Below are 143,766 nucleotides of genomic sequence, written 5' to 3' on the forward strand. Positions count from 1 at the left end.
CCCTCCAGGAGGCATTAATTCCCAAATATCCATCAGCTGGGAACCTAGCATTCAGAACACCTAAGTTTATGGGGGACACCTGAATCAAACCACCACAATATGTATTTATATATATATATATATATATATATATATATATATATATATATATATACACACACATACATACTTACATCCATCCATCCATATATATATATATATGTGTGTGTGTATATATATATATATACATATATATGTGTGTGTGTGTGTGTGTGTGTGTGTATATATATATATATATATATACATATATATATATATATATATATATATATATATATATATATATATTCCTGAGTGTTCCATTGTCCAAAAAAGTAGGTTTCCATATGATTTATTTATATCCTCTTAGATTTTTTTTTTTTTTTTTGGTTTTCTGAGGTAGGGTCTTGCTCTAGCTCAGGCTGACCTGGAATTCACTATGTAGTCTTAGGGTGGCCTCGAACTCATGGCAATTCTCCTACCTCTGCCTCCCGAGTGTTGGGATTAAAGGCGTGCGCCACCACGCCCGGCTTTCCCCTTAGATTTTGATTAGCCCTCCCTCCACCTTTCTCAGTCACTTCCCCTGACTTCACTTAGGCCTTTTCACCCCCATTAATCTGTTCTTCTATTTACATATATACCATATCATCCTATTAAGTACCCCTCTCCCTTCCTTTCTATTCCCTTTATATTTCCTTTCTAGCTTACTGGCCTCTGCTACTGAGTTTTCTTCCTACTCACACAGAAGTCCAATCATGTGTAGCTAGGATCCACATATGAGAGAGAACACGCGACATTTGGCTTTGTGGGACTGGGTTACCTCACTAAGTATAATCCTTTCCAGATCCATCCATTTTTATGCAAATTTCATAATTTCATTTTTCTTTACCCATGTGAAGAACTCCATTGTGTTAATGTGCCACATCTTCATTATCTACTCATCAGTTGAGGGACATCTAGGCTGGTTCCATTTCCTAGCTATTGTGAATAGAGTGCAATAAACATGGTTGAGCAAGTATCTCTAAGGTAGTGAGATGAGTCCTTAGGATATATGCCTAGGAGTGTTATAGCTGGGTCATATGGTAGATCTGTTTTTAGCTGTGTCAGGAACCTCCACACTGATTTCCACAGTGGCTGGACCAGTTTACATTCCCACCAACAGTGTAGAAGGGTTCCACTCTTTCTGCATCCTCGCCAGCATTTACGGTCATTTGTTTTCATGATGGTAGCCAATCTGACAAGAGTGAGATGGAATCTCAATGTAGTTTTAGTCTGCATTTCCCTGATAACTAGAGGTATAGAACATTTATTTTAGATGTTTGTATGCCATCTGTATTTCTTTTGAGCACTCTCTAGTTCCATAGCCCATTTTTTAACTGGATTGTTTGATTTCTTATTATTTAATTTTTTGAGTTCTTTGTATATCCTAGATATGAATCCTCTGTCAGATGTATAGCTGGCCAAGATTTTCTCCCATTCTGTAGGTTGCCTCTTTGCTCTATTCACAGTGTTCTTTGCCATACAGAAGCTTTAAAAATATTTTATTTATTTCTTTATTTTGGTTTTTCGAGGTAGGGTCTTGCTTTAGCTCAGGCTGACCTGGAATTCACTATGAAGTGTCAGGGTGGCCATGAATTCATGGCGATCCTCCTAACTCTGCCTCCCAAGTGCTGGGATTAAAGATGTGCACCATGGCACCCGGCTTATTGTTTGCTTTGTGAGGCAGGGTCTCACTTTAGCCCACTCTGACTTGAAATTTACTCTTAGTACAAGCTGGCCTTGAACTCATTGTGATCTTCCTACCTCAGCCTCCCCAGTGTTGGGTTTATATGTGTGAGCCACTACAAAGGCTTATGTTTGTAATTCTTTTTTTTTTTTTTTTTTTTTTTTTTTTTGAGGTAGGGTCTCACTCTAGCCCAGGCTGATCTGGAATTAACTCCGTAGTCTCAGGGTGGCTCTAAGTCACAGTGATCCTCCTACCTATGCCTCCCAATTGCTGGAATTAAAGGCATGAGCCACCATACCTGGTCAGTGTCTGGAATTTGTTTGTAGTGACTGGAGGCCCTAGTGAGCCCATCCTCTCTCTCTCTTTCTCTCTCCCTCTTTCTGTGTGTGTGTGTTTCTCTCAAATAAGTAAATAAATAAATTATATATATATATATATATATTTGTTTGTTTTTTAAGGTACAGTCTCACTCTAGCTGAGGCTGACCTGGAATTCACTATATAGTCTCAGGGTGGCCTCGAACTCAAGGCAATCCTCTTACCTCTGTCTCCCGAGTGCTGAGATTAAAGGCGTGCGCCACCACGCCAGTCTGATAAAATATTTTTTTCCCTTCTTTATAACTTTATTTTAAATTTCTCTGTAATTTTTTTCTTTTCACAATTTTTATTAACATTTTCCATGATTATAAAAAATATCCCATGGTAATACCCTCCCTCCCCCACCCCCGCACTTTCCCCTTTGAAATTCCATTCTCCATCATATTACCTCCCCATCACAATCATTGTAGTTACATATAAGCAATACTAACCTATTAAGTACCCTCCTCCCTTCCTTTCTCTTCCCTTTATATCTCCTTTTTAATTTGCTGGCCTCTGCTACTAAGTATTTTCCTTCTCACACAGAAGCCCAATCATCTGTAGCTAGGATCCACATATAAGGGAGAACATGTGGTGCTTGGCTTTCTGGGCCTGGCTTACCTCACTTAGTATAATCCTTTCCAGATCCATCCATTTTTCTGCAAATTTCATAACTTCATTTTTCTTTACCACTGAGTAGAACTCCATTGTATAAATGTGCCACATCTTCATTATCCACTCATCAGTTGAGGGACATCTAGGCTGGTTCCATTTCCCAGCTATTATAAGTTGAGCAGCAATAAACGTGGTTGAGCATGTACTTCTTTTTTTTTTTCTCAAAACAAATCATTTATTGTTAGAAATCATTACATGATATAAAGTAAAAATCCACCATATTTTTTAGTACTGTAAAAAACTCACATTGCTCAGCTTCTAATGCCCTCAGAGTAATCCAGTATCTTCTACTGACAAGTGTAATTATCCACCTGGGACCTCAGCAAGATTCCTGATCTAACATTACATTGAAGCAAACCAAAATCAGGCTTGTTAAGGCAAAGGGTCTCTGAGGATGCGAGTCCTGGAAGGCTTCTTCTTTGACGAGCTGCCAACTCAGTCTTCTGAACCAGGCTCACATCCCAGGGGTGGGTCACAAAGCTGATGACCTTCCCTGGCACCTCGCTCCCCACATGGCCCACCCTTCCTGCTCTGTGGATATAACCCTGCAGGGTAGGGGGAAAGTCATAATTGACAACCAGTTCCACACCGGAGCTGTCTAGGGCACGAGAAGCTGTGTCTGTGCAAACAAGGATGTCTTGGGAGCCCTTCTGGAAGCACTGGAAAACCCCTTCCCTCATGGCAGCTGGCATCTGCCCTTGTAGCCTTAGATGTTGGATCTTGGGGTCATCCAGAATATAGCCTAGCCAGTTCACAGTGCCGGAGCTGCCGCAGAACACCAGGATGGTTCTCGAGGGTCCAGTCTTATGTGCTCATCACGTTGCTTGAGGATCTGCACCAACTCTCAACCTTCTCTGCTCCCTTTAGCTTCATAAACGTCTGTCGGACATGAGGCCCGATGAAGTGGAGCTTGGAGTTGGTGACGGTACTGAGACTCTGGGTTAGCAACTTCACTCAGCACTTGGCTTACAGTCAGAATGTAGCTCCCACCAGCGCTAACTGAGCTTTGGGGTTAAAGGGGTCTTGTAAGTCATCTGGGCCTTCTGCAGTATGGGTTATCTCCAAGATGTAGTCCACCAGTTTCAGCAAGCTTTCATCCAGCAGTGTGACCTCTTCATTCAACACCATGAAGGAGAGATGCTCCAAGCTGAAGAACCGACTTTTCAGAGTCTTCCACAGATCCCCTGGAGTGATCCCAAACATCTGCCGACCGCTGTTGGACAGCTGCAGCTTAATCCTGCGTATGCCATGATGTCCCGCTGTCTGCCACACCTGCCAGCCCAAGGACTTGCCCAATGACTGGGCCACAGCTTGCACCTGCCCGGCTAATTCTCAGGAGGGCACGAGAATCAGGACCCGGGGAGCTGCCGTGGTGCGGAGGTCCAGGTTGAGTATGTACTTCTAAGGAAATGAGATGATTCCTTTGGATATATGCCTAGGAGTGCTATAGCTGGGTCATATGGTAGATCAATCTTTAGCTGTTTTAGGAACCTCCACACTGATTTCCACAATGGCTGGACCAGATTGCATTCCCACCAGCAGTGTAGAAGGGTTCCTCTTTTTCCACATCCCCACCAACCTTTATGATCCTTTGTTTTCATGATGGTGGCCAATCTGACAGGAGTGAGATGGAATCTCAATGTAGTTTTAATCTGCATTTCCCTGATGACTAGTGACGTAGATTTTTTTAGATTCTTATATGCCATTCATATTTCGTCCTTTGAGAATGCTCTATTTAGCTCCATAGCCCATTTTTTGATTGGCTTGTTTGATTCCTTATTATTTAACTTTTTGAGTTCTTTGTATATCCTAGATATTAATCCTCTATCAGATATATAGCTGGCGAAGATTTTTTCCCATTCTGTAGGTTGCCTGTTTGCTTTTTTCACTGTGTCCTTTGCAGTGCAAAATCTTTGTAATTTCATGAGGTCCCAGTGATTAATCTGTGGTTTTATTGCCTGAGCAATTGGGGTTGTATTCAGAAAGTCTTTGCCAAGACCAATATGTTGAAGGGTTTCCCCTACTTTTTCTTCTAGCAGTTTCAGATTCAGGTCTGATGTTAAGGTCTTTAATCCATTTGGACTTAATTCTTGTGCATGAAGAGACAGAAGAATCTATTTTTATCCTTCTACAGATATATATCCGGTTTTCCCAACACCATTTGCTGAAGAGGCTGTCTCTTCTCCAATGAGTATTTTTGGCATTTTTAGCAAATATCAGGTGGCTATAGCTACCTGGACTTACATCTGGGTCCTCTTTTCTGTTCCACTGATGTACATGTCTGTTTTTGTGCCAGTACCATGCTGTTTTTGTTACTATGGCTCTGTAGTATAGGTTAAAATCAGGTATGGTGATACCACCAGCCTCATTTTTGTTGCTCAGTATTATTTTAGATATTCGAGGTTTTTTTGTGATTCCAAATGAATTTTTGGATTGTTTTTTCTATTTCCACGAAGAATGCCTTAGGAATTTTGATAGGGATTGCATTAAATGTGTAGATTGCTTTTGGTAAGATTGCCATTTTCACAATATTGATTCTTCCAATCCAGGAACAGGGGATGTTTCTCCACTTCCTAGTGTCTTCTGCAATTTCTCGCTTGAGTGTTTTAAAGTTCTCATTGTAGAGATTCTGTACTTCCTTGGTTAGGTTTATTCCAAGGTTAAAATATTTTTTAAAAAGGAGGGCTGGAGAGATGGCTTAGTGGTTAAGGCATTTGCCTGAAAATCCAAAGGACCCTGGTTCAATTCTCCAGGACCCACGTAAGCCAGATACACAAGGGGGAGCATGCATCTGGAGTTTGTTTGCTGTGACTTGAGGCCCTGGCACACCATTCTCATTCTCTCTCTCTCTCTCTCTCTCTCTCTCTCTCTCTCTCTCTGTCTATTTCTCTCAAAGAAATAAATAATAATAAAAATCTATCTTTGAAAAAAGAGCGGGGTGTGGTGGTGCACACCTTTAATGCCATCACTCGGGAGGCAGAGGTAGGAGTATCTCCGTGAGTTTGAGGCCAACCTGAGACTGCATAGTTCATTCTAAGTCAGCTTGGGATGGTATGAGACCCTACCTTGAAAAACTAAAACCAAAATAAAAACAAGCAAAAAAATTTACTACATTTATCAAGCCCAAAAGCCATGGATTATTTTTTTTAATTATTTTTTATTTGAGAGCGACAGACACAGATAGACAGATAGAGGGAGAGAGAGAGAATGGGCACGCCAGGGCTTCCAGCCTCTGCAAACAAACTCCAGACGCGTGTGCCCCCTTGTGCATCTGGCTAACGTGGGACCTGGGGAACCGAGCCTTGAACCGGGGTCCTTAGGCTTCACAGGCAAGCGCTTAACCGCTAAGCCAATTCTCCAGCCCGCCATGGATTATTAATGGACAAAATCCCAACTTGTTTGTTTGTTTGTTTGTTTTTGAGGTAAGGTCTCACTCTAGCTCAGGCTGACGTGGATTTCACTATGTAGACTGAGGGTGGCCTCAAACTCATGGTGATCCTCTTATCACTACTTCCTGGGTGCTGGGATTAAAGGCATGCACCAGCACACATTTGGCTCAAATCTCAACTTTTTAAACATTTTTTTCAAGATAGGGTCTTGCTGTAGCCCAGGCTGTCCTGGAATTCACTATGTAGTCTCAGGGTGGCCTCAAACTCATGGCCATCCTCTTACCTCTGCCTCCCAAGCACTGGGATTAAAGGCACCACCATGCCCAGCTGTTAATAGACAAATCTCAGTGCCAGGGATGGGATACTTTGCAGTGAGTTGTTGGGCAGGGAGGTCCCTGATGCCCTCAAAATATTATGGGCCGTTGCCAAGGCTCTTGGTTTCCCACCAGAAATAGATGGTAAGACACTATTGCTGGAGACTTCACGTTCTTGGGCTGCAAGGACACTGAGAAATCAAGCTGGAGCTGTGATGAAAACCTCTTCCCTGTAGACCAGCTGACAGAAAGCTGGGAAAAGCTATGTTGCATGCAGCCCTAAGGGAGAAAGAAGTTATCAGTGGTGATAAACAACAGTGGACACTGTAAGCCTTAAGTGGCGTATCTGTTGTGAGGGAAACCAACTGCTCTCTAATTGGACTGGAGGCCAGCTCCACGGAGGGCATACATGCCTGGAACTGAAAACCTAGTCAAAACACTATGATGGGAAGGTCATGAGCCCTAGGGATACGACACCTGCTATTGTCTGCATATATTATGCTCAGCAAACTACTCTGTAAGCACTTTTCTTAACTTTAATATTCATGTATTAATGCTACTCACACTTTTTGTTAGGGATGCTTCTCTTTTCAGGTGGCAGTGATCACTGGGTTGACCCAAAAGGAACCATAGTGTTGAGAAGACGTGATAATAGAGTATTTAGCACTGAGACATCTCTGTCACTTCTTCCAAGGTTCTGGGTCCATTGTGGAAGAGGGGGCAGAAAGAATGTAAGAGCCAAAGGAACGGTAGGATTGCTTACAATGCAATCTCGAGACACAAACTGGCCTTGATATCTATGACCTTACAGTACCTGGCACTGCCTACACAACACCCTCATATTAGGAGGAAAAGATGATGACATCAAAATAAAAGAGATAGCTGGGTGTGGTGACACACACCTTTAACCCCAGCACTCAGGAGGCAGAGGTAGGAGGATCACCATGAGTTCGAGGCCAATATCTTTTATTTTTTTTGTGTGTGTGTATTTTTATTTATTTATTTGAGAGTGACAGACAAAGAGAAAGAGGGAGGGAGGGAGGGAGGGAGGGAGAGAGGGAGAGAGAGAGACAGAGAGAGAGAGAAGAGAGAGAGAATGGGCATGCCAGGGCTTCCAGCCACTGCAAACGAACTCTAGATGCATGCGCCCCCTTTTGCATCTGGCTAATGTGGGTCCTGGGGAATCGAGCCTCAAACCAGGGTCCTTAGGCTTCACAGGCAAGCGCTTAACCGCTAAGCCATCTCTCCAGCCCTAGTTTTGGTTTTTTGAGGTAGGGTCTCACTCTAGCCCAAGCAGGCTGACCTGGAATTCACTCTGTAGTCTCAGGGTGACCTCAAACTCATGGTGATCCTCCTACCTCTGCCTCCTGAGTGCTGGGATTAAAGGCATGTGCAACCACACCCAGCTAAGTAAATAAAAAATTTTAATATGGGCTAGAGAAATGGCTCAGTAGTTAAGGCACTTACTTATAAAGCCAGAGGACCTAACTTCAATTCTCCAGGACCCAGGTAAGCCAGATGTACAAGGGGATGCATGCATCTGGAGTTTGTTTGCAGTGACTGGATGCCCTGGCATGCCCATTCTCTCTCTCTCTCTCTCTCTCTCTCTCTCTCTCTCTCTCTCTCTGTCTCAGCCTTTTTCTCTCTCTCAAATAAATAAATAAATAAATAAATTTTTTAAATGGGCTGGAGAGATGGCTGAGCAATTAAGGTTCTTGCCTGCAAAAACCAAAAGACCCAGGTTTGATTGTCCAGGACCCATGTAAGCCAGTTGCACAAGGTGTTGCATGCATCTGGAGTTCTTTTGCAGTGGGTAGGCCCTGGTGTCCATTCTCTTTTTCTCTATCTGACTTTCTATCTATCTCAAATAGTAAATAAATAAATGTGTTTTAAAAATTTAATAAGGGCAGGGGTGGAATGTGGTGGTTTGATTCAGGTGTCCCCATAAACTTAGGTATTCTTAATGCTAGGTTCCCAGCTGATGGAGATTTGGGAATTAACACCTACTGGAGGCAGTGTATTATTGGGGGTGGGCTTATGGGTATTATAGCCAGTTTCCTCTTGCCAGTGTTTGGCACACTCTCCTGTTGCTCTGGTCCATCTGTTGGCCAGGAGGTGATGTTCATCCTCTGCTCATGCCATATTTTCCCCTGCCATCATGGAGTTTCCCCTTGAGTCTGTAAGCTAAAATAAACCCTTTTTCCCACAAAAATAAAAATAAAAATAAAAATTAATAAGGGCTGAAGAGGTGGCTTAGCAGTTAAGGTACTTGCCTGTGAAGCCTAAGGACTCAGGTTCGATTCTCCAGATCCCAAGTAAACTTCCTATGTGCATACATCTGTTGTTAGTTTGTAGTGGTTAGAGGCCCTGGTGCATCCATTCTCACACTTTTTCTCCCTCTCTCTCCCTCTCTCTCTCTGTCTTTAAAAATAAATCAGAAAAAAAGAACAAACAAACAAACAAAAAATAGGTGCTGGGGTGATTTTTCAGTGGTTAAAGGCACTTGCTCACAAAGCCTGATGGTCAAGGTTCAATTCCCCGATATTCATGTAAAGCCAGATACACAAAGTGGCACATGTGTCTGGAGTTTGCAGTGGCAAGAGGTCCTGGCATGCCCACCCTCTCTCCACCTTTCAAGAAAATAAATAAAAATTAAAACAGGCCAGGTATGGTGGTACATGCCTTTATTCCTAGCACTCAGGAGGCTGAGCCAGGAGGATCACTGTGAGTTCAAGGCCAGCCTGAGACTACAGAGTGAATTTCAGGTCAGCCTGGGCTAGTTCAAGGATGCCATGAGATTACATAGAGAATTCCAGGTCAGCCTGGGCTACAGTGAGACCCTACCTCAAGAAACCAGAATAATAATAATAATAACAATACATAATAAAAATAATAATGAATAAATAAATAAAAAATAACAACAAAACAAAACAAAACCATCCTAAGTCTGGTTTTAGCTATTGTGAATACAGCAACAATAGACATGGTTGAGCAAGAATCTCTAAGGTAGTGAGATGAGTCCTTAGGATATATGCCTAGGAGTGGTATAGCTGGATCATACTGTAAATCTATTTTTAGCTACACCACCATGCCTGGCTGAAAGAAAAGTTTTTTTTTAACTTGTTATATTTTATAATTAAAAACTTCCATGATTGTAAGCAATATACCATAGTAATTCCCTCTCTCCCCCCACTTTCCCTTTGCAACTCCACTCTCCATCATATCCCCTCCCCCTCTCAATCAGTCTCTCTTTTATTTTGATGCCATGATCTTTTCCTCCTATTATGATGGCCTTATATAGGCAGAGTCAGGCACTGTGAGGTCATGGATATCCAGGCCATTTTGTGTCTGGAGGAGCACGTTGTAAGGAGTCCTACCCTTCCTTTGGCTCTTACATTCTTTCCGCCACTTCTTCCACAATGGACCCTGAGCCTTGAAAGGTGTGGTTGAGCTATTGCACTGCTGAGCACTCCTGTCACTTCTTCTTAGCACTGTGATGCCTCCTGAGTCATCCTAAGGTCACTGCCATCTGAAAAGAGAAAGTTCTCTGATGAAAAAGTGAGAGTAGCATTAATATAAGGGTATGAACATTACTGGGCAGTTTGATGAGCATAATATATACATTTAGCCAAACAGCAGCAGACGTTACACTCCTAGGGCTCATGACTACCCCTGTTTTCAGAATCAAGGATGTATTCTCTCCCAGGGAGTAGGCCTCCAGTTCAATTAGAGGGCAGTTGGCTTCCCCCATAACAGACATACCACTATTGCACCAGTTGGCTCATTTGGCCTGTTTGGCCAAATATAAGGCTGGCAGTGTCCATTGTGGAGTATCTTCGTTGGTGATTTCTCTCTCTCCCATTGAACTACATGCAGAATGGCTTTTTCTAGCTTTCTGTCAGCTGGTCTACATGGAGAAGGTTTTCAGCTCAACTCTAGCAGGATTTCTCAGTGATCTTGAAGCCCAAATATGTGGAGTCTTCAGCAATAGGGTCTTACCATCTATTCCTGGTGGGAAACCAAGGGCCTCAGCAATGGCCTGTAATTTTGGAGGGACATCAGGAACCTCCCTGCCCAACAACTCACTGGAAGGTATCCCATCCCTGGCACTGAAAATTTTCTAGTAACAATCTATGGCTCCTGTGTATTCCATTGTCCAAAAAAGTAAGTTTCCATATGATTTATTTATATCCTCTTAGATTTTGTTTAGCCTCCCTCCACCTTTCCTTTACTCAATCTCTTCCCCTGACCTCACTTAGACATTTTCACCCCCATTAATCTGTTCTGCTACTTACCTATATACAATACCATCCTATTAACCCCCCCCCCCTTTCTATTCCCGTTATGTGTCCTTTCTAGCTTATTGGACTCTGTTACTCACACAGAAGTGCAATCATGTGTAGCTAGGATCCACATATGAGAGAGAACATGCAACGCTTGGCTTTCTAGGCCTGGGTTACCTCACTAAGTATAATCCTTTCCAGATCTATCCATTTTTATGCAAATTTCATAATTTCATTTTTCTTTACCCGTGTGAAGAACTCCATTGTGTTAATGTGCCATATATTCATTATCTACTCATCAGTTGAGGAACATCTAGGCTGGTTCCATTTCCTAACTACCGTGAATAGAACGGCAATAAACATGGTTGAGCAAGTATCTCTAAGGTAGTGAGACGAGTCCTTAGGATATATGCCTAGGAGTGCTATAGCTGGGTCATATGGTAGATCTATTTTTAGCTGTCTCAGGAACCTCCACACTGATTTCCACAGTGGCTGGACCAGTTTACATTCCCACCAACAGTCTATAAGGGTTTCTCTTTTTATGCATCTTCCCCAGCATTTATGGTCATTTGTTTTCATGATGGTGGCCAAGCTGACAGGAGTGAGATGGAATCTCAGTGTAGTTTTAATCTGCAATTCACTGATGACTAGTGACGTAGAACATTTTTTAGATGTTTATATGCCATCCGTATTGCTTCTTTTGAGAACTCTCTATTTAGTTCCATAGCCCTTTTTTTTTTTTTTTTTTTCTGATCAAGGCTCAGTTTTATTCAGGCAGACACAAGCTTATATACGGAAGATAGAACTCAGGTGCCTATGCCTCATGTTAAATAATGCCTGGCGTCATCTCACCTGGGCTGCCTTCTCACCTAGGCTGTAGGATAAGGCCTTTGTGTTAAGAGAGTAAAGACCACTTGTAGCTCCTGAAGTCAAAGAGCAGCTGCAGCTCCCCTGCAGCTCCCGACATATATGTGATATATCATATATATGCATATATATACATCATATATATGAGGTGGGACCCGAATGCAAACCTGAAATTCACTTGTGTTTCATGTATGCTTTATACACCTAGTCAGAAGGTAATTATATACAGTGTTTTGGTTTGCCTGTATTTTGACTGTAACTGTTCACATGTAACCAAGTGGAGAATTTTTCACTTGCAACATCATGTCAATACTCAAATGTTTCAGATTTGGGGGCAATTTTTATTTCAGAGTTTTGGATGAAGAATGCTCAGCCTGTACTCGATTTGATTAACAGAGTAATCACTAAGTCTGCAGCTTTCAATAACCCAATGACAAGGCTGGAGGGATGGCTTAGCAGTTAAGGCACTTGCCTGCAAAGCCTGCAAACGCAAGTTTGATTGCCCAGAACCCATGTAATCCAGATGCACAAGGTGGTGCATGCATCTGGAGTCTGCCTTTCTCTCTCTCTCTCTCTGTCTAATAAAATAATACAGCCAGGTGTGGTGGTACGTGTCTTTAATCCCAGCACTTGGGAGGCACCATAGCCCATTGTGGCAGTCCGGTTCGCATTGCTGTTAGAAATCACCCAACCAAGAGCAGCTTCTGGGAAAAAGAGATTTATTTTGGCTTACAGGCTCGAGGGGAAGCTCCACGATGGCAGGGGAAAAGGATGGCATGAGCAGAGGGTGGACATCACCCCCTGGCCAACATAAGGTGGGACACAGCAACAGGAGGGTGTGCCAAACACTGGCATGGGGAAACTGGCTATAAAGCCCTTAAGCCCGCCCCCAACAATACACTCCCTCCAGGAGGCATTAATTCCCAAATATCCATCAGCTGGGAACCTAGCATTCAGAACACCTAAGTTTATGGGGGACACCTGAATCAAACCACCACATTCCGCCCCTGGCCCCCATAAACTGATAACCATACATGACGTAAAATACAATGCATTCAGTCTGACTTTAGAAGTCCCTATAGTTTTTATCAATCACAATGATGTTCATATATCTCCATAGTCCAAGATCTTTTAACTGAGCCATAATACCAAAAAATAACCTCAAAAAACCCATAATGGCACAGAATAAGTATTCACACTGCAATAGATGGCATTGGGCATAGCACAGAAACATTCAACCTATACAAGACTTAAAACAACCAGGGCAAACATCAAACTCTGTAGCTTCAAGTACAGCAACTCTAGCCAGTGACAAATCTTCAAGTTCGATCAACAAGTCTCTGGCATTCCAATTCCGCCCCTCCAGCTAGGCTACTCACAATCCTGGGAAACTTCATCGGGGCCGGCAGCTCCTCGGCAGCCATCTCATGGTTCCGGCATCTCCACTGGGTCTCCACAGCAAGCCACGGTTCATCCTCATGGCCCCATGGGGTCTCCATGCAGGCAACCAGCAGACCCGCTTCACACTGCCCATGGCCATTTCCAAAACACAAGACCGTGTTGCAAACTCAATGACCCTCTTTCCAGCATTTCTTATACTCCACGATACCAGGTAGAGTGCCAATTTGTTAATCCAGGGGGGAATAAAGCAGACTTTGAAGAACAGGACACTCCTTGAGCACTGGGGCCCCTTCAAAAGAGTCTACATTCTTCTTGTTGCCCCAGCGCAGGTCAGCTAGCCCAATCTTAGAGGTTGTAATCTCTCAGTTGCAGCTGAACAGGCAACAGTTCACCCAAAGATTTTTCTTTCTGTGCCATATCCCTCTGCACACACCAGTTCATTTCTATGCAAAGCAACCCTGCACAACTTCTCAGGACACGGGCATAAAAGCAAGCTCCTCACACAAACTACTAGCCCAGTCCAGGCAAAGCTCTTTCTCACCCTCATAAGCCAAACCTCACAGTCCATAGTTCTTACTGCATTCAGGTCTTGTAGCTCTGACCATAATAGTCCATCAAGCTGTACTTACAGCACTGCAAGGCATCTCTTAGGCCAAGGTTTCAGATCCTGCCACATTCCTCTTGAAAATCAGCTCCAAAAGGCCGAAGCCACATAGTCAGGTGTCTAGCAGCAACCCCACTCTTCTGTACCACATTACTGTTGCAGTCCGGTTCGCATTGCTGTTAGAAATCACCCAACCAAGAGCAGCTTCTGGGAAAAAGAGATTTATTTTGGCTTACAGGCTCGAGGGGAAGCTCCACAATGGCAGGGGAAAAGGATGGCATGAGCAGAGGGTGGACATCACCCCCTGGCCAACATAAGGTGGGACACAGCAACAGGAGGGTGCCAAACATTGGCATGGGGAAACTGGCTATAAAGCCCATAAGCCTGCCCCCAACAATACACTCCCTCCAGGAGGCCTTAATTCCCAAATATCCATCAGCTGGGAACCTAGCATTCAGAACACCTAAGTTTATGGGGGACACCTGAATCAAACCACCACACCCATTTTTTTAAAATAATTTTATTTATTTGAGAGTGACAGACACAGAGAGAAAGATAAGAGGGAGAGAGAGAATGGGCGCGCCAGGGCTTCCAGCCTGTGCAAACGAACTCCAGACGCGTGCGCCCCCTTGTGCATCTGGCTAACGTGGGACCTGGGGAACCGAGCCTTGAACCGGGGTCCTTAGGCTTCACAGGCAAGCGCTTAACCGCTAAGCCATCTCTCCAGCCCATAGCCCATTTTTTTAATTGGGTTGTTCCATTTCTTATTATTTAATTTTTTGAGTTCTTTGTATATCCTATATATTAATCCTTTGTCAGATGTATAGCTGGCAAAGATTTTTTCCCAATCCTGTAGGATGCCCCTTTACTCTATTCACAGTGTCCTTTGCTGTACAAAAGCTTTTTAATTTCATGAGGTCCCAGCCATTATGCTTTATTGCCTGAGCATCTGGGGTTATATTCAGAAAGTCTCTGCCAAGACCAATATGTTGAAGGGTTTCCCCTACTTTTTCCTCTATCAGTTTCAGAGTTTCAGGTCTGATACTAAGGTCTTTGATCCATTTGTATTTAATTCTTGTACATGAAGAGAGATATGGATCTATTTTCATCCTTCTACAGATACATATCCAGTTTTCCCAGCACCATTTGCTGAAGAGGCTGTCTTTTCCCCAATGAGTATTTTTTGGCATTTTTGTCAAATATCGGGTGGCTATAGCTACCCGGGCTTACATCTGGGTCTTCTATTCTGTTCCCTTGATCTACATGTCTGTTTTTGTGCCAGTACCATGCTGTTTTTTGTTACTATGTCTCTGTAGTATAGGTTAAAATCAGGTATGATGGTACCACCAGCTTATTTTTGTTGCTCAAAATTGTTTTAGAAATTCAAGATTTTTTTGTGCTTCCAAATGAATTTTTGGATTTTTTTTCTATTTCTGTAAAGAATGCTACTGGACTTTTTTTAAAAAAAAATAATTAATTTATTTATTTATTTTTATTGACAACTTCCATAATTGTAAACAATATCCCATGGTAATTTCTTCCCTCCCCCCAACTCAGTTTCTCTTTTTTAGATATTTTATTTATTTATTTGAGAGAAAGAGACATACAGAGAGAATGAACATGCCAGGGCCTCTAGCCACTGCATATGAACTCCAGACACATGTGCCCCTTGTGTATTTGACTTACATGGGTCCTGGGGAATCAAACCCAGGTCCTTAGGCTTCACAGGCAAATGCCATAACCACTAAGCCATTTCCCCAGTCCCCTCTCTTTTCTATTTTGATGTCATCATCTTTTCCTCCTCTTATGATGGTCTTGTGTAGGTAGTGTCAGGCACTGTGAGGTCATGGATATCCAGGCCATTTTGTGTGTGGAGGAATGCGTTGTAAGGAGTCCTACCCTTCCTTTGGCTCTTACATTCTTTCCGCCACCTCTTCAGCAATAGACCCTGAGCCCTGGAAGGTGTGATAGAGATGTTTCAATGCTAAGCACTCCTCTGTCACTTCTTCGCAGCACCAAGGTGCCTTCTGAGCTATCCCAAGGTCACTGCCATCTGAAGAGAAGGTTCTCTAACCAAAAGTGAGAGTAGCATTAACATATGGGTATTAACATTAAGAGAAGTGTTTACTGGGCAGTTTAGTGAGCATACTACATACATTTAGCCAGACAGCAGCATATGTTACACCCCTAGGGCTCAAGACTACCCTTGTTATAGGTTTTCAGTATCAGGGGTGTGTATTCCCTCCCATGGTGTGGGCCTCCAGTCAAATTTGATGGCAGTTGGTTTCCCCAATAACAGATGTGCCACTATTGCACCCATTGGCTCATTTGGCCTGGGTGGCCAAACATAAGGCTTGCAGTGTCCACTGTTAAGTATCTTCACTGGTGATTTCTCCCTCTCCCATTGAACTGCATGCAACGTGGCTTTTTCCAGCTTTCTGTCAGCAGGTCTACATGGAGGAGGTTTTCAGCTCAGCTCCAGCACGATTTCTCAGCTACTGGACTTTTTTTTTTTTTTTTTTTTTTTGAGGTAGGGTCTCACTCTGGCTCAGGCTGACCTGGAATTCACTATGTAGTTTCAGGGTGGCCTTGAACTCACGGCGATCCTCCTACCTCTGCCTCCCGAGTGCTGGGATTAAAGGCGTACGCCACCACGCCCGGCTCAGCTACTGGACTTTTGATGGGGATTGAATTAAATGTGTAGATTGTTTTGGTAAGATTGCCATTTTCACAGTATTGATTTTTCTGATCTAAGAACAAGGGATATTTTTCCATTTCTTAGTGTCTTCCTCAATTTCTAGCTTGAGGGTTTTGAAGTTTGCATTGTAGATATCCTTCACTTCCTTAGTTAGGTTTATTACAAGGTACTTTATTTATTTATTTATTTATTTATTTATTTATTTTGATGCAATTGTGAGTGGGAGTGATTCTCTGATTTCATCCTCTATGTGTTTGTTGTTAGCATATATGAAGGCTACTGATTTCTGTGTGTTTATTTTGTAACCTGCTACATGGCTATAGGTGTTTACTAGCTCTAACAGTTTGCTGGTAGAGTCATTAGGGTCCTTTATGTACAGAATCATGTCATCTTCAATTAAAAATTAATTAATTAATGATAACTTGGCCTCTTCCTTTCCAATTTGTATCCCTTTTATGTGTGTCTCTTGCCTTATTGTTTTGGCTAAGACTTCCAGTACTATATTAAATAAAAATGGGGACAGTGGACACCCTTAGCTTGTTCTTGATTTTAGTGGAAAAGCTTCAAGTTTATCTCCATTTAGTAATATGTTGACTGTTGGCTTGTCATAAATAGCTTTTATTATATTGAGATATGTTCCTTCTATTCCCAGTCTCTGTAGGACTTTTATCATGAAGGGATGTTGGATTTTATCAAATGCTTTCTCTGCCTCTAATGAGATGATCATGTGATTTCTGTCCTTCAGTCCATTTATATAATGTATTACATATATCAATTTGCAAATATTGAACCATGCCTGCATCACTGGGATAAAGCCTACTTGGTCGGGGCAAATGATCTTTCTGATATATTGTATTCTGTTTGCTAATATTTTGTTGAGAATTTTTGCATCTATGTTCATGAGGGAGATTGGTCTATAACTTTCTTTTTTTGTTGTATTGTTGCCTGCTTTTGGGATCAGGGTGATGCTGGCTTTGTAGAAGGAGTTTGGTAGGACTCCTTCTTTTCCTATTTTATAGAAAAGTTTAAGAAGCAGTGGTGTTATTTCTTTCCTGAAGGTCTGGTAAAATTCGCCAGTGAATCCATCTGGACCTGTACTTTTATTAGTTGGGAGATTTTGGATAACTGCTTGGATCTCCATACTTGTTATAGGTCTATTTAAGTGGTTAATTTCATCTTGATTTAATTTAGGTAGGTCATACAAATCAAGGAAATCATCAATTTCTTTCAGATTTTCAAACTTAGTGAAGTATATGTTCTTATAGTATGTCCCCATGATTTTTTTTTTAAATTTCTCTCATATCTGTTGTGATGGTGCCTTTTTCATCTCTAATTTTATTAATTTGTGTCTCTTCCCTCTTTCTTTTCATCAAATTTACTAAGGGTTTATCATTCTTGTTTATCCTTTCAAAGAACCAACTCTTTGTTTCATTGATTGTTTGGATTTTTTTTAATTTCCATTTCATTAATTTCTGCCCTAATCTTTACTTCTTCCCATCTACTGATTTTCAGTTTGCCTTGTTCTTCTTTTTCCAAGGCTTTAAGGTGAAGCAGTAAGTTGTTTACTTGGGACCTTTCTAATTTCTTGATATAGGCACTTAAAGCTATAAATTTCCCTGTTAGGACTGCCTTCATGGTGTCCCAGTGGTTTCGGTATGTTGTGTTCTCATTATCATTTGACTCTATGAGTTTTTTGATTTCCTTCTTGATTTTTTCATTGACCCATTCATCATTTAGTAGTTTATTGTTTAGTTTCCATGATTTTTTGTATGCTCTATGCTTTTCTTGCCATTGATTTGTAGTTTGATTCCATTGTGATCGGATAAAATGCAAAGAATTATTTCAATTTTCCTGTATTTACTAATATTTTCTTTGTATCCTAATATATGGTCTATTTTACAGAATGTTCCATATGCTGCTGAAAAGAATGTGTATTCTGCAGCATTTGCATGAAATGTCCTGTATATATCTGTTAGTTCCATTTGTTCTATGACCTCATTTAAATATTTTTTTTGTTCATTTTTTTATTTATTTACTTGAGAGCGACAGACACAGAAAGACAGATAGAGAGAGAGAGAGAGAGAGAGAGAGAGAGAGAGAGAGAGAGAGAGAATGGGCGTGCCAGGGCTTCCAGCCTCTGCAAATGAACTCCAGACGCGTGCGCCCCCTTGTGCATCTGGCTAACGTGGGACCTGGGGAACCGAGCCTCCAACCGGGGTCCATATGCTTCACAGGCGAGTGCTTAACCACTAAGCCATCTCTCCAGCCCTATGACCTCATTTAATCCAGATGCCTCTGTTTGTTTTTTGTCGGGATGACCTGCCAATTGATGAGAGTGGGGTGTTGAAGTCACCCACTACCACTGTGTTTGGTTTTATCTGTGACCTTAGTTCTAATAGTGTTTGTTTGATGAATTTGGGAGCCCCCATGTTAGTTGCATATATGTTTAGGATTGTAATGTCCTCCTGTTGGAGTGTTCCTTTAGTCAGCATAAAGTGACCTTCCTTGTCTTTCCTAACATGGACTGAGGTCTACCTTGTCAGATATTAGGATAGCAACCCCTGATTGTTTCCTAGGCCCATTTGCTTGAAACACCATTTTCCAAACTTTCACCCTAAGATAGTGTCCATTCTTTGTAGAAAGGTGAGTTTCTTGGTGGCAACAAATTAAAGAATCCTGCTTTTTAACCCAGTCTGCAAACCTATGTCTTTTGGTTGGGGCATTTAGACCATTGATATAAAGAGTTATTATTGAAAGGTGTGCATTTATTTTGTAATTTTTTTGTTTTATAGTTCTTCTGGTTTTATCTTTGCTCTCGTGTATTAACTAGTATTTGAGTATGGTTTGTTTTTTCTAGGTTCCTTATATGTGTGCTTTTCTTTCTCTTCAGCATGGAGGATCCTTTCACGTATTTTCTGTAGAGCTGGTTTTGTCTTCAAATATTCCTTTAGCCTGCTTTTATTGTGGAATGTCCTTATTCCTCCGTCTATTTGAATGGATAGCTTTGCAGGATAAAGTAACCTTATTTGACAGGTGTTATCCTTCAGAACTTGGAATATATCATTTCAAGCCCTCTGGCTTTGAAAGTTTGTGTTGAGTAATCGGCTGTGATCCTAATGGGCTTGCCTTTGTATGTAATTTGATTTTTCTCTCTAACTGATTTAAATATATTTTCTTTGGTTTTTAAGTTTGGTAATGTAATTATAATATGGCTAGGAGAGAATCTTTCCAGGTTTTGTGTCTGGTGTTTGTAGCAGATAGCTTCAGGTTCACTGAGATGAACTTTCAGACTAGACACAGTTATGGAGCGAGGAATATTTATTAAGCTTACAGATCCAGGGGAAGTTCCATAATGGTGGAAGAAACTGGCCTGCTTTCACAGGACCAAGCAGAGAGAAACACAAGCCTAAAAGTCAAAAGCCACAGCACACTTCAGGAACTCCAGCTAGGCACACTTTGCATACCTTTAGGTTGAAATCTGAAACCCACTACCACACCTAAAGATCCACCCAAGTGACACTGCCTCCAGCCAGGTGGCTGCAGAATGCAAACTACAAGCAATAAAGAACTGAATATATTGGGGCCATCTATTCAAACCACAACAGTATTCTAAAGGATTCCTGTATCTGCATTGGCATCTCTTTCCCAATTTGGGGGAAGTTTTCTTTCTGATTTTGTTGAAAATGCCTACTATGGTTTTGGAATGAAATTCTTCTCCTTCTACTATACCCTGAATTCTTATGTTAGATCTTTTCATAGTGTCCTGAATATCTTGAAATTCCCACTCATACTTTTCTATAAGTTTTTCTTTCTCTTTGTTGGACTGTATTAGATCTGCCACCTGGTCTTCTAGCTTAGATATTCTGTCCTCTCCCTCATCCATCCTATTGGTGAGATTTTCTACAGAGTTTTTTTTATTTCCTTGACTGTGTTCTTCATTGCTAGTAATTCTGACTGTTTTTTCTTTATTAATTCTATTTCCTTACTTATGTCTTGTATTGACCTCCTTATTTCATTAAATATGTTTCCTGTGCCTTTGATTCCTTTGATTTTTCTCTGTAGTTTTTTTGAACATATCTATAATAATTCTTTTGAAATCTTTCTCAGGCATTTCCTCTAAATCAGTCTCACTGGAGACTGATGCATTAATATTTTTGGCAGATTTATATTGTCTTGATTTTAATACTTTCTAATTAGGTGCCGTATTATTAGATGTATCAATCAATCTGACGTTATACATCTTCAGGGTAGGAACTCAAGGTGCTAGGGGTGGCTCTTAAGACTCTTAGAGTATCTACAAAAGTCACCCTTGATGTTGGGTTTGCCTGCTATGAGAGTATTCAAGTAGGCTGAGTGGGGCAAATACAGGCAGGTTATAAAATTTAACTAAACAATGTACACTTTCAATGAAAAACAGCACAGACTATTTATGCAGGAATAGGTATTATAACAACCAGATTCTCTGACAAAGTCACAGTTCCTTAGGATGTGTGTTGCCCTACATCCTTAACTCTGTCAACTAGGGAGGCTAAGATTTCTGGTCTATTTAGGGTTCCAAGTCAGCTTGTGACCAAGTGAGTCCCTTTCCTAATCAGGAAGCAACAAATGACAAGCCCCAAATATAGCCTTCTTAAGAATGGCAAATCAGACTACCCATCAGATTTAACATATAACTTATCTTGACATGGAAGGTACGATTAGCACTTCTGATTCAAGACTATATGCCAGGCTTATTTGGCAGGTACTGACCTTGTGTAATCCCAGTTACCTTTTGGGATTGTTTTGATCTCAGTTATGCTGCGCTCCCACTTGGGTCCTTCTTTGCTGCACTGTGGGCTCAGATAGGCTGGCTGGGTCGCTGGATCACTGCTCTGGTCACCTGTGCTGGTGCTGGGTGCTGGGCAGGTGAGCTCCCTTCCCCAGGTCTCTGATGCTGGTTGGTGCTTGCCTGGAAAGTTGGGAAGGGGAGGCTGTGGCTGGTGGCTCTAGTTCTCTCACTGGTCCAGGTGATCCTCTTCCTCACTAGCTACCCCTCCATTCTTCCCTGTCGTCCTCCCTTCGGGTTTCTTGAGTTTGCCAGCAGGCCAGCACGAGTGGTGAATCCCCTCACCTGGCTTTTCCTATGGCTCAGGCTGAGCCTGGTGGCTGTGGCCCCGCGGACCTGGTGCCTCCACTCTGGGAGCCACTTCCGCCTGCTTCTGTGGGCTCTAGATGTTCTGGATCTCCTACTTCTCTGTTATCCTTGATGCTTTCTCATACACCTCACTTTTTAGTAGAAGAGTGTATTTTGCTGGGTTTTTATTTTTTGGCTTTTTCTCCCCTAAGCTGCTTTAGCATGTTTCCTATGCTCCCATCTTAACTGGAAGTCAAGAAAAGTTGTGTGTTTTTTTTTTTAATACATCATATTTATTTATTTATTTGAGAGAGAGAGAGAGAAAATGGGCACACCAGGGCTTCCAGCCACTGTGAATGAACTCCAGATGCATGCGCCCCCTTGTGCATCTGGCTGACGTGGGTCCTGGGGAGTCGAGCCTCAAACCAGGGTCCTTAGGCTTCACAGGCAAGCGCTTAACTGCTAAGCCATCTCCCCAGCCCAAGAAAAGTTTTTTATTTTGGCTGGAGAGATTGCTCAGTGGTTAAAGGTGCTTCCTTAGTAATCCTGCCAGAAGCCGCGCGTGATAGGTGTGCCTTTAATTCCAGCACTTGTGAGGCAGAGGTTCGAAGGATTGGTATAATTCGAGGCTAGTCTGGAAGTGCAGACTGGTCAGTGTTCCCAGGTGTTCTCATTTTCAGAACTTAGCTGCAGTTGTTCTTACTTATGGAGCCTTATCCTTTTTTCTCTTTTCATTTTCAAGTCTTTCAATGCTTCTAATGTTAATAACAGGTCAACCCACTCAACAATCCTTACAATCATCATCACTCCACAGTCTTCAAGAGCCACAGTCACTGCATACCTCAACATTTCCCTTCCACCTGTCTTTCATCCATTCAATTGAAGGTTTGGGCCAGAGGCTTTCCCCACCTATAAAGAGCCATGAATGCCTCCTTTCCATGTTAGGGTTACATGATGCAATTCATTTCTTGATCTGCTTTCCAATACCATCTTCTAACAATAGTTGCAGCCCAGGATTCTTTCCCTGAGAGCAGACTTAAACAAAGGCTCTAAAGCAATAGTGAAGGACACTCTGAGGAAGGAACCAGGAAAGAGAGAAAAGACATTATAAAGTGGACTCTGCTGTTAGCCACTGTTCTTTACTTGTGTGTGCATGTATGCATGTGTGGATGAGTGTGTGTGTGTGTGTGTGCATGTGTGTATGGGCATGCATGTCATGGTGTACAGGTGCGTTGAAATCACAGCTGCATTAGCCACTTCATATCTGGCTTTATGTGAGTTCTGGGGAATTGAATTGGTTAACAAGCTTTGCCAGTAAGTGCCTTTAACTGCTGGGGTATCTCCCCTGCTCTTTACGGTGTTACGTGTAACGCATCTCAAGTCTGTCATTTAAGGGAAGAGGATGGAAAAACCTTTATCTGCCTATTCCTATTCTCACTGGTCAAGGGTTAACTCAGTGGGTTTAAACCTTCCTGGGTACTTCTGAATTACACACGTGCAAGTGCTCAAGCAGGTGGCCACAGGAATCCAGAGATGCCTACCACACAAGTCCTAGAGCAGGAAGTGAGAGATAAATAGCAGGTGTGAAATGAGAGGCTGCTAGCTGCACCTGCAGGAAGATGGTTGTAGACAGTACTATTTCATCTTTGCAACTATTGCGCGAAGGACTTGAAGGGAGGTGAGAGAGGTATATGAAAGATCCATAAGCTTTATTTCCAGAGATACTGCCGTTCTCTCTCAACACCTACATTATCTCTCATCTGCATTCCTGCACCACCCTCTATTTCGTTTATCTCCAAGATCATCATCACTTCAGGTCAATCTTTGTATTCTTACTGGAGTTCCTGTTCCCAAACAACAAGCTATTCTTTAGCTTAAATAATAATGATTATGATGATGAGAAAAAAAAAATATTACTTTGGAAGAACAAACATTCAAATCAGCACCACCTGAATGTCGTCTGCAGCATCTCAGTTTTTATCCAATTTTTCTTGAATGTGCACATGTATGAGTGGTGTGGTGTGCATATGTATAGTGTATGCATGTGTGTGTACAGATATGGGTACTATGTGCTCATGTGTGGAGGCCACAGAAGAACATCAGTTGTTCTCCTCTATCACACTCTCACCTTATTTTCCTTGAAATGGAGTCTTCTTGGGCTGGAGAGATGGCTTAGCGGTTAAGCTCTTGCCTGTGAAGCCTAAGGACCCCGGTTCGAGGCTGGACTCCCCAGGACCCACGTTAGCCAGATGCACAAGGGGGCGCACCCATCGGGAGTTCGTTTGCAGTGGCTGGAAGCCCTGGCGCACCCATTCTCTCTCTCTCTCTGCCTCTTTCTCTGTCTGTCACTCTCAAATAAATAAATAAAAATAACAAAAAAAAAATTAAGAAATGGAGTCTTCTCACTGAAACACTGAACCTGGGACCGCCTTTATTTTTCTGGTTAGATGAGCTGTGAGCTGTCCTGTGATTTTCCATTCTCTGTCTCCTACAAGCCTGGGGCTACAGGCATATGTGATCATACTCAATTTAAATTTTTTAAAATAATTTTATTTATTTATAAGAGAGAGAGAGAGAAAGAGAATGGGCGTGCCAGGGACTCTAGCCACTGCAAATGAACTCCAGATGCATGTGCCACGATGTGCATCTGGCTAATGTGGAACCTGAAGAATTGAACTTGGGTCCTTAGGCTTCGCAGACAAGTGCCTTAACTTCTATAACATCTCTCCAGCCCAACTTAAAATTTAAAATATATATATATATATATATATATATATATATATATATATATAATATATATGATATATTTTATTTATTTGAGAGAGAGAGAGAGAGAGAGAGAATGGGTATGCCAAGGCTTCTAACTACTGCAAAGAACTACAGATATATGCCCTACCTTGTGCATCTGGCTTTATGTGGGTACTTGGGTTTTTCGAAGTTGGGTCTCCCTCTAGCCTAGGCTGTCCTGGAATTCACTATGTAGTCTCAGGCTGGCCTGAAACTACATCAATCCTCCCACCTCTGCCTCTTAAGTATTTGAATTAAAGGTATGTGCCACTCTCTCTGCCCAGTAGCCTTTTTAAAAAAATTTTTTTTGTTTTATATTTATTTATTTATTTGAAAGTGACAGACAGAGAAAGAGGTAGAGAGAGATTGAGAGAGAATGGGCATGCCAGGGCCTCCAGCCACTGTAAACCAACTCCAGACGCGTGTGCCCCCTTGTGCATCTGGCTAACGTGGGTCCTGGGGAATTGAGCCTCGAACTGGGGTCCTGAGGCTTCACAGGCGAGCCCTTAACCGCTAAGCCATCTCCCCAGCCCCCCCTTTTTTAAAAAAATATTTACTTTCAAGGCCGAGAGAGAGAGAGAGCGAGAGAGAGTGCATGAGCAGCAGAGCCTCTGTCTAACCCCCTGCTAACCCCAGGTGTATGGGCCACCTTGTCCATCTGGCTTTTAGGTGGGTACTGGGGAATTGAACCTGTGTCCTTTGTCTTTGCTGGCAAGCGCCTTAACCATTAACCCACCTCTCTAACCTCTAACTAACGTTGTTATTTTGAGATCATAGATTCACATACAATTGTAAAAATATGGCAGAAGATTGGGGTATAACTCAGAGGTAGAGTGCCCACCTACATATGGCAAGCCTGGAGTTGAATTCCCTAAAAGCCAACTGCATAGTAACAAAACCCCAGGGAAATCCCATGTACTGGATGTGAATGTAGCACTTGCCTCCTAGTATACCCTGGGTTGTGATCATTAGTACCATGAGAAAGAAATTAATGTACTCTTATTTATTTGAAAAAGAGAGAGCTTGCGGGGCTTGCTGGCACACGCCTTCAATCCCAGCTCTCGGGAGGCAGAGGTAGGAGGATCACCTTGAGTTTGAGGCCATCCGGAGATTACATAGTGAATTCCAGGTCATCCTGAACTAGAGCAAGACCCTACCTAAAAAAGGGGGGGTGGGGGGAATATGAAGGGTGTGTCAGGGCCTCTAGCCACTGCAAACTCTGGATGCACCTGTCACCTTGTGTATCTGGTTTATGTGGGTATTGGGGAACTGAACCAGGGTCCAGTTTTGCAGGCAGTCTCCTTAAATGCTAAGCCATCTCTCCAGCCTACAGAGTATGTGTGTGTGTGTATATGCATACATGCTTTTTTTTTTTTTTTTCAAGGTAAGGTCTTATTTTAGCCCAGGCTGACCTGGAGTTCACTCGGTAGTGTAGGATGGCCCTGAGCTCATGGCGATCCTCCTGCCTCTGCCTTCCAAATACTGGGATTAAAAGCATGTACCAACACGCCCGGCAGAGCACAAATATTTTTATGGCATGTAGAAATTCATCTCAAATCATTTTTCAGGAAGCTAAAACAGAAGTGTTGCTCCGAGTTCAAGTGTAGCTCGGGCTACATAGCAAGCCTCATTCTCAACACAAACAAACAAACAAACAAAAAACAACCCCAAATCAATTATTTTGCCTTTAGTTATGCAGATAATAACAACAGATTGCATCACACATTGTATCAGATCCCCTAGGCATATTATTAAAAACAAAAATAAAAATAAAAAAATAAAACTCTATAGCTATTTCAATTTTCTTTCTATGACGTTTGAACGCTTTCCCTGTTCTGAATGGCAAGATTTTATTCTGTGGGACTCAGCCACGTGGGCTGTGGCCGCGTTTGCGGACTACATCTCCCAAGACCCTCCGCGGGTGTCCTGACAGGAAGTGGCCGGGGCATCTCCCGCCTCCACGGCGAGGCGAAGAGGTTCTATCCGGGGCCTTGGTGCTTCTCTTTCCTTTCGCGCCGGTTGCCGCTGCGGAGCGCGGCGGGTCCATGTGCGCAGTGAGTGGCGCTATTCCTGGTTCAGTAGCACCCGTGTCCCGGGTTTGACCCACCGCGCCGCGATGGATCCCAACACCATTATCGAGGCCCTTCGGGGCACCATGGATCCAGCCCTGCGTGAGGCCGCGGAGAGACAGCTCAATGAAGTAAGGACGCCGGACCGGCGGCGGGCTGGTGGACTGGCAGGCCGAGCCTTCCGGGCCTGGCCCGAGGCGCGGAGCGCGTCGCCGAGGGGCCCAGCTGGAGGGGTGGGGCGGAGATCCCGACGTCGGGGCGCCGCGGTGTGGTGCCGCCGGCCCCCCGGGGTTACCTCGGCGTCCGATGCCCGCGCTGGGCCTCGGGCTGCGGTGTAGGCGTGAGGGAGCCTGCCGGGCTTGAGGCGGGCGTGACGGTCTGGACACATGGCCCGTACGGGTGGCCCGCCGCCCTCTGGCTCCTTTCCAGCTCGTTCTGTGCGCCCAGGAGGGGGCGAAACTCCCGGGGAGGCTTTTCAGACGTTTCCGAGGGCAGCCTGGCGGGCGCCGGCTCTGCAAAGGGGGCTCGTGGGAAGCCCGGCTTGGACCACGGGGGCGCGGGGGGGGGGGATGGGGCCGCGACTGTCAGCCCCGTCTGCGCCCCGGGCTGTGGTCAGTGAGGGACCGGCCTTCTCGGCTACAACTTCCTGCTCGCCGGCGAGCTGCCGGGCACGGCTTTCGCGTGCAGGCTTGCGCTCCTTTGGCAGGGCAGAGGTAGTGCGGGTTACAAACCTGAGAGCGAGGTCCCTGCCCGTCTCCTGTCATCGTGCCACAGTTGGGGAAGGCCCTGGGTGATGGAGTCAGGTGAAGTGTGCCCTTCTAGGTGTAGCTGCACACCGATTCACTCCGGTGACCTTGGACAAGTCTCTTAACCTCTTGGTCCTGAGTTTTGCCCATTCATGAAATTAGGCCACAGGGTTGCTGTGATGGTCAAGTGAGATAATTTAAGTGTGAGTGCCTTGAAAACGTGCTGCACGAGAGATCTTTCAGATACTGATTTTGCTGAGGGTGGTTTTTTTTGTTTTGTTTTGTTTTCCAAACCCCTATATTGTGAGGAGCAGCCCTTGGAAAGCAGCATTATTACATGGCTATTCTAGTGTACTAATTTTACATCATCCTTTAAAACTTACAATTTTCTATGTAAGCATTTTAAGGATTTCTAATAGGACTCTTGTAACTTCCTACCAACTGCATCTTGGTATACTACTAAATATGACAAGTTTTAGTGAGGTTTAATGTACATTCTTTTAAATTAACTTTTATACTAATTATAACGGGTTATTTTCTTTTATCCATTTGCCCCAGCTCCTGTAATTATGGGGGCCCTCCTCAGTGGGGTTATGATAGTCACTGGGTCATGAAGGCCTTAGTCCCAAGCGGGACCATGCTTCAGGGTTTTCCCTCCCACTCTGTGGCTCTTAAAATCTTTCTGCTCCCTCTTCCTCAATGTTCCCTGAGCCATTAATGTACATTCTTAAGGAAAAAAACTTAAAAAGAAGCTCCAATGTAAAGTAAAAGTTACTCAGTCATTCTCTTAGCCTGTAGGTAAATATTTTTAAAAGACATTGACCTACCAGAAGAATCAAGGATGTCAAGAATCAATAATCAAACAACTTTAATGTACAGTGTACATTTAGTATACAATGTACAGGCTCCACTAGATACCTCTGCCCTCAAGGAACACTTCAAGACCACATGAATTAAATCTAAAATTATTTCAAAATGACAGGGTAAATCTTTTTACATGTAAATGAGACCATCACTATACTAAAGGATGATTGTATACTCAAATACTTAGACTCAGCATTACCTTGGGAAAGCTTAGATTTGTATATAAAATAGTAAGGTGAGCTGAATTCCCACTCTGAGCCATTACCAAACTATGAAGGGCATTATGAATCACTTGCTTTGATTTTTTTTTTTTTTTTTTACCCCCTCCAGATGGGATCTTGCTCTAGCCCAGAATTCACTATGTAGCCTCTAACTCACAGCAGTCCTCCTACCTCTGCCTCTTGAATGCAGGGATTAAAGGTGTCCGCCACCACGTCCGGCTACACAGAATGGGCCTAGGTAGCTGCTACAGAAGGAAACCAGATGCATGAGCCACTTTGTGCATCACCAGGGTACTAGGGACTCAAACTTGGGTTGTTAGGCTTTGCTAGCAAGTCCCTTAACCACTTGCAATCTATGTGTCCAGCCCTGTTTTATTTTATTATACCTAAAATAGATTTTTTAAAAAAATTATTTATTAGAGACAGAGAGAGAGGGAGAGAAAGTGAGAATGGGCTCACCAGCGCCTCTAGCCACTGCAACCGAACTTCAGATGCATGCGCCACCATATGCATCCGGCTTACTTGGGACCTGGAGAATCAAACCTGGGTCCTTAGGCTTCACAGGCATGCGTCTTACCCGCTAAGCCATCCCTTCAGCCCAAAAATATTTTTAAATTTATTTATTAAAGAGAGAATGGGCGTTCTAGGGTCTGTAAACACTACAAGTGAACTCCAGGTACATGTGCCACCATGTGCATCTGGCTTACGTGGATCCAGGGAAGTTGAACCTGGGTCTGCTAAGCCATCTCTTCAGCCCTGTTTTGTCTTTGTTTTTGTGAGGTAGCGTCTCACTCTAGCCCAGGATGACCTGCAATTCACTATGTAGTCTCAGGCTGGCCTCAAACTCATAGCAGTCCTCTTAGCTTACTCTCCTCAGTGCTGGGATTAAGCATGTGCACCACCGTGCCTTGTCCTGTTTTTTTTTTTGTTGTTTGTTTTAATTCTTTTTTGGTTTTTCGAGGTAGGGTCTCACTCTGGTCCAGGCTGACCTGGAATTAACTCTGTAGTCTCAGAGTGGCCTTGAGCTCATGGCAATCCTCCTACCTCTGCCTCCCGAGTGCTGGGATTAAAGGCGTGCGCCACCATGCCCGGCTTTGTTTTAATTCTTAAATAAATATTTGAGGCATAGAGAAGGAGGCAGATATGCACACACACACACATATGTAGATATGTATGTATGTGTGTATATATGTATATGTGGTTGCCTATATATATACACACACACACACACACACACACACAGACACACATATACATGCATGCATACAGAGGGAGGGAGGGAGGGAGGGAGGGAGGGAGAGAGAATGGGTGTGTCATGGCCTTAAGCCACTATAAATGAACTCCAGACACATGTGCCACCATGTGCATTTGGCTTACATGTGTTCTGGGGAGTCGAACCTGGGTCCTTAAGCTTTGCAGGCAAGTGGCCTAACTGCTAAGCCATCTTTCCAGCCCTGTTTTTTTAAATATTTTATTTATTTGAGAGAGAAAGAGGCAGGAAAAATATGTATAATCAATAGAATGGGTCTAGCCACTGCAAAAGAACTGGCTCATGTGCCACCTTGTGAATGTGGCCACTTTATGTGGGTACTGGGGAATTGAATCTATGTCCTTAGGCTTTGTGGACAAGTGCCTTAAACACTGAGCCATCTCTCTAGCCCCTTGATTTTATTTATTTATTTTTCAGGTAGGGATTCGTTCTAGCCCAGGGTGACTGTGTAGTCTTGGGCTGGATATAGTTTTAGGCTGGCTTCCTCGAACTCACAGCCATACCTCTGCCTCCCAAATTCTGGGATTAAAGATGCACCCCACCATGCTTGGCTCTTGATTTTTTTCCTTAGTATTTTATTTATTTGAGAGAGAGAAAGAGAGAGTGAACATGCACATGCCAGGGCCTCCAGATCCTGGAAACAAATTCTAGATGCATGTGCCACCTTGTACATCTGGCTTACATGGGTGCTGGAGAATTGGACCTGGGTCCTTCAGCTTGTAGGCAACTGCCTAAACTGTTAAGCAGTCTTCAGCCCTTGATTTTTTTGTTGTTGTTGTTTGAGGTATGGTCTCATTCTAGCCCAGGCTGACCTGGAATTCACTAAGTAGTCTCAGGGTGCCCTCGAACTCATGGTGATCCTCCTATCTCTTCCTCCAGTGTCCTGGAATTAAAGATGTGCACCACCACACCTGGCTTTGATATTTTTGATGGACCTTCCTTTCAATGAACATTATTTTGCTTGTAGCGAATTAATGCAGGTCATAAGTCTAGAAAACCAAGCCTGGTATGGTGGGTCATTCCTGTAGTCCAGCATTGAGAAGGCTGAGGCAGGAAGATTGCCCATAAATTTGATGTCAGCCTAGGCTTTAGAATGGAAGGTTGGGGTTGGGGAGGCTGGAGAGGTGGTTAGGTGGTTAAGACACTTGCCTGCAAAGTCTGATGATTTGGGTTCCATTCCCCAGTACTCACATAAACTCAGAGGCACAAAGTGATGCATATACACAGTTTACACAGGCACACAAGGTAGCACACGACACGTGTTGAGTTCGTTTGCAGTGGCTATAAGGCCCTGGCATACTAATCCATTCTCTCTCTCACTCACTCACTAACTCCTGCTCTCTCTCTCTCTCTCACTCACTCACTCACTTACTCCTGCTCTCCCTCTATCTCTTTCTCTCTTTTCTGTTTTTTCAAGGTAGGGTTTCACTCTAGCCCAGGCTGACCTGGAATTCACTATGAAGTCTCAGCACGGCCTTGAACTCATGGCGATCCTCCTGCCCATGCCTTCCAAGTGCTGGGATTAAAGGTGTGCTTCACTCACTACGTCCAGCTTGCTCTCATTGAACATATACACACACACACCAAAAAACAAAAAACCTGGGGCTGGAGATGGTTTAGCGGTTAAGGCATTTGCCTGTGAAGACAAAGAACCCAGGTTCAAGTCCCCAACACCCACATAAGTCAGATGTACAAAGTACTGCATGCATCTGGAGTTCGTTTACAGGGCCTGAAGGCCCTGGCGTGCCCATCTCTTTCTCTGTCTGCCTCTCTCTGAAATAAATAAATAAAATATTTGTAAAAAAGCATAGAAAACCTGAACATTTCATCATAGAGATTTCCTCCTGTCTCAGCCTCCCTGGTGTTGCTGCCACACCTAGCTTTACACGTTTAGTTATACACACTGACTTAGAGAGACCTGGGGAGAGTATTTCACAAGCCAGGTTTTAGAAGAATGGTCAATAATCAAAATTGTTAATCAAGGCCGGGTGTGGTGGCAAATCCCTTAGTCCCAGCACTAGGGAGGCCGAGGTAGAAGGATATTCATGAGCTAGAGGTCACTCTGAGACTACAAAGTGAATTCTAGGCTAGCCTGGGCTAGAGCAAGACCGTATCTTGAAAAACTAACGAGTAAAAAATCAAAATTAATGTCTTTTCTACTTAACCATCGACCTGTCACTCTTAAAATTTTGGAACTCATTGTCACATTGCTATTCTAGATATCTTCATGTATGCTAGCTTTAAAAATTAAAATTGGGAGGCCGGCGTGGTGGCGCACGCCTTTAATCCCAGCACTTGGGAGGCAGAGGTAGGAGGATTGCCATGAGTTCAAGGCCACCCTGAGATGACAGAGTTAATTCCAGGTCAGCCTGGACCAGAGTGAGACCCTACCTCGAAAAACCAAAAAAAAAAAAAAAAAAAAAAAAAAATTGGGGATGGAGAGATGGCTTAGCTATTAAGGTGCTTTCCTGCAAAGCCAAAGGACCCAGGTTCGATTTCCCAGTACCTGTATGCACAAGGTGGCACATGTGTCTGGAGTTCATTTGCAGTGGCTGGAGGCCCTGGCATCCCATTCTCTCTCTGCCCCCCTCAAATAAATAAACAAACAAAATTAAAATTGCCAAGAGTGGTTTTCTTGTTTTTTTTAATTTTTTTTTGTTTATTTTCATTCATTTATTTGAAAGCAACAGACAAAGAGGCAGAGAGAGAGAGAATGGGTGTGCCAGGGCCTCCAGCCACTGTATACGAACTCCAGATGCATGCAACATCTTGTGCATCTGGCTTATGTTGGTCCTGGGGAATTGAGCCTCAAACTGGGATCCTTAGGCTTCACAAGCAAGCGCTTAACCACTAAGCCATCTCTCCATCCCTCTTGTTTTATTTTATTTTATTTTATTTTATTTTATTTTATTTTTTTAGGTAGGGTCTTATTCTAGCCCAGGCTGATCTGGAATTCACTGTGTAGTCTCAGAGTGGCCTTGAAGTCATAGCAATCCTGTCTTCCAAGTGCTTGGATTAAAGGTGTGTGCCACCACACCTGGCTTTCTGTTTTTGTTTTCTTTTTCATTTTGAGGTAGGGTCTATAGCCCAGGCTGACCTTGATTTCACTATGTATTCTTAGGTTGGCCTCAAACTCTCAGCAATCCTCCTACCTCTGCCTCCCAAGTCCTGGGGTTAAAGGTGTGTGCCACCATGCCCGGCTCCTTAAATTTCTTTTTAAATATTTTATTAATTAATTAATTTATCTATTTGAGAGAGAGGAGAGAGAGAGAGAGCATGGGCGTGCCAGGGTTTCTAGCCACTGCAAATGAACTCCAGACAACATGCGCCTTGTGCATCTGTCTTACGTGGGTACTGGGTGCTTAGATTTTGCAGGCAAGCGCAGGTTAGGCACATGTTATATCACTGAACTGTATCCTTAAACCCTTATACTTTAAATCTTGTCTAGATTACTTATAAAACCTAATAAAATATAGTTTGTACATAGTTGTTATACTTTATTGTTTAAGAAGTAATGACAAGGAAAAAAAAAGTGTGTACATGCTCAGAACAAGTGAATTATCCTCCCCAAACTATTGTCAGTCTGTCTGCTTAAGTTTGAGGATATGGAACCTTCCGCATCCCAATTTCCTCATGTATGTAATGAAATAGTAGTAGTTTATGTCACTGTGCTTTGTGGACTAGTGATGTTTGCTGGGCGTGGTGAGCCTACCTTTAATCTTGAAGGATCACTGAGTTCCAGACCAGGAACTCCAGCCGTAGGCTGGTCTCACAGCTATACTCCTACCTCAGCTGGGACTAAAAGCATGTGCCATTAGCCTAGCTCAGCTTTCCCCCACCCCCCACCTGAGGTAGGGTCTCACTCTAGCCCAGGCTGACCTGGAATTCACTGTGTAGTCTCAGAGTAGCTTCAAACTCACGATGATCCTTCTACCTCTGCCTCCCAAGTTCTGGGATTAAAGTTGTGCACCACCACGCCTGGCCCAGTTTTTTTTTATATTTATTTGACAAAGAGTGGGAGAGAGAAAGAATGGGCATGCCAGGGCCTCCAGCCACTGCAAGTGAACTCCACCCTTGTGCATCTGGCTAACATGGATCCTAGGGAATAGAACCTGGGTCCTTTGGTTTTACAGGCAAATGCCATAACCGCTAAGCCATCCCTCCAGCTTTTAAATCTTTTAAAGTAGATTTGTGCAGGACTAGAGAGATGGTTTAGTAGTTAAAGGTGCTGGCTTGCAAAACCTGCCAGCTTGGGTTTGATTCCCCAGCACCTATGTAAAGTCAGATTCAAAAAGTGGTACAAGTATCTAGTGTTCATTTGTAATGGCAACATACCCTGGTATGATCATACACACATCATACACAGACAAGCAAATGTTTAAAAACTTATATTAAAAATAATAAAATAGGGACTGGAGAGATGGCTTAATGGTTGAGCACTTGCCTGTGAAGCTGGCTTGAGGCTCAGTTTCCCCAGGACCCATGTAAGCCAGATGCATAAGGTGACATGTGCATCTGGAGTTTGCAGTGGCTGGAGGCTCTGGTGAGCCCAATTCTCTTATTTGCCTTTTTCTCTCCCTGTCTGTCACTCTCAAATAAATAAATAGACCAAAAAAAAAAAAAAATAGCTGGGCATGGTGGCGCATGCCTTTAATCCCAGCACTCGGGAGGCAGAGGTAGGAGGATCACTGTGAGTTTGAGGCCACCATGAGACTACATAGTGAATATCCAGGTCAGCCTGAGCTAGAGTGAGACCTTACTTTGAAAAACAAAACAAACAAAAAAAATTGGCTAGTCATAGTAGCTCACACCTGTAATCCTAGCACTTGGGAGGCTGAGACAGGAGGATTGTGGTGAGTTAAAGAACAGCCTGAGCTACAAAGTGAATTCCAGCATGGCCTGGCAACAGAGTGAGATCCTGTCTCATGAATAGGTTTGTGTTACAGTGATACCATTGCATTTGAATGTTATTTTGGGGATTGCTGTCTCTCTTTTTCTTTCACTGTGTGTGTGTGGGGTGGGGTGGGGTATAGAAGTGGACTTGTCTTTTTTGGAGACAGTTCTATGGCTGTGTGACTCAAAATATTTACTTTTAATTTTTACTTATTTGAGAGAGAGAAAAAACGAGGCAGAGAGAGGGTGAGGGAGGGAGAGTGAGAGAATGGGCAAGTCAGGGCATCCAGCCACTGCAAACAAACTCCAGACACATGCACCACGTTGTGCATCTGGTTTTTTTAAAAAATATTTTATTTTTATTATTTGACAGAAAGAGGGAGGGGGAGAGGGAGCGAGAATGGGTGCGCCAGGGCCTCCAACCACTGCAGACGACCTCCAGGCTTGTGCACCCCTTGTGCATCTGGCTAATGTGGGTCCTGGGGAATCAAATCTGAGTCCCTTGGCTTTGCCATCCCTCCAGCCTTCCCCCCCTTTTTTTTTTTTTTTTTTTTGGTTTTTCGAGGTAGGGTCTCACTCTAGCCCAGGCTGATCTGGAATTCACTGTGGAGTCTCAGGGTGGCCTCGAACTCAAGGCAATCCTCCTACCTCTGCCTCCTGAGTGCTGGGATTAAAGGCGTGCGCCACCACGCCCGGCTTCCTTCCCCCATTTTTATTGACAACTTCTATAATTAAAGACAATAAACCATGGTGATCCCCCCCTTTCCTCTTCATAACTTCACTCTCCATAGTATCCTCTCCCCCTCTCAATCATTCTCTCTTTTATTTTGATGCCATCATCTTTTCCTCCTATTATGATGGTCTTTTGTAGGTAGTGTCAGACACTGCAAGGTCATGTTTATCTAGGCCATTTTGTGTCTGGAAGAGTCCACTGTAAGGAATCCTACCCTTCCTTTGGCTCTTAACATTCTTTCTGCCACCTCTTCTGCAATGGACCCTGAGCCTTGGAAAGTGTGATAAAGATATTGCAGTGGGGCTGGAGAGATGGCTTAGTGGTTAAGCGCTTGCCTGTGAAGCCTAAGGACCCCGGTTCAAGCCTCGGTTCCCCAGGTCCCACGTTAGCCAGATGCACAAGGGGGCGCACGAGTCTGGAGTTCCGTTTGCAGTGGCTGGAAGCCCTGGCGCGCCCATTCTGTCTCTCTCCTCTATCTGTCTTTCTCCCTGTGTCTGTCGCTCTCAAATAAATAAATAAAAAACGAACAAAAAATAGGGCTGGAGAGATGGCGTAGCGGTTAAGCGCTTGCCTGTGAAGCCTAAGGACCCCGGTTTGAGGCTCGGTTCCCCAGTTCCCACATTCGCCAGATGCACAAGGGGGCGCACGCGTCTGGAGTTCGTTTGCAGAGGCTGGAAGCCCTGGCGTGCCCATTCTCTCTCTCTCCCTCTATCTGTCTTTCTCTCTGTGTTTGTCGCTCTCAAATAAATAAATAAATAATTTTTAAAAATGAACAAAAAATATTAAAAAAAAAAGATATTGCAGTGCTGAGCACTCCTCTGTTGCTTCTCAGCACCATGGTGCCTTCTGAGTCATCCCAAGGTCACTGCCATCTGAAAACACAAGGTTCTCTACCAAAAGTGAGAGTAGCATTAATACATGGGTATGAGCAGTAAGAGAAGTGCTTAACTGGGAAGTTTGTTGAGCATAATATATACGTTTACCCAGACAACAACAGACTTTACACTCCTAGGGCTCATGTCTTCCTCGGTCATAGGTTTTTCAGTACCATGGGTGTATTTCCACCCATGGAGTAGACATCCAGTGCAATTAGAGGGTGGTTGGTTTCCCCCATAACAGACATGCCACTATTGTACCTGTTAGCTCATTTGGCCTTACTGGCCAAATTTAAGGCTTGTAGTGTCCACTGTTGTTTATTTCCATTGGTGACTTCTCTTTTTCCCATGGAGCTGCATGCTGCATAGCCTTTTCCTGCTTTCTGTCAGCTGGTCTACATGGAGGAAGTTTTCAGCTCAGCTCCAGCAAGATTTCTTTTTTTTTTTTTTTAATTTTTATTAACATTTTCCATGATTATAAAATATATCCCATGGTAATTCCCTCCCTCCCCACCCCCACACTTTCCCATTTGAAATTCCATTCTCCATCATATTACCTCCCCATTACAATCATTGTAATTACATATATACAATATCAACCTATTAAGTATCCTCCTCCCTTCCTTTCTCCACCCTTTATGTCTCCTTTTTAACTTATTGGCCTCTGCTACTAAGTATTTTCATTCTCACGCAGAAGCCCAGTCATCTGTAGCTAGGATCCACATATGAGAGAGAACATGTGGCGCTTGGCTTTCTGGGCCTGGGTTACCTCACTTAGTATAATACTTTCCAGGTCCATCCATTTTTCTGCAAATTTCATAACTTCATTTTTCTTTACCGCTGAGTAGAACTCCATTGTATGAATGTGCCACATCTTCATTATCCACTCATCTGTTGAGGGACATCTAGGCTGGTTCCATTTCCCAGCTATTATAAATTGAGCAGCAATAAACATGGTTGAGCATGTACTTCTAAGGAAATGAGATGAGTCCTTTGGATATATGCCTAGGAGTGCTATAGCTGGGTCATATGGTAGATCAATCTTTAGCTGTTTTAGGAACCTCCACACTGTTTTCCACAATGGCTGGACCAGATTACATTCCTACCAGCAGTGTAGAAGGGTTCCTTTTTTTCCACATCCCCACCAACATTTATGATCATTTGTTTTCATGATGGTGGCCAATCTGACAGGAGTGAGATGGAATCTCAATGTAGTTTTAATCTGCATTTCCCTGATGACTAGTGACATAGAACATTTTTTTAGATGCTTATATGCCATTCGTATTTCTTCCGTTGAGAACTCTCTATTTAGCTCCATAGCCCATTTTTTGATTGGCTTGTTTGATTCCTTATAACTTTTTGAGTTCTTTGTATATCGTAGATATTAATCCTCTATCAGATATATAGCTGGCGAAGATTTTTTCCCATTCTGTAGGTTGCCTGTTTGCTTTTTTCACTGTGTCCTTTGCAGTGAAAAATCTTTGTAATTTCATGAGGTCCCAGTGATTAATCTGTGGTTTTATTGCCTGAGCAATTGGGGTTGTATTCAGAAAGTCTTTGCCAAGAGCAATATGTTGAAGGGTTTCCCCTAATTTTTCCTCTAGCAGTTTCAGAGTTTCAGGTCTGATGTTAAGGTCTTTAATCCATTTGGACTTAATTCTTGCGCATGGCGAGAGAGAAGAATCTATTTTCATCCTTCCACAGATATATATCCAGTTTTCCCAACACCATTTGCTGAAGAGGCTGTCTCTTCTCCAATGAGTATTTTTGGCATTTTTATCGAATATCAGGTGGCTATAGCTACTTGGGCTTACATCTGGGTCCTCTATTCTGTTCCACTGATCTACATGTCTGTTTTTGTGCCAGTACCATGCTGTTTTTGTTACTATGGCTCTGTAGTATAGGTTAAAATCAGGTATGGTGATACCACCAGCCTCATTTTTGTTGCTCAGTATTATTTTAGATATTTGAGTTTTTTTGTGATTCCAAATGAATTTTTGGATTGTTTTTTCTATTTCCATGAAGAAAGCCTTTGGAATTTTGATAGGGATTGCATTAAATGTGTAGATTGCTTTAGGTAAGATTGCCATTTTCACAACATTGATTCTTCCAATCCAGGAACAAGGGATGTTTCTCCGCTTTCTAGTGTCTTGTGCAATTTCTCGCTTGAGTGTTTTAAAGTTCTCATTGTAGAGATTCTTTACTTCCTTGGTTAGGTTTATTCCAAGGTACTTTATTTATTTATTTATTTATTTTGATGCAATTGTGAATGGGAGTGATTCTCTGATTTCATCCTCTGTGTTTTTGTTGTTAGCATATATGAAGGCTACTGATTTCTGTGTATTTATTTTGTATCCTGCTACATTGCTGTAGGTTTTGATCAGCTCTAACAGTTTGCTAGTAGAGTTTTTAGGGTCCTTTATGTATAGAATTATGTCATCTGCAAATAATGGTAACTTGATCTCTTCCTTTCCAATTTGTATCCCTTTTATGTGTGTCTCTTGACTTATCCAGCAAGATTTCTTAATGCCTTTGTAGCCCAGCCATATGGGGTCTTCAGAAATAAGGTCTTACCATGTATTCCTGGTGGGAAATCAAGAGCCTCGGCAATGGCCTGTAATGTTTTGGGGGCAATCAATGACATCCCTGGCCAACAACTCACTGGAAAGTATCCCTAATGTGGCACTGAAAATTTTCTAGTAACAAACTACAGTTCCTTGATGTGCCATTGTCCACAAAAGTAGGTTTCCTTATGACTTATTCATCCTGTCTTCGATTTTGAATTATCTGTCCCCCCCACCTTTCCTTTCCTCAGTCTCTTTCCCCTGACCTCACTTAGGCCTTTCCATCCCCATTAAGCTGTTATTTCACTTACATATATATAATACCGTCTCCGTAAGTCCCCCCTTCTCCTTCCTCCCTTATATCCCCTTTCTAGCTTATTCGCCTCTGTTACTGAGTTTTATTCCAGGTCACGTACAAGTCCAGACGTTTGTAGCTAGGATCCACATATTGAGAGAGAACATGCAGCACTTGGTTTTCTGGGTCTGGGTTACCTCACCAAGTATAATCCTTTCCAGGTCCATCCATTTCCCTGCAAATTTCATTTTTCTTCACCGCTGAATAGAACTCCATTGTATAAATGTACCACATCATCTAGGCTGGTTCTATTTCTTAGCTGTTGTGAATTGAGTGGAAGTAAACATGGATGTGCAAGGATCTCTAAGGTGGTACGATGGTTCCTTAGGATTTTGTTTTTTGAGGTAGGGTTTTGCTCTAGCTGAGGCTAACCGGGAATGTACTATGTAGTCTAAGGGTGGCCTTGAACTTGGGGCAATCCTCCTACCTCTGCCTCCTGAATGCTGGGATTAAAGGCATGTGCCCACGCCCAGCTCCTCAAAATTTTATTGTGTATAAGTGTGTGTGTGTGTTTGTGTGTGCCTGTGCCGGTATGTGTGTGGGTGGACGTTCTGTTAAGGGATGAATATAAGTGGTCTTCCTCAAAATCTATCCACTTTTTTCTTTTTGTATTGTTTTTGTTTTTCGAGGTAGGGTCTCGCTGTAGCACAGGCTGACCTGGAATTCACGATGTAGTCTCAGAGTGTCCTTGAACTCACAGTGTTCCTTCTACCTCTGCCTCCTGAGTGCTGAAATTAAAGGTGTGTACCACCATATATGTCTATTCTTTTAATTTTTAAAATATTTTTATTTATGTTTTTGCAAGGGGACAGAGAGAATGTGTGCAGAAGAATCCTAAACCTTGCTTGGAAGGAGATGACAGTTATAGGTGATGTCCCTGTTGGGATGGAGGAAAAGAAAACTTCAAGAGTAGACAAGGGATTTCACTTGAAAGTTCAGTTTGGTTTTGTTTTTTAAATTGGACACAACCAGGTAATGGTACATGTCTGCAATTTAGCACTTGGGAGGCTGAGGAATGAGGATCAGGAATTTGAGAGCAGTCTTGGCCACATAGCAAGCCGATCTCGAAATGAAGAGGAAAAAAAAGTAGGAAATGTGTATGGAATAGCTCCTACCACCCCAGCGATAGCCTGTGTTACCTTTTTTTTTGTTTGTTTTTTGAGGTAGAGTCTTGCTTTAGGTTTTGTCTCAGGCTGGCCTCGAACTCGCTACGATCCTCCTACCTCTGCCTCCCAAGTGCTGGGATTAAAGGTGTGTGCCACCATGCCTGGTTCCATTTATGAGTGCTAGGGTTACAAGTGTTTACCACTATGCCTGTTGGCATTAGTGGCATGTTCATTCTCTCTCTTACTCTCTCTCTTTCTCAAATAAATAAAAAATTTTAAAAAGCATGAAGTAAACATTAACACTTGGGTGACAGAGATCTGTAATCCCAGCACTTGGAAAGCTGAGGCAGAATGATGAATTCAAGACCAGCCTTGGGTATGTAGTTAGATTTTGTCTCCAAATAAATAACGTGTTTTTATACAGAATTTTAAGATGTTTTTTGTTGTTGTTTGTAGGCACACAAGTCTCTGAATTTTGTTTCAACACTGCTCCAGATAACTATGTCCGAACAGCTGGATTTACCTGTGAGACAGGCAGGCAAGTGTCTTGAATTATTTTCTTAAGTATATGTAAATATGTTAATTAAAAGGTTTGTAACTTAAATAGCAGAAGTATCTTTGGATGATGGTCTGTTAGTGATCCCCCAAAACCCATTTGCCTTTGGTATTTATAGCAACAGCAAGTGCCCTGATATTTGTTGTAAGACTTTAGAAGAATAAATTGTGTTTAGCTGAATTAAAAAGAAGAGCTGCCAAAACAAGATAGTATTTCTTTAAAAAAAAAAAAAAAAAACACTTTTTTTTTTGTTTTTTGAAGTAGGGTTTCACTCTAGTTCAGGCTGACCTGGAATTCACTGTGTAGTCTCTGGATGGCCTTGAACTCATGGTGATCCTCCTACCTCTGCCTTGAGTGCTGGGATTAAAGGTGTATGCCACCATGCCCAGGTTTTGTTTTTGGTTTTTGGTTTTTTTTTTTTGTTTGTTTTTTTTTTTTTTTTTTTTTTTTTGATGTCGAGTCTCTCTCTATTCCAGGCTGACCTGGAATCCACTATGTAGTCTTGGGATGGCCTCTGCTTCCTGAGTGCTGTGATTAAAGGTGTGCACCACCATGCCCCTCTTGTATTTCTTTGTTAAAGAAATTATTTGCAAACAGAGAAAGGAAGGAATGGGCACACTGGTGCCTCTTGCCAATGTAAATGAACTCCAGATGCACTTGCCACTTTTGTGTGTCTAGCTTTATATGGGTACTGGGGAATTGAACCCAGTCCATCAGGCTCTGCAAGCAAACACCTTTAACCATTGAGCCATCTCTCGAGCCCCGAGATAGTACGTATGTACGTACATATGTATGTACTTTTTTTTTTTTTTTTTTTGAGGTAAAGCCTCACTCAGGCTGACCTGGAATTCACTATGTCTCAGGGTGGCCTCGAACTCATGCGATTCTCCTACCTCTGCCTCCCAAGTGTGTGATTAAAGGCATGTGCCACCATGCAGGCTTAGGCTTTTATCTTGACAGTGAAAAGAGCTGGGAATACCATGCCCTGTTTAAGAACTAAAATTTGAATCTCAATTCTATTTCTTTTTAGGGAGGGGCTCATTTAATCTCCCCTCCCCCCGAGGTAGGGTCTCACTGTAGCTCAGGCTGACCTGGAATTCACTATGTAGTCTCAGGGTGGCATCGAACTCATGGCGATCCTCCTACCTCTGTTTTCTGAGTGCTGGGATTAAAGGCATACGCCACCATGCCCAGCTAATTTAATCAGTTTTTTATACATGTCCTGACAAGTATTTATGCTTTTTACAATATATTACTTTTGTTTTCTTTTTGGTTTCTCAAGGTGGGGTCTCACTCTAGCCCAGGCTGACTTGGAACTCAATCTGTAATCCCAGGCTGGCTTTGAACTCATAGCAATTCTCCTACCTCTGCCTCCCTTGTGCTGGGATTAATGATGTGCATCACCATGCTGGCAACAAATTACATTTGTGAGCATGTGAATAATGGCTGTGGGTTTGCCCCATGGTAAGGCAGCCAATGTTCCTATCTTTTGCTCACGATAACCATAAATAGGATAATATCATTGCTTTCAGTAAAGCAGCTAGTGGTCTGGCTTGTTTGCAAAGGCCTTGGCCAGTATCAATATGGGAGGCTCATTTGCATGTAGGGGCTGGTGCTGCACAGGCAGGAGGTCCTGCCTCTCCCCACTGCTGCCCACCTGAGGAGAAGGTGGAAGCAAAGCAAGAGAGGAGTTTGACCATCTGCATGGGCTTTGGCTTTTTTTTTCTTTTTCCTTTTTTGGTTTTTCGAGGTAGGGTCTCTCACTGTGGCACAGGCTGACCTGGAATTCACTATGTCATCTCAGGGTGGCCTTGAATTCACAGTGATCCTCCTACCTCTACCTCCCATGTGCTGGGATTAAAGGGGTGCACCACCATGCCCAACTTGGCTTTGGCTATTTTTAAAAGAAATTTTACTTATTTACTTGAGAGAGGGAAAAAGGGGAAGAGAGAGAGAGAGAGAAATTGATTAATTTAGAATGGGTGCACCAGGGCTTCCAGCCACTGCATGTGTACTCCAGATGAAAGAACCACCTTGTGCATCTGGCTTAGGTTCCTGGGGAACTGAACTGAGGTCCTTTGGCTTGCAGGTAAGTGCCTTAACTGCTAAGCCATCTCCCCAGCCCAGCTTTGGCATTTCTGATGAAACCTCTTTTTGTAAGGTGCCCAATAAAAAGCTGAAGTCCTAAAAAAAAAAAACTATGTTTTTGGAATAATTGAAATTTCAGTGCCCTTATGGTGTTTTATCTGCCAAACTTTTGAATGATTAGTGTTCTGTTTGTTTTTTTTTTTCTGTTGGCTGTAGTCTCAGGGTGGCCTTGAACTCACAGCGATCCTCTTACCTCTGCCGTCTGAGTGCTAGGATTAAAGTTGTGTGCCATGAAGCCTTGACTGTTTTTCACTGTCTTTCTTTTTTCTGTTTATTGATTGATTGATTGCTGGGCATAAATGAGAGAGAGAGAGAGAGGGAGGGAGGGAAGGAGAAAGTTGGCTTGCCAGGGCCTCCAGCCACTGCAGTGATGTCCAGGTGGGTGTGCTCCTTTAGCACGTGTGTGACCTTGTGCATGTGTCACCTTGTACATCTGGCTTGCCTGGGATCTGGGCATTTGAACATGGGTCCTTAGGCTTCACAGGCAAGTGCCTTAACAGTTAAGCCATCTTTCCAGCCTGAATTGTTTCGTTTTTGTAGTATGACTCAAACATTCAGCATGGAGGAAACTGAATCATGAAGTTTTGGCAGTGCAATTTTCAGTTGATAGTTGTTTTTTCTTTTTGTTTGTTTTTTCTTTTTGTTTGTTTTGTTTATGAGGTAGGGTCTTGCTCTAGCCTAGGCTGGCCTTGAATTCACCATTATCCTCTTACCTCAGCATTTACCTAGCCTCAGTTGATATTTTGGAAGAATGAAAAACATGGACAGTATTAAGTCAAAAAAGTCTAACCCCATTCCTTTGTTCGTTATGATGGAAAGAAGCCCTCAGCCTATAACCAGAGGCAGTGACACAGTCTTGACTTGGCTTTGGCTGTTCCTACCACATACCAGGCCCGTATGCCGTGTCAACATCTCATGTATAGTCAGCACATATAGTTTGCCTGCTGGTTTGGTTTTTTGGGTTTTTTTTTTGAGTTTTTTTTTTTTTTTTTTTTTTTTGTATTTTTTGAGGTAGGGTCTCACTCTAGTTCAGGCTGACCTGGAATTCACTATGTAGTCTCAGGGTGGCCTTGAACTCATGGTGATCCTTCTGCCTCTGCCTCCCGAGTGCTGGGATTAAAGGTGTGTGCCACCACGCCCGGCTTAGTTTGCCTACTTTTGTTGATGGATATTTTAATGCTGTCTTCTATTTATTTTAAAAAGTACTATAAGATGGAATATTAATTAAATTCCCAAAGCAAAGCATACTAGAATACAGAAGTACTTGTCTGTTATCCTTGTTTAAATGAGTATAAGATTTTGGTAAGAATTTCCAATTAGAGAAATGCCAGCATTTTAGAGAATTTAGCAATTAGTTAAATTTAATATTTTAGTAAGTAAGGCACAGGCAAAGAACCCAGGTTTGATTCCCCAAGACCCAAGAAAGCCAGATGCACAGTGTGTCTGGAGTTCCTTTGCAGTAGCTAAAGGCCCTTGTGTGCCCATTCTCTCTTTTTTGGGGAGGGGAGTTTCAAGGTAGGGTCTTGCTCTACTCCAGGCTGACCTGGAATTCACTACGTACTTTCAGGGTGGCCTCTAAGTCCGGGAGATCCTCCTACTTCTGCCTCTTGAGTGCTGGGATTAAAGGGTTGTGTTACCATGCCCGCCTTCTATTTTTTTTTTTTTTAAAGAATAAAAGAAAATAAAAATAAATTTAAAAATAAGGGCTTGCCGGGCGTGGTGGCGCACGCCTTTAATCCCAGCACTTGGGAGGCAGAGGTAGGAGGATCGCTGTGAGTTCAAGGCCACCCTGAGACTCCATAGTGAATTCCAGGTCAGCCTGGGCTAGAGTAAGACCCTGCCTCGAAAAACCAAAAAAAAAAAAATAATAATAATAAGGGCTAAAGGGAATGTTTAGCGGTTAAGGCGATTGCATCTTTTTTGTTTTTGTTTTTTCAAGGTAGGATCTTGCTCTAGCCCTGGCTGACCTGGAATTTACTATATAGTCTCAAACTCCTGGCACTTCATCTACCTCTGCCTTCCAAGTGATGGGGTTAAAGGGATATGTCACTACACCCACTAATATTTATTTATTAGAGAGAGAGAGAGATGGGCACACCAAGGCCACTGCAGACAAACTCCAGATATATGAGCCACCTTGTGCAATTGGCTTAACAATGGGTACTGGAGAATTCAGCCTGGGTCCTTTGGCTTTGTAGGTAAGCGCCTTAACAGCTAAGCCATCTCTCCAGCCCTATATTGTTTTTCTTTGCTGGGTTTCTTTTAATTTTTTTCTTTATTTATGAGAGAGATAAAGAGAATGGGAGCACCAGGGCCCTGCCACTGAAAATGAACTCCAGATGCATGTGCTCTCTTGTACACTTGACTTTATGTGGGTACTGTGGAATTGAACCTAAGTCCTTAGGCTTTGCAGGTAAATGCCTTAACCACTAGGCTATGTCTACAGCCCCTTATTTGCTGGGTTTCTTAGGTTATGTCTCTGTCTCTCTCTCTATATATATATATGTATATTTATTTATTTATATGAGGTTAACCTTACAGTGAAACTTACAAGGACCATTCTTAGTGCTTTCATAGTAAACTTCCTTGTGTCAAACTGATCTACACTTTAGGTGTAATCTATTTGAAGAATATGATAACACAGTATTGGCCTGATCGGGAAACGACACCAGGGGATATATCCCCATATACCATTCCTGAGGAAGATCGACACTGCATTCGAGAAAATATTGTAGAAGCCATTATCCACTCACCTGAGCTCATCAGGTATGTACATTTTAAAATTTATCTGTTGTTACAATATATATTTTGTCTAGTTGTGGGTTTTTAAGTTTTTCTTCTTAGAACATAGTAGCCATTTTTGTAGTAGAAAATTTATTTGGCACATGTTTGAGAATGCTTTTAGTAGTTATTGCCTTACTACAGATTAATTTTACATTTCTAAGACTAAAATCTTTAAATTTTTATATAAAACTGTAGAGCATAGTGGAATCAGTGAAAAATAAAGAAAACTTAATGATGTTTGCCTGTGATCCCAGGTGTTGCAGTCAGGTTCGCATTGCTGGTAGAAATCACTCAACCAAGAGCAGCTGGTAGGAAAAAAAGGATTTGTTTTGGCTTACAGGCTCAAGGGGCAGCTCCACGATGGCAGGGGAAAACGATGGCATGAGCAGAGGGTGGACATCACCCCCTGGCCCACATAAGGTGGACCAAAGCAGCAGGAGAGTGTGCCAAACACTGGCAAGGGGAAACGGGCTGTAATACCCATAAGCCCGCCCCCAACAATACACTACCTCCAGAAGGCATTAATTCCCAAATATCCATCAGCTGGGATCCTAACATTCAGAATACCTAAGTTTATGGGGGGCACCTGAATAAAACCATCACACCAGGTCTTAGGAGGCAGAGACACAGTGATTATGAATTTAAGGTAGGTGGGTTGCATAGAAAGAACATTTCTCTTAGCCATGCGTGGCGGTGCTCACCTATAATGCTAGCACTTGGGAGGCAGTGGTAGGAGGATGGCTGTGAGTTCAAGGCCACCCTGAGACTCCATAGTGAATTCCAGGTCAGCCTGGGCTAGAGTGAGACCCTACCTTGAAGAAAAAAAAGAAAAAGAAAAGAAAAATCATTTCTCTTTAAAACTTGGGGTGGGAATTTAGCTCAGTGCAAGTAAGGGCCTGGATTTAGTTTTTAGAACCAGGAAAAGGAAAGAAAATAAAAATCCAACGGGTGGGGGTATAGCACAGTATTTGATTGATTATCTAATGTGTACTGTCCTGGGGTTCTATTTATATCACTGAAAGAGAAAGAAGAGAGTGAAGGAAGGGAAAAGAAAGGAAAAAAAAGCTATAGAATGCTGCCTAAATATTGTGTTGGTATTCATTTTGAAAGTCCTCTCCCTATAGTGGAGATTAAACCCAGAACCTGGTCATGTTTGGCTATACCCTACTCTATATGTTCATATTTTTATAGCATCCTGCAAGTTTTTAGAGATCTTTTTAGCTCAGGATGGCCTTGAACATAAAGCAGTTCTGCTACCTCAGCATCCTGAGTGCTGGGATTGATGGTGTGTGCCACCACCCAGGAAATAAGCAAAGCTGTATCTAGGTAACACTTCTTCTCCCTGCCTTACTATTGATTTTGACTTCCAGAGTTCAGCTTACTACGTGCATTCATCACATCATCAAACATGATTATCCAAGCCGCTGGACTGCCATTGTGGACAAGATTGGTTTTTACCTTCAGTCTGACAACAGTGCTTGTTGGCTAGGAATTCTTCTTTGCCTCTATCAGCTTGTGAAAAATTATGAGTAAGTGTCCCTTCTAATTCCTAGGAAACTTTTTGAGAAATTGAGGAAATTTAACCCAATTTAAAACTGAAAACTTACATTTGGTGTGAGAAAATTAATGTACTATATATAATAATTTAAGTGTGCCATTTTCTTTTTCAAGTAGGATTTTCTTCTAATCCTGCAAATATTTTTTGATAGTTTTAGTGCAAACTCTTTGTCCTTTTTATCATTGTCTCTTTACCCAATGAGAAATTATCTAAGGTGGTCTTGGTGGTGTACACCTTTAATCCCAGTAATCAAGAAACAGAGGTAGGAGAATCACTTGTCAGTTTGAGACCAACCTGGAGGATGCAGAGTGAGTTCAGGTCAGCTTGGGCTAGAGTAAGACCCTACCCAGCACATGGGAGGCAGAGGTAGGAGGATTGCTGTGAGTTTGAAGCCACCCTGGGATTAGAGTGAATTCCCGGTCAGCCTGGACTACAGTGAAACCCTGCTTCGAAAATAAAGTTGAGTAAAATAAGCTGGGCATGATAGTGCATGCATTTAGTCCTAGCACTTGGGAGGCTGAGGTAGGAGGATTGCTGTGAATTTAAGGCCAGCCTGAGACTAATTCCAGGTCAGCCTAAGGCTATAGCAAGACCCTACCTGTGGGGGGGGGGGGTAAAAAAGACAAAAAATTATTGTAATTGTCTTAAAGTTGGACTTGTATAGAGGTGATTGGAGAACATTAAGCATTAGTGCTCTTTTTATTTTTAATTCTTTTTGAGACAGGATCTCATGTAGCCTAAGTTGGCCTTGAACCCGTAAGGATGACCATGAGATACCAATCCTTCTGCCTCCACCTCCCACTCACTGGGATTGCAGGAGTGTACCACCACAACCCAGCTTTTTTAGAGTTGGAGAGATGGCCTACCTCCTCAGGTTTAATTAATTCTCCACTATCCACATAAAGCCAGATGCACAAAGTGGCACATGCATCTGGAATTTGTTTGCATTGGCAAGAGGCCCTGGCATGCCCATATTCTCTTTCTCCCTAAAATAAATTCTTAAAAGATTAAAAAAGTTACAGTTCATATAAAGTAATTCTTTCCAGTAAGAAATAATTTAGACTAAGGAATCACTTTAGATTTGGGTTTTAGGCTCATAAAAACAAAATTTAGCCTTGGTAACTGAAGCTAAGCCGTGGAGCCAAAAAGAAGAGATCTTCCCTCAAGCATATGGTGAAAGTAACGAAGTTAGTAGGCACTTGAAAGTTTGGTGTGGAAGCCAAGCCCAGACAGATGCCCTTGGGAGACCTAGTTCTAGGACTACAAACTTAATTTTTGGGACACATTTCAAAGAATTGCTGTTCTGAACAGGAATACAATGTGCTCCCACTACCATCCATTGATTTTCCTGCTAAGGCATGATGCTTCAACCTCTGCTGAGTGCCAGTTGTACTTCTGGCAGGTGAGTGACATAAACGAGAGCGAATCTCATTAGGTTGTTAGTGTCATTGAGGAAGTTCAAGTCTCTCGTCTTACAATTTTAGCAAGAGAGAGAAAATTGATATATTTTTAAATGGGAGATAGTGGAGGTGTTGTGGGCAGCTCCATGTTGCTGGGATGAATATCCAAACCAGACATTTTAGGGCAGAAGGTTCTATTTCAGCTTCAGACCAGGGGGAATCCATCTGTGGTGGACGGAGCTGTTTTTCCATACCTGCAAGTGTTCTTACTATCTGTCCACAACAGGTTCTCATTTGAACCTGGGTTCTTGGGCTCTCCCCCCCCCCTTTCTTTTAGTTTTTTGAGGTAGGGTCTCACTCTAGTCCAGGCTGACCTGGAATTCACTCTATGTTCTCAGGGTGGTCTTGAACTCATGGTGATCCTTCTACTTCTGCCTCCTAAGTGCTGGGATTAAAGGCGTGTGCCACCATGCCCAGCTTGGTTCTGGGGCTTTGTAGGCAAGAGCCTTAACTGCTAAGCTACCTCTTCAGTCCCAATCTTAGTATTTTTTTTTTAAGTTCAACTTTATTTTATTTTAGTATCTATTTATTAGAGAGAGAATGAGAATGGACACACTAGGACCTCCAGCTGCTGCAAATGAACTCCAGACACATGCACCACTTTGTCCATCTGGCTTTACATTGGTTCTGGGAAATTGAACCTGAGCCGTCGGGCTTTGCAAACGCCTTTAACTGCTGACCCATCTCTCTAGACTTCTTAGTATTTTTATTTATTTATTAGTTTTTTTCAAGGTAGAGTCTCCTTCTAGCCTAGGCTGACCTGAAATTCACTATGTAGTCTCAGGTGGCCTCAAACTCTCAGTGATCTTCCTATTCCTGCCTCCTGAGTGCTGGGATTAAAGGCGTGCACCACCGGATCTGGTCTCTTATTTTATTTATATATTTATATTGGCAACTTCCATAATTGTAAACAATATCCCATGATAATTCCCTCCCTCTCCCCATTTTCCCCTTTGAAACTCCTCTCTCCATCATATTCCCTCCCCCTCTCAGTCTCTTTTACATTGATGTCATGTACTTTGATGTACTTCCTTAACATTTTCCATGATTATAAAAACCATGGTAATACCCTCCCTCCCCCCTCCCCTTTAAAATTCCATTCTCCATCATATTACCTCCCCATCTCAATCACTGTACTTACATATATACAATACCAACCTATTAAGTACCCTCCTCCCTTCCTTTCTCTTCCCTTTATATCTCCTTTTTAACTTACTGGCTTGCTTTTTATTTTTAATAAACCAATATGCCTTTTTACATAAAAGTACTAGAAAATGATAGTAATTCTTTAAAATCTGTGGAGTAAGTAAAATATTGACCTATGGAAGTGTTCGCAGGTCAATATATACATTCAACGTTCCTGTTGAATTTTATAGCAGCATGTACTAGTTGGATGTACTGCCACATACACTATTTAACATATGCATACTGAGCCCAGATAAGGTAGAGAAGATGGTAAAGGGCTGTTGGTATCGTGTCTTTGGTGTCACGCGGGTTACAGAGGGTTCTCACGCTAAGCAGCTGAGCGCAGACCCTGGGTCCCAGGTGCCTAGGTGTGCACCCTTCCGTGCAGCATGGCTTTGCCTCAGTTACTTCAGTCACACGAGGGAGAGCCCGAGTGAAGGCCTTGCCCGGCATCTCTCATAAATGTTCAGTAAAGGGCTGGAGAGATGGCTTAGCAGTTAAGCGCTTGCCTGTGAAGCCTAAGGACCCCGGTTCGAGGCTCGGTTCCCCAGGTCCCACGTTAGCCAGATGCACAAGGGGGCGCACGCGTCTGGAGTTCATTTGCAGAGGCTGGAAGCCCTGGCGCGCCCATTCTCTCTATCTGTCTTTCTCTCTGTGTCTGTCGCTCTCAAATAAATAAATAAAATAATTAAAAAAAAAAATGTTCAGTAAATATTAGCTACCTACCTGAAGGGTTTTTTTTTTTTTTCTTTTTCTTTTTGTTTTTTCTAGGTAGGGTCTCACTCTGGTCCAGGCTGACCTGGAATTAACTCTTGTACTCTCTCTCAGGGTGGCCTCAAACTCACGGTGCTCCTCCTACCTCTGCCTCCCGAGTGCTGGGATTAAAGGTGTGTGCCACCATGCCCGGCTACCTCAAGGTTTTTACTTCAGTTGGTGCTCCTACTTCTTTGAAGCCTTTGGAAAGCTGGGATTATAAGACTTTTTTTTTTTTTTTTTTTGAGGTAGGGTCTCACTATAGCTCAGACTGACCTGGAATTCATTATGGAGTCTCAGGGTGGCCTGGAACTCAGCAATTCTCCTACCTCTGCCTCCCCAGTGCTAGGATTAAAGGCGTGCGCCACCACACCCGGTTTAGAGCTGAGATTATAAACATGCCACCAGCTTAACTATGAGTTTGTATTTCATAGCCCATTTTTCTGTCTTAATTGCTTTGAATATATTTACTAGTGTAAAGTTATGTAAGTGAATTCTTATAGAATTAGTCCATATCCCTTGCCTGTAGGTACAAGAAACCAGAAGAGCGAAGTCCCTTAGTGGCAGCAATGCAGCATTTCCTGCCAGTGCTGAAGGACCGTTTCATCCAGCTCCTTTCTGATCAGTCTGACCAATCCGTCCTCATCCAGAAGCAGATATTCAAGATCTTCTATGCTCTTGTGCAGGTACATTTTTGAAGCACATGGTTCCCTTTCAGCTTGCATTAGTGGTTTGTTTTTGTTTTTGAGGTGGGGTCTCACTCTAGCCTATGCTGACCTGGAATTCACCCTGTAATCTCAGGATGTCCTTGAACAAAAATAGTTGTTTTTTTTTTTATGCAAAAGTAAGGAGCTTTGTTTCTGGCTTAAGCTCGGACTCTTGACTTCACCAATGCAGTCTTTTTTTTTTTTTTTTTTTTTTGAGGTAGGGTTTTACTCTAGCCCAGGGTGGCCTTGAACACACAGCGATCTTCCTACCTCTCTGCCTCTTGAGTGACGAGATTAAAGGTATTTGCCACCACGTCCAGCTAAAAGTAGTTTTTTTTTAAAAAAAATTATTTTTATTTATTTGGCAGAGAAAGAGGAAGAGAGAGAGAATATGAATTGCTGTACCAGGGCCCCCAGCCCCTGCAAATGAATTCCAGATGCATGCACCCCCTTGTGCATCTGGCCAACGTGGACCTTGGGAATCAAACCTGGTTCTTTGGCTTTGCAGGCAAACGCCTTAACCACTAAGCCATCCTTCTAGCCCTAAAAGTAGTTTTTGTAAACAAAAAGATGTTTGTCATTTGCCACATTAAAAATAAATAATTTTAGGGGCTGGACTTTTTTTATGCGTGTTAAGTAGTGTATGTGGCAGTACATCCAACTAGTACATGCTGCTATAAAATTTAACAGGAACGTTGAATGTATATATTGACCTGTGAACACTTCCATAGGTCAATAATATTCTACTTACTCCACAGATTTTAAAGAATTACTATCATTTTCTAGTACTTTTATGTAAAAAGGCATATTGGTTTATTAAAAATAAAAAGCAAAAATAAATAAAATAAATAATTTTAAGGCTGGACCATAACTGTTGGTAAGTGCTTTTTGTCAAAAAGCGAAGGCCCAGGTTTATTCCCCAGAATGCTTTTTTTAAAAAAAAGTTTATTTTTATTTATTTATTTGACAGAGAGAGAGAGAGAGAGAGCAAGAGAGCGAGAGAGAGCGCGAGCAAGCGCGCAGGAATGAGCGCACCAGGGACTCCAGCCACTGCAAACAAATTCTAGACACATGCACCCCCTTGTGTATCTGGCTAACATAGGTTCTGGGGAATCGAACCTGGGTCCCTTTGGCTTTGTAGGCAAATGCCTTAACTGCTAAGCCATCCCTCTAGCCTGCTTTTTCAGAAATAATTTTTATTTTTATTTATCTATTTATTTGACAGAGAGAGGGAGAGAAAGAGAATGGGTGCGCCAGGGCCTCCAGCCATTGCAAACAAACTCCAGATGTGTGCGCCCCCTTGTTCATCTGGATAACGTGGGTCCTGGGGAATTGAACCTGGGTCCTTTGCCTTTGCAGGCAAGCTCCATAACTGCTAAGCTATCCCTCCAGGCCCCCCCCCCCTTTAATACACAAGAGAGAATTGGCATACAAGGGCACCTAGCTACTGTTGCTGTGAGTTCAAGGCTACCCTGAGACTACATAGTGAATTCCAGGTCAGCCTGGGCTCGAGTGAGACACTAGGAAAAAGAAAAAAAAAAAATCCTTTGTAGGGCTGGAGATAGGTTAGCTTTGGTTAAGGCACTTACCTGCAAAGCCTAAGGACCTAGGCTGTATTCCCCAGTACCCACATCTACCAGGTACACAAGGTGGCACATGCTTCTGGAGTGTGCAGTGTGGCTAAGAGTCTCTGGTGCACCATTTTCTCTCTATCTGCCATCCCACAATAAATAAATAAATAATTTAAAAAATCCTTTCTAGGGCTGGAGAGATGGCTTAGTAGTTAAGGCACTTGCCTGTAAAGCCTAAGGACCCAGGTTCCATTCCCCAGTACCCACATAAGCCATATGCACAAGGTGGCACATGCACCTGGAGTTCATTTGCAATGGCTAGAGACCCTGATATGCCCATTCTTTCTATGCTATCTGCCTCTTTCTCTCTGAAATAAATAAATAAAATATTTTTTAAGAAACCCTTTCTAAAAAGTGCCCCACAGCACAGGATAAAGTAAGTACTTATCTTCCCAACTCTTTAAAGATTAATTAGTCTTTTGGCAGTTCTGGGAGGGGGGTGAGGCAGGTTCTCACTGTAGTCCAGAGTAACCTTGAGCTTTGTAGCCTGGGCTGGCCTCCTTACTTAGTTTGTCAATTGGTGGGTTTAATGGTGTCCACCCCCATGCCCTGGTTAAGACTAGCTTAATGACAATGACTTCACTTATCTAAATGAGTGCCCTGACATCCTGATTTCAGTGGCTAAGCATGCTGGTGTGTACCTGTAGTACCAACCAATATAATCCTATGAAGTTGTGAGCAAGATAAGAATGCCCATGGCATCTGTTTACTGAAGAAATTTGTGTATTTACTATTTTAGAAATGTAGGTTGACTAACGACAACTTTTTGTTTTCAATTTTTTTTTTTTTTTTTTTTTACTTTTTGGTTTTTGGTTTTTCAAGGTAGAGTCTCACTCCAGCTCAGACTGACCTAGAAGTCACTCTGTAGGCTCAGGGTGGCCTGGGAATCAAAGCAATCCTCTTTGCCTCCCCCCACCACACCTGGCAACTGTGATCTTTTTTTTTTTTTTTTTAATTTTTATTAACATTTTCCATGATTATAAAAAAAAAAATCCCATGGTAATTCCCACCCCCACACTTTCCCCTTTGAAATTCCATTCTCCATCATATTGATCTTTTTTTTTTTTTTAATTAGAAAGAGAGGGAGAGAGAGAATGGGGCACGCTAGGGTCTCTAGCCACTGCAGATGACCTCCAGATGTATGTATCACCATTACATTGAATCTGGAGAATCAAACGTACTTCCTGAGGCTTCACAGGCAAGTGCCTTAACCACTAAGCCATCTCTCCAGCCCTATGATAACTTTTGATAGGTATTATAAACAATGAAAGTGAGATTTTCTTTTGTAACGATTTCTAAGCACTAATTCTGATTTGTTCTTTAGTATACATTACCTCTGGAGCTGATAAACCAACAGAACCTGACAGAGTGGGTAGAAATCTTGAAGACGGTTGTGAATAGAGATGTCCCTAATGTAAGTTCTGTGTGTTCTCTTATATTCCAAGTAATAAATTTAACGATCTTCTTAGGAGTTAACCATTTTCTACAACATTCTTACTAATTTTTATAATTTTCTTATTATGTATTGTGGTAGTTTGAATGAATGTCCCCCAATAGATTCAGGAGTTTTATTAATACTTCGTAGATATCTAGCTACCTGGCTGGTGTTAGTGGGGTCAGATCTGAATTCCAGCCTACGATATGCATAGTACTTGAAGTCTGCCTGGGTTCCTGGAGTGTGCTTGCTTGGCCGCTGGTGGTTGCTGTTCTCTGTGTGGACCTGTGAAAAGGGACCAGCTTCTTCTGCCATTATGGAACTTTTCCTGGAACTGTAAGCTTCAAATAAATCCTATACCTCCTGCAAACTGCCTTATTTGGAAGTTCATCCCAGCAACCTGAAGCTGACTACGACGTATATATTTACTGAGTGAAAAAATGTGAAGGGTTATTTCCTAATTGCATTGTCAGCACTACCATATCCACCTATTCTTTCTTTCTTTCTTTTGGTTTTTCGAGGTAGGGTCTCTAGCCCAGGCTGACCTGGAATTCACTATGGAGTCTCAGGGTGGCCTCGAACTCATGGCAATCCTCCTCCTGCCTCCCGAGTGCTGGGATTAAAGGCGTGTGCCACCACGCCCAGCTTCTTTCTTTTTTAATGTACATGTATTATTTTGTGCATCTGGCTTTACGTAGATACAGGGGAATTAAACCCAGGCCACCAGACTTTATAAGCCAACATTTTAAAAAAATATGTTTTTGTTTATTTTAATTTATTTGAGAGCAACAGACAGAGAAAGAGACAGAGAGAGAAAGAATGGGCACGCCAGGGCCTCCAGCCACTGCAAACAATCTCCAGATGTGTGCGCCCCCTTGTGCATCTGGCTAACGTGGGTCCTAGGGAATTGAGCCTCGAACCAGGGTCCGTAGGCCTCCCAGGCAAGCGCTTAACCACTAAGCCATCTCTCCAGCCCTTTCTTTCTTTCTTAACTAAAAGTGTCATGGGTGTCTTAGGTTAGTATATTGGCTCATTCTTTTTTCCATAATACTTTATTTTTTATTTGAGAGTAGGAAAGAGAAGCAGAGAGAAAATGGGTATGTCAGGTCCTCCAGCTGCTGCAAATGAACTCCAGACTCATGTGCTACCTTTGTGTAGCTGGCTTATGTGGGTCCTGAGGAGTTGGACTTGGTTCCTTTGGCTTTTGCAGGCAAGCGCCTTAACCGCCAAGCCATCTCTCCAGCATCCCCCTTTTTCCAAATAATTTCATTCACTGGTGTATTTGTGTTTTTTGTTTGAGAGAAAGAAGTAGATAATAAGAGAGTGGGCGCACAAGGGTCTCTAGCCACGGCAAACGAACTGAAGATGCCTGTTCCACCTTGTGCATCTGGCTTACATGGGTTCTGGGGAATTGAACCTGGGTCCTTAGACTTCCCAGCCAAATACCTTAATTGTGAAGCCATTCTTCCAGCCCTCCCCTTTTTATTTATTTATTGGTTTTTCAAGATAGGGTCTCACTCTAGCTCAGGCTGACCTAGGATTCACTATGTAGTCTCAGGGTGGCCTTGAACTCATGGTGATCCTCCTACCTCTGCCTCCCAAGTGCTGGCATTAAAGGTGTGCGCCACCATGCCTGGCTTTTACATGAATAGCAAGACCATTTTGTGTCTGAAGGATTGCATTGTAGGCAGACCTAGACTTTCTTACATTCTTTGTTCCATGTCTTCCATAGTGAACCCTGAACCTTGGAAGGTGTGATAGAGCTGTTTCAGTGCTGAACACTTCACTGCTACTTCTTAGCACTATGGTGACTTTTGAGTCATCTTGGTATTCACCACTATCTGAAAAGAGAAGCCTCTCTAACCACAAGTGAGAGTAGCATTAAGATACGTGTATAGGCCCCTGACAGTGGGCAAAGCAGCGCCTTATTGATGGTGGTGGTCTTATATCAGTCAGGGGCAGAGAAAATGGAAGCCCTTTGTTCATCCTAGCTTGATGCCTGCTTGGTGGCCAAAGCTGTTTCATGCCTAGGGCACAATCCTGAAACAAAAAAAGAAGAAATAAAAGAATATATAAATAAATTAAAAGAAAGTGTTTAGGGGTAGTTTGGGCATAATATATGCATTTATCATTTTTTTTGTAATAAAGGAAGCTCTTTCCAGAGAAAGAAGAGGTAGAGAGCCAGGGTAAGGGTTGTGAGCACACCAGGGCTTTTAGCCACTGCAAACAAACTCCAGGTGCATGTGCCACTTTGTGCATCTGGCTTATGTGGGTACTGGAGATCGAACTTGGGTCCTTAAGCTTCACAGGCAAGTGCCTTAAGTAGTAAGCCATCTTTCCAGCTCAACATACGCATTTAGCCTGACAACAGCAGGCATTACTCACCTAGGGAACATGATCTCTCGGCCATAGGCTTTTGACTCTTTAAGTACCGTGCTTCTATAATTAAATATACTGTGTTAGTGGGTGTTTAGGTTCTTGGCTGGTTTTCACTCTGGGCAAATTGTAATGAGTACTCAGGATATCTGCCCTCAAACATTGATGTAGGTGTCCCTAAATGGGTAGCCCATGACCTTTGCCTTGTGAACTATTCTGGTTTTGATTAAGTGGTTGTTGTGCACTCCTTGACTATGTCATCTTGACTGAAACATATGTTTTTTAAAAACAGCCTTTATTAACAAGTATGGAAACAATGAGGCTGACCAGGAATTCCCTGTGTAGTCTCAGGGTAGCCTCAAACTCATGGCAATCCTCCTACCTCTGCCTCTCAAGTGCTGACATTAAAGGTTTGTGCCACCATGCCTGGCTGAGGTTGTAAGATTTAATAAAGGTTGATGCTCTCCCAAGTTTAACTTTTTTATTAAAAAATGCCAACATGAGCCAGGCATGGTTGTGCACTCCCATACTTGGGAGGCAGAGGTTAAGAGGATTGCCGTGAGTTCGAGGCCAGCCTGAGACTACATAGTGAATTCTGGGTGAGCCTGGACTAGAGTGAAACCCTGTCTTACAAAACCAAAAACCAAACCAAAACAAAAAAAATGCCAACATGCAAGGCAAATGAACATCCTTGAGTCTTCTTAACCTTATGCTGTCCTATCTGTATTGTTACCTCTTAATATTATTAAATAAATGTCTCTTTATAGGAAACACTTCAAGTTGAAGAAGATGATAGACCTGAGTTACCATGGTGGAAATGTAAGAAGTGGGCTTTACATATTTTAGCAAGACTTTTTGAAAGGTAAGCTCTTACCACATACAGGAATTTAAATTTACTTTTGAAGTTTTCACTATTATAAGTAGAGATACAAGTAAAATAACAATAAAAAATAAGAGGCATATTACTTTTCATTTAGATATGGAAGCCCTGGGAATGTTTCCAAGGAGTATAATGAATTTGCTGAAGTCTTTCTGAAGGCATTTGCTGTTGGTGTCCAACAAGTAAGTCTACATAGATTTTCCAAGTAGTGACATGACATTTTGCATTTTATTTACTTGTAAAAATTCTCTCTCTCTGTGTGTGTGTGTATGTGTGTGTGTGTGTGTGTGTGTGGGAAGTGCACTAGGGTAGCTTATTGCAGCAAATGAATAATAGATGCTGACACCACTTTTTGCATCTGGCTTTATGTTAGTGGCTGGGAAATTAAATCCATGTTGGCAGGCTTTGCCAAACAAGTGCTCTCACCTCATTGTACTGCCCAGGCTGGCCTTGAAGTCACCGTGATCTTCCTGTCTCAGTTTACTCTGTTGTGATGATAGGTATGTGCCACCCCACTCAGCCTGGAATTATATTTTGAAATGTTGACTCATTGAGGTTATGACAGCCTTTTATTTATTTATTTATTTTATTTATTTTTTGTTTGTTTATTTATTTGAGAGCGACAAAGAGAAAGAGAGAGAGAGAGAATGAGCGTGCTAGGGCCTCCAGCCACTGCAAACAAACTCCAGATGCGTGCGCTCACTATGTAGTCTCAGGGTAGCCTTGAACTCATGGCGATCCTCCTACCTCTGCTTCCCAAGTGCTGGGAATAAAGGCGATGACAGCCTTTTATATGTTAATACAGTTGGTTTAAATTTAAGTTTATTGGAGTCTAATTAGAAAATTGTACATTTGCCATGTGTGGGTGGCACACACGTTTAATGCCTTTAATCCTACTACTTGGGAGGCAGAGGTAGGAGGATCACTGTTGGTTTGAAGCCAGCCTGAGTGAGATCCTACTTCCAAAAGTCAATGAAAAGTAGTGTGCATGTTCTTGTCATGACAAGCATGTCTAAGTCAGAGTCCAACTTACAAGTTGACTTTTGAGGGCCGGGCGTGGTGGCGCACACCTTTAATCCCAGCATTTGGGAGGCAGAGGTAGGATCGCCGTGAGTTCGAAGCCACCCTGAAGCTCCATAGTGAATTCCAGGTCAGCCTGGGCTACAGTGAGACCCTACCTCGAAAATCCAAAAATCAAAAACCAAGTTGACTTTTGAGCCTTCTACCTCATTTAATATTTATTTGAGAGAGAGAGGCACATAGGGAGAGTGGGAGAAACTGAGTGTGCCAGGGTCTCTAGCCACTGTAAGTGAACTCCAGCTTTATGTGCCACCTTGTGCATCTGGCTTACGTGGGTCTTGGGGAACCTGGGTCCTTTGACTTTTGCTGGCAAATGGTCTTAACTTCTAAGCTACCTTTCCAGCCCCTTCTTCATTTGAGGCAATCTTTCATTCACTGCCAACTTAAGGCACATTGGAATTACTGATGTCTTCCTTAGCTTGTGACTTATACTTGGAGTCTGGGGCTCTGAACTTAGTCAGCATTGCTTTATCCACTGAGGCTTTCTTTAGCCTTCGCTTTCTCCTTTTATTTATTTATTTTTAAACTTTCTCCTTTTTTAAAATATTTTTTGTTCATTTTTATTTCTTTATTTGAGAGCAACAGACAGAGAAAGAGGCAGGTAGAGAGGGAGAGAGAATGGGTGCGCCAGGGCTTCCAGCCACTGGAAACGAACACCAGATGTGAGTGCCCCCTTGTGCATCTGACTAACGTGGGTCATGGGGAACCGAGCCTTGAACCGGGGTCCTTAGACTTCACAGGCAAGCGCTTAACCACTAAACCATCTCTCCAGCCCAGCTTTCTCCTTTTAATTCAGTTTTGGGCCCTAGTCAGGAAGATTGTGCTATCCACAGTAAGGGTGAGTCTTAGCTCACTTAACCCCGTCTAGAAACTCCATCACAGTCATACTCAGTGGTTTGTATCCTAGGTGATTTTGGATTCATACAAGTTGATAATCAGTATTAATAACAATCACACAACTCAATCTCAAGTGCTTGGAAAAGGAATAATCCCTTGGGGAAAAGACAGACCTGGTAGTGCACAGTTACGATCTCAGTGCGGGAGGAGTGGGGGAAAGTGGGTCCTTGAGGCTCATAGAAATGCTAGTCTCGCTGAATTGGTGAGTTCCAGCCAGTGGTACAGCTCTTGCCTAGTATGTATGCTTAAAGCTCTAGGTTCATTCTTGGCCCAGTTGATTAAAGTACTTGCTGAGAAAGTATGAGGACCAGAGTTCAAACCCTTGTAAAAGCTGGGTGACTGCTGGTGGTGGTTAGGTGTCTCAGCAGTTAAGGTTAAGTTTGATTTCCCAGTACCCACGCACAAAGTAGTGTTCGTATGGAGTTTATTTGCAGCAACTAGAAGCCCTGACATACTCATTCTGTGTCTGTCTTTCTGCTTGCAAATAAGTAAAATAAATACACAAATAAATGTTAAAAGGGTTAGGGATTGAGCCAGGCATGGTTGCGCTCACCTAGCACTTGGGAGGCAGAGGTAGGAAGATTGCTGTAAATTCGAGGCCACCCTGAGACTACATAGTGAATTCCAGGTCAGCCTGGACTAGAGTGAGACCCTACCACAAAAAACAAACCCAAAAACAAAACAAGCAAAGGGCTAGGGGTGAATAACAGTCCACCTGTAATCCCAGTGTTTGAGAGGCAGTGACAAAGAAGCTTCATGCTAACTGCTAGGTAGACTGGCTGAGTCCGTGAGCTCCGGCTCCAGTGAGGGACTTTGCCTCAGTAAATAAAATGGAGAAGGATTGAGGAAGATAATCTGACATCACCGCTGGCTTCCACATGCTTGTGCACACACACAGGCAAAGGAGTGACCTCCAAGGCTAACTAGCTTGGGTAGAGATTGTGAAAAAGATAATTTAAAACACAGAGCTGAATAACCCACTATCCAGGACCCCTCTCTGCTTCAGGGAAGTTTTTACATTACATCTCAGTAAACTTTCTTGTTTGTTTTTATTTTTATAATTTATTTAGGTTTTTTTTTTTTTTTTTTGAGGTAGGGTCTCACTCTAGCCCAGGCTGACCTGGAATTCACTAAGGAGTCTCAGGGTGGCCCTGAACTCATGGCAATCCTCCTACCTCTGCCTCCAGTGTACTGGGATTAAAGGTGTGCATCACCATGCCCAGCTGTTGTTGTTATTTAATTTTAAGGAGAACAAGGAGAGAGACAGTCCTCAGCCATTGCACTTGAACTCTGAATGCAGTGGGCATGTGCTTGCCTCACTGTTGTGCATCTGGCTAACCTGGGATCTGGAGAGTAGAACATGGGTCCTTAGGCTTCTTAACCACTAAGCCATCTCTCCAGCCCTTGCTTGTCTTTTTTAAAAAAAGGAAGTAGGGAGCTGGGCATGGAAGCACACACCTTTAATCCCAGCACTCAGGAGGCAGAGGTAGTAGGATCACTGTGAGTTTGAGGCCACCCTGAGACTACATAGTGAAATCCAGGTCAGCCTGAGCTAGATAGAGTGAGACCTTACCTCGAACAACCAAAATAAAATAAAAGAAAGAAAGAAAGGGGGTTAGAGAAATGGCTTAGCAGTTAAATCGCTTGCTTGCAAAGGCTTATGACAGTGATTCAGTTCTCCAGTTCCCATGTAAAGCTAGATGCACAACATGACACATGCATCCGGGGTTGCTGAGGCCGTGGTCTGTTTGTTCTATCTGCCTCTCTTCTTTGGTATTTTTCTTTTCTAGGTAGGGTTTTGCTCTAGCCCAGGGTGGCCTTGAACTCATGGCCGTCCTCCTACCTCTGCTACCTGCGTGCTGAGATTAAAGGTGTGTGCCACCAGGGTGGCACATACACCTGAAGTTTGTTTGCAGTGGCTAGAGACCCTGGTGCACCTATTCTCCTTTGTCCCCCCCCCCCCCACCACCATATCTCATCAAAAATAAAAAATAAAATAAAAAAATACATATATAAGAACAAGGGCTAAGAGAACATTGGGGCCTATTAACTGCATAACACATGGTTACTTCAGTTTCACTTGTCTTGGAAATATAGTATTCCATGTCATCTCAAAAATGTCTTTGTATCTATCTAAAGATTGTGGTGATGATTTGGTCATTAAGATGAATGCCAGTTGACATTTGGTTTGTGTTTAAGTTATTTGAACTGCGGGTTTTTTTTTTTTTGTTGTTGTTGTTGTTTGTTTGTTTGTTTTTAGTTATTCGAGGTAGGGTCTTGCTCTAGCCCAGGCTAGCCTTGAACTCTAGGCCATCCTCCTACCACTGCCTCCCAAATACTGGGATTAAAGGTGCGTGCCACCACACCCACCTTACTTGAACTTGTGTAACTGATTGAACTTTCTCTTTTTTTCAAAGGTTTTATTGAAGGTGTTATATCAGTACAAGGAGAAGCAATATATGGCTCCTCGAGTTTTACAACAGACATTAAATTACATTAATCAAGGAGTGTCACATGCCCTTACCTGGAAGAATCTGAAGCCTCATATACAAGTAACAATGTCCTATCTGAAATGTTTCTCTAGCACATATAATACATTACTTGCTATAAAGATTGAAAACTTTTGTTTTGTTGGGTTTTCTACTATGTCTAGTTTTGCTGATTGCTTTGGCAGTACAGCAGGAAAAGGAAATGTTACACTTACCAAGTAATGAGAAGTATTTCATGAATATTCAGTTAAGTTTGAGCCTGAAATTAAAACTCAGTCTTGACGGTTAAGTTTAAATATTGGATTGTAAGTGGTTAATATTTTATTCATGCTGTTTAGAGTAAAGAAAGGCCATTATTTCACTAGATTGGTTTCACGATAATTGGCTTAGTTTTTTTAAAAATATATTTGTGAGAGAGAGAGAGAGAATGGGCACGCCAGGGCTTCCAGCCACTGCAAATGAACTCCAGACGCATGGGCCCCCTTGTGTATCTGGTTTACATGGATCTTGGAGAATCTAATCAGGATCCTTTGGCTTTGCAGGCAAAGGCCTTAACTGATAAACCATCTCTCCAGCCCCTGGCTTAGTTTTTATTAAGTTGCAGCATTTGATATCTCCCTCCCCTTTTTTTCTTTTCTTTTTTACCTTCTGGGTTTGGGGATTGGACCCGGGGCCTTGTATGCTAGGCAAGAGCTCTTCCACTAAGCTACACCTCCCAATAATAGTGTACAAGTATATATTGAATATTTTCACAATACCTAACAGCTACCTGGGTACACATGTGTTACTTTATTTTATAATTCCTTGTTACAGAGTGTATATGAATTTGTTGTTGATCTGGGAATGCACTAATTATTACTCGAGTATGGCACTAAGCTTTAAGGTATTGCTTATAGTTACTTTGTTTTAGTAAAGAGAGTTGACAGTTTAAATTGAAAGCTGAATGCTGTTACTTTCTTAACTTTTAAATTGCAGGGCATTATCCAAGATGTTATTTTTCCATTGATGTGCTATACAGATGCTGATGAGGAACTTTGGCAAGAAGACCCTTATGAATATATACGCATGAAGTTTGGTAAGAAATTTTCACATGCTGGCTGGGCTTGGTTGCGCAAGCCTGTAATCCCAGTACTCAGGAGGTGGAAACAGGAGAATCGGGAGTTCAAGGTCATCCTCGGCTACTGCACTACATAAGAACTGGCTGGGAAAAAAAAACAAAAACAAAAAACTATAAAGGAAAAGGGAAATTTTGATGTATGTAAACAAAATATGTCAGTAGTTAGGATTAGTATGGTTGTATATAGTCTTAACATGCATTATTATAGCACCTCAACTTTGGAACTACAAACACTGTCATTATTCTGATCTAATTTATTTCTTCTTTTTTTTAAATATATGTTTTTTTTTTTTAATTATTTACTTATTTGAGAGAGAGAGAGATAAAGAGAGCGAGAGAGTGGGCACTCCATGGCCTCTAGACATTGCAAATGAACTCTAGATGCAAGTGCTTCCTTGTGCATATGGCTTACATGGGTCCTGGGGAATTGAACCTGGGTTCTTTGGCTTTGCAGGCAAGCACCTTAACTGCTAAGCCATTTCTCCATGCCCCCGTTTTCAATTTTTTTTAATTTATTTTTAGACTTGTACGTGCCTGTCCATTACTTACAGTGTTTAATAATGCTAACTTTAAGCTGGGCATGGTGGCACATGCCTTTAATCCCAGCTCCTTGGGAGGCAGAGGTAGGAGGATCGTTGTGAGTTCCAGGCCACCCTGAGACTACATAGTTAATTCCAGATCAGCCTGAGCCACAGTGAGCCCCTACCTCCAAAAACAAACAAAAATAATAATAATGCTAACTTTATCTTTAGCTGAAAAATACAGTAATGTTTACAAATACCGTAAAGTTTTGGTAATTGTTTATCTTTCTATTACATGCCTAAAGTGATTAAGAAATAGCTTAAAGTAGGGCGAAGTGGTACACACCTTTAATCCCAGCACTTGTGAGGTACAGATTGGAGGATCGCCAAGAGTTTGAGGCCATCCTTTATAGTTCGTAGTGAGTTCCAGGTCAACCTGGGCTAGAGTGAAATCCTATTGAAAAACCAAAATAATGAAGTAAAAATAAAGGTTATACTTTATACTAAAATTTATAGTTAACACTAAATGTATATAGGTGGAATTGGAAAAGGTACATACTAGAAGTTAAAGTTAATGAAGTGTGTTAATCCTGCCAATCAGAATCTTGTGTACTTGTTTGTGTTTTGTATAAAGGAATATTACAAGTTAGTGATCAACATGTTATCTGTACAAAAAGAAATTGAATCTGAGTGTAGTGTTGCATGCTTATGTTCCCATTTACATGGGAAGTTGAATGGAAGATCACTTGATGTCTTGAATTTGACACCAACCTGGGAAAAATTGTGAGATCTCATCCCAGAAACAAGCAACAACAGAAAAAAGTTGTGGAATTTAGCTTTTGCAAAATTGCATGGGAATCTGGATTTTTTTTCTTCTTTTTTTTTTTTTTTTTTTTTTTTTTTAAGAGGATCTTGCTAGTAAGTGACCCAGGCTGGTCTTGAAGTTGCAGTCTTCTCTTAGCCTGAAGAATATTGAGATTTAGGTATGTGAATGGATTCACGTTCATACTCACCTTGTATGAAAATTGAACAACTTTAAGTGCTTGCTTTTCTTTGTTTAGTTTGGCAGGCTGAGGATAAAATCTAGGATTTCATGCATGCCATGCCAGTTCTCTCTCAGTGGGCTACACAGCACCGTTAAGCCCCTCGTAGGCACCTGTGCGCATGCACAGAGGACGGAGGCCAACATCGGGTGTCTTCTTCAGTTACCGACCTCCTTGATTTTTGAGACAGAGCCACTCTGAATTAAGTCAATAATTCAACTATACTGGTTGGTCAGTGAACCTCATCTGTCCTTTTTCCCCACATGCTCAGTGCTTACAGGCTTTTTTCTTTTTGGTTTTCAAGGTAGGGTCTCGCTCTAGCCCAGGCGGATCTGGAATTCACTATGTAGTTTAGGGACCTCAAACTCACAGGGACCTGGGTGCTGGGCTTAAACACATAATCCAGCTCAAATGCCTTTTTATTTCTCGAGGGAGGGTGCCTTTTTTTAGTGGAACATAGTTTGAGATTGGGTAATATAAAAATGTTTTTCAAGAAAATTATTTCATTAAGCCAGAACATGGTCATGGTCATCCATACCTGAAATTTTTGCAATTGGGTGGTTGTAGGCAGGAGGATCAGTTCATGGACACCTTGGGGTGCATGAGACTCTGTCCTACAAAACAGAACAAAATTGCTCTTGTAATTTTCATTTTAAATTTGTTCTCTAGATGTGTTTGAGGATTTCATTTCTCCTACCACTGCTGCTCAGACACTGTTGTTTACAGCCTGTAGTAAGAGGAAAGAGGTGAGTCACCATGACAGTACCTTGCTGTTACCTTAAATTTGTTCAAGGATATTCTGCTTTGTGTTTTAGTCATGTGTCATTTTTGTGTATGCGTTTACAGATTGTTATTAAATGAAGTCATGTTAGTTATCTCTTAATCTAGGTACTGCAGAAGACTATGGGATTCTGTTACCAGATTCTTACTGAACCAAATGCAGATCCTAGAAAAAAAGATGGAGCCTTGCATATGATTGGCTCTTTAGCTGAGATACTTCTGAAGGTATGTCTTTTCCTTTTAATTTTGTTTATTTATTTGACAATTTTGTTTATTTATTTGACAATTATTGTAATAATAGCCTCCTCATTGTTTCTTTGATGCTTCTCTCTCCAGCTGAGTAAAATAAACTTGTTCCTCTTTACAACTTATTTTCACTCCACTCCTCCCTCCTGTTCTCCCTCCCTCACTCCCATCTGTCTGCCCTTCTTTCTTGGACCCAGTGAGCTTAATTAGTTTGCTTCTTGCATGTGTTTTGTGTGTGTGTGTGTCAGGCACTGTGAGGTCATGGATATCCAGGCCATTTTGTGTCTGGAAGAGCACATTGTAAGGAGTCCTACCCTTCCTTTGGCTCTTATATTCTTTCTGCCTCCTCTTCAGCAATGGACCCTGAGTGTTGTAAGGTGAATAGAGATATTTCAGTCTGAGCAGTCCTCTGTCACTTCATTTCAGCACGAATGTGCCTTCTGAGTCATTCCAAGGTCATCACCATCTGAAAAGAGGAGCTTCTCTAGCCAACAGTGAGAGTAGCATTAATATATGAGTATGAACATTAACAGAGGTGCTTACTGGGAAGTTTGGTGAGCATATTATATACATTTAAGCTAGAAAGCTTTTCTCAGGTTTCTGTCAGCTAGTCTACAAGGAGGAGGTTTTCAGCTCAGCTCCAACAGGATTTCTCAGTGACTTTGTAGCCCAAGTGTGTGGAAAGAGAATGGGTGTGCCAGGGCCTGTAGCCACTGCAAAGGAATTCCAGACACATGCAACATCTTGTACATCTGGCTTTTGTGGGTCCTGAAGATATGGACCTTTGGCTTTGTTGGCAAGCACATCAACCAGTAAGCCATTTCTCCAGCCCTGTTTGTTTATTTATTTATTGTAGTAGGGTTTCAATTATGTCTTGGAACTTACTCTAAAGATCCAGGCTGCCCTGAAATTCATGGTGATCCTCCTACCTCAGCCTCCTATGTGCTGGAATTAAAGGTTTGAGCCACTGTGCCTGGCATTTGATGCAACTGCTTTCTAATTGTAAACAGCTAGTAATGTGCCACACATGCTACTGTTTGTAGTTGCAGCAGTCTGGAGGTTAAGGCAGAATGCCTGTGGGTTCCAGACCCGCCTTGGTTACATAGTGAGGCCATATTTCCAAAAATAATAGTAATAGCCTTACAAAAATGTGTTAATTGTGTGTTCTGAGATTAGATTAAGAGAATGGGATACATGTGTGTTATACTATTGGTTATTGTCAACCTTTTTAAGTAGGTGGAATTGAGATCATTGTCTTTTTAACTTTATTGCAATAATAATTGTTTGTATTTATAGAAAAAGATCTACAAAGATCAAATGGAATACATGTTACAGAATCATGTATTCCCACTCTTCAGCAGTGAACTGGGCTACATGAGAGCGAGGGTATGTTTAAAATTTGTATTGTTTATATGTTTATAAAAATATGCTTTATTACTTTTACTTGAAAAGCCATGTTTTATTTAAGACTTGGGTTTAGGGTAAATACTGGTATTATTACTATTGCATATTTTGTGTGGCTACATCATGTGTGGGTACCCTCTTGTCCCTGTCCCCACTCGGCTGGGAGGATGGCTGCTCTAATGTGTGCATAGTTTCCATCTGTGTCTGGTAGCAGTTTCTGTCTGTGTTTTGCATTCAGATCTTGCTATCCACACAAACTTCATGCAGCCACAGAGTAACCTGGGATCATAGTACTGGTCTAGTGTGTGTCTTTGGATACATCTCCCACTGACCAGCCTCCAAATTCCCGCACACAAAACTAGGCAGAGCTTAGTGTGGAATGTGCAGTGAGTTGTCTGTAGTCACTTATTGTGTTTCTTAAAAGGCTTGCTGGGTACTTCACTATTTTTGTGAAGTGAAATTCAAAAGTGATCAGAACCTCCAAACAGCCTTAGAATTGACACGAAGATGTCTGATTGATGATAGAGAAATGCCTGTGAAAGTGGAAGCTGCCATTGCACTTCAAGTATTGATTAGCAATCAAGAAAAAGGTAACAACATTGTCTTTATAATTCAAGGTATACTACTGGAAAGTTAAACATCCTTATAATATGAAAGTACTTTGTTCTTTTCTTTTACCTTCTTTGGTATATGTTGTACCTAGTTTTGTTAGAAATTTAGCTGTTTTGCCAGGAAGGTTTTTTTTTTTTCTTACAGCTAAAGAATTCATCACACCATTTATCAGACCTGTGATGCAGGCTCTTCTTCATATTATAAGAGAAACAGAAAATGATGACCTCACAAATGTAATTCAGAAAATGATCTGTGAATACAGTGAAGAAGTCACTCCTATTGCTGTTGAGATGACACAGCATCTGGTAAGTTGCTTTTGTCGTCGTCGTTTGTTGCACGGTTTCACTCGGCCCCAGGCTGATCTGGAACTGGCTGTAGCTCCTATCTCAGCTTCCCAAGTGAGGGTCAAAAAATTTTTTTTCCGGGTTTTTTTTTTTTCCCCTTTGTTTGAAGCAGGGTCTCAATCTAGGTCAGGCTGACATGGAATTTACTCTGCAGTCCAGGCTCCTGAGTGCTAAGATGAGAGGCACACACCAACCACCATGCCTGGCCAGAAGTGGCTTTTTTTTTTTTTTCTTTCCTTGAAGTAAGGTCTCCAGGGTGGCCTTATACTCACAGCGCTCTTCCTACCCCTGCCTGTGGAGTGCTGGGATTAAAGGTGTGCGCCACGACACCCAACAATTGTTTTCTTTTGTTTTTGAGCCTGTAGGGGTTTAAATTTAGCTCAGAATGTGGGAAGTAGTATGTCACAAGTGGCTTGTTTACATTAGTCAAATATTTCATGGAGTTTATACTAAATTGTATGTGGTGTTTTAAACTTCTTAATATAACAGATATATAGCTTACTTGATTTTCATGGTTCTGTGTGAGAAGTATTCATATTAATGTATAAAGGATTAAATAATTTCCCCAAGCTACACAGAGTTCGGTTGGGATTCGGACTTTGGCTGCTGTAGTGCATGTTCTTGACTACCTTAGGGTGCAGTATCTTCTGTGTAGTTTCTAGTAGTTTCACTCAGGGTTTTTTTTGTTTCTGTTTTGTTTTTTGGTTTTCTGAGGTAGGATCTCACTCTAGCTCAGGCTGACCTGGATTTCACTGAGTCTCAGGGTGACCTCGAATTTATTGCAATCTTCCTACCTCTGCCTCCTGAATGCTGGGATAAAAGGCATGCACCACCAAGCCTGGCTCACACAGTTTTACAAATGACAACTCAACAACCTACTTGGCTATTGAATATATCTGTATTTGGGCATTGTCAAATGTATTTCCTGGCCATTGTTTATTTATTTACTTATTTGTAAGGACAGAGAAAGAGAGAGAATGGGTGCTCCAGGGCCTTCAGCCACAGTAAACAAGCTCCAGGTGCATGTACCACTGTGCATCTGGCTTTACATGGGTATTAGGGGATCGATCCTGGGTTGTTAGGCTTTACAGGAAGACACCTTAATCACTGAGCAATTTATCCAGGTTCCCGCCCCCGCGTCCCCCCTCTTTTTCTTTGAAAGACATGGGATCTCACTGCGTTGTCCAAACTGACTTGAACTCTTGGTCTCAAGTGATTTCCAGCATTAGCCCCTGGAGTAATTGGGAACATAGGTGTTTGTCATCACATTGAGTCACACAGGCTGCAGGGCTTCTTGCCTCTACAGTATAATACCAGGGGGGCCTTGGGAATTGAACCTGAGCCTATATAGGCTTTGCCCCCTGTGACCAGTGAGGTGTTAAATAAATCTTAGATCATGGCTAGCATGATGGTACACACCTGTAAAATCAGTAGTAGGAGGCTGAGATGGATGCTTATGAGTTGGAGGCCTGCTTGGGCTACACAGTGAGCACTGCTTCTCTCTGTGTCTCTTCCTTCCCTCTCTGCCTCTCACGCCCCAAGTCTTAGTCTAAAACATGTTCATAATGGTTCAGTGATAATCTCTTGATTGTAGGCAATGACATTTAACCAAGTAATCCAGACTGGGCCAGATGAAGAAGGAAGTGATGACAAAGCAGTTACTGCAATGGGAATTCTGAATACAATTGACACACTTCTAAGTGTAGTTGAAGATCATAAAGAGGTAAAGAATAAAAATTTTAGAAAAAAGGTCCATTTTGCATGGGTTTTAGAGAATGTTGTTTTCATTGGCTATTTTAATGAGGTTTTTGAGGGCTCTTAGTTAATTACTAACATCTCCTCTACTTTGATCTGTCACTTTTTTTTTTTTTTTGGTGGGAGGAGGAGTAGTTTGAAGTAGGGTCTCATTCTAGCCCAGGCTGACCTGGAATGCACTATGTAGTCTCAGGGTGGCCTCAAACTCACAGTGAACCTCCTACCTCTGTGTCCCCAGTGCTGGGATTAAAGGCCTGCACCACTACACCCAGCTGGTCTATCAGTTCTCTTTTCCAATGATTGGTAGTTTTACCAAACATAAGTTCTAGAGTACAAGTAGAAGGAAGAGGTAGTAGGTATATGATTCACTACGTTTTTATGCTAGAACTCAGGATTTTTGGGTTTCTATTACTTTTCTCAGGATGTAGACATACTCCTTCAGAATCTTTGCTAATTTTCTAAAATTATTTTTTATTAACAACTTCTTTGATTGTAAACAATATCCCATGGTAATGCCCTCCCTCTCTCCACTCCATCATATCCCCTCTCTATCTCAATCAGTCTCTATTTTATTTTGTTGTCATCATCTTTTCCTCCTATCATGATGGTCTTGTGTAGGGAGTGTCAGGTACTATGAGGTCATGAATATCCAGGCCATTTTGTGTCTGGAGGAGCACGTTGTAAGGAATCCTACCCTTCCTTTGGCTCTTACATTCTTTCTGCCTCCTCTTCAGCAATGGACCCTGAGTGTTGTAAGGTGAATAGAGATATTTCAGTCTGAGCAGTCCTCTGTCACTTCATTTCAGCATGAATGTGCCTTCTGAGTCATTCCAAGGTCATCACCATCTGAAAAGAGGAGCTTCTCTAGCCAACAGTGAGAGTAGCATTAATATAAGGGTATGAACATGAAGAGAAGTGCTTACTGGGCAGTTTGATGAGCATAGTATATACATTTAGCCTGACAGCCAGCTTTGTTAGTTTTCATTCAGCATTTCTTTCCTCAAATTTTTTTTTTGTAAAATACACAAAATTTGTCATTTAATTTTTTTTGTTGTTTATTGGGGAGGGGAATGAATGGGAAAGCCTGGGGCACTTATTGCTACAACAGAACTCCAGACACATGCACTACTTCATGTATCTGGCTCCTCAGGGGTATTGGGGAATCCAACTCAGGTCAGTAAGTAGGCTTTGCAGTCAAGGACCTTTAACCACTGAACCATCTCTCCAGCCCAAAATTTACCATTTTAAGTAAACTTACTAATAATGACTACAAACTGTTTTGGCAATCATTCCCACTAACTTCCTCCTTTTTTTGCCCGGGGGACACACACACACACACACACACAAAATCTAGGTATGAACAGTGTGTGTGTGTGTGTGTGTGTGTGTGTGTGTGTGTGTGTGTGTGTTTTCAAGGCAGGGTCTCACTGACCTGGAATTCACTATGTATTCTCAGGGTCGCCTCAAACTCACTGCAGTCCTCCTACTGCTGCCTCCTGAATGCTGGGGTTAGCGGCGTGCGCCACCATACCTGTCTTTTTTTTTAAAGTATATTTTATTTTTATTTATTTGACAGAAGGAGTAAGTAAAAATAAAATATTTTATTTTTTAAATTTTTTATTTATTTATTTGTAAGCAGAGATCAAGAAGAGAGACAGAGAGAGAGATTGGGTGCACCAGTACTTCCAGTCATTGCAAATGAACTTCAGATGCATGCATCACCTTGTACGTCTGCTTTACGTGGGTCCTAGGTAATTGATCCTGGGTCCCTTGACTTTGCAGGCAAGCGCCTTAACTGCTGAGACATTTCTCCATTCCAAACCATTCTTTAAAAATTTTATTTGTTATACACTTATTTGACAATAAGTGGGAGAGTATGGGTGCTCCAGTGCCTCTTGACATTGCAAGCTCCATATGTACCACTTTGTGCATCCGGCTTTACATAGGTACTGGGGAATCAATCCCAAGCCCTCAGGCTTTGCAAGCAAGCACCTTTAACCACTGGGCAACTTCAGCCCCTTTTTATTTTTTCCCATTTGTCTTTTTGAAAACTAAGGGATCAATGGTTATATTACTGTGCCTCTGGCTTTCAGACAAGTACCTTAACCACTGAACCGTCTCTCTAACCCTGCCTTATTTTTTTCCTTTTGTGTTTGATTTTTCAAGGTGTAAGGCCTTACTTTAGCTCAGACTGACATGAAACTCTATAGTCTCAGGGTAGCCTCAAACTCATGGCGGTCCTCCTACCTCTGCCTCCTGAGTGCTGGGATTAAAGGTGTGCGCCACCATGCCCAGCTCCATTTTTCTTTTTTTAATGTTTTTACTTGAGAGAGACAGGGAAAGAGGCAGAGAGATAAAGAATGGGCACTCCAGGGCTTCGAGCCACTGCAGGCAAACTTCAGGGCTTTGCAGGCAAATGCCTTAACCGCTAAGCCATCTCCTCATCCCTCCTTTTTTTTTGAGATGATCTCTCCATGCATTGTTTAGATTGCGCTTGAATTTATAGCAGGCATTTCACCAACCTCAGTGGCCTGTGTTGAGATTACAAGTGTGTCCTGTCAGTGCTTGCTAGAGTCCTACAAGCAGTCATTGTCTTGAATTTGGATGTTGATATTTTCAGTTTAGAGCTTTCTGCAAATGCCTTTTCAGTAAACTAATTTTTGCTTTATTTGTTTGTTATGTGCTGTAGGATTATAAGCATGCACTGCCACACACAGTTTTGTGATTTGCTAGGATGGAATTCCAGGTTTTCTGTTTGGTAGGCTCATACCCTATCTATTGAGTAATATCCTCAGCTCTACTTTTGTGTTTTATAAAATAATTAGTGATAGGGAGAACACATGAGGAAAAAAATGAATAAGTTGTTTCTAGAACAGTTGTGCCTGAAACTTCCATGATATTACTTTTCTAAATAAGCGGGTTATTACTTTTTCACATTGGAATATTTCACTAAATTTCAAAGTTAGGTCTGTCCATAATGTGCGCATTATTTCAAGAGACTTAACTAAATAACAGTATTGCTTTTTATATTTAAATGTAGTATGCTACAGTTCTGTATGATTTTTTTTTTTTTCTTTTTTAGATAACCCAGCAACTCGAGGGAATCTGCTTACAGGTCATTGGTACTGTTTTACAACAACATGTCTTAGGTAGCACTTTTATCTCTCATTGTGCTAAGAATTTTGTACTATTTCATATGAATAAACATTTTTCCTAACGGCACGATACTCTCTCTCTTCTAGAATTCTATGAGGAAATTTTTTCTTTGGCACATAGTTTGACATGTCAACAAGTGTCTCCGCAGATGTGGCAGCTGTTACCCCTTGTATTTGAGGTCTTTCAGCAAGATGGTTTTGATTACTTTACAGGTAAAGTCAGCATGAAAACCCTGGGTGTTCTTTCCCTTGTTTTGATTGACAAGTAGCTTACAAGTTGCACATGTACTCTTTCTTGAATGCTCTGTTTCACTGTTTGGATAAGTAATCAGGAGCAACAAGAATATATACATATTCATTGCTCTTATAATGTCATTTAGTTACCATTTTATTTTATTTATTTATTTTGGCTTTTCAGGTATGGCCTCACTCTAGCCCAGGCTGACCTGAAACTCACTAAGTAATCTCAGGGTGGCCTTGAACTAATGGCAGTCCTACATTTGCCTCCCAAATGCTGGGATTAAGGGCGTAAGCCGCCACACTGGCTTCATTTAAGTTTTTTTTTTTTTAACATACCCCATAATTCCATATAAGTAAATGTGCATGCATAATCTTTGACTATGAAATACAATGGCACTTTAATAGGCTCATAGCTATATTTTTAAGAATACATTTAATTACAAGGGAATGATAGGGGCTGGAGAGATGGCTTAGTGGTTAAGCGCTCGCCTGTGAAGCCTATGGACCCTGGTGCGAGGCTCGGTTCCCCAGGTCCCACGTTAGCCAGATGCACAAGGGGGCGCACGCGTCTGGAGTTCGTTTGCAGAGGCTGGAAGCCCTGGCGCGCCCATTCTCTCTCTCTCCCTCTATCTGTCTTTCTCTCTGTGTCTGTCTCTCTCAAATAAATAAACAAAAAATGAACAAAAAATATTTTTTTAAAAAAAGGGAATGATAGATATAGAGTAGTATCAGATTTGCCTTTTACTGTGGAAATTTTTTAGAAGCAAAGATAAAGTATTTTATTAAAGATGTGTAATTGATTTCTTTATTTTTATAGACATGATGCCTCTACTGCATAATTATGTAACAGTTGATACAGACACACTTCTGTCTGATACCAAGTATCTCGAGATGATATACAGCATGTGCAAAAAGGTAATTAGTACCATTTCAGTTTCTAGTTTGTTGAGTTTTGGTGGGAGCAGGGCATTAAAAAATTACTCCTCAGGTTAGGTGTCCTATTCTATATTGGGATTATAGTATATACTGCTATGCCTGACTATTTTATGATGCTTTGTAGAGGAAAGTTTTTTTTTTTTTAGTTAGGGGGCGCGGATGAGTGCGTCTGGGCCTCCAGCCACTATGGACTATAGACACACGCACAACCTTGTACATCTGGCTTATGTGGTCCTGGGGAATCAAACCTGGGTCCTTAGGCTTTGGAGGCAAGTGCCTTAACCCCTAAGCCATCTTCCCAACCCAAAGCAAAGTTTTTCATTAAAAAAAAGCAGTAATTTCTAACAGTTCTTTAGTGGACCGTTTTTTTTTTTTATTTGTATTTTTTGAGATAATCTCTGAGGTAGAATAGATCAGCCTCAGACCCTATATAGCCAAGATGATTTGGAACTTCTGAACCTTCTGTCCCCAATTCAGTGCTGGGACCCTAGTCCAGTGCCGTCACAGAAATGATTTCTCTGATTGAAAGGTTTCATGAAGCTTTGTTACAATTTCTATTCTGTGTTGATCAGGTTCTTACAGGAGTTGCAGGTGAAGATGCAGAATGTCATGCTGCTAAGTTGTTAGAGGTCATCATCCTGCAGTGCAAGGGACGTGGCATCGATCAGGTCAGTGGTTTTAGTGAGAAAAACTTCCTACTCTTTGCTTTCTCTTTCTTCTTTTTTTCCTAGGCAGGGTCTCCTTCTAACCCAGGCTAACCTGGAACTCACTGCGTAGTTCCAGACCGGCCTCCATTTCCTGTACCTCAGCTTCCCGAGTGCCGGGGTGAAAGGTGTGTGCCAACATACCTGGCTTTTCCTAATTAAAATTTTGTGTGTGTGTGTGGGAGTGCTTGTATATTTTGTGCCTTATGGAGTGGTATGCTTGTTAATGTTGATTCAAATATATGGTTTATCAAGGTAGGGTCTTGCCCTATCCCAGGCTTACCTGGAATTTACTATGTGGTTTCAGCGTAGCTTCAAACTCACTGTGACCATTATGCCCTGCTCAGTAATCTTGTTTAATATGTACTTTTGTCATGTAAAATAGCTTTGGTTTGATTTTTTTTTTTTAATAACTTACTGAGAACTTGAATACATGAACATACTGAAAATTGGTTCTATTCTCATTGTGTTATCCACTTTTGTCCCCTCCCCTGGCCCATTCTACTGAGGGTTCTCCTCAGTTTGGATATCAGTAATCACTGTGGAATCATGAGTGCAATCTCGTTCCTGTATGAAGGACAGTGCCTCACAACATGCTTTTCCACCTTTTTTATCTCAACTTCTACAGTGCACCCTGAGTCTTGCAGGGTATAAGTCTCCTATAGTATTAAGCTCGCAGCAGGTTCTCTCTGTCTCTCTTTTTTTTTTTTCCTTTGGTGAATTTTGAGTTTCCTTAGTGTCTGCTGCCTTCACCCTGCAGAAGATTCTGTGGCCAGCAGTGAGAGCAACACTCTTTATTAGTTTATAACTTCTCTGTAATGTTTCCTAGGCCTTGGCTGTTGTAATGGAGATGATTTGACAACGTGTGCCAGGCTTTCTGTTCTTGTCATTGATGGGTCTTGGGTCTCCTTCATAGTCACAGCCATCTGTAAGAAGCAGGTTCTTGGGCTGAGAGATGGCTTAGCAGTCAAGGTGACGCAAAAGTGCAATGTCGCTCATGTTCACAAGATGGTGCATGTGTCTGGAGTTGAATTGCAGTGGCTGGAGGCCCTGGTGTTCCATTTCTCTCCCTTCACTCCCTCTCCCTCTCATAAATTAAAAAAAAAAAATGCAGATTCTTAAAAAATTTTTGTTTATTTGAGAGCCATAGGCAGAGAGAAAGAGGCAGATAGATAGAGAATGGGTGCGCCAGGGCCTCCAGCCACTGCAAACAAACTCCAGATGCATGTGCCCCCTTGTGCATCTGGGTTACTAGGGTCCTGGTGAATTAAGCCTTGAACTGGGGTCTTTAGGCTTCACAGGCAAGCACTTAACCGCTAGGCTATCCCTCGAGCCCCCCCCTCCCAAAAGCAGATTCTTAACTGGGCATGGTAGTACACACCTTTAATTCCAGGACTTGATAGGTGGATTGCTATGTGAGGCCATGGTGAGACTGCATAGTGAATTCCAGGTCAGGCAGGCTAGAAAGTGAGACCCTTTGGGGGGAGAAGCAGATTTTTTTAACCAAGAGCGGGAACAGTGTTAAATTAAAAATCAAAGAGGATGAACACACATTTTGTAGACTTTTTGATGGGCATAACCTCTCCATTTAAGCAAAGCACAGTCAAAGTTTTCCTTTGGAGTTTGACTTTCTAAGCCATGGGTTTCTGACTTGGTTCTTAGTACCAGGCATGCATGCCCTCCTGAGTGGGCTTCATATCTGTCCATCCAGAGCAGTTGACGAACCCCTTAGCTTGTTGTCACGGCTGTAGCAGTGGGTTCATCTTGCTTGACTGACTGATTTCGTGGTTTGTAGGGTACACTGCTTGTTCATACTGTTGGTGCCCCAGCAGCTAGCAAACTGCTTTCCAGCACTATGGCACCAATTGGCTGAAGATTTTCTTTTTTGTTTTTTTGAGGTAAGGCCTCACTCTAGCTCAGGCTGACCTGGAATTCACTATGTAGTCTCAGGGTGGCCTTGAACTCATGGCTATCCTCCTACTTCTGTCTCCTGAATACTAGGGCGTGCACCACCACACCCAGCTCTGAAGATTTTCTCTTTAGGTTCAGTAACAATGTTTCCATAGTCAGTTTGAATCCATTATTGATTTTGTGCTGTGTCTCTTTGAAAACTTGATTTCCTTCAAAATTAGATTTCCTTTTAAAATTCTTCAATAATAAATACCGGTCATGTGATGGGGCAGAAGGGTTATTTGAGGTAGTAATTAATATTGTGAGATAGATAATAATTATAATCTTGGAAACTCTTGCAATCTTCTTTACAGTGTATTCCCTTATTTGTGGAAGCAGCTTTAGAGAGACTGACAAGAGAGGTTAAGACAAGTGAGCTTCGAACAATGTGCCTGCAAGTTGCCATTGCAGCTTTGTATTATAATCCACACCTGCTACTCAATACTCTAGAAAATCTTCGCTTCCCTAATAACGTTGAACCAGTTACAAATCATTTTATTACACAATGGCTTAATGATGTTGACTGCTTCTTGGGGTGAGTGACAATAAATTGGACTTTTATGGGGAACTCTGCTTAATAAAATCGAGGAAAAATATTTATTTATTTATTTTTAAATTTAGGCTTCATGACAGAAAGATGTGTGTTCTCGGGCTGTGTGCTCTTATTGATATGGAACAAATACCACAGGTTTTAAATCAGGTTTCAGGACAGATTTTGCCGGCATTCATCCTTCTATTTAATGGATTAAAAAGAGCATATGCATGCCACGCAGAACACGAGAACGACAGTGACGATGATGATGAAGCCGAAGATGATGATGAAACTGGTAAGAAGTTTGTGAGAGAGATACCCAAAATGTGCCTGCCTGGAACATCGTCAGTGTTAGCGTGTTTTCTAGGCCTTCTCGTAAAGAAATACTTGGCCTACACAGACCTGTCAGAAAAGAAAAAAAGTCAAGCCAGGTGTGGTCGTAGAGGCCAGCCAGGGAGTACCTAGTGACTTTCAGGTCAGCTTGGGCTAGAATGAGACCCTACCACAAAAGAAAAAAATAAAAGTCATGCTTTTCTTAAATTTTTTTGTTTGTTTTTCGAGGTAGGGCCTCACTCTAGCTCAGGCTGACCTGGAATTCACTATGTAGTCTCAGGGTGGCCTCAAACTCATGGTGATCCTCCTACCTGTGCCTCCCGAGTGCCGGGAATAAAGGTGTGTCCTCCACATCTGGCAAAAAAGAAATTTATTTATTTATTTATTTATTTATTTATTTTTGTTTTTTGTTTTTCGTGGTAGGGTCTCACTCTGTTCCAGGCTGACCTGGAATTAACTCTGTAGTCTCAGGGTAGCCTTGAACTCGTGGCGATCTTCCTACCTCTGCCTCCCGAGTGCTGGGATTAAAGGCGTGCGCCACCACGCCCGGCTCAAAAAAGAAATTTTTTTGCTCTAGTTTTGCCCTTGCCCTACTTCAGAAACTCTTATTATTAGGAAAATATTTTTAAATTAAAGGCATCAAGTTCATAGCAAGTTGAAAGCCAGCCTAGGGTCCTCACAAAAAAGTACCCAAACCAAGACTTTAAGGTGAAGCATTAAGTCATTTACTTGAGACCTTTCTAATTTTTTTGTTTTTGTTTTTCGAGGTAGGGTCTTACTCTAGCCCAGGCTGACCTGGAATTCACTATGGAGTCTCAGGGTGGCCTCGAACTCATGGCAATCCTCCTACCTCTGCCTCCCTAGTGCTGGGATTAAAGGCGTGCACCACCACGCCCGGCTTCTAATTTCTTACTATAGGTACTTAAAGCTATAAATCTCCCTCTTAGGACTGCCTTCATTTGTCCCAAAGGTTTTGGGTATGTTGTTTTCTCATAATTATTTGATTCTATGAATTTTTTGATTTCCTTCTTGATTTCTTCATTGACCCATTCATCATTTAGTAGTGTATTGTTTAGTTTCCATGATTTTGTGTATGCTCTGTAGCTTTTCTTGCTGTTGATTTGTAGTTTGATTCCATTGTGGTCAGATAGAATGCAAGGAATTATTTCAATTTTTAGTGAATGTTCCATGAGCTGCTGAAAATGTGTGTTCTGCAGCATTTGGATGAAATGTCCTGTATATATCTGTTAGATCCATTTGTTCTATGACCTTATTTTATACAGATACCACTCTGTTTATTTTTTGCCAGAATGACCTATCAATTGGTGAGAGTGGGTTGTTGAAGTCACCCACTACCACTGTTTTTGGTGTTATCTGTGACCTTTTTCTAATAGTATATGGTTAATGAAGTTGGCAGGTTCCTTATATGTGTGATTTTCTTTCTCTTAAGCATGGAGGATTCTTTCAAGTATTTTCTATAGATCTGGTTTTGTCTTCAAATATTCCTTTAGCTTGCTTTTGTTGTGGAATGTTCTTATTGTCTATTTGAATGGATAGCCTTGCAGGTTAAAGTAACCTTGGTAGACATTTGTTATCTTTCAAAACTTGGCTTTGAAAGTTTGTGTTGAGTAATCTGCTGTGATCCCAATAGGCTTGCTTTTGTATGTGACTTCATGTTTTCTCTAACTGCTTTCAATATTTTTTTCTTTGGTTTGGGTGTTTGGTAGTTTAATTATAATATGGCGAGGAGAGATTCTTTCCAGGTTTTGTCTGGTGGTTGTTCTAAAGGATTCCTGTATCTGCATTGGGATTTTCCAATTTGAGGCAAGTTTTCCTCTCTGATTTTGTTGAATATGCCTACTGTGCCTTTGGAATGAAATTGTTCTCCTTCTACTATACCCATAATTCTTATGCTTGATCTTTTCATAGTGTTCCCAATATCTTGAAATTACCATTCATACTTTCCTATTAGTTTGTCTTTCTCTTTTTTAAAAAAAATTTTATTAGCATTTTCCATGATTATAAAAAAATTCCATGGTAATTCCCTCCTCCCCCCCCCCACTTTCCCCTTTGTGTCTTTCTCTTTATTGGACTGTATTAGATCTGCCACCTGGTCTTCTAGCTTAGCTATTCTGTCCTCTCCTTCACGTATTATACTGGTAAGATTTTCTACAGTTTTTTATTTCCTTGACTGTGTTGTTCATTGCTAGTAATTCTGACAGATTTTTCATTATTTCTATTTCCTTATTTATGTCTTGTATTGACCTCTTTATTTCATTGAGCATATTTATAATCCTTTGAAATCTTTCTCAGGCATTTCCTCTAAGTCATTCTCACTGGAGGTCATTTCTGATGCATTAATAATCCTTTGAAATTATAATCCTTTGAAATCTTTCTCAGGCATTTCCTCTAAATCATTCTCACTGGAGGTCATTTCTGATGCATTAATACCTTTTGATGGGTTTATATTGTCTTGATTTTTGGTGTTTCTTGTGTTATAATATACATATTTTTGCATATTGGAGTAATTTAATGCTTGTATTTTCCTACTAGCTGCAGTATTATTAGATGTATCAATTAATCTGATGTTATATATCTTCAGGGTTGGAGCTTAAGGTGCTAGGGGTGGCTCTTAAGACTCTCAGAGTATCTACAAAAGTGACCATTGACGTTGGGTTTGCCTGTTATGAGAGTATTCAAGTAGGCTGAGTGGAGTAATATACAGGCAGATTCTCAGTAGGCAGAGGTAGGATTGCCATGAGTTCAACGACACCCTGAGACTACAGAGTGAATTCCAGGTCAGCCTGAGCTAGAGTGAGACCCTACCTCAAGAAACCAAAAAAATAAAAGCCTTAAGTTAAGCTTAGTTGGGTTTCAAGGATCTGAGAATTTTTATTTCCTTTATTGCTGGGCATATAATTCAGAATTAACTCATGGACCTTTTCCTTGAATTTATTTGTAATTTGTAATTACTAAAGAATTTTGTGGTAATTGTTCCTTTGCTGAGTATTGATTCATTTTATGACTTGCCAGAGGAACTGGGGAGTGATGAAGATGATATTGATGAAGATGGGCAAGAGTATTTGGAGATTCTCGCTAAGCAAGCAGGTGAAGATGGAGACGATGAAGACTGGGAAGAAGACGATGCTGAGGAGACAGCTCTAGAAGGCTACTCCACAATCATCGATGACGAAGACAACCCTGTCGATGAGTATCAAATATTTAAAGCTATATTTCAAAGTGAGTCCATGGTTTGTATTTAAAACTATTCACTGAGTGAATTTGTGTGTGTCTCTTCCTTAAACAAGGTCAGGTGAACCAACCAAAATCATTTCTATTTATTTATTCACGCGTGTGCCACCTTGTTCATCTGGCTTACATGGGTCCTGAGGAATTGAACTGGGGTCCTTTGGCTTTGCAGCATGCACCTTAGCCACTAAGCCATCTCTCCAGCCCCTAATGGCTTAAGTTATTTTTTATTTTTCTTTATAAATCTGAGAGAGAGAGAAATAGGCAGAGGTAGAGAGAAAGAATGGGCACTCCAGGACCTCCAGCTGCTGCAGATTAACTCCAGATGTGTGCATTAAGTTTACGTAGGCCCTGGGGAATTGAACATGGGTCCTTTGGCTTTGCAGGAAAGTGCCGTGACTGCTCAGCCATCGCTCCAGCCTCTGTGTGTGTGTGTGTGTGTGTGTGTGTGTGTGTGTGTGTGTTTTGGAGTCTTGCCTCATTTATTAGTATTTATTTATTTATTTTGGTTTTTCAAGGTAGGGTCTCACACTAGCTCAAGCTGACCTAGGATTCACTGTATTGTTTCAGGGTAGTCTGTATTCTCAGGTGACCTCAAACTCACGGTGATCCTCCTACCTCTGTCTCCTGATTGCCGGGATTAAAGATGTGCGCCACTACACCTGACTCTTTTTTTTTAAGCAGTATTTCACTGGATCGGGCTGACCTGGAATTCACTCTGTAGCCTTGCTGGCCAAGTGCTCGAATTAAAGGCATGCACCTCCTGTGTGTGTGCCTGCTCATGTGTGGAGTGCTGGTGCACACGTTCCCTAGCACAGTTGTGGAGGCCTTTGCCTTTTCCTCTTTTGAGGCAGCATCTCTTGTTCACTGCTGTGTTTCCAGGCTACCTGGCCTGGGAGTTCCTGAGAATTTCTTCTTTCTGTGCTTCCATCTTTGCCATCAGCAGTATGCTGGGATTACAGAAGTTCACTACAACTTTTGCTTTTACATAGGGTCTGATGATATAAGCTCAGCCTTCACAAAGTAATTTTGATTCAAGGCTGCAGAACCACAAATGGCTGGTGTGTCTCATGTCTTGACTTGCTTTGTCCATAAATATATTTGTTCCAGGGCTTAGCCATAGCTCAGTTAAAGGAAAAATAGAAAATCATGTAGTTGGGCTGGAGAGATGGCTTAGCAGTTAAAGCACCTGCCTACAAAGCCAAAGGACTGAGGTTCGATTCCCCAGTACCCAAGTAAGCCAGATGCCAAGGGGCACATGCATCTGGAGTTTGTGTGCAGTGGCTGGAGGCCTGGCACTCCCATTCTCTCTCTCTCTTAAATAAGTAAAATCATGTAGTTGCATATCAGGTTTTTGTTTTGTTTGTTTCTTAAGGTAGGGTTTCGCTCTAGCCCAGACTGACCTAAAATTCACTATAGAGTCTCTGGGTGGCCTTGAACTAACTCATGGTGATCCTCCTACCTCTGCCTCCTGAGTGCTGGGATTAAGGCATGTGCCACCACGCTGGGCTGCTTGTCAGTTCCAATCCCCCCAGTTAAAAAAAGAAAGAAAGAAAGAAAGAAAAGCTACATGTTACTAAATTGTTCTGTGGAGAAATTTCTTTTGGGAAAATCTCATTTAGAGAACCTCTCTTGACACAAATGTGTGTGTGTGAAGTAGGTATATAAGCCACTTGTAAATGGCAGAGGCAAGAGAATAACAGGGCTCCTTTGAGCATGAATTACATTAGACTGTCTTCCAAAAAGTGGGTGTGGTCTGAGATGGTTTAGAAGTTGCTTGCCCATCAACTGGAATTTTTGTTACCATACCATTTCAAAATGTTATTTTGAAGTAAGGTGTATGCCACCACACCCAATTCTTAGTTTTTTCATCAAGAGAGAGAGAGAAAGGGGCAGGTAGAGGCAGAGAGATAGAGAGGGAGAATGGGCACACTAGGGTCTTTAGCTGCTGCAAATGAACTCCAGACGTATGCACTACCTTGTGTATCTGGCTTACGTGGGTCCTGGGGAATCAAGCCTGCGTGCTTAGGCTTCCCAGACAAGGGCTTTAAACAGCTAAGCCAATCCCTGTAACTCTGTCTTCTTTTTTAAACGTCATCTTTTTAAATTATTTAACTTTCTTTTTCTCTCATGTGTGTGTACACATGTCAAGGTCTTTTTGTTGCTACAAACAAATGCCAGATACATGCACCAGTTAAGTCTGTGTGTGTTTAGCTTTACGTGGTTGCTTGGAATTAAACCCAGGCCAGCAGGTTTTACAAGGAAGTGTCTTTAACCACTGAGCAGTTTTCTCAGCATCTACCATATCTTTTATTTGGAAGACAATAACATCAGAATTTCAGTGTCATATGGTAGATTAGAGAAACAGAATAGGAAAATACTACCAGCCACTGTCTCCCTAGTCCCTCTCCCCTCCTTTTTTTTCCTAGGTAGGGTCTCTAACCTAGGGGTTAGAGTATGCAGTCTCAGGGTGGCCTTGAATTCATGGTGATCCAACTACCTCTGCTTCCCATGTGCTGGGATTGCCCAGCTCCTAGTCTTCGTATATTAATACTCTTTTCCTATTGTTTTTGTTTTTAAACAGCTATTCAAAATCGTAATCCTGTGTGGTATCAGGCTTTGACTCATGGTCTTAATGAAGAACAAAGAAAACAGCTACAGGACATAGCAACTCTGGCTGATCAAAGAAGAGCAGCCCATGGTACGTCAGTCAGTCATAGCCCACTAAGCCAATTATTCTTCCCGCAGCAAGAAGGTGATCAGATAGATGGCTATTAAGTTTCTCTAACTTGTTTTTGCAGAATCCAAAATGATTGAGAAGCATGGAGGATACAAATTCAGCGCTCCAGTTGTGCCAAGTTCTTTCAACTTTGGCGGCCCGGCACCAGGGATGAATTGAATTACCACTTTCCTGCTGTGTGATTGTAGTGAAGAGCTTGTGTTCCTCCCAGTAGTGGTTCCAGAACTGGTTCATGTTATCTACTCTCAACTAATTGATCAATAGATGGAAAACAAAACAGAAACCCAGGAGGTGGGACCTGATCATGCAACTTGGCACTGGAAGTGAAACTAGAGGGATTGGGGGAGGGGGAAGAGTAAACTTGGGGGGCTATTTTCTTTATTTTTTGAAGAAAGTAAGATCCTGACTCTGAAGCTTCAAGTGACACTGTGGAAATCTGAAACAAGAGGGGATGTCATGAAGGCAGCTTTTCTTTTTCTGAGGAAAAAATAGGCATGGGCTACAGGACTATTTAAAATGTCTCATTTACAGTATAAAGCTCAAAGGTAGATGTAATTTTTACACCTATGAGTATTTGTCAGATTTCTGTCTCTTCCTTACCATTGGGTATCCTTTATATGTAAATAAGATAAGGTAATCAAATAGCCTTATTCAGTCTTCATTTTCATTCAGAGATTGTTCCTATGTAGATCATTGGACATTTACTGTAGCACTACATGACTGACTTAGAAATCTGTAAATGAATTAGCACTTTCACATTGAAACAAGCCTGCTGGCCTATGTATAAAAGCAAAAATGTTTGCTGTTTATAAAGAGGGATGTAATGGGGTGGGTGGGCAGGGGTAATTTCAGGTTAATTATTAATTTAAAAATGAACTAGCAATTTTGTACCTGGTGACTTTGTGGTGCACTCACCTCTGATAGTGACTTGAATTCGGTATGTAAAAAGGGGTTAGTGATATCTCATTGCTGCTAAAAATGGCAACTCCCTCTGTGTCTTTTTTTTTTTTTTCTTTCCTTAAAGCTCTCAGTGTACAAGTGGATATTTGGATACAAGACCTTACTGTAACAAACAAGATATCTGAAGCATGTAAATTGGATACAAAATTCTACTCTTAAAGAGTTGATCTTTAAGTATGGCTAAAGATCTATAATGCAATCTATTAAAAACCTAATTCGGCAATTATGTCTTGATTTGATTGCAGTTTTGTTCATAATTGTAATCCTCCCTCCATTGGCCTTACCGAAAAAGAGTGCAAGATGCATATTTATGATTTGGCATATACTTGCCCATTCCCCTTCCCTAATCTCTCCTCTTGGTGACTGTGGTATCTGATCATAACTAGATAGGCTGATGGCACATGGCTCCTCCCCAAACCACTATTGATACCACTGCAGAAACAAGCCAGCAAACAACAGTATAGAGAGGTTGGCTTGCTTCCCTCTTCCTAACTGCATGTCCAAAAAGAAGCCTTTACTGATCTTAAACACCTGTCAGATGAGTCATACATTGGATTATTTTTTATATACATGTATACACAATATTTCAAATTGAAAGCAACATCTCAGTGGACTCCAAACTATTACATGCTGTTGTCTAAAACAGATTAGGAAATTTATAACTGTATAAATGAAATGCACATATTGATATTTAAAATGCATAATTAAAACCCATTGGTGTTGTGTTTTTCTTGTATACCAATAATTAAGCCACTGCTGTTGGCACTGTTTGGTTTTCTATTTTAACACTGAAGGAGTGAAAGTATTTCCTATATTTATGAATTTACTACTAAAATCTTGGCAAAAAAAAAAAAAGAAAAAAATGTCTGTCTTAAAATGTGTGGGTGCAAACTGTTAATCACGTGTGTTTCTACTCCCCTGTCCCATAGTTGGACATCAAGTGTAAACCCTGGGTCACTTAAGGGGATTTCACAATTCTATAATAAAATAAAAACTGAGTAGCTGTATATATATATATGCAACATTGTGTACAGAGGGGAGATACTGAATACAATTAACATTCTTGTCTTCCTTGGCCTTTTTTTTGTACCCAAATATCTAGTCTACTTTTTAAAATTTCAGACTTCACTGCTCTTTGAATTGATAATTCCAGTTTTCACATTGTTATTGGAAAATCATCTAATAAAGGTTTTAGTTAGTCCCATGTGCAGAATGGAAACTCGTTTGCTGAGGTTTCTTTCAAGAAAATGTACTGGCATGTGTAAACATGTGTTCTTTCTTGTGTTATATAGTTAATCTCCATTTACAGATCTTAAATTGGAAGTTAAGTGCTTACAATTAAATTAGTGTTCAAATGGTTTCTAATGCATCAAATATATGTCTAAGTTTATGATTCAGTTATACTTACAGCTCATGTTGAGTTTTGAGGTGATGATGCAGGACTTTTGGAAAACTTGGGAGTCCTTATGTCACCCATAAGGCTTGCCCAGTTTTAAAATGGCTACTCTGATTAGCTCTGGGAGAAGCCATAGTTAAGCACAGAGGTGGCTAAAGAGCATACTATTCTTCAGCCCCACACACTGCGCAGGAGCAGGCCTGACGAAAAAGGCATTCAGAATTGATATGGTAAACTGGGTGTGGTGGCACACCCCTTTAATCCCAGCACTTAGGAGGCAAAGGTAGGGTTGCTGTACGTGCCAGGCCAAAAAAATTATACTGCAATGTATGGATGCCAAAACTCAGATCACATGTGATATCACTGACCTTTCCAGTTTCTTATATACTCAGGTTGGTTTCCCATGTAATAACTTCATATTTTGGCTTATGGCAAAAAAAAGCTGTGTCTGTGGATATGTAAGGTGCTCTTGGATATAATCTTTCTGTAGCAGGGGAAGTTATCCTTACATCAGGGCTTATAATTAAGTTATTACCTCAGGGCTGGAGAGATGGCTTAATGGTTAAGTTGCCTGCAAAGTCTAAGGACCCACGTTTGACTTCCCAGAGCCCATGTGAGCCAGGTGTTCAAGGTGGCACATGCATCTGGAGTTCATTTGCAGTGGCTGGGGGCCCTGGTGTGCCCATTCTCGCTCAAGAAATATTTTTAGAATTTTTTAAATTTTATTTTTACTCAATTATTGAATCAAACCTGGGTCCTTTTCCAGGTGCAATGGTGCAGGCCTTTAATCCCAGCAGTCAGGAGGCAGAGGTAGGAGGATCCCCATGAGTTCGAGACCACCCTGAGACTCCATAGTGAATTCCAGGTCAGCCTGGGCTAGAGTGAGACCCTACCTGGAAAAATAAAAACAAACAAAAAAAAACCTGGGTCCTTTTGACTTCACACGCAAGCACCTTATCTGCTAAGCCATCTCTCTAGCCCTAAATACACACTTTTTTTTTTTTGTTTTTCCAGGTAGGGTCTCACTCTAGCCCAGGGTGGCGATAGCTGGGTGGGGTGGCACACCCCTTTAATCCCAGCACTTGGGAGGTAGGAGGATAGCCATGAATTTGAGGTCACCTTGAGAGTACATAGTGAATTCCAGGTCAGCCTGTGCTGGAATGAAACCCTACCTGGAAAAAATCAAGAACTCCTTAGACATTTTTTGCTTTGTTTCTTTTTGTAATGGCCTCATGTAACCCAAGTTGGCATTACACCTGTTGTGTAACTGAAGCTGGCCTTCAACTTTTCTTGCTGCCCACCTCCTGAATGCTGGGATGGCAGCCATGTGTCATTACATTCAGTTGATGCAGAGCTGGGGATTGAACACAGGCTTTGTGCATGCTAGGCTAGTGCTAGGCATGCATGCCTCTTACTGTAAGTGAACTCCAGACACATGCACTCTTCTGTGTGCAGTTTTGTATGGGTAGTGAGGAGTCAAACCCCAGACCAGCACGCTTTGAAAACAAGCTCCTTTAACAGGGAGCCATCTCTCTAGCCCTTGCCTGTTTTAAAATGATTTGGTTTAGAGGATAGTTTTGAGAATCAATCAGGTCCTTTCCCAGTGCTGCAATGTATCCCAACTTAATCTACAAATTCTCTGCAATCCATATAAAATCTTTAAGAATTTTTTTTTTTTTTGGCAGGAACTGATAAACTTATCCTAGAGTTGGTATGAGAATATAAGGGGACCAGACTAGCCAGAATTTTTAAAATAATTTTTATTTTTATTTATTTGCAAGCAGAGAGAGAGAGAAGAGAAACAGAGAATGGGCCTGTAGCGACTGCAAACAAACTCCAGACGCATATATCCTTTGTGCATCTGGCTTATGTGGGAACTTGAGAATCAAACCTGGGTCCTTTGGTTTTGCAGGCAAACACCTTAACTGCTAAGCCATCTCTCCAGCCCCCCCAAAATATTACATTTACTTGACAGAATGGGTGCACCAGTGACTCCAGCCACTGCAAACTAACTCCAGATGCCTGTGCCCCCTTGTGCATCTGGCTAACGTGGGTCCTGGGGAATTGAACCTGGGTCCTTTGGCTTTGCAGGCCACTGCTAAGCCATCTCTCCAGCATCCCCCCACCCTTATTTTTGGTTTCTCAAGACAGGGTCTCACTCTAGCCCAGGCTGACTAGGAGCTCATTTTGTAGTCCCAGGTTGGCCTTGAGTTGAGCGAATGATCCTCCTACCTCTGCTGGGATTAAAGGCGTGCGCCACCACACCCAGCTAGTGAAACCAATTAAAAACATAACATCTGGAGCCAGGCGTGGTGGCGCACACCTTTAATCCCAGCACTCGGGAGGCAGAGGTAGGATTGCTATGAGTTGGAGGCCACCCTGAGACTCCATAGTGAAGTCCAGGTCAGCCTGGGCTAGAGTGAGACCCTACCTTGAGGAAAAAAAAAAACAAAAAACAACATACATCTGGAGTTTGTTTGCAAGTAGGAGGCCTTGGTAATCTCCTTTCTTGTCTACTATTTCCAGGTGTAATTAGTACATTCTAATCTTAATCCCAGCATTTGGGAGGCAGAGGTAGCTGGACCGCCATGGGTTCAAGGCCACTCTGAGACTACAATGTGAACTTCAGGTCAGCCTGGGCTATAGTGAGATCGTATCTTGCTTGAACACTGTCCCCAAAAAGTTTTAATCCTCAACATGTGTGCATGTACATGTGCACACACAAGCAATTAAAATTAGTTCACATTTCTCCAAAGATACAATGTTCAAGCACTGGGGAAGTGGTGCAGTCATTAAACCCATTTCCTTACAAAGCCTGCCAGCAGATTCAATTCCCTAGCACCTACTTAAAGCTAGATGCAAAGTGGTACATGAATTTGTGATCTCAACACAATCGGTTGGTGGAGGCAGGAGAGTCTGAACTTCCTGATAGTCTGATGCTCGTCTGCAGTTGCAGTTTGTAGCAGCAATATATCCTGTCTAAAAGCAGCATGCAGAGGGCTGGGGAAATGGCTGAGCGGTTAAGGTGTTTGTCTGCAAAGCCTAACGACCCTGGTTTGAATTCCCAGGACTTAACGAAAGCCAGATGCACAAGGGGGCACATGCATCTGGAGTTCACTTGCAATGGCTAGAGGCCCTGGCATGCCTATTCTCTCTCAAAATATTTTTTAAAAGTTTTTAAGAAGTGGCACATAGACACCCCAAAGTTGGCCTTTGACCTCCGCATATGTGATGTAGCACATGTGCCCATACACACAAAAACTTTACACATAAAATAGGATCAAGCTGGGCGTGGTGGCACACGCCTTTAAGTCCAGCATTCAGGAGGCAGAGGTTGGAGGATCATCGTGAGTTCAAGGCCAGCCTGAGAATACACAGTGAAATCCAGGTCAGCCTGGGCCAAAGTGAGACCCTACCTCAAAAAACCAAAAAGAAGGTTCAAAATCAGCTAGTAGGAAAATGCAGTGATAAAACCATTTCACACCTATTTTTCCTATAATAATAAATAAGGGACAGTTACTGGTATTGGACAAGGATATTGAGAAATAAACCCTTAAGTATCTCTATGCTCAGCTATTAAAAAGTCTGGCAGTTCCTCTCAAGTAGAAAATGGTCACATGACCCAGCAATTACATGGGCACAAAAGAAAAATGAACTGCATGTCCACAAAAACTGTTTGCAGTAAGATTTATTCCTTATAGTGAAAAAGTTGAAACAATCTGAACGTGAATTTCTGTGGTGTATCAGTACACTGCAAAATGTGGCAATAAAGGAATGAAGTACTGCTCATGATGGCATGAACCTTTACTTCCAGCTACTGACATCCATTGAGTGCAAGCACTTAAAAAATATATTTGCAAGCAGAAGGGAGAGGGAAGGTGGTAGGGAGAGAGCGCGTGGGTGGGTGAGGGCTTCTTGCTGCTGCAAAGCAACTCCAGATGCATGTGCCGCTTTGTGCATCTGGCTTTCTATGGGTACTGGGGAACTGAAACCAAGCCTATAGGCTTTGCAAGCAAGTGTCTTTAAGCAACGAACCATTTCCCCAACCGAAGCCCAAGATTTGAGACCAGTCTGGGCAACGTAGGTAGACTAGTCTCAGAACAAAACAAAGGGTATTTAGGTCGTGGCTGAATCATCGTCTAGCATGTTGAAGGCTCCGAGTTCCATCCTCAGTAACAGATGTGGGTGAGTACTGCAAATGTGGCAAAGAAGTCAGACACCAAAATTCAGTTAACATGTAGGTAGAATCCCACTCTAGGCCTCAACCCCCCCTCCAACACACAACATAAATATTATCAAAGAGAAGAAAATGGGTGATGGTTCAGGGGGTAAAATCCTTTCCTTGAAAGCATTAGGGCCTCGTTAGATCCTGAATCCAGGCAAAAATACTGTGTTGGGTTGGATATGGTGGCACATACCTTTAATCCCAGAACTCGGGAGGCAGAGGTAGGAGGACCGCTGTGAGTTTGAGGCCACCCTGAGACTACATAGTGAATTCTAGATCAGCCTGGGCTAGAGTGAAACTTTACCTCAAAAAAAAAAAAAAAAAAAAAATGCTGGTGTTGGTGACATATGTTTGTAATCTCAATGCTGGGGAAGGGAAGGGGACATAGTAAGATTCTTGGGGCTTGCTAGGCAGCCAGTCTAGCCTAAACTTTTGAGCTATAGGGTAATGAAAGGCTGCCTCCAAAAAAGTGAACCCAGGTGGGCGTGGTGGTGCATGCCTTTAATCCCAGCACTGGGGAAGCAGAGGTAGGATCGCTGTGAGTTCGAGGCTACCCTGAGACTCCATAGTGAATTCTAGGTCAGCCTGGACTAGAGTGAGACCCTACCTCGAAAAACAAACAAAAAAACTCAAAGTGACCGGCCGGGGCGGGGTAGCGCACTCTTTTTTAATCCTAGCACGGGGAGGCAGAGGTAGGATTTTTGAGTTTGGGTCTAGAGTGTGACATTACTTTAAAAAAAAAAAAAAAGATGTGAGGGTGACCTGGCTGTGACATCTGTCACTAGGCTAGGCAGGTGTACTCTTCCTCCCTTACAGCTCCTTGTGCATCCACATCAAAGTTGCGCACTCCATCCAAGAGGGGGACCTTCCCCAAAGAGAGGAGGACCCATCTTGGGTCAAGCATACACAGGTAGCCAGGCTCCCCTGCCAAAACCTCCAGGCAAGCTCTCAAGAAAGCCACTCTGGTGGCCCATGCTTTTAATCTCCAGCACTCTGGAGGCAGAGGTAAGAGGATCTCTGGGAGTTTGTCTGTCTGTTTTTGTTTTTTTTCAAGGTAGGGTCATATTCTAGCCCAGACTGACCTGGAATTTACTATCTAGTCTCAGGGTGGCCTCGAACTCACTGTGATCCTCCTACCTCTGCCTCCCAAGTGCTGGGATTAAAGGCTTGCACCACCACACTGGACTTGTTTGCTTTGTTTTAAGGAAAGGTCTCATTGGGATTAAAGGCCTGAGCCACCACACCCGACTTGATCTCCGTGAGTTTTAAGTGCAGCCTGAGACTATGTAGTGAATTCCAGGTGACCCTGGACTAGAGCCAGATCCTAACTCAGGGGTAAAAAAATGTCAATGATGTTCCTGAAGACACTGGGTCTCCTCATGGACCAACGTGCACAAGTACACCTACACACACGACCCCTTGGCTCAATGTGTTTGGTCACAGCATACTACTCCAGTGGTCATTATTGTATAAATATATAAGCTAATACTGAAGATAATATTTTAGAAAACAGATGGCAACAGTTTTTGGAGGAGGAATAGAAGTAAATTGGTTTTTATTTAGGAAACTGGGGAAATGTCAGTTGGATGAGCCTGGATTAACACCAGTTGACAGAAAAGCATTTTCATTAATGTGCGTAGAATAAAAATTATAATGGAGAGCAAAATGATATAGAGACAATATGAAGATTATAAATGGCCCTGAACAGTAATAATGAATTTTTAAAAATATTTCGTAATTTTTATTTATTTATTGAGAGAGAGAAGGGCACACAAGGGCCTCTAGCCATTGCAAACGAAACTACCAAAAAAAAGTAATTCTGAAGGTAAAAGTCACGTAACTGCAATTTACATTTACCAGGTTATGTTGGTTTTCTTGTTTTTTCGGAGGTAGGGTCTCACTCTAGGCCAGGCTGACCTGGAATTCACTATGTAGTCTCAGGGTGGCCCCAAATTCTCAGCGATGATCCTACCTCGGCCTCCCAAGTGACGGGATTAAAAGTATGCTTGTTTTTTTTTAAAGTATTTTTATTTATTCGCAAGCAGAGGAGAGACAGAATCGGCACCCCAGGGCCTCTAGCCACTGTACATACTCCAGACTATTGTGCCACTCCATGCATCTGGCTTTATGTGTGTGCTGGGGAATTGAACCCAGGTTGTTAGACTGACCCATCTCTCCAGCCCCAGGGTTGTTTTAATATCTGTACTACAGTGTTTTAATGACCAGCCTACAGGAAAAGAAGGTTGCCTAAACAATTATTGCCCCCCCCCAAAAAAAGTCCTATTTTCACCTCAGCTTCCTACTTGAGACCAAAGGGGTAAAATCCTCCAATATCAAGTCACCCAATTCAATGCTAACATGTAGTTTGGTTTTTTTGGGGGGTGGGAGGCTGTTTGGAGATAGGGTCTCACTCTAGCCCAGGCTGATATGGAATTCACTATGTGGTCTCATAGTGGCCTTGAACTCATAGCAATCCTCCTACTTCTGCCTCTAGAGTGCAGGGATTAAAGGCGTGCACCACCACACCTGGTTGCTGTTACACTGTTGAGCCTAAAATGTAACCATACTTATTTGCGCAATAGTGGGGCTTGCACCTCAGGGCTTCATGCTAGGCAAGCATTCTACCACTGGAATTCACCCCAGTCCATAACTACTTAACTACTACTAAGGAACATGTGTTCATAGCCTGGCACACCTTTAATCCTAGCAATCTGGGCGAGGGGGAGCCAGAGGATCAGTTCATGATCTTAAGCTATATAGCATGGGGCCAGTCTGGGCAGTTTGAGACTGCCCCTCCTCCCCCCACTTAAAAGGAAACTCAAGGGATCAATTATGAAAATATGCCTTTGAATTGCCAGGGGTGGTGGCGCACTCCTTTAATCCCAGCACTGGAGGGGTGTGGGGAGGCAGAGGTCAGAGGATCACCGTGAGTTCGAGGCCACCCTGAGACTACATAGTGAATTCCAAGTCAGCCTGGGCTAGATCGAAACCCTACCTCAGAGAAAGAAAAAAGGAAAAAAAAAAAATGCTTTCGGTTAAAGTAAATCTAAACGAAAAGGGGGAAGAAAAAAAAAAAAAAAGGAACGCATGTGTAGTGGCACAAATTTGTAATTCCAGTAGCCTGGAGGCTGAGGTAAGAGGATTCGATATAATAAATTTGAGGCCAGCCTGGGTCGTATTGCAAGTTCCAACTTCCAAAAAAAAAAAAAAAGCTGGCCAGAATATTTTCACTATCTTGAGTGGGCTGTCCATCTTTAACATGTTTTGACTTACCCCTCTGTGAACTCATTATCACCTGAAACGCAAGAAGCTAAGTCAAACACTGCCCCTCCTCTTCGTTTTTGTAGGTAAGGCTCAAAGTCCGCCGCAGCGGGCCAGCGTGCCCACCCTGCCGGAAGGACAGCGGGCACACCCTGCCTAACTACCCACACTGCACACTTCGCCCCTGGGCTCGGCCTGGCTGACAAAGCAAACTTGGATTTCCTCGGTCGCAACGGTTTACTGGAGGACTGGAAGCCCCGAGAATCAGTCCCAACAACAGGCCACAGCGGGTTAACAAGCCCCTCGCGATGCCCCTTTTAGGACTTTTTTTTTCTTGTTTTTCTTTTTCAAGGCTAACCTGGGGTTCACTATGTAGTCTCAGGGTGGCCTCGAACTCACGGCGATCCTCCTACCTCTGCCTCCCGAGTGCTGGGATTAAAGGCGTGCGCCACCACGCCCGGCGACTTCAAACTTTTTAAAGAGGCCGAAAGTTCAGGAATGCAAGGAAAGGCATCCGTCCGCAGCGTCTCGCGGCCCAGGCCCGAGCTCCGCTCTCACCGGTGGCTCGGTGATGCCCGGCGGCTGCAGAAGGCCGGCCAGGCTTGGAAGGCCACCGCCGGCTCCCGGTGGGCAGAGGGAGACCCCATCGAAGAGCAAAGGCCTCCGCCGGGCCCTAGAGCCCCCAGGGAGCGGGCAGGGCGCCCGAGCCCGTCCGGTTCCTCCCCGTCATCTACCGGCCCAATGGGACAATAGTCTGCAACGTCCAGACAGGGTCCCTCCGCTGTCCAGAACGCGCAGCGGCCAAGTCCACCGGGACGGGATCCGCCGCCGCCTCGTCGCCTCTGTAGGGAAAATGGCGCCCATCACTCCATTTCCCTCCCCGGGGTAATCAGCAAGACCAGCCTCCCTCCCTCGCCACAAAATGGCGCCTCCCGCTGGGGCCCCAGAATCGGCATAATCCTCTTGTCCGTCGGGTGGAGTCGGGACGGGATGAGCGGTTCTGTCAACCACTCAGACACGGGAGTCTTGATGGTGCTCATCGCGCGAGCCACTCAGAAGCGGGCTGCTCGGATGACGTATGGCGGGGAGGCGTGGCCAGCGTCCGTTCTCTTTCCGCGTCAGCTAAACCCAGACCAATGACGAGCCAGAATCGTCGGGTGAGTGACGTAATGACAGCCCAATGGAGGCTGAGGGGTGGGCTTCAGACTCGCTATGCGGATTGCGGGGCCCGGGGGCCGGGCGGCTGTTTCCTGTCCTGGTGCATGGTGGTCGGACGAAGGAATTGTTGGAAAATTTTCTCGGAGGTTCGTATATAAATGTGTTTTTACCCAGTGTGCATTATTCTCCGCCCGGCCGCCGCCCTCAGCGCGACGGCGCGGGCCCACTTGGGCCTGGACTCGGCCTCCAGCGGCTCCGTCTGGGCCTCCAGGCCTTGCCGATCTTACGACGCCTTCGTGCTGGAGCCTGGGCAGAAGCGGAGTTTATTAATAACCCGAGGCCGCCACTCTGGGGCGGCGGAGCTTTTCTCGCTGAGGACGCCAACCCCCCCCCCCCGCCCCGTGTCTGCGCGCCGCGCCCCGCCCGTTCCCCTCTGGGGACCGCCGAGGGGAGGGAGAGCAGGGAGGGTGGAGCCCCCGGGAGCCCGGCCGCGTCGCTCGGCCCGACCTTCGCGCGGAGCGGAGCGCGTCCCCCAGGCGCGCCGAGGCGAGGCTCCCCGGGCGGCGCCGCCGCCGGGCCTCAGTTGCAGCAGGCCGCAGCGGGGGGCCGCCGGGCACCCGTCCGCATAGGATACCCTGAGCCGCTGCCCACTCGGATCGCGGACAGATTTCTTCCTTGTTCTAAAATTTAACAAATTTTTTCTTTTCTAAAGATTTCTGTGGCCTGACATCCAATACTTGAAAATAGCAATTTTATCGTTCCCTCTTTTTTGGCCAAAGAGTGAACAGACAAGCAAAAAAAAAAACAAACCATATTTATATATATTCCTTTGTAATGTTTTATGGTGAGACGTGAAACTTTTTATTCCTTCTTGCCTTTTGAACATTTTCTCCCTTATATGAAGTTTTAAGAAATGAGGGGGAAAATATTGCCAAGCGATTATTTGTTTGAAACCAGGTTCTAATTTTGGAAGCGTCTCCAGCAGCTGGCGTTGACTGGGGATGTGGGGAGAAATTGGAGATTCCAGCTTGTACTCCGTTTTGCCCTTAATCTGATGAGACAGTACGTGTGCTCTGCTGTAGTCAACGAAAGCCTACGTTATAATTAAACTTTTTTGTTGCTGAGTACATAGTTTTAAGTTCATTGAGAAGCAAGAAAATTGTATGTATTGAGCTCACCCCAAGGCATCAACAAGATGCATAAGTTTGGGCTGGAGAGATGACTTAGCGGTTACTGCAAAGGCAGAGGACCCTGGTTCAATTTCTCCAGTACCCACGTAAGCCAGATGCATATGATGGCGCTTGCTTTTGGTGTGCCTGTACGGTGGCTGAAACCCTGTCGTGCCCATTCTTTCTCTTTTTTTTTTTTTTTCCTCTCCAAGGTGGGGTCTCAGTGTTGCTCAGGCTGACCTGGAATTCACTATGTAGTCTCATGGTGGGCTCCAACTGAGCGATCCTCCTACCTCTGCTGAGATTAAAGGCGTGCACCACCACTCCGGGCTTACCCATTCTCTTTCTCTCTGAAATACAGATATTTTAAAATTTCATCAGTTAAAAATTAAACAGATTTTTTTCTGGGCATATTTTTATTATTTAGAAATTATTTCATGAAGCCAGGTGTGGTGGTACCCGCCTTTAATTCCAACAATTGGGAGGCAGAGGTAAGAGGATTGCCGTGAGTTCGGGACCAGTCTGAGAATAAAGAATGAATTCCAGGGCAGCCTGGGCTAGAGTGAGACCCTATCTCGAAAAGCCAAGCCAAAAAAAAAAAAAAAATTAACCAACTCTACAAATATTTCTCATTTCTTAAAACGTTAAAAAAATCTTTTTGCCGGGCGTGGTGGCGCACGCCTTTAATCCTAGCCATCAGGAGGCACAGGTAGGATCGCTGTGAGTTCGAGGCCACCCTGAGACTACATAGTGAATTCCAGGTCAGCCTGGGCTAGAGTGAGACCTTACCTCGGAAAAAAAAAAAAAAAGAAAAGAATTTTTTGGTTTTTTTTTCAATTTGAGAGAGAGGCAGATAGAGTAAGAGGGAGAGTGGGCACACCAGCCATTGCAAACAAACTACAGAACTCCCTGTGACACCTTGTGCAGCAATCCTCCCACCGCTGCATCCTGAATGCCACCAGATTGGGCTTTTTTTTTTTTTTTTATTTCCAAGGTAGTAGCTTAACAGAAACAATGTAACAGCTTGAGCTAGTTATAATTAGCGCAGCCTGTAATTGTAGGACACAAGAGGATGAGGCAGGAGGATTGCCCTGAGTTCAAGGGCAACCTGGGCTATGCAGTTTATTTTTATGGATTAAAACAATTTTTAAATTTATTTGAGAGACAGGAAGTGGCAGAGAGAAAAGCAGAATGGGCACAACAGGGCCTCCAGCCAATGCGAGCGGACTCCAGACACATGCACCCCGATGTTCATCTGGCTTACATGGGTCCTGGGGAATCAAAATGAGGACCTTTGGCTTCATAGGCAAATGCCTTAACCTCTAAGCCATTTCCTCAGCCCTATTTTTTATGGATTTTTGAGGTAGGGTTTCTCTAACCCAGGCTGACCAGGAACTCACTTTGTAGTCTCAGGCTGGCCTTGAATTCACGGTGATCCTCATCATTATCTTCCAAGTGCTGAGCTATACACTCTTGAGGGTATATTAACAAAATAAAAATAGGTCTGGGGGTATGTCTTGGTTGATAGCATTTAGTGTGTGCTAGATTGTATATTTGATCTAGAGCACTTGAAACCTGGCGTGGTGCCTCTCACCTTTACTCCCAGTACTTGAGTGGCGGAGACAGGAGGTTCAGAAGCTGAAGATATCCTCAATTATGTAGCAATTCTAGGCCAGTCTGGGCTACGTTTAACAATAGAATAATAAAACGAACAAGCTTCATTGCTATACCTCACATACCTTACAACTTACCACGTATAATTTAAATTTTAAACGAGGGGCTGGAGAGATGGCTTAGCGGTTAAGTAAGGACCCTGGTTCAAGGCTATTCTCCAGGACCCACGTTAGCCAGATGCACAAGGGGGCGCACGTGTCGAGTTCGTTTACAGTGGCTGGAAGCCCTGGCACACCCATTCTCTCTCCCCCTCTTTCTCTGTGTGTCTCTCTCAAATAAATAAATAAAAATGAACCAAAAAAATAAAAACCTTTAAATTTTAAACGAAATAATTGGAATTGGGCATGATGGTCCAAGCCTGTAATCTCAGCTGCTAAAATAGGAAGAATTGTAAAGTTAAGGTCACCCTGGACTATAGACTGAGTTCAAGGCCAGCCTGGGCAATTTAGTAGTGAGACTCTGTCTGAAAAAGTAAAAAGAGAGCTAGGGATATTGCTCAGTGGTTAAGCATTTGCCTAGCATACAAGAGGTCTTAACTTTCCATTACCACAAATAAATAGACCCAAATAGGGTACACACCTTTAAGCCTTGCACTTGGTAGGTAGAGACAGGAAGATCAGTAGTTGAAGGTCATCTTCTGCTACATAGTTTGTCAGCTTGGGCTCCATGAGACTCCTCTATCTCCAAAAAATAAAAATACTATACAGCTGATGAGGGCTTTTGGGGGGGTAGGGGAGGGAGTTTCGAGGTAGGGTCTCTAGTTTAGGCTGACCTGGAATTTACTATGTGGTCTCAGGGTGACCTTGAACTCACAGCAATCCTCCTACCTCTGCCTCCTGAGTGCATTAAAAGCATGCACCAAGACACCTGGTTTATTTAATCTTGATTGAAATCCTTCAACAGATCAGTGATTTACCCATCCCCCCTTTTAGCATTGTGATATTGCTGTGAAGTCATGACCTAGCTTCATTGGACAAAACTAAAGTAGTTATTTGTGGGGAGTTTTTTATTTTATTTTTATTTACTTATTTGAGAACAACAGACAGAACGAAGCAGAGAGAGAGAGAACGGACACGCCAGGGCCACCAGCCACTGCAAATGAACTCCAGATGCATGTGCGCCCTTGTGCATCTGGCTAACATGGGCCCTGGGGAATCGAGTCTCCAACTGGGGTCCTTAGGCTTCATAGGCAAGCGCTTAACCTCTAAGCCACCTCTCCAGCCCTGTTTTTGTTTTTTGAGGTAGGGTCTTACTCTAGCTCAGGCTGACCTGGAATTCACTGTGTAGTCTCAGGGTGGCCTTGAACTCAGGGCAATCCTCCTACCTCTGCCTCCTGAGTGCTGGGATTAAAGGCGTGCGCCACCACTCCCAGCATGTGTGGCTTTTTGACGCAGGACCACTTCGTAGCTTCCCTAGCCTGAAACTCACTATGTAGCACAGACTGACCTCCTGCCTCAGCCTTACCAGTGCTGGTATGAAAGTACAAGGCACTGTGGAGTCTGGCTTTTAAATCTGAGGTTTTACGTAGCTCTTAGTATTCTGCTCCTGGATTTACTGCAAAACAGTGATTTTAGAGAGGTGATTGTGACTTTGTTCTGTGCTTAGTTTGCATTATAAGGAGCTGCTTTGTGAGTCATGTTTAAATGTCACTGCACTGTCAGCTGAAGGGGTTTTGTTGTCAGATGAATTAAATAGTGAACTTCTCTTTCCTAGAAATATTTTTTTCTAGTACTGTGAACATTTTTCTCTGTCCTTTCTCATAGATCAAATTGTAAACTGAGAACTCTGTACTCTTTGGAAATAGCCCAGTAGTGTGTGCACAGGCATTCACTCCTATCCACATTTATTTAATCCCACTTTTGTAACACTTAACTACTTGGGTTAGGCACAGTGTGAAATGATTTGTTGGGTATTTTACATTTGAGCACAAACTTGGAACCCTCACCATATCTCAAGGGGAATCCTCGTTTCCCTGCCCGTTTTCCAGGTGAATCACCAGAGTTTAGAGCTACGTACCCAGCCGCTGCAGCAGGGCTGGTACATGAACCTGAGAGTAGCTGAGAAGCCTGTTCTCCCAACTGAGATATTCTGTGACCTGCAAGATGCTTAATAATCTATTGTTACACTTTTCCTCAGTGTGACAAAATACCTGACATAATGAACTTAAAAGGAAGGAAAATTTAATTTGTCCCAGTTTCAAAGATTTTGGTTCATAGTAGGCTGGCTCCATCATTTCTGGGCTATGATAAAGCCAAATATCGTGGTTGTGTTTAGGAAGGGATTAGGGGACAAGATCTATCTTCCCTAGAAACCTCCTTCTTCTCTGTTATTTTGTCATTGCTGTGACCAAATACCTGGCAAGAAGCAACTTAAGGGAAGTAGGGCTGATTTTGGCTCACAGTTTTGCACGAACGTGAGTCAGCTGGTTGCATTACATTCTCAGTCAGGAAGCAGAGAACAACGAGGTGGGGTCAAGTTATAAAATCTCAAGCTGGATTTAGTGGCACACACCTTTAAATCCCATCACTCAGAAGGCAGAGGTAGAGGATTGCTGTGAATTTGAGGCCAGTCTGAGACTACATAGTGAATTCCAGGTTAGCCTGGGCTAGAACAAGACCCTACCTCAAAAATAAATAAATTAAAATTTCAAGGGCTGGAGAGATGTTTCAGCAGTTAAGGCACTTGTCTCCAGAGCCGCACGACCTAAGTTCGATTCCCCAGTACCCATGTAAAGCCAGATGTACAAAGTGGCACATGTATCTGGAGTTCGTTTGTAATGGCTAGAGGCTCTGGTATGCCCATTCTCTCTCTTTTATCTCTGCTTGCAAATAAATAAATAAATATTTAAAAATTTTTCAAGGCCCACACCCAGTGATTTACTTCCTCTCTGATGCCTTAGTCTCCCAAAGGTTTTACCACCTTCCCAAACAGTGCCATCAACTTGGGATGAAGTATTCTAAACACCTGAGTCTATGGGGAAACATTATATATTCAAATCACAGTACTCCAAGTAAGCTCTGTCTTCCAGCAATGTCATAATATAATGAATTCATCTAGAGATTAATCCACCAAGCAGAACAGAGCCCTTGGTATCCATCCAGTCACTTCCTAAAAACTATTAGCTGGCAACCAAACATGTAACATGCGAATCTTTTGGGGGAAAGACTTCAGATTCAAACTGTAACATTCCTCTCCTGGCTCCCAAAGGCTCATTTCCATCTCATTATACAAAATGTATTTAGTCCATCTCCAACAGTCCCCCAGTCTCCTGAGACTCAAGGCAAATTCTTAGCTGTGGGCTCCAGTCAAACCAAAAACAAGTTGTACATTTCCATTATTCAGTGATGAGATAGGACACAGATTCTTGTACTAAAAAATGGAAGATGAAAATAGTAATGAGGAATAGGACTGATGCAAAGAGAACAGACATTAAACTCTTAACTCCATGTCTCATTGCGGGCAGCGTGCCATACGTGAGCCCCGAAAGGCTTAGGCTTCTCACCCCTACTGCCTTGCTGGTTATACCTGGCTTTCCTGGGCTAGCTTTGCTTGCTGCCTGTGGCTTTCCTCCACAGGTGTTCCACATTCCTGGGGTCTCCATTCTGTCTTCTGGTTCACTCTGACAGCTCACTCCTGCCCTTGGGCTGCCAGCAGAGAATCAGACCTGCTTCATTTTGCTTGGCTTCCCAGGCTTTTCTTTGAACTCTGCATGGAAGCCTCCATGACCCTGTAACTACTGTGCTCTGCATGCCTATAAAACCAACATCATGTGTGGACAACACCAAAGTCTGTTGTCGCCTAGAGCAGCAGCTGAACCCACTTAAGTAAGTTACAGTTGCAGGTACCCATGGTGCCTTGGCACCTGAGCATGATGGAATGAAGGGAAACAACCTCATAGCAGGCAGTGCTTAGGTAGAGTGCTCTCAATGCAGAGCCTTCCATGTCCTTGAGTGGGATCTTGCTGATTGCTGAGATAACTTCAAGGACTCTTTCCTACCTCAGTACAAAGTTCTCCCTCCCTCTCTTCCTCTTTCTTCCTTCCTCTTCCTTTCTTTTGAGACACAATCTTGCAATGTAGCCGACTGCCTTCTAGCTCATCATCCTGCCTTAGTCTCCCAAACTGTTTTTTTCAAGGTAGGGTCTCACTGTAGCCTAGGCTGACCTGGAATTCACTATGTAGTCTCTGGCTGGCCTCAAACTCTCAGGGATCCTCCTACTTCAGGCTGGGATTAAAGGCGTGTAGCACCATGCCCAGCCCAGACAATGCAAACACAGAGAGGATGAGAATGAACGGAGCATAGCCAGCCTGGGCCTCTTGTCAGGGCAAACAAGCCCTAGATGCATGTGCACGTTGTGCGTGGGTGCTGGGGATCAGACCTTGACCACCAGGCGATGCAAGTAAGCACCTTTAGCTGCTGAATGGTCTCCCCAGCCCTTCTTGCTTTCTGTTTAGTGGTGCTAAACTCTTACAAAACTATGCTTTCCTTAGCCCCAACTTTGGACAGGCTTTTCTGATCAAACTACAAGTTTTCCAGATCTTTCCACTTTGTTTTTTGGTCCCAGTTCTCACTTTGAACCTGGCTAGAAGCAGTAGCAGTGCTCGTGCACCAGCCTGAATACCAGGTATCTTGAAGTTTCTTCCTCAGATTAACTGACTCATCCCTTTAAACTCAGCTTCTCATGCAGTCTCAGGACATGAACAACAGAGACAAATTCTTTGTCAGAAGGTGTCTGCCTGGCCTCTAGTTCAGTTCCCCAGAAGAGGACTCATTCCCACCTGAGGACTCATAAGCTCAGTCTTCCCAGCATTCTGGTCTTCTGACTCTCACCAGAACTGCCCACTAAATAAAGCTCTACTTGTGGCACTATAGGACTTTTGTGTATGGTATCACCAAATGCTTCCTGCAAGCCAATTCTAAAGGCTTCTGAACCCCATTGTCAGGAATAATTATGGTAATGACTCCACTTCTCTGGTATTAATTTTCTATGCAAGTTAGCTTCTTTTGTCACTGTTTACAACTGAGAGAAGAGTTTTAAGGAACTTTTTCCCCCCAAGTCTTTGAGGTTTCAACCCATGGTGGGTCATGGTGAATCAGAGACCATCATGAAGGAAGGCGGTAGGAGAACAGAGTACCTTACCACGTTGTAGCTTGTGGGAGAGAGATCTGGGACAAGGAGTGCATACTAAGACTTGTTCTACTGATACTCTCAGCTTGAGGTTTAAAAAAAAGTGAAATTGTGTAAATTGAGTGATCACTGTGAAGAATTCTTAGCCACTTATAAAGATATTTACAATGATGAAAAATATTGGCAGGCGTGGTGGCTCATGCCTTTAATCCCAGCACTTCAGAGGCGGAGGTTGGAGGATCGCTGTGAATTTGAGACCACCCTGAGACTACATAGTGAATTTCAGGTCAGCCTGGGCTAGAGTGTGACCCTACCTTGAAAAAAAAGAAAGACAGACTATACTTTAAGAGATCATTTCTGGCTAGGCATGGTGGCGCACACTTAAAAAAATTTTTTTTTTATTTATTTGACAGAGAAAGAGGGAGAGATTGGGCGTGCCAGGGCCTCTGGCCACTGCAAACATGCACCCCTTGTGCATCTGCCTAACATGGATCCTGGGGAATCAAATTTGGGTCCTTTGGCTTTGCAGGCAAATGCCTTAACTGCTAAGCCATCTGTCCAGCCTGGCACACTCTTTTAATCCCAGCACTTAGCAGGTAGAAGTAGGAGGCTCGCCAAGAGTTCGAGGCCACCCTGAGACGACATGGTGAATTCCAGGTCAGCCTGAGCTGGAGTGAGACCCTACCTTGAAAAACATAAAAAAATAAAGAGAGAGAAAGAGATATTTCAATAGCTTATTAGCTAACTGGGCTTGCCATGTAGCCCAATGGTAGAGCACTTGCCTAGCATGCCCAAGGCCCTGAACTCAACACCTGGCATCACACAAAGAAAGATACATAGTCAATTTATTTATTAGCAATGATAAAAGCTAGACGTATATAACACTAAAATATATATATGTACATGTGTAGCAAGCAGCAGAGAATAAAACCAGAAAAAAATGAAGGTACTTGATTTGTTAAGCTATTGAGATTCATTTTTCTTCCTTTTTTTGCTCGAGTGTGTGTGTGGTGAGAACACGTGTATGGGTCCCACCTCATCACTTTCTTGTGTGCTCTTTTTGAGCTAGAGTCACTGATCCTGGAGTTTGTCTTTGTGTCGTCCCCCCCCCCACCCCCCCCACCCCCGTGAGCTGTGGTAATTCTGGGGTCTCAGCTCCCCTATGGGGCAGTCTCTCAGGCCTCCCCTCAGGCTCTCATGTTTGCACAGGGAGTGCTCTGCTCTTACACACTGAGCTGAGCTATCCAGCTCAAAAATTGTTTTTTTTTTTTGTTTTTGTTTTTGTTTTTTGAGGTATGGTCTCACACTAGTCCTGGCTGACCTGGAATTCACTATGTAGTCTCAGGGTGGCCTTGAACTCACAGCGATCCTCCTACCTCTGCCTTCCGAGTGCTGGGATTAAAGGCGTGTGCCACTACACCCGGCAAGAATTGTTTATTTCTTAATTTTAAAATTTACATTAAAATATATCTCACGTCTGGGGTGGTGATGTACACCTTCATTCCTAGCACTTGGGAAGCAGAGGTAGAAGGATTGTCATGAATTTGATGCCAAACTGGGACTGCAGAGTGAGTTCAAGGTCAGCCAGGGCTAGAGTAATACCCTACCCTGAAAAAAAAAAAAATTATCTGAAAAAATTTAATGGTATACAAAATAAAATAAGGAAGCTGGGGCCAGAGAGATGGCATAGTGGTTAAGTGCTTGCCTGTGAAGCCTAAGGACCCTGGTTCGAGGCTCAATTCCCCAGGGCCCACATTAGCCAGATGCACAAGGGGGCACACGTGTCTGGAGTTCATTTGCAGTGGTTGGAGGCCCTGTTGCGCCCATTTTCTCCATCTGCCTCTTCCTCTGTCTGTCACTCTCAAATAAAGAAATAAACAAAAAAAAAGTGTTTTTAAAAAATAAGGAAGCTGGGGAGATGGTTCCGTAGATAAGCCCTTGTGCATAAGCATGAGGACCAGAATTCCCTCTGGTTTGTAAATGCTGGCCAGGCACAGCTGCTGCCTGTGATCTCAGCATTTGGAAGGCAGACAGGATCCCCAGGGCAAGCTGGCTAGTTAGACTAGCCCAGTTGACCAGCTCTTGGTTTAAGTAAGTGTCCCTATCTCAATAAATAAGGTGGAGCAATTGAGGGAAACACCTGATGTCAACTTCTGGCCTCCACATGCCCACACGTATAAATCTGCATATGCACATGCATACACACATACATTCACAAAAAAAAAAAAAGATAGCTGAGCTTCAGATGAGTGAAAAGATTATTATAGTAATTAAAGTATGAAGAGATGAAAAAGTGCTAGAGAGAGGGCTTAGCAGTTAAGGCACTTGTCTATGAAGCCTAAGGACCCATGTTCGACTCCCCAGGTCCCATGTAAGCTAGATGCAAGTGTGCAAGGTTGCACATGTACACAAGATGGCACATGTGTCTGGAGTTCGATTACATTGGCTGGAGACCCTGGTGTGCCAATTCTGTCTCTCTCTCGCATTAAAAAAAAAAGGCTAGTCTATTGGGCTTGCCTAAAAACATAATACAAAAAGAAAAGTTTTTAAAGATGTGCAATACTGGGCATGGTGGCACATGCCTTTAATCCCAGTTCTCAGGAGGCAGAAATAGGAGGATCACCATGAGTTTGAGGCACCCTGAGACTACATAGTGACCTCTAGGTCAGCCTGGGCTAGAGTGAAACCCTACCTTGAAAAACCAAAAGAAAAAGAAATGGTGTGACTACACCATTGTAACTTCTAGAGTCATAATTTAGTTAAGGATAACTTGAGATTTTTATTTTGTTTTGTTTAGCATTTTTTGTTTTTCGAGGTAGGGTCTCACTCTGGCCCAGGTTGACCTGGAATTCACTATGTAGTCTCAGGATAGCCTTGAACTCACAGTGATCCTCCTACCTCTGCCTCCAGAGTGCTGGGATTAAAGGCATGCACCACCACCCCCAGCACTTGAGAATTTTTACTCAAGTTGTCTTACTGTGTTGAAAATAGGCAAGACCAGGTGGCAAACCTATTAGATCATAAAGATGAATTAGCAGTGATGTGTATAGAATATGTTGTGTTTATTCATAGATGAGGATTTATTTTTTAAAATTATTTTATTTATTTATTTATTTTTGTTTTTTTGAGGTAGGGTTTCATTCTAGTCCAGGCTGACCTGGAATTCACTCTGTAGTCTCAGGGTGGCCTCAAACTCATGGCGATCCTCCTACCTCTGCCTCCCAAGTGACCTTTGGCTTTGCAGGCAATTGACTTAACCACTAAGCCATCTCTCCAGCCCTGTTGTGAACTTTTTTTTAAAGAGAGAAATAGAGAAGAAATTCCACAAGTGAACTCCAGACATTTGCACCTTCTAGTGCACATGTGCATCCTTGTGCTTGTTTCACCTTTGTGTGTCTGGCTTTCATGGGATCTGGAGAGAGATTGAACATGGGTCCTTAGGCTTCTCAGGCAAGTGCCTTAACCACTAAGTCATCTCTTCAGCCCTGTTTTGTTATTTTATTTTAATTACTTTTTTATTTTGGTTTTTCAAGGTAGGGTCTCACTCTGGTCAAGGCTGACCTGGAATTAACTATGTAGTCTCAGGGCGGTGTTTGCCTGCGAAGCCAAAGGACCCAGGTTCAATTCCCCAGGACTCACGTAAGCCAGATGCTCAAGGGGCACATGTGTCTGGAGTCAATTTGCAGTAGCATCAGGCCCTGGCATGCCCACTGTCTTTTCTGTCTCTCTTCTCTTTCTATCTTTCTCTCTCTGCTTGCAAATAAGTAAAAAAAATTTTTAAAATCTTTTTCTGGGCTGGAGAGATGGCTTAGCGGTTAAACGCTTGCCTGTGAAGCCTAAGGACCCCAGTTCAAGGCTCAATTCCCCAGGACCCACGTTAGCCAGATGCACAAGGGGGTGGACGTGTCTGGAGTTCGTTTGCAGTGGCTGGAGGCCCTGGCGCGCCCATTCTCTCTCTCTTTCTCTGCCTCTTTCTCTCTGTCTGTCACTCTAAAATAAATAAAATAACAACAAAAAAAATTTTTTAAAAAAAGATGTGGATATTTCAGGTTTTTTTTTTTAAACTTTTTATTTTGAGGTAGGGTCTCACTCTACCCCAGGCTGATCTGGAATTCACTATGTAATCTCAGGGTGGCCTCAAACTCACTGCAATCCTCTTACCTTTGCCTCCTGAGTGCTGGGATTAAAGGCGTGCGCCATCATGCCCAGCCAAGAAGGATAATTATGAACTATTAGATTTAGGGCAAAATCACAAATTGTGGGGTTTATTTAGGGGAAATGAGATCTGGAAGGAGGCTAGAGTAGAGCCATAAGCCCATGGGAAGTGGGAAGCACACATTCAGGTAGAAAACACTGCATAATAACTCATTTAAGAGAAATTGAGGCTCTCAAGGAAAGACTGGAAGAAAGCCACAAGCACGGAAGGTAGAACTTGGGCACAGATGTAGGAGATTTAGAAGAAACACCTATAGCATCCGCCTGTGCTTCCCATGGGAGAAAGTTTGGGCAAATGCTGGGAACTTAAGGAAGAAGAGCAGAGGGAAAATATCAAAGAAATTCAGATGAGAAATGAGTAATAGAGAGAGTTGTATTCATGGCTACACTGAGGTTTGAGAAGTTACACAGGTAACAGGCCTAGCGTTAGTGAAAGCATCCCTGTGGTAGATCTGGAGTGGGAGGGGAAAATGGAGGAGGTAGATTTAGAGACCAGAGGAAAATCATTCATGTAATTAAAATGAGAAGTTCTCCCAAACTATAAAGCAGAAAAGTTCCCCCAGACGAAGAAGCAGTGTTATACTGTCCCCTCTACGCAGCCAGGCTGGGATGGAAAAGGCCATATTCACTTGTGTCCCTGTGGCCAGAGTGAGGAAAGACAGGCAGAGAGAGAATATGGAGAGACAGGAAGCAACCTTTATAGTATAGAATTCTGTCATCAGATTCCAAGTCAGCCTGGGCTAGAGGGAGACCCTACCTCAAAAAAGAAAAGAAAAAGTTTGTGTCAGGACTTTTTTATTTTTTTGAGAGAGAGAGAGAGAGAGAGAGAGAGAGAGAGAGAGGGAGAGGAGAAACGGATGGAGAAGGAGGCCGAAAGAAGAGAGAGAATGGAGACGCCAGCGGGCCTTTCAGCCGCTGTGAACAAATGGCAGGTGTTTCCGCCCCCTTGTGTGCATGTGCAGCATTGCATGCTTGCCTCACTTTTTCGTGTGGCAGTCTGTAGGGGCCCTAGAGATTCAACAAGTGTTCTTAGTTTTCGCAGGCAAATGCCTTAACCACTAAGCCATTTCTTCAGCCTTGTGTCAGGAATTAATGTAGTTGTCTAATAGTGCTTTGTTTTCTTACTCGTGACAAGATGAACAGTTTAGGTAATGAAATATAAATATGTACAGTATCCATCTTGGGAAAAATAAAATATAATGCATTATAATTTTGTTCTTTGTTTATTTTCAAGGTAGTCTTACTGTATAGCCTAGGCTGACCTGAAATGCACTCTGTAGTCCCAGGCTGGCCTTGAACTCACAGCAATCCTCCTACCTCTGCCTCCCGAGTGCTGGGATTAAAGGCATGTGTTACTATGCCTGACTTGCATTATAATTTTGAAATGGCATGGGATTTTTGTGCATAATGGCTTTATGTGGGTCCTAGGGAATTGAACCCAAGCCAGCAGGATTTTTTAAGCAAAGCACCTTTACCTGCTGAGTCATCTTGCCAGTTCATGGCATAGCACTATTTTGTTTTTGTACCTGTGTGATATGTATACATGTGAAACCCAGATGTGCCCTCACTAAACTACATCTTAAAAGTTAAGAAATCATTAATACTCCTACCCTGCATATTAAGTGAAATTTTATTTTCTATCAAGTACCATTTATATCCTTAGCAATTTTAGTGTGGTCCTCAAATCTAACTTGTAGCTTTTATTTCATGTACATCATTCTTTGTTCTCAAGTGTCCATATTTTCCTTCAAGGTAGAAAATGTTGCTAGCCCAAATAAATCGGGATTCTCAGGGCATGACAGAATTTCCTGGAGGAGGAATGGAGGCTCAACACGTTACCCTATGCCTGACAGAAGCAGTCACTGTGGCAGGTAAGTAGTCATACTTGCAAGGTTCATAGGTTTGGAAATATCATTTATCTTCATGAAAACTTACTGTGTTACCCAGTAAAGCTCTGTTTACTTCCCTGGGCTTCATTCAGTTAGTAGCAGTACAAATTTCGACCTTTCCATGATCATTGTTAAAAATTTATTATTATTTTGAAAGAGAGAGAAAATTGGCATGCCAGGGCCTTAGCCACTGAACTTGAACTCCAGAGGCTTGTGCCACCTAGTACACATGTGTGACCTCGTGCTTGCATCACCTTTGTGCATCTACCTTATGTGGGAGAGAGATTTAACCTGGGTCCTTAGGCTTTGTAAGCAAGTGCCTTAGCCACTAAGCCATCTCTCTGGACCCCTATGATTATTTTGTTTTGTTTTTGTTTGTTTGTTTTTCAAGGTAGGGTCTCTAGCTCAGGCTGACCTATAATTCACTATTGTAGTCTCAGGGTGGCCTCAAACTTATGGAGATCTTTCTGTTTCTGCCTCCCAAGTGTGCACCAGCATGCCTGGCATCCATGATAATTTTTAACTTGGTATGGGTGCTGGAAGGGCAAGGACTTACGTATTTACTTTTGTAAATGCTAGAAAGGATCCCATTTGAGTCTTCAAGAGTTGAAAAAAAAAACAAACTACCTTTTCCCAGTTTTTATTTTATAAAAATAATTTTGAGGCCTGAATAGATGGCTTAGCAGTTAAGGTGCTTTCCTGTGAAGCTTAAAGATCCATGTTCAACTCCCCAGATCCCATGTAAGCCAGATACACATGGTGATCCATGCACAAAGTCATTTGTATGCTCACAAGGTGGTGCCTATGTCCAGTGGTCAGTTACAGAGGTTGGAGGCCCAGGTATGCCAATCCTCTCTCCCCCATTCTCTCTTTCTCTTGCTGTCTCTTGCGTGGTAGCGCATGCCTTTAATCCCAGCACTCAGGAGACAGAGGTAGGAGGATGGCTGAGAGTTCAAGGCCACCCTGAGACTACATAGTGAATTCCAAGTCAGCCTGGACTAGAGTGAGGCCCTACCTTGAAAAAGAAAACTTTTTTGAAAAAATTTGATCAGCCTGCACATGTAGTTAACCTAAGGAAAGTAATTTTTCTTTCTCATAGATGGTGACAATTTAGAAAATATGGAGGGAGTAAGCTTGCAAGCAGTAACACTTGCAGATGGCTCTACTGCTTACATACAGCACAATTCTAAAGGTATGTGCCTCACACTTGCCCAGTTGGGTAATACCAGGGATTCATTACCTCAGAGTTGGAGCCACACCAACTATACCTCTGTACTAGTTTCTCCTAAAGATACTTTATTGCATGTGACAATTTTAAATTATTTCCATTTGCCTTCAACTTTGTTTTGATAACACAAGGATACCCTTTGCGATATTTGCAAGAAACCATGGGGCATCAAAAGAGGAGTAGGGAGTATCTCTGGCATATTTTATTTTAGTAAGACCTTTTATTTATTTATTTATTTATTTATTTATTTTACTAAAGGCTGTTATTTAATGTTTTTACAATGCATATGAATACAGAAAGCATTTGGGTATGCTTATGATAACATCTCTGAGTTACTGAGTTTGCTCCAGGAACAGTCCAGTTCTCAAACTTCAGGTTCACATGGAAACCGACTATGCAGACATGTGCATAGTTGTGCGTAGTTCCCAGGGGTGAGAATGTCAACTGGCTTCATATACACTGATATATCTGTTGAGCATCCCTGTGGTCAGGGTCATTGATACTAAATGGTTCTAAAAGGTAGACAGGTTCCACTTACGTCACTTTCTGTGATGAGCCACTCTTCCTCTTGCACTCATGTGATTGAAAATTGGAGGGGAAGAAGGATGGCTGAGGGAGGATTTTCTGCTTTCTATAGGATCACTGGATGTGGTATTGAATTGCCTCAGAACATTGAGGGAAGAATCAAGATGAACATGATCTTAAGTAGTGTATGTTTTTATAGATACCATTTTGAAATTGCATAAAGTTTTATATCTTTGTTTGTGCTAATTGATTGGCTTGAATCCTTTGTTCCAGATGGCAGGCTCATCGACGGCCAGGTAATTCAGTTGGAGGACGGTTCTGCTGCTTATGTTCAACATGTACCCATTCCTAAAAGTAGTAAGTATTTAAGAGACAGCACTGTGAGCCCTCTGAGTCTCACAATTCAGAATTTGCTGCCTTTAGTTCACTCTGATTACCTGAACTTGCTCCTGATTTCTAGTTCCCCTTTTCACAAGAGAAGTCAGTAGATACCAAAGAGATAATCTAACTTAACCAAAACCTTCCCTCAAAGATCATGGTAGAGAAACTCCTGAGCAGTGGTCCCAAGTGACTGTGTGTGTTGTTTGCCTGAATCCACACGTCACTCATCTTCTTGTTTCTTCTTTTTTTCAACTCTTCTCATCTCCAATACATCTTCCTACAACAGATATTCCGATTCCTTGTAACTTCAAATACTTTCTCAAAGCAGCTTTACTGAAATTTCTTGAGTATTCAAAGACTGAGCAATAGGTTGTTCTGCTGTGCTTAATGGCTTACTAACACTCTGTTGCCAGATGAATTAAGTAGAACATGCTGGAAAACATGCATCTAAATGTAAGCATTGTTCTCGAGCAGGGGACAGTTTGCGTCTGGAGGATGGTCAGGCAGTGCAGTTGGAAGATGGAACTACGGCGTTTATTCACCACACCTCCAAAGGTACCCTGCCTTGTACATATGAGTGACGAGAGGGAGAAGTGGGAGTGGGGGAGAACCAAGCACAGTCTTCAGCTGCTGAAGCTGTGCTTACTCATGTAAAGGCACAGATTTGGACACCATTCAAGGAAAAACCTGGTGGCAGCCTGAGCTGTATGGGAATAGTTTATAACACCAAACAGTTGGACTTTGGAGTTGAAAGTTTCAGCACCATGAGCTGACATAAGTTCACATGATGGTTTCTCTACATAAGCATTTTGAATGTTAAATGTTAGGTCTTATGAATTGTTTGGTTCCCAAGGAAAATGATTTTAATTTCCCAAACCTCAGGCTCCCATTTGTACAGTGGAGATGACAAGTATATCTGCCTCAGAATTTGTGTGAGGATGAAATAATGAATATAAAACACATGATCCAAATTATGCATGAAGGTGCATGCTCATAACTCCAGCAGGTGGGAGACAGAAGCAGGAGGATCACTGCACATTTAGGCCAGCCTGGTCTACTAGTGAGTTCCAGGACAGTCTGGGCTATGGAGTGAGAACCTGTTTTCAAAAAACCAAAAATAGGGGCTGGAGAGATGGCTTAGTGGTTAAAGGCACTTGTCTGCAAAGCCAAGGGACCTCGATTTAATTCCCCAGGACTCACGTAAGCCAGATGCACAAGGTGGCAAATGTGTCTGGAGTTTGTTTGCAGTGGCTGGAGGCCCTGGTATGCCCATTCTCTCTCTCTCTTTCTTGAATAATTAAAAAAATAATAATTTAATTTTAAAAAATAGGGGTGTGGAGAGACAGCTCAGTGGTTGATGCTTTTGCATGCAAAGCCTAAAGGCCCATGTTTAGTTCCCAAGTATCCACGTAAAGCCAAGTACACAGAGAGGCGCATGCATCTAGAGTTCCTTTGCAGCCACAGGAGGCCCTGGCCTGCCCCTTCTCTCCCCTTCTCTCTCTGCTTCCAAATAGATTTTTTTTTTAAAGGCCAGGAATAAATAAATATCTCATGGTCTAGTGCTCATTCTTTGGGCTGGGGAGGTGGGTTAGTGGGTAAAACTCTCATTATACAAGCATAATGACCAAAATTTGGGTTCCTAGCTCCCAAGTAAATGCCAGAAAGGAATAGCAGCCCACCTGTAATCCTAACACTTGAGAGGTGGAAACTTTGGGTTCCCAAGGCAAGCTGGCGAGCTATACTAGCCAAGGTGGCAAGTTCTGGTTCAGGTGAGAAATCCTGTGTCAGTAAATAAAGTGAAGAGCAAAAAAAAAAAAAAAAAAAAGAAAGAAAGAAAAGTAAAAAAAGCTGGGCGTTAGCCAGGAGTGGTGGTGCACACCTTTAATCCCAGCAGAGGTAGGAGGATTGCCATGAGTTCAAGGCCACCCTGAGACTACATAGTGAATTCTCCTTTAATCCCAGACAGGAGGCAGAGCTAGTGAGTTCAAGGCTACCCTGAGACTACATAGTGAATTAGAATTCACTATGGATCAGCATGGGCTAGAAGCGAGACCCTACCTCGAAAAACCAAAAAAAAAGAAAGAAAGAAAAAAGTGGAGAACAGTTGAAGACACCCAACTCTGGCTTTCACACATATGTGCACAAATGTGAATATACACACACACGTGTGGCCACATACACACAAAAGAAAGTTTGTTCCCCTCTTCCCTTTAATATAGTTTAATGTCTTTCATGTAATGCCCTTCTCTTAAATTCCTCAGATAGTTATGACCAGAGTGCGTTACAGGCTGTTCAACTGGAAGATGGCACAACAGCTTACATCCACCATGCAGTGCAAGTCCCACAGTCTGATACCATCCTGGCAATTCAGGCTGATGGGACAGTGGCAGGGCTGCACACTGGAGATGCCACAATTGACCCCGACACCATTAGTGCTTTGGAGCAGTATGCGGCAAAGGTATGGCATTTTTGCAACATCATTACCATTCCATAGGGCTGGAAATACAGTTCATGGTAAAGTCCCCAATAGAGCTGACTTTTATTTTTTAAGGAAAGGAAACCAAAAGCATACTTTATCAAGAAATCTGCCATTTAGAGCTGGTGATACAGCTCAGGGGGTAGAGTGCTTGCCTAATGTGCAGGAAGCTCTGTCTCTAGCAGCCCATGACTTGGGCATGGTGGCACATATTCCAGCACTCACAGAATGGAGGCAGGAGGAGCAGAAGCTTCTGACCAGCCTGGGTCACATGTGATGCTGTTTTAACCCCCTAATGCCCTCCAAAACTTGAGGAGACTGGTGGTATGGTTCAGTGGTAGAGTTCTTGCCTAACATGCATGTGAGTTGTAGTTTGATCCCCAGCATGATACAAATAAATAGTGGTTTTTAAAAAAATATATTTTTTATTTATTTTGATATTTCTTTGAGAGTGAATGGGTGTGCCAGGGCCTGTAGGAACTGCAAACAAACTCCAGACATGTGTGCCACTTTGTATCTGTCTTAGGTAGGTACTAGGGAATCTAACCTGTATCCTTAGGCTTTGTAGGCAAGTGCCTTAACTGCTAAGTCATCTCTCTAGCCCTCTGTTTATTTCATTTTTATTTAATTTGAGAAATTTCCAAACATACACAGAAATAGATGGTAATAAATCTTCATATACTTATTACCTATTAAAATATAAGCTTAATTAAAAGAGGGAGATAGGGAAGGGAAAAAGGGGAAACTGATGGGAGGGGATTATAATGGTATATTGTCTATATGTATTCAATAAAAGTTGTCAATAGAGCTGGGCATTGTGGCATGCACCGTTAATCCCAGCACTGGGGAGGCAGAGGTAGGAGGATCTCTGAGTTCAAGTTCACCCTGAGACTGCCTAGTGAATTCCAGGTCAGCCTGGGCTAGGGTGAGTCCCTATTTTGAAAAACCACCACCAAAAAAAAGTTGTCAATAGTAAAAAAGTGGCCAGGCATAGTGGTGCATGCCTTAAATCCCAGCACTTGAGAGGCAGAGGTAGGAGGATCGCCGTAAGTTCAAGGCTGGACTAAGACTACAGAGTGAGTTCCAGGTCAGTCTGGGTTAGAGTGAGACCCTTCCTCAAAAATAACTTTAAAAAAAATGAGGGCTGGGGAGAGAGATTGCTCAGTTGTTAAAGGCTCTTAAGCCTGATGACCTGGTTTGAGACTCTGGTTCATACATAGAGCCAGATGCACAAAGTGGCACATGCATCTGGAGTTAGTTTGTAGTTGCAGGAGACCCTGGCAAGTTAAAAAATTAGGGCTGGATGGAAGGCAAAGGTAGGTGGGTCACTGTGAGTTTGAGGCCACCCTGAGACTACATAGTGAATTCCAGGTCAGCCTGAGCTAGGGTGAAGCCCTACCTTGAAAAAAAAATTAGGGCTAGAAAGATGGCTTAGCAGTTAAGGCATTTGTGTACAAAGCCAAAGGTCCCAAGTTTGATTCCCCGGGACTCACATAAGCCAGATGCACAAGGTGGTGCATGGTGTATGCATCTAGAGTTTGTTTACAGTGGCTAAAGGCCCTGACATGCCTATTTTCTCCCTCTCTCTATCTCTCTCTCTCAAATAAATAAAATAATTTTTTTTAAGGTTAAAAAATTAGGGCTGGAGAGATGGCTTGGCGGTTAAGCGCTTGCCTGTGAGGCCTAAGGACCCCGGTTCGAGGCTCGATTCCCAAGGACCCATGTTAGCCAGATGCACAAGGGGGCACACGCGTCTGGAGTTCATTTGCGGTGGCTGGAGGTCCTGGCGCACCCATTCCCCCCCACCCTCTCTCTGTCTCTATCTCTGTCTGTAGCTCTCAAATGAAAATTAAGTAAACAACAAAAAAAAAATTTTAAGTTAAAAAATTAGAAAGAAAACAATATAAAATTAAGTGAGATATGGTATCTCATGCCTTTCATCTGAGTACTTGGGAGGCTGACGCAGGAGGGTTGCTGTGAGTTCAAGGCCAGCCTGGCTACAGAGTGAGTTTCAGGTCAGCCTGAGCTACAGTGAGACCCTACCTTCAAAAGAAGAAAACACACACACACATATGTGTATGTATACATATGTACATACATACTTATATATAAACTTGGGTATTGAGGTATAACTCAGTAACAAGAGTACTAACGTGAGACCTTGGGGTCAATCTCCAGCGTTGCAAATAAATAGACTTAAAATTTTCTCAACTTTCTTTTATTCCTTTAGGTGTCCATTGATGGAAGTGAAAGTGTAACAGGGACTGGAATGATCTCAGACAGTGAACAAGAGAAAAAAATGCAGGTATGTAAAGCTGTTTGTTAGAGACAGGGTCACCATAAGCCGGGCTGCCCTGACACTGCACAAGGAGCTGGGTTTAATCTCTTCACCACCAAAATTCAACAAAACAAAACAAAACAATCAGCACTGTTGATACCTTGGGAGTATAACTTCTTGTCATGGGGAACATATGCCTTGTGGGACATCTGTCCACTAGATGCCAAGTAGTACTCTCCAAGTTTGAAAACCCCAATCTAAAATAATCCTGCTAGGGCTGGAGAGATGGTTCAGTGGGCAAGGCACTTGCCTGAAAAGCCTAATGGTCCTAGTTTGATTCCCCAGTACCCATGTAAAGCCAGATGCACAATGTGGCTCATGCATCTGGAGTTCATTTGCAGCACCTAAAGGCCCTACCACACCCATTCTGTGTCTGTCTTTCTCTTTTCTCTTTTTTTTAGCTGCTTGCAAATAAATAGTATTTATTAAAATAATTAAAATAATTGTGTCAATTTTTATTCTAAATTACCTATAGAATCATCTATTGCTTCCAAATCCATAGTCATTATCCTGTTTTTTTTTTTAATATTTTATTTGACAAAGAAAGAGGGAGAGAGACAATGGGCATGCCAGGGCCTCCAGCTACTACAAACAAACTCCAGATGCATGCACCCCCTTGTGCATCTGGCTAGTGTGGGTCCTGGGGAATCGAACCTGGGTCCTTTGGCTTTGCAGGCAAATGCCTTAACTGCTAAGCCATCCCTCCAGCCCAATCCTATTTTTTTTAAATCATCCTCTCCTGTACATTTGCTATACTTGCCACTATGTCTGTTGACTGTTTTAGAGAACTGATGTTGACCACTTCCTTACTTTAAAATTGTAATGCCAGCTGGGCATGGTGGCGCACGCCTTTAATCCCAGCACTTGAGAGGCAGAGGTAGGTGATCTCCATGAGTTTGAAGCCACCCTGAGACTACATAGTTAATTCCAAGTCAGCCTGGACCAGAGAGAGACCCTACCTCAGAAACCAAAAATAAATAAATAAATAAATAAATAAATAAATAAATAAATAAATAATTGTAGTGCCTTCCTCTTGTTTTCATCACCTGGCATTGCTTTTCAGTTGGTTTCTAAAGCTCTTTCTAAGTATGAGCCCCTCATCATTGTTATTTTATTCATGCAAACACAGTGATCTCATAGAAAGTTTCCACTCCTTCCAAATACATATCTAAACGTTTGATCATCCTGTTTCTTTGACCTGGATAGACCTTCCTATCTCATCGTCAGTATTCAAGTCTCACCTTCATTTTTTTTTTTTTTTTTTTTTGGTTTTTCGAGGTAGGGTCTCACTCTGGCTCAGGCTGACCTGGAATTCACTATGTAGTCTCAGGGTGGCCTGGAACTCTTGGAGATCCTCCTACCTCTGCCTCCCGAGTGCTGGGATTAAAGGCGTGCGCCACCACGCCCGGCACACCTTCATTTTTTAAAACTGATGCTATTTCTTTTTTAAAAAGGTACTTACTACTTGCGTGTGCACAAAGCCTTTGGTGCTACCGAAGAACACCAGATGTTTGTGCCCCTTTTCTTATCCAGTTTACATGGGTTACTTGGGAATTGAATGCAGGCCAGCAGGCTTTGCCAGCAAGTGCCTTTAATCACTAAGCTATCTTCCCAGTCCCAAGTGTCACCTTTAGACAGATTGCTATATTACAGCTCTCTATACTTTTTGTTTTATTTGAAAATATGTGTATGTATATATATTTTTTTCTTTTTTCTTTTTGAAGCTAGCCCAACAGACTGATCTTTCTCTGTTTTGTTTGGTTTTGTGTGAGAGAGAGAATGGCCAGGGCCTCCAGCGACTGTAATTGACTACAGATGTGCGTGCCACCTTGTGTGTCTGGCTTACATGGCATCTGGAGAGTAGCGCATGAGTCCTTCGGCTTCGCAGGCAAATGCCTTAACCATTAAGCCATCTCTCCAGCCCAAAATAAATAAATAAATACATATATAACTTTTAAAAATTAATTTATTTGAGAGAGAGAAAGAGGCAGATAGAGAATGGGCATGCCAGGGCCTCTAGTCACTGCAAACAAACTCCAGACTCATGGGCCACCTTGTCCATTTAGGCTTTACGTGGGTACTGGGAAATTGAACTTGGGTCCTTAATCTTTGCAGACAAGTGCCTTAACTACTGAGCATCTCTTCTGCCCTATTATTTTGTTGTTGTTTTGTTTTTCAAGGCAGGGTCTCCCTCTAGCCCAGGCAGACCTGGAATTCACTATGTAGTCTCAGGTTGGCTTTGAACTCAGTGATTCTCTTACCTTTGCCTCCCAAGTGCTGGGACTAAAGGTGTGCACCACCACACCCAGCTCTAAAATGTTTTAAAAATTTTTATTTGCAATCAGAAAGAGAGAGACAAGAGGGTGGGAGAAGGAATGGGCATGTCAAGGCCTGTACCACTGCAAATGATTCCAGATACATGAGTCACTCTGCGCATCTGGCTTTACTTGAGTACTGGTCATTCAGACCAGGGTCATTAGGCTTTGCACACATATACCTTAACCACTGAGCCATCTCTTCAGGCCCCTAAAATATTTTTATTTACAAGCCCAGGGAGGAGGGCAAGCCAGGGCCTCTTGACCCTGCAAATAAACTCCAGAGGGATATGCCACTTTGTGCCTCTGATACATCCATACTGGGAAACCAAACCAGGGCCGGAGGCTTTGCAGGCAAGCGTCTTTAACTGCTGACACATCTCCCTAGCCCTCTCTCTACTTATATTTTGTCCCCATTAGAATTTTAGGACCTCTATATTATTATAATTATATCTTTTGTGAGGTTTCATTGTTTTTTAGTGGTGGTGGTTTGGTTCTTGTTGTTATTGTTTTGTTTCTTGAGATAAGTTCTTACTCAAGTTAACCTCGTTCACAGTCTGTCTGTTTCAATCTCCCAAGTGCTGAGACCACAGGTATACACCACCTGACTTGATACTGGTAATTTTTTTTTTTTTTTTTTTTGAGATAGGGTCTCACTCTAGCCCAGGCTGATCTGGACTTCACTGTGTAGTCTCAGGGTGGCCTCAAACTCTCAGCAATGTTCCTACTTCTGCCTCCTGAGTGCTGGGATTAAAGGCGTGCGCCGCCACACCCAGTTTATACTGTTAACTTTTCGTTGTTGTGCTGGTATGAAACTCCGGGCCAAGCTTTACCATTCCTACATTCCTAGCCCTTCTAGTACTCCTTAAAGCATGCCAAATTCTCTTAAGTAGCATAATAGACTTAGTGGGTCAAGTACTTGCTTGTGCAAGCATGACAACCTGAACTTGGCCCCCATGTGAAAATGTCAGGCTTGGTGATGTATATCTGTAATCCCAGCATGGAGGGGCAGATAGGGTATTCCTGTGGTTACCTTGTCTTAGTTGTGGATTAAATGAAAAGACCCTGTCTTAAAATATAAGATAAAAAAAAATAAGATAGACAGGAGAGATTGCTCAGTGGTTAAAGTGCTTGCCTGCAAAATCTAATGACTTGAGTTCAGTTCCCCAGTCTGCACAAAGTGGCTCATGGATATGGAATTTATTTCCAGCAGCTGCAGGCCCTGGCTTGCCCATTCTCTCCCTCCTCCCCTCAAATAAATAAGCAAATAAAATATTTTTTAAAATGAGATAGAAAGCCGGGCATGGTGACACATGCCTTTAATCCCAGTACTCGGAAGGCAGAGGTAGTAGGATCACTGAGTTCCAGTCCACCCTGACACTCCATAGTGAATTCTAGGTCATCCTGGGCTAGAGTAAGACCCTGCCTCAAAAAACCAAAGAAAAAAAATGAGATAGAGAGCCAGGCATGGTGGCACACACCTTTAATCCCAGCACTGAGTTGGCAGAGGTAGGAGGATCGCCATGAGTTTGAGGCCACCCTGAGACTACATAATGAATCCCAGGTCAGCCTGGGCCAGACCAGAAAAACCAAAAAAGAGAGAGAAAGAGATAGAAAGCAGGCTGACCTGATATGGAATTCACTATGTATTCTCAGACTGGCCTTGAAATTATAGCAGTCCTCCTACCTCTGCCTCCAGAGTGCTGGGATTGAATGCATGCACCTTCAAGTCTGGCTCATCTCTTTAATTTCTGTATATTTATTTAACTTATTATATCACTTATCTTAAATCATGCTTTTTGTCTTATATAGATTGTCTTACAAGGACATGCAACAAGAGTAACTGCTAAGTCTCAACAGAGTGGAGAGAAGGCATTTCGATGTAAATATGAAGGATGTGGGAAATTATATACAACAGCTCATCATCTTAAGGTACATATAATATAAATGTTTTTCTAGTTATAAAAATATCTAGGATAGCCGGGCGTGGTGGCGCACACCTTTAATCCCAGCACTCAGGAAGCAGAGGTAGGAAGATTGCCATGAGTTCAAGGCCACCCTGAGACTCCATAGTGAGTTCCAGGTCAGTCTGGGTCAGAGTGGGACCCTACCTCGAAAAACAAAACAAACAAATAAACAAAAAAATACATACATACATACATACATACATACATACATACATACATATATATATATATATATACACACACACACACACACACACACACACACACACACACACATACACACATATACATACACATACATACACATATATATATCTAGGATAGGGCTGGAAAATGCATTGTGTGTGTGTGTGTGTGTGTGTGTGTGTGTGTGTGTAATGTCTAGGATAAATGCTAAATACCAGCATGATATACATAACATTCAAATGCCATTGATTTCTCCCAATTAACATGATACTTACAACTTATACATAGACTCAGACATATACTATCCTATGCAGACTTGAAACTGCCTTTTTTTTTTTTTTTTTTTTTTCCTGAGGTACAGTCTCACTCTAGCCCAGGCTGACCAGAAATTCACTATGTAGTCTCAGGGTGGCCTTGAAGTCATGGTGATTCTCCTACCTCTGCCTCCCAAGAGCCCAAGTACTGGGAATAAAGGCATGAGCCACCATGCCTGGCAACCTTTTTTTTTAAAGATCCCTTATTGAGGGCTGGAGGGACGGCTTAGCAGTTAAGGCACTTGCTTGCAAAGCCAAAGGAACCAGGTTTGATTCCCCAGGACCCACATTAGCCAGATGTATAAGGGGACACACGCATCTGGAGTTCATTTGCAGTGGCTGGGGGCTTTATTGTGCTCATTCTCTTTCCCTCTTCCTCTTTGTCAAATAAATAAGTAAACAAAAATAAAATATTTTTAAAAGATCCCTTATTGATTTTTTAAAAATATTTATTTATTTGAGAGAGGGAAAGAGGCAGAGTGTGAGAGAGAATGGGCATGCCAGGGTTTCCAGCCAATGCTAACGAACTCCAGATACATGCGCCACCTTGTGCATCTGGTGTAAGTGGGTACTGGGGAATTGAATCGAGGTCCTTTGCTTTGCCGACAAGTGCCTTAACCACTAAGCCATCTCTCCAGCCTTTTGTTTTGGTTTTTCGAGGTATGGTCTCACTCTAGCTCAGGCTGACCTGTTAGTCACAATGTAGTCTCAGGGTGGCTTTAAACTCATGGCAATCCTCCTACCTCTGCCTCCCAAGTGCTGGAATTAAAGGTGTATGCCACCATTCCTGGCTGATTTTTGTTTGTTTGTTTTAAGAATTATTTTTATTGGGCTGGAGAGATGGCTTAGCGGTTAAGCGCTTGCCTATGAAGCCTAAGGACCCCGGTTCAAGGCTTGATTCCCCAGGACCCATGTTAGCCAGATGCACAAGGAGGTGCACTTGTCTGGAGTTCATTTGCAGTGGCTGGAAGCCCTGGCGTGCCCATTCTCTCTCTATCTGCCTCTTTCTCTCTCTGTCTGTCACTCTCAAATAAATAAATAAAACTGAACAAAAAAAATTTTTTTAATAATTATTTTTATTTATTTTATTAGAGACACAGAGAAAGGGAGAGGGAGAGAGAGAGAATAAGAATGAGCACACCAGGGCCTCTAGCTACTGCAAATGAACTCCCAGTGCATGAGCCACCGTGTGCATCTGGCTTATGTGGGACATAGATCATCGAACCTGGGTCTTTAAGCTTCATAGGTATGTGCCTTAACCTCTAAGCCACCTCTCTAGCCACCACCACCCCTTTTTTTTTAAGGCAGGTTCTCACTCTAGCCCTGGCTGACCTGAGACTCACTCTATAGCCCCAGACTAGCCTTGAATTTATACAGATCCTCCTAATTTAGATTTGCAAGAGCTAGGGCTAAACGCATGTTCTCCCATACCTGGCTGAAATTCAATTTTTAAGGGCTTAGACTCTTTATCCATATATCTCTAAGGTTCAGCATACTTCCTATCTGGTACTGTGTGTTTCAATACATATCAGTTTAATCAGTAAATTTTTTGTATGTATTTATGTGTGTTAGTGTGGGTACACATGTGTGCAGGTGTGTGTGCATATATGTACATGTGGAGGCCAGAGGTCGATTTCAAGTGCCTTACTAGATCACTTTCCACGTTACTATTGGAGACAGGGTTTCTCCTTGAACCCAGAGTTTACCAGCTGGGCTAGACAAGCTAACCTGCCAGCCCCAAGGATCTTCCTATCTTCCTGTTGTCACTTCCCCATTACTAGAATTACAAGTGTATGCTACCACATCTAGCATTTTAGGTGGGTGTTGGGATCTGAACTCAGGTCCTCATATTACATGGCAAGAACTTTACCCACTGAGCTATCACCTCAGCCCCGCAGTCAGTACCTCTCAGCTATGAGATTTACAATTATATGAAGTGGGTGTAATGATCCTGATAATAATGATCCTGTGGTAGAACACTTACCTAGTATTCACAAGGCCTTTGGTTCAACATTATAAAATAAGAAATATCTTCTTTTTCAAATATTTGAACCAAGTACTTCATGAAATAACATTCATTCTTGCAGTGCTGGAACCCAGGGCTGTTTTATACTTGCTAGGCCAGCACACTAACACTGGTCTTGGTCCCTAGCTTCCTTCCCCTTTTACATATTCTTCCCCCCCCCCCTTGGTTTTTTGAGGTAGGGTCTCTCTCTAGCTCAGGCTGACCTGGAATTCACTATGTAGTCTGAGGGTGGCCTTGAACTCTGGGCTATCTTCCTACCTCTGCCTCCAGTGCTGGGATTAAAGGCATGCACCAACATACCTGGTGCCTTAAAATATTTTTAATTGCAAATACTAACAATAAATACGCCATAGCTTTTGATAAGTTAAGATGTATGAAGTATTTTATAGTGTATCAGGAGACATTTGGAATAGTAGCCCTAGGGATCATCTCCCCTAATTTATCAGTGTATGACTTTGACATGTCACTTGACCTCTTAGTATTCTACTTTCTTTTATCTATATAATTGGATCCCTTAGACTGAGGGTGTGGGGGGAGTTGGTAGAATGCTTTGCCTTTCGTGCACAATGTCCTGGGTTTGATCTCCAGGAATGCCTAAACCAGGCATGGTGGGGTACATCTGTAATCCCAACATTTAGGGGGTAGAGAGAAAAGAGGTTCAGGGTCAGTAAGTTCCAGACCAGCCTTGGGATACAGGTAACCCTACCTAATAACATAATAAATACAACATTCTCTCAGAGTGGTGGTGAGAATTAAGTAAGTTAATACTGTCCATGTAAAGTACTGAAGAGTGATCTGATCTGTGTGAAAGGCTCAGTGAATGGTGAGCATTGACATAATGGCTCACTAGTCAGCAGTGTCCCTTGGTAGGTGCTGCTTTGTCCCCACTTTACACAGAGGACCTCAAGGCTTAGAAAGGCAAGTATGGGGCTGGGAATGTGTCTCACTTGGTAGAGTGTTGGGCGAGCATGCATGAAGCTCTGGGTTCAATTCCCGGCATCGTATAAACCAGGCACGGTGACGCATGGCTGTAGCCTCGCTCTTGGGAAGTGGAGGCAGAAGGATCAGGAGCTCGAGGTCGTCCTTGGCTACGTAGAGAAGTCAAAGCCAGCTTAGGCTTTACAAGACCTTGTCTCACAAGCCCAGTCATACATACATAAATGCATATACACACATGCACACACACGTGTGTGTGTGTGGAGAGAATTCCTTTAGGCAGTAGTGGAACCTTGCTCAGACCTGGCATCCAGACCCTTCTAGCTCAGGCAACACAATGTACCTTACCTTGGGTAGTTTCTCCTGCACTCTTTTCCTCATTCTTACCATGTATATGTTTGATGAAAACATCTTTTTTTAAAAAATAATCTATTTTCTTTCTTTCTTTATTCATTTGAGAGAAAAAGAGAGAGAATGGGCACACCAGGGCCTCCAGCCCCTGCAAACGAACTCCAGATGCATGCGCCCCTTTGTGCATCTGGCTTACGTGGGTCCTGGAGAGTCAAACCAGGATCCTTAGGCTTTGCAGGCAAATGCCTTAACCGCTAAGCCATCTCTCCAGACCCCGTTTTAAAATTTGTATTTATTTGCACACGTGTGCATGTGCATAATGGGTGACACAAGGACTCTTGCTGCTGTAAATGAATAAAACATCCCTGCACCATTTTTTGCATCTGGCTTTATGAGGGTTTTGAGGAATTGAGACCCTAGGCTGGAAGGCTTTGTAAGCAAATGCTGTCAACCACTGAGCCATCTCCCCAGCCCCATGCAAACAAACCTTTTACCACTCTTAAAAACATTCAAGGGCTGGAGAGATGGCTTAGCGGTTCAGCGCTTGCCTGTGAAGCCTAAGGACCCTGGCTCGAGGCTCGATTCCCCAGGACCCACGTTAGCCAGATGCACAAGGGGGCGCACGCATCTGGAATTTGTCTGCAGTGTCTGGAAGCCCTGGTGCGCCCATTCTTTCCCTCCCTCTCTTTCTCTCTCTCTCTCTGCCTCTTTCTCTGTCTGTCACTCTCAAATAAATAAATAAAAATAAACAAAAAAAAATTCAAACTTAGGGCTAGGGGAAATAGCTTGGTGGATAAAAACCTGCCTGAGTACCAAGATCAGTTCTCAAGCCACGAGGCTCTGTCATCCTAGCACTCAGACTAGGAAATGAGAGGTAGAGATAGAACTTCCCAGTAGCTCTGACTGAACACTGTAAAAATAAAAGCAGTATCAGAGTGAGGTCCAGAGAAATCTTTTCTCAGATGAGGTAGAGCATTAAGGAGGATAGATCCAAAAGTTGTTCTTTGAACTCCACACACATCACTTGCACACCTGTATTCTCTTACACAAACACATATATACATGCGTGTACGCTCGCACACACACACACACACACGCAAAATAAGTTTTTGTCAACAATTTATTTTTATTTATTTGTGACAGAGAAAGAGCATGGGCACGCCTGGGCCTCTAGCCACTGCAAACGAACTCCAGACGCATGTGCCACCATGTGCATCTAGCTTATGTGGGACCTGAAGAATGGAACCTGGGCCCTTTGGCTTCACAGTCATGTGCCTTAACTGCTAAGCCATCTCTCCAGCCCAAAATAATTTTTTAAGAAAACATTCAGATCCGGGCATGGTGGCGCACGCCTTTAATCCCAGCACTCGGGAGGCAGAGGTAGGAGGATTGCCATGAGTTCAAGGCCACCTGAGATGACAGAGTTAATTCCAGGTCAGCCTGGACCAGAGTGAGATCCTACCTCGAAACCCCCCTCCCAAAAAAAGAAAACATTCAGGAGCTGGGTGTGGTGGCACACGCCTTTAATCCCAGCACTTTGGGAGGCAGAGGTAAGAGGATCACTGAGTTTGAGGCCACCCTGAGACTACATAGTGAATTCCAGGTCAGCCTGGGCTAGAGCAAATCTCTACCTTGAAAAACCAGAAAAAAAAAAAAAAAAGTCAAAAGTAAAGCTGGGCGTGGTGACGCATGCCTTTAATCCCAGCCCTGGGGAGGCAAAGGTAGGACAATCACTGTGAGTTCGAGGCCACCCTGAGACTACATAGTGAATTCCAGGTCAGCCTGGACTAGAGTGAGACCCTACCTCAAAAAAGAAAAAAAAAAAAGTCATGGGTTGGAGAAATGGCTACAGTTAAAGGTCCTTACTTTCAAAGCCTGACAGCCTGGGTTTGATTCCTTAGTACCCACATAAAGCCAGATGTACAAGGTGGCATCCTACCTAGAAAAAAAAAATCTAACATTTATTGCCAATTAACTAAATAGAGGCCAGGTGTGGTGTTGCACACCTTTAGTCCCAGCAGTCCGGAGGCTGAGTTAGGAGGATCACTGTGAGTTTGACGTCAACCCAGACTTCCAACTGAGTTCCAAGTCAGCCTGGACTCTTAGAGTAAGACCCTACCTCAAAAAAGAAAAGAAGAAATATAAAAAAGCATAAAACAAAACCATCAGTCAGATATAAGTGTGTTGAGACGATCTTATGTAAAGAATGTGTAAGGAAGTAGAATCACGCTTGTATTTTAATAACAGGTCCATGAAAGGTCACATACAGGAGATCGGCCTTATCAATGCGAGCATTCAGGCTGTGGGAAAGCATTTGCAACAGGTAAACATATATACGTTTTCTTTGCTTCTTAGTTCCCCTGGGGGATTGTACAGAGCAGATCAGAGGCAGGAACTAACCCATTCCTTTATTTGAACCCACAGAAAAACACAGTCAGCTTTATTTATTTATGGAGAGAATGGACACACCAGGGCCTCTAAATCTTAACCGCTGAGCCATCTCTCCAGCCCTGTGATCAGCTTTACAGCTTTGTTGTCAAGTGCTTCTTACCCCGCTTGCTCTGGACTCCTTTTTGTTCTTATTTTTCTCCAAAGACATGTCTCAGAAACTTCATACTTAGTTTTTATTTTTTCTGGTAGAGGAAAACCATGCTCTCAAAGCTGACTTAAGGGACTTAGGAAATGATTTAGTGGGTGAGGGTAGGAGTTGGAACCCCCAGCATCCACATAAATACTGGGTGGGCACGGTAGCTGCCTGTAATCTCAGTGCTCAGGAAACAGAGACTGAGAATCCCTGGAGCGGCCAGCTAGCTAAACAAACAGAATCAGCAAGCTCTGGGTTCAGGTGAGAGACGCTGCCTAATAAGTACAGAAAAGAGGAAATGAAGAAGTTACCCAGTGTCAACATCTGGCCTGCACACATGAATGAATGAATACACATATATGCACACACAGTATGCACACACAATATAACAACAAAATAAGAGCTGATTGAAACTTTAATTGAAAAAATAGTTTTGGCTGGAGAGATGGCTTAGCAGTTAAGCACTTGCCTGTGAAGCCTAAGGACCCTGGTTCAAGGCTCGATTTCCCAGGACCTACGTTAGCCAGATGCATAAGGGGCCGCATACATCTGGAGTTTGTTTCCAGTGACAGGAGGCCCTGGTGCCCAGTCTCCTCCCTCCTGTTGCTCTCAAATAAATAAATAAATAAATAATTTAAAATTTTAAAAAAGAAAAGAAAAGAAGAAATAGTTTCAATTCCCCAGAACCCATGTAAGCCAGATGCACATGGTGATACATGCATCTGGAGTTTGTTTGCAATGGCTATAGGCCATGGCACACCCATTCTCTCTTTCTCTCTCTCTCTCCCTCTGTCTCAAAAATAAATTTAAAAATTAAAAATAAACAAATCAGGGCTAGAGAGATGTTACCAGTTAAGGCACTTGCCTGTAAAGCCTAAGAACTCATATTCAGCTCTCCAGGTCCCACGTAAACCAGACACACAGTGACACAAGCGCGCACTGTTGCACATGTGCACAAAGGGGCACGTGCATCTGGAGTTCATTTGCAGCGGCTTAAGGCCTAGGCATGCCCAGTCTCCTCTCTCTGCTCCTCTTTTTTTCCCTCAAATAATTGAATTAAATTTTTTTAATTGAATGAAATATTTAAAAAATGAAATTATGGTCTGGAGAGATGGCTTAGCGGTTAAGCACTTGCCTGTGAAGCCTAAGGACCCTGGTTCAAGGCTTACTTCCCCAGGACCCACATTAGCCAGATGCACAAGGGGACGCATGTATCTGGAGTTCATTTGCAGTGGCTGGAGGCCCTGGTGCACCCATTCTCCCTCTCTCTCTCTCTCTCTCTGTGTCTTGCTATCAAGTAAATGAAAATAAAAATAAATATTAAAAAAAATGAAATTAGAATGTGTGTAGTGGCACATACCTTTAATATCAGTATTTGGGAGTCTGAAGTAGTAGGATTGCCATGAGTTAAAGGCCACTCTGAGACTATATAGTCATTTCCCGGTCAGCCTGAGCTTAGAGGAAGACCCTGACTCCAAAACAAAACAAAACAAAACAAACAAACAACAACAACAAAAAAAAAAAAAAACGTGAAATTAAAGAGCCACAGAAAGCTAGGACTTTGCAGTGGATAGGGCCTTTCCAAGGACACACCTGGCAAGCCTGACTTTCATTTCTTGTTCCAACTTAAGATCTTTGAGTGAGCCATAAACAGCATCTAATAAAACTGGGACACTTATAAAAAGAGACATGCAACATTTTTATTTTATTTTTACTTATTTATTTTAGAGAGAGAGGGAGAGAGAATTGACATGCCAGGGCCTTAGTCTCAGAGTGGCCTTGAACTGACAGCAATCCCCTACTTCTGCTTCACCCAGCTAAAACATTTTTTTAAACAAAAAAAATAGTTATCTATTTGAGAGAGAGGCAGATAGAGAGAAAGAATGGGTGTGCTAGGGCCTCTAGCCACTGCAAACTCCAGATGCATGTGCCACCTTGTGTATCTGGCTTACATGGGTCCTGAGGAATTGAACCTGGGTCCTTTGACCTAGCAGGCGAGTGCTTTAACTGTTAAGCCATCTCTCCAGCCCCAAAACATCTTCCTTTTCTTTCTTTCTTTTTCTTTTCTTTTCTTTTTTTTTTTTTTTTTTTTTTGTTTTTTTGTTTTGTTTTTCAAGGTAGGTTATCACTCTAGCTCAGGCTGACCTGGAGTTCATAGTCTCAGGGTGGCCTTGAACTCATGGCGATCCTCCTACCTCTGCCTCCTGAGTGCTGGGATTAAAGGCATGCACCACCATACCCCTCAAAACATCTTTTAAGCAGATAAAATTACTGAATTTTCATTGGTTGGGGAGCTGGCTCAATTGTTAAAGGCACTTGCTGCCAAAGCCTGATGCCCAGGTTTAATTCCCCAGCCACCCACATAAAGCCATATTTATGTGCAAGAGACCCTAGCACACACAAACACAAAAGTGAATATTTTTAAGTTTACTGATTTTCAATGCTGTGTCATACTTTTTGTTGCTATGTAGTTATTTTGTTTGTTTGTTTTCAATTTTTTGAGGTAGTGTCTCACTGTAGCCCAGGCTGACCTGGAATTCACTATGTAGTCTCAGGGTGCCCTCAAACTCTGAGTGATCTCCTACCTCTGCCTCCCAAGTGCTGGGATTAAGGCTTGCACCACCACTTTTTCAAGCAAGGTCTCATGTAGCCAGGCTGATTTTGAAACCTACTACTACGTAGTTGAGAATAATATTGGACTGATCCTCCCACTCTTCCTTTCCAAGTGCTTGGTATTATAGGCATGTGCCACCACACTTGGCTTTCTTTTTTACAACAGTGTGTTCCATTGTAGTCCAAGATGGCATCAAACTCACATTAGTCCTCCTGCCTCAGCCTCCCAAGTGCTGGGACTGCCGCCATATCCAACTTGTCCAATACACATATTTTGTTTGTTTGTTTTTGATTTTCAAGGTAGGGTTTCACCCTGGCCCAGGTTGACCTGGAATTCACTATGCAGTCTCAGGCAGGCTTTGAACTCACAGTAATCCTCCTACCTCTTAACTCCCAAGGGCTGGGATTAAAGGCATACTCCACCACACCCAGCTTTTTCCCTTATATATATTTTTTTTCTCAATTTTTATTAACATTTTCCAAGATTATAAAAAATATCCCATGGTACTACCCTCCCTCCCCCTGTCCCTTATATTTTTAATAGTGACTTTATATTTGCCTATTACTTTGTTATTTGCTCTATATTTTAGTACCTTATGTCTGTGTGCTTATTTAGAGAGGAGCATTGTGGGACTAAATTTCTTTTAAATTTTTCTTAAAGGTTATGGATTAAAAAGTCATTTCAGAACTCATACCGGAGAAAAGCCATATCGATGTTCAGAAGATAATTGTACAAAATCTTTCAAAACTTCAGGAGACCTACAGAAACATATCAGAACCCACACAGGTACTAGTATGACTGTCACACTTTTTCATTGCTAGGCTAGAAATTCTTCTTCTTCTTCTTCTTTTTAAGAATAGGCCTCCTGCCCTTGCAAATAAGCTCCAGACACATATGCCACCTTGTACATCTGTTTTTACGTGGGTACTAGGGAATTGAACCTGGGTCTTTTTGCTTTGCAGACAAGTCCCTTAACCACTAAGCTATCTCTCCAGCTCTTTTGTGTGTGTGTGTGTATGTTTTGTTTTTTCTGAGGTAAGGCCTCTTTCAAGTCCAGGTTGACCTGGATCTCATCTGTCGTCCCAGGCTGGCCTCAAACTCACAACAATCCTCCTACCTCTGGCTCTCAAGTGCTGAGATTAGAAGCATGCACCTTCATACCCAGCTTTATTTATTTGTGAGCAGAAAGAATATGGATGTACCAGGGCCTCTTGCCACTGTAAACAAACTCCAGATGCACGCACCACTTTGTACATCTGGGTTTATGTTGGTACTGGGGAATTGAACCTAGACTGGCAGGCTTTGCAAGTAAGTGCCTTTAACTGCTGAGCCATCTCCCCAGCCCCTTTCTGCTATTTCTGTGTCTACTTTTCTCAATTCATTTCTAGAATGCCCTCATGGATGATTCCATCATGCAAAGCCACATAATCGCTAATAATTTTGAATACTGTTTGTTTGAGTTCTCTTAAGTAAACTTAAGCTTGGAGTGGAAGGTGGTTTTTCCAGAATCAAAGCAAAGCCCAAAAGGGAAGCTCAACAGGAGAAGGAATGAGATGTCTCGGGTTTCTATGTTCTGTGTTATTCAGTTGATCCCTTTGTATTTTCAGGAGAAAGGCCCTTTAAGTGTCCCATTGAAGGCTGCGGTCGGTCCTTTACCACATCAAATATCAGAAAAGTGCACATTAGGACACACACAGGAGAAAGACCTTATTACTGTACAGAACCAGGATGTGGGAGGGCATTTGCCAGTGCAACTAATTATAAAAACCATGTGAGGATACATACAGGTAATGATCTCTTATGTCTTGACATCTTGTTTTAACTCCTGCCTCTTCCAGAAACAACAACTTTTTTTTTTTCACAAAGGACATGGTATCACATGCCTTCTAATATTTTATTTATTTGCAAGCAGAGAGAGAATGGGCACACCAGAGTCTCTAACCACTGCATATGAACTTCAGATACATGCACTATTTTTACATTGGCTTTATATGGGTACTGGAAAATCAAACCCAGGTCGTTAGGCTTTGCAGGCAAGTTCCTTTACCACTGAGCAATCTCCAGCCCCCAAAATCTGTCACACACTTGCAGTCCCAGCACTTGGGAGGTGGAGACAGCAGGATAAGGAAGACATTCAAAGTCATCCTCAGCTACATAATGAGCTTGAGGCCAGCCCTGGCTACATGAGACACCATCTCAAAAACAAGCTTTCACCAAACTCCATCACATTTTGCCTGTTGTTTGGTGCCACCTAGTGTTGGTTTCTGCTTCAGCTTAAATATCAGTTGGCTTGGTTTTACAGGTTGTAATTGACTGCCATTTTATGTGGCATTTTTACTAGTTGTGTTTTAATGTGTTTAGATTTAGAAATATGGGAAAAGATGTAGTTACCCAAGGAAAGTGTAACTGAGGATTACCTAGAACATACATGTATATGCATGTTTTGTAGCTCAGGGTGACATCCAACACATTAGAAATTAAAAGTTCACACTAATAGTTCCAATTCTACTTCAATCCACAGGGCTGTTTTGTTTTGTTTTGTTTTCAAGGTAGGGTCTCATTCTGTAGCCCAGGCTGACCTGGAATTCACTATGTAGTCTTAGGTGGCCTCAGACTCACAGCTATCCTGCTACCTCTGCCTCGTGAGTGCTTAGATTAAAGATGTGCACCACCATGCCCAGCCACATGGCTTTTTTAATTCTCTCTCTCAGAGGGGATATGATGGAGAATGGCGTTTCAAAGGGGAAAGTGGGGCCAGGGAGGTATTACCATGGGATTTTTTTTATAATTATGGAAGTTGGTAGTAAAAATTTGAATAAATAAAAAAGAAAATAAAATTTTCTGTTTCATGCCTTAGTTTTTTGAGGTAGGGTCTCACTCTATTCCTGGCTGACCTGGAATTCACTGTGTACTCTCAGGGTAGCCTCGAACTCGCAGTGATCCTTCTATTGCTCCTTCCCAAATGCTGGGATTAAAGGTGTGCACCACTACACCTGGCTGCTACTGATTCTTTTTTTGTTAATATTTATTTACTTATTTGCAAACAGAGAGAGACAGGCAGACAGAATGGACACACCAGGGCCTCTAGCTGCTGCAAACGAACTCCAGACTCATGCACTACTTTGTGCCTATGGCTTTATGTGGGTTCTGGGAATTCAAACCCAGGTCATTAGGCTTTGCAGACCAGTGCCTTAACCACTAAGATGACTCCAGTCCCTTTTCTGTTTTTCTTTTTTTGAAATCTTTGTTTATTTGTAGGGAGAGAGAATGAGAATTCATGGGCATGTCAAGCCGCTGTAAACAAACTCCAAATGTATGTGCCACTCTGTGCATCTGGCTTTACATGGGTCCTGGGGAATTAAATCCAGGCCATTAAGCTTTGCAGGCAAGCACCTTAACTGCTGAATCATAACTCCAGCCCCTTCCTTTTCTTTGGAATCAGTCTCTCTGAGTAGCCTTTGCTGGCCTCAAACTTAGTATAGTATATATCTCAGGTTGATCTTAAACCAGCCATCATTCTGCCTCAGTATCCCTAGTGCTAGCATTATAGTACTGTCACCACACCTGGCTCATTTGCTCAGTCTTTAATTCCATCTAAAATAATTTCACAATGGCTTCACTTATACCACTACAATGAATAAGCCTGCTAAAAAGAGTCAAAGGCCAGGCGTGGTGGTGCACATCTTTAATCCCAGCACTCAGGAGGCAGGAGAATCGCTGTGAGTTCAAGGCCACCCTGAGACTATGTAGTGAATTCCAGGTCAACCTGAGCTAGAGTGTAGCCCAACCTTGAACAACAAAAATAAAAACAAAAAAAAAAGAAAAATTAAATTAAAAATAAAATAATAACAAGAAAAGAAAATCTTATTTTGTTACCTTTGTAGGATTGTTAGGGTGAGCATCATTAGTCAGAGTGATGATTACATTTATTATTGTTATTATTAATATATCTGAATCAGCTATAGGAAACACGAGTGCATAGTTTCATCAGAGTTAGTAAAACTGCCACAGCTCCATCCTTACCTTTCTCGTCTCTTGAAGTAAAGCAAAAAGCGGATGATGCACAAGGCCAACACTCAGAATGCTGTCAGAACCATGGTTTGAAGACTTTTCTCATGCTTTTTGATTTCAGGGTGAAAATGGATTGTCCCCTTTTTTTCTTTTTTCTCAGTGCTAGGCATCAAACAGCCTTGTGCATGCTAGGCAAGGACTCTATCTGTCTGTATGTATAATTGATTTTTTATTGACAACTTTCATAATTATAGACAATAGCCCATGGTAATCCCCCCACACTGTCCCCTTTGAAACTCCACTCTCCATTATCTCCCTCCCATCTCAATCAATCTCTCCCACTTTGATGCCATGGTCTTTTCCTCCTATTATGACAGTCTTGTGTAGGGAATTAGGCAAGGACTCTTAACAGTGAGTTGTTTCACTTGACTGTGTTTGTCAGCTATTTCTTTGTATAAGCCCTCTTCCCCAGCTATGGAATAATTACATCTGCCTGTGTACACAGTGACGTCCTTATGTGCTCTTCTTTTCGTAGGAGAAAAGCCATATGTTTGTACAGTTCCTGGGTGTGACAAAAGGTTTACAGAATATTCCAGTCTGTATAAGCACCATGTTGTTCACACTCACTCTAAACCATACAATTGTAACCATTGTGGGAAGACGTACAAGCAGATCTCCACGCTGGCCATGCACAAACGCACAGCCCACAATGACACTGAGCCCATTGAGGAAGAACAAGAAGCCTTCTTTGAGCCTCCACCAGGTAAGGAATTGGATCATTATTTCTAATAGTGAAGATCAATACGTACTAACATAATATGACCCAATTTGGTTTTCTCAAGTCATGAGGTTTCATTTTTAATAATCACACACACCAGATTCCCTGTTGTGAAAAGAAGTACAGAAAAGTATTGTGCTCTGGGTTGTATAAGAGGGAATTTAGTCTGTTCTGGAAGGACAGAGGAGGCTTTGCGCAGAAGTGTCCTTGCAGAGATTGACAGGGAAGCAGGCTTAACTAGGTAAAGAGTAGTACTCTCGCAGTTCAAGGGGAGGAAGGGAACAGAGATGGAAGCAGGATACCCAGCTAGAGGGGCGGCACCTGCAGAAAGCCAGGGGTCCAAGGAGAGGAAAGAACTGGAGAAGCCTGGAAAAGAAGGCAGGGGAGCCAGATGATTGAGGTTCATTGGGAATACTTTTTTGTGTGTTTTTCAAGGTAGAGTCTCCTTTAGCCCAGGCTGACCTGGAATTCACAATCACTGTGTAGTCTGAGGGTGGCCTTGAACTCACTGTGATCCTTCTACTTCTTGTCTCCTAAGTGCTGGGATTAAAGATGTGTGCTAACACATCTGGCTGGATGCAGTTTTTCTTCTTTTTATTTTTTATTTATTTTAGAGAGAGGAAAGAGAGAGAGAATTAGCATGCCAGGGCCTCAGCCACTGAAATCAAACTCCAGACACTTCTGCAACCTAGTGGGCATGTGTGACCTTGCACTTGCCTCATGTGCATCTGGCTTATGTAGGATCTGGAGATTCAAACATGGGTCCTTCAGCTTCACAGGCCAGTGCCTTAACTATTAAGCCATCTCTCCAGGTCTGGATGTTGTTTTTAATAAAAGAACAGAAGCAATTTAGATAACTCCTACTGATAGAAGTGCTACTAGAGGGCTGGAGAGATGGCTTAGCGGTTAAGCGCTTGCCTGTGAAGCCTAAGGACCACGGTTCGAGGCTCGGTTCCCCAGATCCCACGTTAGCCAGATGCACAAGGGGGCGCACGCATCTGGAGTTCGTTTGCAGAGGCTGGAAGCCCTGGCACGCCCATTCTCTCTCTCCCTCTATCTATCTTTCTCTCTGTGTCTGTAGCTCTCAAATAAATAAATAAATAAAAATTTAAAAAAAAAAAAAAAAGAAGTGCTACTAGAATACTGTAAGAGACAAGGAGACTCGTTTAAATAAGAAAACCCGAAGCCCACACCACATTGAATGAGTATAGAGACACATGCCTGTGATCCTAGTACTTGGGAGTTGGAGAGTCAAGTTTAAAGCCATCTTCTGCTACATGGCAGATTCAGGCCTAGTCTGGGATACATGAGACCCTTTGAGAGAAAGAGAAGGAGGGAAGAGAGAGAAAGGAACAAAGGAAAAGAGGACAAAAGAAGGAAAGCTCTAAAAAATAAAATGTAGAGGAATCACCTTTAGTAATTTTTTTGGGGGGTGCTGGTTCTGGGGATTGAACATGGCCTCAGGCATGCTAGGCAAGCATTCTACCACAAGGTTGTATCCTCAGTCTTTACGTTCAGTGATTTCAGAGAATTAAGCATAAGAAAATTAATAAAAGGAAAAAAAGAAAATTAATAAAAGGTAGTAGGTTTACTTTTTGTTTTGTTTTATTTTTTCAAGGTAGGGTCTTACTCTAGCCCAGGCTGCCCTGGAATTCACTCTGTAGTCTCAGGGTAGCCTTGAGCTCACAGCGGTCCTCCTACCTCTGCCTCTTGAGTGCTGAGATAACCCAGCTATTCATTTCTCATTTTTAACAACTGATTGAAACATTTGGAAATAGTTAAATGCAAAAATCCAAGGCTGGGGTTCCTCAGTGGATAAAGTACTTGACATGTTAAGCATGAGTTGCTAAATTTGGACTCACAAAGCCCACATGTAACCAGATGCAGTAATACAAAGCTGTGATCCCAGCATGAATGCCATGATATGCGGGCTGGAGACGGGATCCCTCAGAAACGTAAGGACCAGCTAGCCTGGTGTACACAGGGGTGAATGAGACCCTGCCTCAAACAAGGTTGCAAGTGAGGACCAGCACCTGAAAGTTGTCTTCTGATCTCCGCACACTCACCTGAACATCTGAACACCCACAATCACAAAGGAGCACACAAGTAAAGTCACATACACACAGACCAAAAATAAAAAGGTTGGTTGGAGATTAGGGAAAAAGCAGATCACCCACTCAAACGATGCCCTATGGCCTAGAGTCCTAGTTTTCCTTTCCGGTATTGCCAAGTGATTGATGACTTAACAGTTAAGGCGCTTGCCTACAAAACCTAATGACCCAAGTTTGTTTCCCCAGTACTCACATAAAGCCAGATGCACAAAGCGGCACATGTGTCTGGTGTTGGTTTGCAAAGGCTGCAGGCCCTGACACACCCATTCTTTCTCTATGTCTCTCGCTTCTGTATGTTTCTCTCTGCTTGCAAATAAATAAATATTATTTTAAAAGGGGGAATGCTGCTGCCAGGCGTAGTGGCGCACGCCTTTAATCCCAGCACTCAGGAGGCAGAGGTAGGAGGATCTCTGTGAGTTCGAGGTCACCCTGAGACTACATAGTGAATTCCAGGTCAGCCTGGGCTAGAGTGAAACCCTACTGCAGGGGAACACAAAGAGGGGTTGCTGGACAAATGGCTAAACGGTTAAGGTACTTGCCTGTGAAACCCAGGGATCCAGGTTTGATTCCCCAGGACCCATATAAGTCAAATGTATAAAGGGACACATGCATCTGGAGTTTGTTTGCAGTGGCTAGAGGCACTGACATGCCCTTTCTCGTTTCTGCCACTTTCTCTAAAATAAAATAAATGAAAAATATTTTTAAGTCAGGCATGTGCAAGCACACCTGTAACCATGGTACTGAGAAGGATAGAGGCAGAATCATGGACTGCTTAAAGACAGTGCTTTAGTTTCATGCACAGGAACACATATGCCAAAAAAGTAAATAAATAAAAATCTGGCTGGAGAGATGGCTTAGCAGTTAAGGTGCTTGCCGGTGATCATAGTTAGGTGCTTGCCTGTGAAGCCTAAGGACACAGGTTTGATTTTCCAGGTCCCACATAAACCAGATGCACAAGGTGGCACATGCATCTGGAGTTTGTTTGCAGTGGCTAGAGGCCCTGACATGCCCAGTCTCTCTCTCCCCCTCTCCCTCCTTCTCTCTCTCTGTCTCTAATAAATAAATAAAAATAAGCCAAAAGAAAAAAAATCTGTGAAGCATATGACAAAGGAGCAAAGTGATGTCTGTCTAGGAAATGATATGTGGTTGAAGGCATCTTATGATGCATCAGCCACTTAGACATAGTTAGAAGTTTCATGTTTAGATTAGTCTTCCGAGTCTTTTTTTTTTTTTTTTTTTTTCTTGGTGTTGTTGAGGTAGGGTCTCACTCTGGTCCAGGCTGACCTGGAATTAACTCTGTAGTCTCAGGGTGGCCTTGAACTCATGGCGATCCTCCTACCTCTGCCTCCCTAGTGCTGGGATTAAAGGCGTGTGCCACCACGCCCAGCTCAGTTTTTTTTTTTTTTTTTTTTTTTGTGACTTTTTTTTTCTTTTTTTGGTTTCTCAAGGTAGGGTCTTACTCTAGCCCGGGCTGATCTGGGATTCACTATGGAGTCTCAGGGTGGCCTCAAACTCATGGTGATCCTCCTACCTCTGCCTTCCAAGTGCTGGGATTAAAGCTGTGCACCACCATGCCCGGCCCAAGTTTTTTAATATACTAGTATTCTTAGAATAATCCTCATTTCTTTGAAGGGGAAAAAAATTTCCTTTATTTCTGCCTTCATGGGAACTGGAAAATGTTGAAAGACGAGAGGGATCAATAGCTTCCTGGTTGCCAAGTATAGCAGTAATGACTGTTGAAATTGCTAATCCTTTACTAAGAAAAAGAAGAAGGGGTGGGCTGGAGCTCCTCTTGTCACTTATTAAATGATTAACCTTATCTCAGATACATGCCATAACCCTGTCTTTACACAGTGATGTCATTGTGTACTGAGGCCTTGCAGCCTTCACTGTCAGTAAAGACCGAGTGAGTTAGTAAGCTGTGCTTACAAACATTCTGCTTTGCTGGTTAATGTTTATGTTCTCTTATACTTTTATGGCTCTTAAGTGATTGCAAGAACTTAGTGTGAACTTGCTGAATCAGGAGGCTGTTATTCTTGTATACAGTTCCTCCCCTCTCTGTCCCCAGTATGTGTGCATGGGATTACGTAATTATTCCAACCAAGGGTAAAGCGGGGGCCTTCCAAAGTTAAAACACTAACATTTGATGGGAAAGGTTTTCCTGACCTGATTTGATTCAGCTTGACTTGGCTTTGCCAAAGTGGACATAGAGGAATTAGAAGTGATCCTAGAAACTGCTTTCTCGCTTTAAGATATACTGCATATGCCAGGTGTGGCGGCACACGCCTTTAATCCCAGCACTCGGGAGGCAGAGGTAGGAGGATTGCCATGAGTTTGAGGACACCCTGAGACTCCATAGTGAATTCCAGGTCAGTCTGAGCTAGAGTGAGACCCTACCTCAAAAAACCAAAAAAAAAAAAAAAAAAGATATACTGCATAGACTTTTGTTGTTGTTTTGAGACAAGCTCACTAGAAGCCCATGCTGTCCTTGAACTAATGATCCCCCTGCCTCCCAAGGGCAGAATTATAAGTGTGGCTTATAATTCACACTTGGTTTACAGGTTCCACTCCCTAGTGTCCATACAAAAAGTGGTACAGGCATTCCATTTACACTGGCAAGAGATCCTTGGCACACATATATATGTGTGCATACACATAAATAAATTTAAACAATTAAAAAGTATGGGTATGTATGAGACAACAGCTCAAGAAGGGATCAGATTTAGTGGCCAGTTAGATCTGGATTTAATATTCTGTTTCATGTTTAAAATGTTTAATGTTTTCTAAATAGATGGGTTAGTAAACTGGTTAGTTAAAACAAATGATCTATTTATTTTAAACAGGTCAAGGTGAAGATGTTCTCAAAGGGTCCCAGATCACATATGTTACAGGTGTAGAAGGGGACGACGTTGTGTCTACCCAGGTAGCCACAGTGACCCAGTCTGGACTGAGTCAGCAAGTTACGCTCATATCCCAGGATGGAACCCAGCATGTAAGTATCTGCTGAAGCCAAGAAGCTAAGTATTTCTCCTTCCTTGTCGTCATTGCTACTGTCTTGTTTATTTTCCTTTTCGTTTTTTTGAGTTTTTCAAGGTAGGGTCTAGCCCAGGCTAACCTGGGATACACTATGTTGTCTCCAGCTGGCCTGGAACTCACAAGGATCCTCCTACCTCTGCCTCCTGAGTGCTGGGATTAAAGGAGTGTGTCACCACGCCCGGCTTAGTGGCAGGTCTTCTAAAGGTTTTCAATAGTTTTCTCAAAAAAATTGCATGCAGTCAGATTATATAGAACCCAAATGGTGTTACTATATAGTTTAAGGGTGAAGTGATGAAAGAAGATTGAGGGCTTCAAGAGCAATGGATTTGGTTTGAGGCTACCCTGAGACCACATAGTGAATTCCCTACCTTGAAAAATAAAACAAACAAAAAAAGAGTAATGGATTTGGGGCTGGGGAGGTCACTCAGCAGCTAAAGGTGCTTGCTTGCAAAGACTGCCAATCTGGGTTCAATTCCCCAGTACTCACACAAAGCCAGGCACAAAGTAGTGCAGGCATCTGGCATTTCATTTGCAGTGGCAGGAGATCCTGGGATGCAGGTACATATTTAGCCCAGCACTAGGGAGTCAAGGGGTAAGAGGATCGCCATCAGTTCCAGGGCACCCTGAGACCACATAGTGAATTCCAGGTCAGCCTGGGCTAGAGCAAGACCCTGCCTTGAAAACAGAAAAAGAAACAAAAAATGACAAGTGGACTGGAAAGATGACTTAGCTGTTAAGGGGCTTGCCTGCAAAGCCAGAGGACCCAGGTTTGATTCCCTAGGACTTACATAAGACTGATGCACAAGGTAGCACGTGCGTCTGGAGTATTTTTGCAGTGGCTGGAGGCCCTGGTATGACCATTCTCTTCCTCCCCCTCAAATAATAAATAAGTAAAGAAAAAGAAATGGGTGTGTGTGAAACACTCAAGAAGGGATCGAATTCTGAGGCTGGTTAGATCTGGGAATGAGGACGAGGAATGGCAAAGCATTGGGTGAGGCAAAAAGGACATGATGAAATTTTGCAAAGGTCCTGGGAAAGAAGTCACTGAAAAAGCTGTAAAATTTTCAAGCCTAGGCATTCTTCTCACCAGGAACCATGGGCGTCACTCAAGCTATTTCACAGAGTTGATAGGACAGTTAGGTACCTGGATTTCCCTCCAGGAAAAAAAAACAGGGTAGTGTCTGTTCTCTGGTGGCCAATTTGTTGTTTGTTTTTGTAGATGTCACCAGCCTAAAATAATCCAGCTTTGATTTCATTTTTAAGTGTTAACTCAAGTTGTCTGAGTACCTGGTTAAAAACACACATGAGCTATGATGTCATCTTTTTTTTTTTTCTTACTGACAGCTTCCATAATTGTAGACAACATCCCATGGTAATTCCCTCCTCTTCCCCACTTGCCCTTTTGAAACTCCGCTGTCTATTATATCCCCTCCACCTCTCAATCAGTCTCTTATTTTGATGTCATGATCTTTCCTTCTATTATGATGTCTTGTGTAGGTAGTGTCAGGTAGTGTCAGGCACTGTGAGGTCATGGATATCCAGGCCATTTTGTATCTGGAGGAGCACGTTGTAAGGAGTCCTGTCCTTCCTTTGGCTCTTATGTTCTTTCTGTCACCTCTTCTGCAATGGACCCTGAGACTTGGAAGGTGATAGAGATACTGCAGTACTGAGCACTCTTATGTCACTTCTTCTCAGCATCGTGGTGCCTTCTGAGGTCACTGCCATCTGAAAAGAGAAGCGTCTCTAACCAAAAGTGAGAGTAGCGTTAACATATGGTTATGAACATTAAGAGAAGTGCTTACTGGACAGACACCAGCAGATGTTACACCCCTAGGGCTCATGACTATCCCTGTTGTAGGTTTTCACTGTCAGGGATGTATTCCCTCCCATGGAACGGGCCTCCAGTCCAATTACAGAGTGGTTGGTTTTCCCCATAACAGGCATGTCACTATTGCATATGTCATCATCTTTATCCTCAAGTTATTTGTCTCTTACTTGGACCTTCCCCCTTTTTTTGTTTCTTTTGGTTTGGTTTTATATTTTTGGACACAGTGGATCAAGGAGTTCATAAACTTACAGCAGTAATCCTGCCTCTGCCTTCTAAGTGCTAGGATTACAGATGTGTACCACCACACTCTGTGGCTGTTTTTTTTGTTGTTGTTGTTTGTTTTTTGAGGTAGGGTCTTACTCTAGCTCAGGCTGACCTGGACTTCGCTATGTAGTCTCAGGGTGGCTTCAAACTCAGGGTGATCCTCCTACCTCTGCCTCGTGAGAGCTGGTATTAAAGGCATGCGCCACCACACCTGGCTGCAGCTGTTTGTTTTGGTAACTGATTTTTGCTTTTGTTTTTATTTTATTTTATTGAGACGGGGTCTCATGTACCCCCAGGCTAGTCCAGAAAACTCTGTATGGCCTAGGCTGGCCTGGAACTCCTGATCCTCAGATTCTACCTCTCAAGTGTTAGGATCACACTTGGGCACCCTCATGCCCAGCTTGTTTTGACAATTGTTTACATGTTTGCTAGGAGGCAGAACAGGTTCAGGACTAAATGATACAAAGCTCTCACATGATCACATGCATCTCTTGTCACCTCCTTTGACACTTCAGTACCACTGACTGGAAGTTGAGTCTTGAGAAACTTGTAAAACTAGGAGCCTGATCTCGAGGCGATAGAGTAATCAGGGAGTATAGTGAGACTTGGCTTTGCTTTTTTTAGAAAGATGTCAAGGAGGTTGAAGAGAGATGGCTTAGCAGTTAAGGCACTCGCCTGTGAAACCTAAGGACCTAGGTTCAATTCCCTAGTGCCCACGTAAGCCAGATATATAAGGTGGCACATGCATCTGGAGTTTGTTTGCAGTGGCTGGAGGCTCTGGCATGCCCATCTCTCTCTCTCTCTCTCTCTCTCTCTGTCTCACTCACTCACTGTTTCTCTTTCTCTCTCAAATAAATAAATAGATGTCAAGGTTCAAGATTGTTAGGGAAGGGTTAGCCTGGATACCTGTAGAGAAGTTGGATTCTTTTTTTTGGTTTGTCAAGGTAGGGTCTCACCCTAGCTCAGGTTGACCTGGAATAAACTGTGTAGTCTCAGGGTGGCCTCAAACTCAAGAGATCTTTCTACCTCTGCCTCCCAAGTGCTGGGATTAAAAGCATGCACCACCATACTCAGTGAGAAGTCGGATTCTTGAAGAAAATAAGGATTTAAACTGGGTGTGGTCGACATATAAAACCCCAGAACTCTTGTAACAAGAAACCCTGGCATGCACATACACACACACGCACACACACATTTTTATTTTTATGTATTAGAGAGACAAAGACAAAGAATGGTCATGCCAGGGCCTTCAGTTGCTGCAAACAAACTCCAGACACATGTGCCATCTTGTGTGTCTGGTTGACACGGGTCCTTTGGCTCTACAGGCAAGTGCACTAAGCCATCTCTCCAGCTCCCCCCACCCTTTGTTCTTTTTGTTTTGTTTTGTTTTTTTGTTTTATTATTATTATTTGGTTTTTCAAGAGAGGGTCTCACTGTAGCCTAGGCTGACCTGGAATTCACTATGTAATCTCAGGGTGGCCTTGAACTCATGGCCATCCTCCTACCTCTGCCTCCCTAGTGCTGGGATTAAAGGCATACGCCACCACACCCAGCTTGTTTTTCGTTTTTTGGAGGTAGGGTCTTGTTGTAGCTCAGGCTGACCTGGAATTAACTATATAGTCTCAAATTCACAATGATCCTCCTACCTCTGCCTCCCAAGTACTGGGATTTAAAGGCATGTGCCACCACACCCAGCTCAGTAAATACTTTTGTAAACTTCTATTTATTTGCCACTGCAAACTCCAGACACATGCACTACTTGGGCATCTGTCTGCAATAGTACTGGGGAATTGAACTTAAGCCAGCAAGTTTTACAAGCTTTTCAACCATGGAGCCGTATCTCCAGCTCAATAACTCATTTCTCAAAAAAAAACAAAAGATTCGCCTGGACGTGGCCGCGGGAGTCAGCTGTGGCCCCACAATATCATGCTCATGCATAACTGGGGCCACTTGGCCGGCTGTGGGCGGCCCCTTTAACCGCATCACCGTTCCCCGGCCTGGAGGAAGACAGACGGTGTTCACTCAAGGAACTGGCCTGGACTTGGAGATGCATACACGTATTTGAAAGAGAAAGGAGGCGGCACATGAAGAATGGACGTGCCAGGGCCTTTAGGTCTACAAACTCACTCCATATGCATTTGCTGCCTTGTGCATCTGGCTTTATGTGGGTACTGGAGAATCGAACCTAGGTCCCTTGGCTTTGCCTTTAATCCCAGCACTCAAGAGGCAGAGGGCAGAGGATTGCTGTGAGTTCGAGGCCAGCCTGAGACTACATAGTGAATTCCAGGTTGTTCTAAGCTAGAGGGGAGACCCTACCTCAAAAACAAACAAACAAACAACAACAACAAAAAAAAAAGGTTGCTATATGTATTGAGAAATGTTGAGTGACTTGTAACTGTACTGTATTGCAGGTCAACATATCGCAAGCTGACATGCAGGCCATTGGCAATACCATCACAATGGTGACGCAGGATGGCACGCCCATCACAGTCCCTACTCAGGACGCAGTTATCTCCTCAGCAGGAACACACTCTGTTGCTATGGTCACTGCCGAGGGTACGGAAGGGCAGCAGGTAACTTGTGTCTACTGTATCAGTCAATACGCGTGTCAGTGACACACCATATGGTGCTCTCCTTTTACACACACACAAGCTTCTAGCTGAGTTTCTTTTTATTTGTACTTATTTAAGAGAGAGAATATGGATGCACTATGGCCTCTTCCCACTACACATGAACTGCAAATCCATGGCCACGTTGTGCATCTGACTTTCCTTGGGTACTGGGGAAATCAAACCCAGGACCATGGGCTTTGCGAGCAAATGCCTTTAACTGCTGAGCTGTCTCTTTCAGACCTCAATCCTATTTTTCCTTCTTTTTTTTTTTTTTTTTTGTTGTT

The 143,766-nt window shown here is 42.7% G+C and overlaps 2 protein-coding genes, 2 non-coding genes and 1 pseudogene across 5 annotated transcripts in view; 4 read left to right on the forward strand and 1 right to left on the reverse strand.

Moving 5' to 3' along the window:
- Window positions 1-3,138: 3,138 nt before the first annotated feature.
- Window positions 3,139-26,278, reverse strand: LOC101606013 (annotated as a pseudogene).
- On the forward strand, window positions 26,181-85,706 carry Ipo7 (importin 7). The gene is made up of 25 exons (XM_045145326.1): window positions 26,181-26,431; window positions 40,384-40,465; window positions 45,244-45,397; window positions 46,786-46,944; window positions 50,901-51,057; window positions 54,034-54,123; window positions 57,288-57,382; window positions 57,498-57,582; window positions 61,795-61,929; window positions 62,842-62,941; window positions 65,217-65,293; window positions 65,436-65,552; window positions 66,870-66,959; window positions 67,402-67,567; window positions 67,734-67,894; window positions 69,528-69,656; window positions 72,771-72,837; window positions 72,931-73,056; window positions 73,901-73,998; window positions 74,592-74,687; window positions 76,988-77,208; window positions 77,295-77,500; window positions 80,572-80,778; window positions 83,372-83,488; window positions 83,589-85,706. The coding sequence occupies exons 1-25, from the start codon at window positions 26,348-26,350 to the stop codon at window positions 83,684-83,686; spliced, it is 3,117 nt and encodes a 1,038-aa protein (XP_045001261.1). The 5' UTR covers window positions 26,181-26,347; the 3' UTR covers window positions 83,687-85,706.
- LOC123459968 lies at window positions 56,042-56,184 on the forward strand. The gene has a single exon (XR_006636699.1). It is a non-coding gene; the product is annotated as a small nucleolar RNA SNORA48 (small nucleolar RNA).
- On the forward strand, window positions 67,151-67,333 carry LOC123459934. The gene has a single exon (XR_006636666.1). It is a non-coding gene; the product is annotated as a small nucleolar RNA SNORA23 (small nucleolar RNA).
- An 8,886-nt stretch (window positions 85,707-94,592) lies between the features above and the next one.
- Znf143 (zinc finger protein 143) overlaps window positions 94,593-143,766 on the forward strand; it is a 55,900-nt gene continuing 6,726 nt past the window's right edge. Inside the window, exons 1-14 of one of the 2 annotated variants that reach the window (XM_004650874.2) lie at window positions 94,593-94,673; window positions 108,465-108,583; window positions 109,701-109,793; window positions 110,628-110,711; window positions 111,207-111,290; window positions 112,997-113,193; window positions 115,442-115,516; window positions 119,677-119,796; window positions 125,892-125,967; window positions 129,503-129,628; window positions 130,450-130,629; window positions 133,389-133,616; window positions 138,586-138,734; window positions 143,282-143,443. In XM_004650874.2, the coding sequence (XP_004650931.1) occupies window positions 108,472-108,583; window positions 109,701-109,793; window positions 110,628-110,711; window positions 111,207-111,290; window positions 112,997-113,193; window positions 115,442-115,516; window positions 119,677-119,796; window positions 125,892-125,967; window positions 129,503-129,628; window positions 130,450-130,629; window positions 133,389-133,616; window positions 138,586-138,734; window positions 143,282-143,443 (1,686 nt within the window). In that variant the 5' untranslated portion in view covers window positions 94,593-94,673; window positions 108,465-108,471. The remainder of the gene's footprint in view (window positions 94,674-108,464; window positions 108,584-109,700; window positions 109,794-110,627; window positions 110,712-111,206; window positions 111,291-112,996; window positions 113,194-115,441; window positions 115,517-119,676; window positions 119,797-125,891; window positions 125,968-129,502; window positions 129,629-130,449; window positions 130,630-133,388; window positions 133,617-138,585; window positions 138,735-143,281; window positions 143,444-143,766) is intronic. The other variant, XM_012950587.2, reaches the window with a different exon arrangement.

This window comes from Jaculus jaculus, chromosome 3 (genome assembly GCF_020740685.1).
Source record: "Jaculus jaculus isolate mJacJac1 chromosome 3, mJacJac1.mat.Y.cur, whole genome shotgun sequence".
NCBI classification, from domain to species: Eukaryota; Metazoa; Chordata; class Mammalia; order Rodentia; family Dipodidae; genus Jaculus; species Jaculus jaculus.

Excerpts from the sequence above, each read along its gene's own strand:
- Ipo7 (XM_045145326.1), top strand. The coding sequence starts at position 26,348 with ATGGATCCCAACACCATTATCGAGGCCCTTCGGGGCACCATGGATCCA. Across the intron at positions 51,058-54,033 it reads TCTTCTATGCTCTTGTGCAG|TATACATTACCTCTGGAGCT; the intron begins GTACATTTTTGA and ends TTTGTTCTTTAG. Across the intron at positions 66,960-67,401 it reads TGGGCTACATGAGAGCGAGG|GCTTGCTGGGTACTTCACTA; the intron begins GTATGTTTAAAA and ends GTTTCTTAAAAG.